The sequence below is a fragment of the Epinephelus moara genome, chromosome 11 (assembly GCF_006386435.1).
Source record: "Epinephelus moara isolate mb chromosome 11, YSFRI_EMoa_1.0, whole genome shotgun sequence".
Classification (NCBI taxonomy): Eukaryota; Metazoa; Chordata; class Actinopteri; order Perciformes; family Serranidae; genus Epinephelus; species Epinephelus moara.
The window spans coordinates 24,842,321-24,982,382 of record NC_065516.1 but is presented as its reverse complement, the minus strand read 5'-3'; the positions used below and the strand labels follow the sequence as shown (position 1 = coordinate 24,982,382).

Below are 140,062 nucleotides of genomic sequence, written 5' to 3'. Positions count from 1 at the left end.
GAGAGAGAGAGAGAGAGAGAGAGAGAGAGAGAGCACATGTGTATGCATGCGCATCTGCGTGCTTGTATGAGCGCACGCGCGCGCCCCTACGAGTGTGTGTTTTAATAGCCACAGTCAGAGAGCCTCTGTCAGACGGTCAGCTAATTGGCCATCTTACAAGTACAGAGGAGGCTGCTCGCAAATTGGCAAAAAGGGCAACCGGCTTCAATCTGATACCAAACTCCTTTCTGTCACGATGCTGTCCATTAGACAACAGCTTAAGTCAGGGAAATGGAACAAAAATAAAGAAAAACAGAATACAAAACAGGGGGAAAATAGTGGCGTAATTGTGCTTTGGAGACTTGTGTTGTTGCGCTTGACCCGTGTGTAGCGAGACAACGGGGATCATGCCAGATTTAGCGTAAATAAAAATTTGGGGGGAACGTTGTCAACTCATTGGGCTGGCGTTTTTATATTTGTGTGTGTGTGTGTATGTGTGTTTCCCTGTTGCAGAAGCCTCATGTATTTTAATCCATGTAAAGTCCCAACTGGGTTCCAATTAGGAACAGGTTTCCTAACGCCCTGAGGGGAAACTGATAATTATGCTGTTGACTGTGGTTGTGACTTAGAGTGTTTGTGTATTTCTGCGCGCGAGTGTGTTTTCAGGGGGACTTAGCACAGTGTATGATATCCTTTTTTTATCTTTCTGTGCTGTTTACAGTGCTGACGTTGTTAGTCGTATCCAATGATTCCTCATAATTAGACACGATGCAGATATTCAAATCCTCTTATCTTAGTTGTTTATCATGAGTGCTGAGCTTTACATATACACTTGTGTATCATGTTGTGCTCTGAATTTAGGCTTGAAGGCACAACGGGCAAATGTGGTTGAGTTGTTTCTGATCATTTTTGGGCCTTGTCTATTAAGCATATGTTAAAGTGTGTGTGTGTGTGTGTGTGTTTGTGTGTGTGTGTGTTTGGAGGGACTGTACAGTGGGTGGTAGCCTATTCTTTTTCATCTTTCTGTAATGTTTACACTGCTGATGGTGTTAGCTGTAGCAAATGATTCTTCATAATTGGGCATGATGCCGAGATTCAAATCCTCTTATCTCAGTTGTTTACACACTGCTTTGGGTATAAAATCTAAGCATGAAGAAACAGCAGCCATATTCGAACAGTATATACATATAGTATCAGGGAATCTGTCTATTAATACATGGGTATTACGAGGCTCGGGCATGTGTGTGCGCGCCCGGCAGCCTGAGTGTGACAGGTAGCCGTGCCCTAATGCTCTTAAACTCCCCGCCCGCCGCGTAACCTTGAAAAGAGAGAGTGACGCTGATGTAGTGGACAGCGCACCTCTCACATCAAAACCTAAATGTTGAAAAATGTCCCCTCAGATAAAATGGATGACCCAACTTGCGGAGCCCATTGGTATAAATACATTGCTCTGCGAGGCTGAGCTGAGAAGAAAGCCAAGAAAATGTTGAATTTTTCTGTATGGTTTCTGTGCTATTTGAAAAGCTCGCCATAGCGGCAACAAAAAAAAAAGCAGCCCTGTGTTTATTTTCAGCACTGCAGTGTTTTGGGGATGCTAGGGCCTCCTCCTTGCTGTGTATTCATGAACTCTTATTGTGGTTGCCACTATTTCCATATCGTGTCGGTGCAAAAACGCCTCACAGAGGGGGAATTGAATATGAGATATTTACAGCGTTTTTCTTAATCCGTACAGATGGCCATGCTGGGGTATGTACATATCGCTGTAAACTGTTGTAGACTTATTCATATCAGACGAGATTCTGGGAGGGGGTATGGGGTTAAAATCCAACTCCAATTTACAAATCTGAGATAATTTCCACACTCCCCTCTGAAGATTTTTACATGGAAATGAAGGGAGTGGAGGGTTGAGGGGGGCACAAGGAATCTTTTGAGACTGCAAAACAGCATAATTGTTTTGCTATCCAGTCGGGTGTTATACTACACATAATATATGGTTATTTCATACAGCCCCCAGACTGCCAAGATGTTTTCAATTTGGCACAGCCCTGCGATCATGATATCACAGAGAAAAGAGGGAGAGAGCTTCCAGTCTGGGATGGCCAGAGCAGTGAGAGGGCGATCATTTTGCCAAACTCAAAGGCTTTTTTCTCCCCCCCTCTCTCCCTCTCTCTCTCTCTGGGACGAATAATTCCACAGTTGCTGAGGCACTGAAAAAGCAATCTGCGGAATACCCCAGGGTCATGTCTGTGGCCGGATGATTTGTGTGAAATGTCATACATTAAATATAAGTTTAACATTCAGCCCGGTGCACTGTAAAACTGCCCTGTCGTTGCCACAGTCCGCCATTTCCCTCTGTGCAGGGAGGGTTCGGGTTCAGGAAAGCGGTCACAAAGGAGTTGGACACACAAATACACACACACACATACACACCACCCCCTGTGTCTGCCCAATCTTAGAGGGAGTAGGAGGGAAGGGGGGGTGTAGCGGACGACGGGGAGTTGTGAGGCCATTCGATCCACAGCTGCATTTCATTTACGAATGCGAGAGCACTAACTTTTTTCTTGAAAAATATATCTATATAATTTTTTTCAATTTCATCTTGTATTTTTTCCCAGGGAGCTTTTGGGCCAGACAGGCATTGAGAAAAAAAGAGGGGGGTGAGGTAGACAGACAGATGGACAGAGAGACGGACAGTTTGTCTAGAGGCAGGTGTTGGATTCACGTCCAGGCTGAGATGAGAAAGTAAGAGAGGAGGTGAGGAAGGAAAAAAGGGTTGTAACTAATTCATAAAGTTTCAGGAAAATAGCGAGCACTGAGAGGAAGAGAGAGGAGAAGCGAGAGAGACAGAGGAAAAAGGTGTCTCCAGGGACTTCAGTGAAGCAGTCATCCCAGAGAGAGAGAGAGAGGGGAGATTCTGTCCATCCTAGCAGATGAGAAAGAAATGACAGAGAGGGTACAAAGGATGTCATCTGCCAGATGGACAACTGATGAGTTTTCTCCCTTTCCTCTTTGTCTTTCTGTGTTTTTTTTTTCTTCCTCATGGCTTGTTTGTTTGTGCTCAGTCTGAGCCTCTGGAAAGTTTCTGTCTGAATGACTACAATAAGATCATGTGTTTGATATGTAAAGGGGAAACGTGGTGGATATTTCAGAAATGTGAAATCCATTGAAGATGGCCAACTGTGGTGCTGATCAAAGGGCAAACACTGGATGTTTTCGAGTACAGAAAGCATAAAACACTATATCTGCCCTGATTAAGATGTGCCAGACCCATTTGATATTGTTCATGAATGTAATTACGTACCTGTGTGCTTTCTCAAAAAATATTCTTATCTCCTTGGCACAGTTCAATTTAGTTTTCGCCTGGTGGTGTTTGACAACATTTGCATCTAAAAAAATCCATGCACCCTTTCTACAAATTCTGCTTATTATTGCCATGAAAGAGCTTACCACCAGATTTATCAATTTCACCTTGAAGGTGTTGTACTCGCCAGTGCATTTGTAAGCAAGTCGGAACTCTTTGAAGACAAACACAGTATCGTACAATCTGTAGCCCACCTCCCCCTCCACCTCCCCTCCTTTCCTACCCCTTCTCCTCCCTTTCCACTCCCTACTTCAAAGCAGAAGGGCTTAGATGAAGGTTTGGAAAGAAATGGAAAACAAATTGTTCATTTGTATCTGGGAGGAGACCAGACACTTGAGCAAATTCTCTCTGCATTCTCGCTTTACACGCGCTGCGGTAAAGTTATCTTTAAGGTGGGGTTGCGGGCGAGCCGGGAAGAGGCGAGGCCCGAGCAATTGCTGTTCTTAAGTCTCAGGCAGGCAATCAAATGTGTAAATGAGAGCGAGGCTAGTCAATGATCACCTTCGGGATGCGTCAACAGAAATATTAAGGGGATTTTTCTGCACCATTCTGTAGAGGAGATGCTGAATTTTGCGTTATTTGCACTGCAGTAGGTAAGAACTATAATCAACAAAAAAAAGTCGCTGCAATATTTATGTGTTAAGAAGCATTTTCATATCAAAGCAGAGTTGATTGAATTGTCCGAATGTAAACTTTCTACACCAGTAAAGGCCCAACAGAAGTAAACTGGACAATGGTTTCAAGTCACGATGACTGATTGATCTTTTGTTAGTGTTACGAGTCAAATAAAATACAATAATGATAACATAAAAACAAAAATGTAACAAGAAAAGTCAAAATTGATTATAGCAATGATGGACAAGGTGTTAGGCTCCAGCCATAGCTTATTAGGTCGATCTATAAATGCATAAAACAACAATTCGTACCCTCTTGTAAGAGACCTGTCCTGAGCTTTGATCATAAAGAATAAAACTGTGCTCCTTCTTTGACAAAACAGAGAAGCTTGAACCATTGACCTCCCTAAATTAGACCATGTGGAGTTAAACAGACACCTTGTACAACAGCATTCAGATAACATGCATATCACTCCGCTTTAGTCTCGGGGGCAATGCCCGAACCCCAAACTCAAACAATCTAAAAGATAAAGAAGAAACTGCTGCACACTTAAAGTCACCTCGGCACCAATTCATCGTGTCAGTGTTTGATTGATGAGATGAAGGACCGTGCGGCCCAACAAAATTGTAACTGCCACTTCTTTGTATTACCGGCCTCCATTCAAGCACCGGTGCAGGGCATCTGGGGAATTTACACCCATGCGTTTGGTGGGGATTGAATACCTGAGTCACTGCTGTACTGTATTGTTTGTGTGGCAGTATCTATACATAACGGTGCATCCCAGTCCACGCGGTATAAGGCGGAGGATGAGGGACTCCATACCATAAGGGTATATCACAGTAATTCATATATGTTTTGAGCTGCAGGCATATGATAAGGAGAAATGGGTTGATGGGAGAAGGCCAGACTGCGGCTCCTCGGCCATTATCCACAGGCAGGCAAATCAAGCCAGCAAATCAGGAACAATGGAGCCCTCAAAGAGCAGAGTGGGGATCAAAGCAGCGCTAACTGGCCATTGCAATCCAATTGAAATGTTCACTTTGCATCTCTCCAAAGGTAATGGATGTGGAGAGTGGGAGGTGAAAAGAAAGGGCTGCCCGCTCGCATTTGACGTAAAATTATGGAAGGTAAGAAGAGAAAAGAGGAGGAAAAAAAATGCACGTGACAGCCCTGGCCTTCTCAAGTCATCTACTGTAGAAGCTTCATAATGTCCCTTGGTTATTTTGACTTTGAATTTGCAAAGACCCATTTTTTCACTCCCCTTTTTTTTTCTTCCTTTGAACCTTCCAATGGTAACATTATGATGATATATGAGATGCTATACTATGGCCCTTGTGCATGTGGAGTAGGATTGAGGCAGGCTATTTCTTAAAGTGTCCTCTCGCTTCCCTCGCTCTCCCGCCGTCTCACTCATTCTCTCTCTGCCCGTCTCTCCCTCTCCACCTCTCTTTGTCTCCCCCATCACTCTCTCCCTCCATCGTCCCATCTCTCCATTTGAATGTGTTGATCACCTGGGGAGATGCTGCATTAATGCTGACGCCCAGTAAAAAGCAGAATCTCCTCTTTATTTATCTGCACTAAAATTCCTCCCAATCTTTCCAGCACATTTCACTCAATCACGCAACTCAGGCCATTCCATTAGCCACACAGGGGCGTTTTACCTCATTGAGCACAACACGCCCCGCACTTCTATGAATATAGATTCCCCTAAATTATGTATAATGGGAGTGCTCAGATTTTAGCATTTTTACTAAGAGGGTTTGAGGGTGTATGAGTTGTTTCTGCTGCTTTTTAAGTGCATCTTGAAATTCACCAGGTCTGCAAGAGACTGGAGATGGTGTATGTACTTCCTTTGAGTTTGTAGATTGTAAATGGAGCAGGGTGGATGTGTACGAACATCGAAGGTTGTCAACAGGTCAAAGCGAGGTTCACTGAGTGCGTGTTTGTGTATGACAGATGAAAGGTTAAATGTACAGATTTTTTAGATGTCGGACTTTTTCCTGAACAATTTCTTCAAGGGCAACAATTCATATAGTATCTAGTGGTAATGGCTGCACCTTTCGCTGTTGCTTTTATAATATCTCAGTAGTAGTCGGACCTTTCTTACAAGCTACTGCGAGGTCTTAGTCGAGGAAGTCTGAATTTGATCTCTTGTTGTGCCGAACGTTTTCTGCTCCGAGTGTGAGCGGTGTGACTAATTGGATGGTAAGTAATTTTAATTCACATGTTGGCAGTTGGTGTCCATGTTGCTCAGCGGGAGGGAGGGACACAGCTGAGCGATATCAACAAACAGACCAGCAATTCTATAATCACAAGAAAATCAACATCCTCATTACTGACTCCAAGCTGCTGCCTGCATCAAAACGAGCTTCAAAACTCTCCCCCCTTGTTTTCAGGGAGTGATTATGTTTAGTGTCAGGCCAGACATATCAACTTTTGTTGTGCACGGAGACGCGCTCACCAGAATACTAACAACCCATCAGGGGAGAGGATAAAGTTAGAGGTATTTTAATCTGATTCATATTGCGGCTGTTCGTTTTGTGTAGCGCTGTAATCATGCTGTAACATCTTGCAGAATTTTTTTTTTTCCAGTAACTTAAAACACACCAATTAGTATATTTGGTAATTGTTTCATATATTCAGATGTGCAGCTGCACGATTTTATCACTGTATTCAAAATGTTTTTCATCAGTTGATGTCAGTCTCCTCCAAAGTGTGATGGATGTTTTGGACACAGGCGTTTTTGGATAGCAACCACTGAAAAAATATTAGTCTCAGCCATGAATGTTTTAGAAAGAGGCAAAATTAATCTGGGAAAGGTAATTAACAAACAGTTTTTATGTAACCTCAGTCACATTCAAGGGCTGTACTGAAGCCTTTTTTCAACTTTTTTTCAAATAAAATCATATTTTATGATGTCGTCACCTTAAAAAATTAAATTAAAAAAACTGTCAAACCAAATCCTCAATTTGAGTAAAGTGATTCATCAGATTAAATTAGTCCTTTTTTTTTTTTTTTTTGAATTAAATTAACTTCCTTTGATAAATAAATGTAATTAAAGTGGATCTGCTGCTAGCATTACCCAGCTTGTTTTTAGCATGGGAGCTAACTAGCAACAGTGCCAGCAGATCATTTTATTGCTGTTTTGCATTTTCACCAGCAACACCACCAGGAGGAAACCACAGCTACCTAACCAGCTCACCGGAGGTTGATCCATCGTAGCAGGTCCAGTCTTTGTGCATATGCAGGTATGTCTCGCTCCCAGTTGAACCTCCTGTGCATAACACTTCAAGTCTACTCTTTGCTGTAGGCTCCAGTTGTGGAGCCCTCGTGGGTAAGTCTCACCCTGTCTGCAACTGTACAACATATCTTTATCCAACAGTTTGAAGATATTTCATAAAAATGCACATATATTGGTTTGATTAATATCTAAAGAATTAGTACGTCACAAATGATGTAATGTGCTGTAAAACTTCAATTAAAAACCTAGTTCCAATTAAACGCCCAGTCCCTTTAACTAGCCTGGTGTGGCTACACATTTTGACAAATAAAGGCCTGTCTCAATTAGAGGCCTGGTTCTTCAGATGTATAAAACCAGGTTGTTGGCTTCCTCAAATTATGTGTCCATTCCTCGATTACCCTGTAAGTTATTCATATACCTTTAGTCCACAGGATACAGCGGTGTGATGGGCCGTCTGTCGGTGCAAGATCAAATGAATGATTTATAATTAATATGTTATCTGAAACCTATTTTTTATACAAATAATGCTGACACTGGTTAAAATAAACAATTTGATCATTTTTGTCCAACTTTGCTGAGATAGAGTTCTGCGTAAAAGGAATTAAAGACCTGTCCCAAATATCAACCTGTTGACTTCAGTGATTTAAGCAAATAATAGCCCAGGCTACTGATTGTGGTACAGTTTTGTGGTACTCTACGTGAAGTTACATAGTTTAGGTTTAGGTAAATAAAGTTACTGTGATAAGGTTTAGGTAAAGAAACATGGTTGGGTGTCTCTGGGTTTAGAAACGTAAATTTACATAGGTTAGGTTTAGAAAATGAAACTGGTGATGACATACCTTAAAATAACTCAAAGTTCAACTTGGTTTCAAACACTGGTCTCCAGGGGGAAAGTCCTGTGTTGTTTGACCCATCCACCACCCCAGCATACCTCCTCACATGGACTTTCGGTCTTTTTAGTACTTTCGTCATTACTCCAGTCACTGCATTAGTCACATGATTGCAGCCCTCCTGATTACGTGGGTTATATGCCAACTGTGGTGTGTTAATTTTTGTAGGTATACGTGCAAACAGTGCATGAAAACAGCCGGAACTGTGCAGAAATACCAGGTTTAACCAGGATGAATAGCATGCAAAAAAACAAACCTACACTTTAATTGCATTTAGAATCTGTCACAGTTATGAACAAGGCTTCTGGGCTTCTAACTATTCAGCACAGCCCTACGTTCTGCAGTTTAAATTAGATGTTTGGTCCTCATATTTGAAAACAACCGAGGATCAACTATGTTTCTGTTGTTCAGCTTTTGACTTTCGGATACCTGGTAAACTGTGATTACATACATACATCTATGTGGTGTCCTCTGTGCCCTTTGACCTCTTGCTGTCTGTTACTACATTTTGGAACCTTTATATATCTGTGGTTTGTGTTGCAGCAGGGCACTTTAACAGCTACGCCACCTTTTTTTTTTTCTTTCATTTTTTTATGTATTTTATATGTTTTGTGGCTCCTTTACACTGTCAAATTTCAACAGTGGAGGAGTGCGTAAATGTATCGTTTACTGGTTTGAACTTAATATTTGCTTCTACATAACATGATCCTTTTTTTTAAGTACAACGTGTTTCTGTACATGGATTTATTACCTTCAGTATGTTCAAAATGCAGAGTTAACTGCATGTGAAGCCCAGCAGCAGCAGCAGCCATTAATGTATATACTGTTCTGGTCCAACTTTTCCTCCACTGCTGCAAACGCAACCACACTGCTGGACGCATTGATTAGGCCGAGCACCCCTCAGATCTGACCAACTAACAGAGATGGCTCAGAGCCGGACCTCATGCGGCTTGGCCGCACTAGCAGCCGTCCTATCCGATCACAGCCCATAATATATTCCATAATATCACATGACTGTGCATTTTATTTGCTTGCGGCCAATCTTGGCAGAAACCAGCCCAAAGTAAAGGCCAATAGGTTGAAGGTTGCCAGAGCTTTCTGCATGTTTCATGAACATTGCACCCATGACACCTATTGAATTTATGCTGTGAAAATTCAAACATATGTAAAAATCTTTTAAGGAATTATTCTTGGTGATGCAGCGGCAGTCTGCGGCCGAGCGCCAGAGAGGCTGTCAGAGCCTGTTTTAGGTTGAACCGGGGGCCTGTGACGCCGGCTGTCCCTGTTGTTAGAGCGTAATGGACGTGTCACCCCTGAGGAAAAGGCTGCTGGCTGCTTGGGTCACCATGCCCTTCAGCACATGACACACACGTCACCGATGTGACAGGAACATGCAAAAAGCATACAGACACCATGGCAACGGAATCTGTGTATGTGTGCGTGCACACGGCTGGCTGTGTGTGCATTGATCCACTGTGTTTCCCAAACTGTATTATTGACCTAAATGTTGTTTCTAACGTCTAATCTGTTCTCGCTGAGATGTAATTTTATAAAGAATTTAGAAACACTTGTTAGTTTCACTTAAGAAATTGTCGGCTGATGGAAATTTATTGCCGCGATTCAGATGGATTGCTTTCATAAAACCTGATGTTGCATTGAGGGAGCCAAATATAGTAAGCGTTCCAGTAACTGTATGATGCCTCAGCACACACATATGCACACCCACACCCACACCCACCCACACACACATATAAACATACGACAAACACTTTCTCATATACAGACGCATACGCACTAACACTTGTTATCGATCTACAGCTTAGCTCATGCCAGCAGGTAGTCCAACTCACCGGTTATTCTGAGGAATTGCTTTCAGTAGCTCTATCCACACACACACACACACAGGCGCGCGCACACACTCACACACAAACACTGCATGATTGTTTCCAGTGGTTAAATCTACACAATTTGTGCACAGCCAACTCTTAAGACGCCATCACCTCCTCTTCACAGATCAAGGGCTGAGTTTGTCGATACCACGCACACACACACACACACACACACACACACACACACACACACACACTTCCACCCTTAGAACTGAACCAAGTTTAATGCCGTGAGAGTGTCAAGTTGAATACTGTTGCATAGTTAGAACAAAATCCTTTATCCTGTCCTCTCATCCCTCCCCTTCCTCCTCTAAATATTGCTTTTCCTCCTTCTCTGTCATAGTCATGCTTCTTGAATTCTCTTTACAGCCGATGACACAGTTTGGAGTGTTAAGGATAAGGGATTAAAGCGTTTTGTGTGAGCATGTATGAATGGCTTGGGCGTACTTGTGTGCATGTCATGTTTGTTGTGATCCCAAACGGCCCGGGCACTGCCTCTAACGCCGCATCCCCCTTTTTTGAATCTAATTTGAAAACAAGTAAGAGGAACACAAAGTTCAGTTTGTAAAAGCCAGCGTTTGGTACAATGGAATGTTTCTCATTAAAGTCAATCAGCCAGTAGACAACAAAAGAACCTTTCATTGAAGAATATGAAGTGAAAATAAAAAACAGGGCACTGCTTTAGCTGGCACCGCTCTCCTTGTAATATGTTATGTGCGCAGCCTCCTCCTCTGCTCCCAAAATCGGCCTCTCTTGTTTGAAACGGATCGAATTAAGATGTTCAAGGATTTTTTTTTTTCCTTGCCCCTTCCCGCTCTTCTGAAAGGTCATAAGTCTAATGTAATTATAGCACATAACTGCGGCAAGGGAAACACATGCCAGGAGATGATATGAACATACAAGCTGTAAACTGCAACTTTCTCTTCGCTAAGCAGAATGTTGCCTTTTTATGACTGAATCAATATCTTTAACTAAGGCTTGTAAAGCAGCCCGGTTACAGACTTTATTTAGGCTTACCTCTGCCTGACCTCTTCTTACTCCGCCTTAACTTTTCCCTGCATGAGAGCAGCAGGAAGCCTTGCATAAGGACCAGGAGGCATTACGTACTGTATGTATGAAATTGCCCCGATGTGGTTCATTTTCAAACGGACATTTATTGAATTTATAGTGATGTATATGCTGTTTCTTGATATGATTGTGCTGCAAACTAAATTGATTCTCCCTTCCACTTTCACATTTTAAACTATATTCAAACTATATGTGATGTGTCATTTAGAATATTAAAACCACGTCAGGCATTATGTAGTAAATGTTGGCATTAAATGCAAAATAATATAAAAAGTTCTGCACTCCGAATTTCATTTTAAAATAATCTGAAGGAGAGTTTTGCAGTCCTATGTTACAAGTCTATTAAAGCCTTTGAAAGTGAATGGAATAGCTGGGCAAAATATAACATTATAAAGAGGTGTGCTCAGTCTCAGAATGAAAAAGAAAGGCAGAGTGTAAAGGAAAGACGAGAAGGAGAGTCCACAGCATGTTGTGGGATATGGTTTTCATCCTACAGAATTAAATTAGTTTTAAATATAGCTTATGCATCTCACATGGCCTGAGTCTGAGCCTACCTCTCTCTGCTTCTCTGCGGGAGACTCTTGATGGGCCGCTGCAACTTACAAGGTGAGGGTCATGTGACTGGCTGCAGTGGCCAAGCTAGCATTCCTACTAGCAAGCTAGCATGTTTAGTGCCAGCTGACCATTACTGACCACATTTTTAAAACGTTATAGATCCCACTGGTGTGAGATTGATGATGTTATTTTGAGTTTTTATTGTATAAATAAAGCTATAAAGTGGCACTGAACAGACAGAGCTGTGTTTGCCGGAAGACATTAAACACATCTCTGATATCTGATCTGTTGTACAGAATCTGGAAAGTATTTTTAATTAGAAGGCATCCTCAAATAAACACATTACAGGTCTACTTGCATGAACATTTGAGGCTGGTTGCTACAAAACTTTAGTTAGTCAATCATCTATTTAAGATTTTTTTTTCATCATTTGAATCATAATTAACTAAATAGAGAAAAAAAGACAGACCTTCTGGAAAACCGCGCCATATACCTGCTGAAAGTTACCTACAGCACTTTGCTCTTCTTCCCCCTCATCCTATCCCTCACTCTGTCACACCTTTCCGTCTGCGTTTCTACCCTCATCCGTCACCCATTCAGCTCAGCAGCTCTGACAAACACAGCGACGCACTGTTTTTTTTCCCCTAAGAAATCCAAGAACAAGAAATTTGACTTTATTTAATAATCCGTCCGATTTTTCATCAAAACACTCTAATTATTATTTTTGTACAAACACCTCTTTAATTGTTTTTCCCCTCTTGACTCGACTGTTACCTGTCTAACCGAGTCATTTTGTGTCTTGAGATCCCGCTTTCTGATCTTTTGTTGCCTGCCGAGGTCGGCTGTAATTCTCTCCCCATGCCGAGACATAAATAAAGAACAAATGGAGGAAAAAGAGAAGAAAACTTCTAGTAATTATAATAATCAGCGCGTTGACTAACCAACAAAGAAACAGGTGTGTGTGTATGTGTGTGTGTGTGTGTGTATGTGTGTAGGAGGAGGATGGAGGTGGCACTGTGAGCATGCTCTCTCTGCTATTTGCTCGACTGGTAATCAGCCAAACACGCTACAAGTCTCCTGCTATGATTTGCCCCCCGGTGTGTCTCCAGTCTGAACGCCTGTGAGTAAGTCAGTGTTTCTTTATGCCGACGTGTGCATGTATTTATATAGTATGTATCCAGTATATATGTCTGCTCATGTCAGTGTGTGTGCATGTATGTCCATATGTGTGTGTGTGTGCATCTCAGGATTTATATTTGTTTCCTGTTTCTTCCCCCTGCTGAGGGGGTATACCCTCACTGAGGTTTACAGCTTGTGTGTGTGTGTGCGCGTGTGTGTGTGTGTGTGTGTGTGTGTGTGTGTGTGTGTGTGTGTGTGTGTGTGTGCTCACAGATGTGTGTATTTGCCGGATGGGAATACAACTCCTAGGACATTTAATCTAGGGTGAATTTCACGCTAGTTACTGCTTGTCATCAAACATTTCTAGCGTAAAATACTGCAGCAATCTTTTATTGGCGGATGTGCGGGCCGAATTCACTGTCAGACCCCTGAGTGCCCTGCTGCCCTCCAGATACACTGAATGTGTGTGTATAAGTGTGTGTGTGTGTGTGTGTATGTGTGTGTGAGTGNCCCCTGAGTGCCCCGCTGCCCTCCAGATACACTGAATGTGTGTGTATAAGTGTGTGTGTGTGTGTGTGTGTATGTGTGTGTGAGTGAGAGAGAGAGAGAGAGAGAGGAAGAGGCTGATCGTAGACAAAGTTTGTTGCCTCCTTTTTGATGCTTTTCAGTTGAGACAAATGAGTGTTTAAGTGTGTGTCTAAGAGTTTTAAGTGCAAATGCAAACTTTGTACTGCGGATACAGAGACATGAAAGCCTCTTTTCTGCACACACACACACACACACACACACACACACACACACGCACACACGCACACACGCACAGATCTGATCCCAGGCTTAGAGGAAGACCGATCCAGTATATCTACAGTCGTATGTGTTCACTTAGCAAGCCACAGCTGCTAGCGCCATTACTACGATTTCCTGTGTGTGTATGTCTCTCTGTCTATCTGCCCCCTCAACACACACACATCTAAAGGCCTTATCCGAATGGGTTTTAGCAGGACACATATTTTACACCCGCCTGAGTCGCTCTGATGTTCAGGTGCTTCACTGTAAAATGTGACCCAGGTTGTCTTCTAATGCATATCACAGCCCGAAAAAAAAAAAAAAAATTCATGCAGCCCCTCCGCCTTTTCTAAAACACAAAGGAAGGAACTAATAACTTTAACCGTCTGAACAAATTAAGGAGTTCTACCTTTTTTGTGCGTCTATATTAAAAGCTTTCAGTATTTAAGCGGGCAGGGAAAAACAAAGGACACATTTGTTTAATAGAATAATCCTTCCTGTGTTTAAGACGACTCCAAAGCTTTCAAATTTGAGCCTTAATGTTTCGACAAGCTGTTCAATCAGTTGTTTTTTGAGGACATCGCAAATGGCAGGCTGTCTCTGAAATACGTTTGCTTGTTTTACCTGACCCACTTTTCCCTCCACCGCGTGTGTTTGTGTGTGCGCGCTGTCCCTCTTTGCTCAGAAGGTTGTAAATGTAATCTTAGACACATGTTACTTCGGCTGATGTTTTTCAGATTGATGTCAGTTGCGATTAGCATATCTCCTGCCAAGACACAGGAGTGCTCTTTAGAGCCTGGCCTCGTACACACTCGCGCTCTCTCACACACACACATGTACGCAAACCGTTGGGTAAACATAGCTACAGCTGCCATTTTGAATGATTGCACGATGATTATTTGATGCAGTGATTTATTTTGAACGCAGCCTGTAAGTAAACTGAGGCAGGAAAGGATGAGAAATCTGACTGACAAGCTCCAAAACAAAATTCTACCCCAAGACAGTCTCCTGACACCCCTTTCCCAGCAACATATTATTACATCCAGGCCCCAAAAAAACACATTTTAACACTCCCTGGCCTCCAACTTTAATGTCACCCTGTCTGTTTCTTAAAATGCCGTCTGCGGAGAGCAGCCGTGTACGTAAATGCAGCTGTGACCAACACACTCCATGCCGAAACTGTTTCATTTACATTCATCTTGTGCTTGGGAATGGAGAATTCCTCCTCCAATGTAAGACAGCGGGGGGAACTGTGCAAAACGAATTTCTCGCCATCTCTGGAGAGCCAACGATATAGGGATTCAGAACACACCCTTCAGACAATGGAAGAGGAGGGGGTCTTATTTTCTCTTCTCTCTCTCTCTCTCTCTCTCTCCCCTCTTTCCCCTGTCTCTCTCCACACCTCCCTGACCCTGCTTCCCCTTAACCTGCCCAGCAGAGTGAGAGAATAAGTGTAGCACCAACACGAGGGGGGGTGGGGAGAGACAGAAAAAGAAAAGTCAGATAAAAGTAGTTAAAAGAGGGAGAAAAGAGGAGGAGGGGGGGGGGGGTAACAGGAGAGTGACTGACCAAATACCCAGCGACAGAAGCAGAGAGGAAGACAGATGCAGAGAGGGGAAGAGAGAGGGGGGAGAGAAGATGAGAATATATATGCGGTGGCCAGTGTTGTGAGACAAGGCAGGTTGCTGTCACTTTAAAAATGACTGTAATAAAAGTGACCGTCGGAAGATGGATCTGGTGATTTTGGCTTGCTAATCAGTCATCTGTGAAGAGGACCACAGCCCAGATTCAGCGGCCGCCTGACACCTCTTGATTGATGCCTGTGCCCGATAAAAAAGGCCCATTAACTGTCCTCCTATTAAAGTGGGTGAAATGGCAAAAAAAAAAAATGCTCCTCTCTCCCACTCTGCTCCTCCAATCTCTCTTTCATTTAAACCCTATATCCTTTTATATTCTCTGCCCTCTTTCCCGCCTTATCAGCCCTCTCTGCGCCGTTAAGGTAGTCTGTTCTTCTTACAGTTATTATTGAGATGGTGGGAGATGTTAATCAGCGAGGCCTGCTTGTGTTCTGCCTGCGCGTGTGTGTGTGTGTGTGTGTGTGTGTTCACGTGTGCACCGGATGTCACATACAGTATTTGAGTACAGTCCTCGCGCTGCAAATCAATACATCAATAGGTGGCCGAAAACACACCGCCTTAAGCACCTGTGTCACACATTCTTGTTAGGTATGCAAATGAGTAATCAGTGATGTCACAGAGTGTGAGCCTTCCCTTAGCCTCATGACATGCGTCAAAGAAATAAATAAAATAAAATAATGACCCCGCAGCTGAATCTCATATCTCCTCATCTCGCCTTCTCCCTCTAAGAAACACACACAAACACACACACACATACACACACAGAGATTGCCTGCAATAATAATAACCCCACAGACGACAGCTTCAGCCCCCTCCCCTCCCATCCCCTCATCCCCACCTCACCCCCCCCTCCCACATACAATCAAACAAAGCCTCTCTCTTACCTTGCGCATGACCAATCCTTCCATCTCTCCCTCTTTTTTTTCTCCTCCTCTCCTCCACCATCCTATCTATGCATGCTCTTCCCTTTCTGTAAACCCAACCACACCTAACAGCAACACCTTGCACTCTCCCGACCATCCCACAGCCTACAGCACGGCACTCACACCCCCAATAAATACAGCCCTGGTCTGCCGTTTTCCCATCTATCCCTTTTTCTCTGCCCCAGTCTCTCTCTCCCTCTCTCCCTCTCCCCTTTCTCTCTCTCCTCTGTCTTTCCCTCTCCCCTCGCTCCTGGCTGGTGCTGGTGAAATATCAGGGCAAACGGATTCCAGCTTTTTTCTCTGGCTCAGAGGGGTTGTTCTGTGCGATTTGGCCCTGGGGTGCATTTCAGCGCTTCTGATGTGAGAGAGGGGGCGAGAGGGAGAGAGAGAGAGACGGAGGGAGAGAGAGGGCGATGGAGAGAAAGAGAAAGGAAGTGTGAGAGAGAGAGAGAGAGAAGGAGAGAGAGGAGACACTGCCAGGGTTTATCCTTTTCTTTCTGTGGGGGCAGTGAGAGGTTTTAAAAAAACGACGGGCTTTTGACCGGTGTTGAACCAGCAACTCAAGGTGTGCACGCTCTCCGTAGCTTACGGAGGCCTTGAGGTGATCTCCATACATAATCAGGACAATCCACCTCCATGACAGGTGCGCGGCCATCTTGGAATCTCTGAGCCAGGGGGACTTGAGCAGAGTGTCCGCTTTCACGGAAAAAAGATGAACGACTGCAGCTCTGCGGTTTTATTGCTTTAAATAAATTGACAAGTGGTCGAATGAGAAGAAAAAAAAAAGTTTCCTTTTGCACAATATATATTTTCATTACAAGACAAGACTGTCTGGTATTTTGATTTCATTGAGCTGCTTCAGGACACCTCGACAAAGATAATAAAGTGCTTGAAAATGTACCTGTGTTATTCATTTTACTCTCTAAAATTAAGGGTGTGTTATTACCTTTGTTAAAAAAAAAGTGCATGAGAACAAGTTGGGCATAATATTTTAGTTTCCTTTGAATCATCTTTTCAGTATCCACTTTAACAATAATAATGACTCTGGTATTTTTAGTTTTCAGGCCAGTCATGTTCTTCAAATGCATTTTTCAAAGCACATAATTTTGCAGATTTTTTTTTTCCACAGCTGATTGTGTTTTACCTTCTCCTTTGTGTGTCCATTCACGTGTGTGGTTTGCACAACTTGGTGTGTGAGTGATATATATGTGTGTGTGTGTGTGTGTGTGTGTGTGTGTGTGTTTATGTTTCCTAATCTCACATCACACTGTGGGGCATTCTAAAAGGATTTGTCATTCTCAGCTCAGTTGGGCTGATTGTGAATTAAATGTATTTTTAGGCACCTTTTTTTTTTTTTCGTCCTTTTGTGAACTCAGTCAGAATTGAGGTCAGGACACACAAACATACACACACACACACACACACAAATGCACACACCATCTCAGAGAAAGACACATAGCTTTCAGAACAAATCACTGTTGAACTACCCTGTGTGGAATGATTCTGACATTTTGTTTGGGAGAAATAGCATTTAATTGAAGGGAGGGGCGATACGGATGGCAGTTATGCAACCAAGGGAAAATGTCTACATTTCAACCCAAATTGAAAACATAACAGAGTTTGTGTTTGTGTGTGCCTGCGTGCGTATGCGTGTGTGTGTCGAGGGGGTTGCTTGCACCATTTCACTGTTATCCACAGTTTGCCTGCTTGTTTGATTGTGAATTAGTTCAAGTTATGGAGGTTTTGTTCCATAAAAACAATATTGACGTTGCATTATAATACAAAGTAACCTCTCTCTCCTGCTTTTTAAAGTCCATCTGTCTTGGTTGAACTTAATTTGCAGGTGTAACATTTACATGTTTGATGAGGAAGTGCAGAGCTCTCCCTTTGCCACATGTTCACTCTGCTGGTTAATTTTTAATCACTTCATTTTGCGCTAATTATTTTTTGCATAAAATAATCAGCAGTTAATGATGGGAATTACAGATTAATTCATTTAATTTTCAATTTCCAAGAACAGAAAAAAATTACCTCCTTTTCCTCATTAACTAAAGTTCCACAAGCTTTTTAAAATCATAATTGGCCTCTGCTGTTTTATAATTTGTTTCTTTTTTTTTAAATATTAAATTAAATCTTTAAATCATGTTGATGTCCACAAGGAAAATCTTTTGTCTTTTGCCCCAACACACAAAAGGTCAGAGGTCAGACTCACCCACAGAACAGGCATCTGCGGCAAGGACTGACTGACTCTTTTGCTCAATGACACTTCGGCACGGTAGACGCTCGCAGAAATGACTGCTTGAGCGCAGGTCATCCGGTTTAATGATGGTCACTAGGAAAGGAGGCTGAAGAGCCCTCATGAGGACTCTTCTGACACAGTGATGAAGCCAACAAGCATCTTTCAGGGTCACTGCACAACTCAGAAATTGACGCCTTTTCTCTCCCTCACCCTTTCTTTATTCTCTCTTTCTCTCTCCAAGCGTTGCCAATTTGTCTGAGCCGCATCCGCTAATCCGTGCGCATTTACGCATTGGTCATTGCGCCTCCGGTTGACTTGGCTCGCTTGATAGATGATGGCGTCCAGGCAGGAGACTGACTGTACAAGCTCACAGCTGACAGCAGTGTTGGGTGGTAACTCCGTGCTTTGTGATTTGCTGCAACACAAATAACGAGTGGTGAAAAGAATATTTATATGCGTAAACGTTTTTTGGGTCAAAATTATAATTAAAAAATGTCGTTATTTTTTTTTTTTTATCACGCCAGTGGAATTAAATTATTCAAAATGATGTTATAGCCTCATTTTAAATATGATATTTGTCGCAAAATAGGGATTGAAATACTTTGAAATTATTAAAACATCCACATTTGGGCGTAAAAACGCTTAAATACAGGAGAATAATTTCGCAGCAGCAGCGTCACAAATAAAGGCCTGCTGCCAAGGAAAAGTGGACCACAGTAGTATTACTTTTAACTTCTGAGTAACTTATTACTTTCTGGAGCAGCACCGGCCATGAGACGCTTCAGACGTTTCCCCCCTGGATGTCGAGGTGTCAATCTGTTGCCATAGAACTCACTTCTCGCTACTGGCCGGGTTATTTGCCGTGTTGGGATGGCGCACTGAGTGTCAGAGGAAAAGGAGAGAGGGGGGCTGTGGATGGAGATGGGGAAGGGGATATGGGGGGGCATGGATGGATGGATGATAGGGTGGGAAGGTGGAGGGGGTGACAGTCCCCAAGAGAGAGGGAGAGTGGGGGCTCCTGGAGAGGACCTCTCGGACCACTAAATTGACATGTTCAAGCTCCTGGCTTGTCATGAAGAAAGCACTCTAATAAGCCATGTGACAACATACAGTGGAGCAGTCTCACTTTCATGAGGCCATTAAATAGCAGGCCTCCTGTTAGATTTCAAATTATATTCCTATTGCTTTAATTTGACTCACATTTTATTGTAATAATTTATTGCAACACAGTGTGCGCCATCATTTATTAATATTACTTTTATTATTATTTATTCCTCGCAATTTAGCGTCTTTTTATAAATATAATAGTATTGTGGGATTTTTTATCAAGCTGCATATTTAATACATTTTTCAGGAATATTTTTAGATGCAAATTGGAGGTAAATTACCAAGTTATTTCGATACGGAGCACACAGGTGCCATTGTTCCCATGCACGACGTCTTTACAGGTCTATAAGTGTGTGTGGATCTGAGTGATAATCAATAGACTTTGGCGTTGAACAGTGTTGTGTGTGTGTTGTGTGTTGGGGCATCACGAGGAGGCCGTTTTGGGGAGGGGGGGCTTTTTTATTCCTCTGTCCATATATGGAGGACACTCACTGGACGCGTGTCTATTAAAGAGGGATCAACAATGAAAAAGATCGGAGGAGCAAAGGGCCAAGTGGGAGGAGGGCAGCAGGGCGAGGTGAGACTGAATGGAAACAGCAGTGGTGTTGGTGGTGTGTGAGAGAGAGACGCACATGGGGAGGAGGGGAGGGTGTGTGTGTGTGTGTGTGTGTGTTTCTGAGTGTGTAGTGTTGATTTCCTCTCGCGAGCCACCGAAATGCGGGCGACGACGTCTGCCAAGTCACCCTTCTCCTCCTTCTCTTGTTTCTCTTCTTCTCCTGCTCCTCCTTCTTGCTTGCCACAACACTTGTTCTTCTTCGGGAGCAATATCACGGCAGCCGCCCCCCCCCCCCCCCCCCCTTGCCCCTGCCCCGCCTGCATCTGGGTAAAGACTTTACAGTCAGGGGCCATCGATTGCTCTTATCAAATAAACAGAGTGGCACCGGCGGCTGCACGGACTCACCACCCTGCACCTCCACCCCATCCTCCTTCCCCTGTCTCCTAATCTCAACTCCCCCCCTAATTCCCCCCCACCTCTTCCCCAGCTCGAGAGCCCTAGCAGCTGTGGTCCCATGTAAATTTTACATGATTGGCACCTCCTTATTTTACCCCCATTCCCCAGTTCCTCACCCCCTTTCATATCATGTTGCATATTAATGCACAGTTTATGCAACAGCTCATCTGACAGTGCGCACCGGCCATCATGTCCAAGCCTTTTCCCTGAGAATTTGCATACCTGATTATAGTGCCTGAAGTGCTTGATTGTTGCTGGGGTGGGTTATGTGATGCTGAAATGTGATATTTGGCGTGGAGGCGGGGGTGGGGATGGGTGGACTGGAGGGGTGCTGAAACGGTTCCCCTTGACCCTTGAAATGCAACGTAATCCCGTGTGGCCCCGTTTGATTGGGGCATTTTTCTGTCTAATTGTTGTCATCAGGACTTGCACTATCATTGTGCATCTGGAAGCACTTTGACATCTAAGTCAGTGGGTTTTTTTTTTTTTTTTTTTTTTTTTTTTTTTAAAAAGTGGGGGTGCAAGGATCCTCAAAAGGTCCGCGAAGGCCACTCAGTGGGTGCGCACCCCCTCTGGTTAAAATAAAGAGTTTAATGTCACTGTGATTTCATTAACTCTGAAATTATTCCAATGAGAGGACACATGTTGAACAAAGGTGTCACCACTTGCAGCGGGTTTACAATGCAATGCTGGATCAATAACAACAACAAAACCCCACATTGGGAGTCCCAGGGACAGAATCCAATTAAATGGGGACCCTTGGCATAAGGTGTGTCCATTTGGGGGTCCTTGACATGAAAATGCTGGAGAAGCCCTGATCTAAGTGACTGAGGCAAAGGGCTGCATTGACAGTCTTTGTTTCTTTTTTCTCTTCTCTGCTTTTTTCATCTCTCTCTCTCTCTCCCCCCCTCTCTCTCAATCCCCCCCTCCTCCTCTCTGTCTCCCTCTCTCTCTCTCTTTAAAAGGGAGCGGAAGAGTGGGCTGATACCGGTCTCATGTTGCGTATGGATTTTCGTTTATATAATCGATTGAAATGTCCCAATACATTGATTTCGGGTTCAGTGTTTTACAAACAAGCGTTTATGGGTCTCGATTTTATGTTAGGGGATGATTCCAGTGTGACACCGACGCGCAAAGAAGTCGGGAGTTGTTGATTTTTAAATAAATGATCTAAACACACACAAATAAAATATCTATTGTTTCATGTATAAAAAAATATAAAAACTGACTCGGGATAGGGGGGGAAGGCGAAGAAGAAGGGAAAGAGGGTGAAAAAGACACAATATTGTGCTGCCTCTCTCCTTAATCAAATAAAGTGGTGTAAAAAAAATACACACACACACACGCACACACACAAAAGCATTTCCTTCCCTCTGAATTTCTCCTTGAATTATATGCCATCACTAGTGTGTGTGATTGCGGAATATTAAATTAAAGTGGGATAAGTCCGCACCGAGGCGGGCTGCGTCCAATCCGCAACTCATTTCCCCTGTTGTAGCACCGCATCACTGCGCTCCTCTCTTTTCAATGACAATGTGCCAAATCTGGGCATTTTGAAAACACTTTCCATATGCTATTATCGGATCGCTACTGAGCAAGAGAAAGACAGAAAAGAAGAAAAACGGAATGTTTTATACCAAAGGTACCGAGAGTTTACATTTTTATTTCTCTTCTCTTTCAATGGCTTATTATACTTTATGCTTTTTTGGGGGATTTAAAAGAGGTAAGAGGAGGAAAATTTTGAAGTTTTTACAACGATTGCATATTTATGGAGCGCTGTTGGATTGCTTTAGGGCTGAGTGTGGAGACGTCGACAGACTTTATGTTGAGCATATAGGGGCAAAAACTTCATTTTGTGCCACCGCTTTTTTCACTGCGTTTTCCTCTTTTATTGCTAAAGAGCCAGTTGTTTTTGCCCACTCCTCTGGGGAGTGTTTTGCCAGCAAACAAGTTAAAGAAACATTTTTTCTGTGACGTTAATTACGCTGAAATCACAGAAATAATTCTGTCTTTTTGGATTTATTTGCATTTAATTGATTTTGCAGCTCGGTGCTGTAATTTAACACAGATGACAACTTGCATGTGACTTTACATTTCGAGGCTTTCTGTGTGACGGATTTTTATTATATTGTGGTGGAAATACAGTTTTGATTATTGCACATATTTTGCAAGAAGGATTTTTTTTATTTGGTTGGATTATTTGGAAGTGAGTGGCAACATCTTATATTGGTGTCACGCGTTGAAAGAGTCACACTTAACTTGTTATTGTGTGTTTTGTGGGGCCTTTGTGGAGCTTGTTTGTGCGTGTGTTTGCTGGACGAGAGTTGGCCAGTGGGTCACTGTGGCAGGTTGCGGGTCAGAGCTGTGGGCTTTTGCGTGTTGTGTGTCCTGAGGAGGCAGAAGGGGTCAGCCATGCAACCCCATGAGGGCGCCGACGCATAGGACAAACAAGGTGGATGTCTGTGTGCACATCCAGAAAACACTGACCAGGTGACCGCTTGTGCACACCTGGAATTGACTAGATTATTATTTTAAAAATATATATAACATAAAAAGCTACAGCAACATCAACTCTGGTTTCCAGTTTGACTTTTGAGCATATATCGATGGAGCAACAATGGTTGCATCCCATGGCATCTCTCAGTGTGTCAAGCCTTTAAGGTAATATCTCCGGACGATTCAAAGTTATTGATCCACTGGCATAAGATCACTATGAGTGTTCAGTGCCACATTTCACTGGCAATACATGCATTAGAAAAGAAAACACAACGCCTTTAATGTTTGATAATTACACAATAATTAAAAGACTTTAATTCCACTCATCCTGCTCTGTGTTAGTGATGCCACTACAATTTTCACAGCAATTTATTTGCTTTAGATCACACACAAATACTCGCACACTCTCGCGCACACACACGCACACACACAGACACACAGGAGCAAGCACACACAGACACCAGACCGGAGTTTACAGATAAAAATCTATAATTAATCGAGGATGCTGCTGATATGGAAATGGGGCGAAATATTAGTTAACGCGGTCTATTGTCAAGCGGTCCTCCGGAGAAAGAGCATCGTCTGCTGGGAGAGAGGGAGGGTGGAGACCGGGGGGATTTACCAAACGCAGGAGGTTAAGATAAGCGGCAGCCTATATCAGTTCTCTAAATCCGCTTTGTACTTTCTCTTTTTCTCACAGAAAACAAATAAAATAACAAACGCAACTCCGCTGAAAATGTCAGCAGCGCGCACAAATGTAATCATAGAAAGTGAGGAATAAGTACATCCTTGCACAGAAATGGAGATGCTCGTGTAAGAAAAAGGAAAATCACGGTGGTTTTTGTCAACAAAAGTCCTCCGTTTAGGTGCGTAAAGTCGCAAATGAGAAATAGGTCCACTCCATGCAGCTTTGGGAAGCTCGACGCACGGCCCCGGTGGACTTTTTGCGCGTCCGCCGCAGCAGCGGGTCGACTCGACTCTCCAAGCCGTCTGTGAGCGACGCCTCCCAAGGCTGACAGGCTAGAAAACCCCCCTGGAGGACAGGGAGGCAGCTGCAGCAGTAGCGGCAGGCAGCAGCAGGAGCCTTGGATCCGGGTGAAAAGTGACGCCTCTGTTTCCTCACCTCGACCCACCCACCCCCCTTTGTCAGAGACCTCTCTAAACCCAGAATAAACAGCCTCGGGTCGGGTCGGGCTCGGATCTCTTGGCTTCTTAAGGATCCAGTTGGTATGGGTGCAGTCCAGTCAATGTGGCTGCAAAGTAGACCTAGTAGTTCACTTGCCAGCAGCAGCCTTATCATCACATCCCAAGCCCCGGCTCATGCAGTTCAATTCACCCCCAGCTTCGATTTTTTCCATGAAGGCGAACAAGATCTCTTGATTTTCTCCCCGATTGAGACTGTGTAAAGTCTTCCTCTTGCCCAAAAGCCACTATTAAGGAACCGGGGGGGAAACACACAGTAAACGGTTTGCATTGAAAGGCTATAGGGCCAACAGACCGATGCACTTTGTAAGGACACTAAATGTAAACGCCAGTGAATGGAGCTTTGAATAGAGAGGGGGATTTTTGTGTGACCCTGTATTGGATTTTGCAGTTTGGCTCTATTGAACCCACACGGGGCCTCAGCGGTCCCGAAAGGGCAGTGATGACTTTCCAACATGTGGTGGATTACTGTGATGCATTGTGGCTTTGATTTTTAAGCTTGAACGTTTATATGCGCCCTGTATGCAACAGATCAGATACTCCTCACTCCGAGAAAAAAGGCGACTGTACTATTAGAGAATCCAATAAAAAATAGGTATAACGGTGCATCCACGTGAAGCGTAAATTACTCACACGTGTGTGGATGCTTTTTGTGTTTTTCTACATAAATGATATTACCTATAAAATGCATGCCACTGTATGTGCAGGCCGGGTTTGACGCGCGATGTGGCACGGTTGTGTGGTTTGATTCTCTCCCTCAGGTGTGTTTTTTCTGTCTGTTTTTATGCACATTACTGATTAAAAAAATGTTAATCTGACAGTCAGTCTCTTTTATTCATATTCATAAATTGTTCCAAAGCTTTAAAAACTCACAGATGTATTTTTTCTGTATGAATTCTCGGATTATTCCGCAAAATACGCGCTCCATTCTGCGCATCCTTGGAAAATGTAATTCACCTGTAGTGTCATGATCAATAAAAATCAAAAGCAGATGTAAATACACAAATGAGCATCATGTTCAGAGTATTTTGTTAAATAAAAGGAGAAGTGTGTTGGAGCGTCTTTGCGCTTCAGTGCAGAAATATCCGTCTGTAAAGTGTGTTTTCTTTATTATTATAGGGAAAGATGAGTTCTAAGTAGTTGTAAGTAATTCAGAGTGCAGGCTGTTTGCTGTGCAGGAAGCGGGTGTCCATTGTTCTACATGTGATTTGGCCCTCAGAGAGAAACCATACAAAAGGATTCTTCTGCGCGCATAGACCTATGCGGCCGCCAGGGCTCCGTGTGCGCGTCATTTGCAATGTGGAGACTGTTGATCAACTCACTAATTACACTTCTCTCCTCTCTCTCCCTCCCTCTCCGTCTCTCTTTTTGCTCCCTCCCTCTCTCTCTCTCTCTCCCTCTCTCTCTCTCTCTCTCTCTCTCTCTCTCTCTCTCTCTGCCTCTCTCTCTCTCTGTCTCTCTACCCATTCCCAGAGTGCATATCGGGAAATAGACACACAAAGACATGCGCACTCAACTTAATCAGCCATTTTTTTAAACAGGGCTAAAACGATAATAATTAGCAGAATAAAGACATATCGGATTTTCATTTCCTTTCCTCCGTTTCCCGACCCCCGTCCACAAGAGAAACTGCGAGGCAGCCCGTCGACACGTCGTTTCACCGCCACCGGAACCAAAATAAGGGATAGCTCTCTAAACGCTTGACATTTGTGGTTTTACCCCCTTTTCCCAATATAAAGTTGGAGGATTATTGTAATTTTCCCTGTTTTTCCACGTTTTGATTGTCCAATTACGCAAGCCGCTGGATGTGACTGTTTTATAAAGCCAAGAGCAGAGAGAGAAGCGGAGGTGACGGCTTTGGAGGGGGAAGAAAGTAAGTTTTTTTCCTTTCCACCTCTCCCTTTAACTTTTATTGAGTAGTTTGGGGTGTGTGTTAAATTTAGGGGTCGGCTATCGATTATCTATCTCGCTGGTGGATCTTTGACATCGGGGCTGTTTGGATAACAGGTGCTGGGTGTTTTTTAGTCCAGAATAAAGGCGGATATCGTGATGTTAGTGCAACTCCGGCGCTTTGGCTTCAATAAAACAAGCGAGTGACAGGGTCGGAGGCGTTCTTACGCATGTGTCCGTGCTATTACACTTGGATATCACGTCCAGACCTGCCTTTTGCAAAGTTTATACTATTGTTACGGAGATCGTGTGGTGGACAGACACACTGAGTACACTGTTAGATACGAGACGAGCGTTTCTCTTCCCCCCTTCTTTGTGGCTTTGCAGTGCGGATGTGGTGTTCCCTTTCCAGGAGTCCGATCCCTCGGACATGTCCGCTGTGAGCTTGTTTCTAGTCGAGGGATCCGGCTTGATGTTTCCTCACACTTCCCGACTCCTCATTTCACTCCCCGATCACCACATATGTGGTTTAAAGACATCATCCGGACGCGCCGCAGCGCTCAAAGCCAGTTTTAACACATCGGGTTTCATGCACCTTCCAGGCATTCACGGCCGGAGTGACGATCAGTCTCCCGACACGATCCCCTCTCGTGTGCACAAGTGTATCTCTCTGTAATACTCGATTTGACGTCTTTATTAAATAATCGTTACAAAAACAACGTGCATGTGCCGCTTATGGTCCATACATCTTTACCTGCTGCGCTCAGAAAGTCGTCTCACTTTACCGAGGCGTGGGTGGCTGCGTCGCCCAGGAGGGAGAGCGATCGTTGGGCTACTGATAGCACGGCAAGTCCCTTCAGAGCCAGCCAACTCCTGGGTCTCCTGTTTTCATTTCTTATTAGAAACATCAGAATGTTTCCAAAAGCCGTACTCTACAGTTATTTATTGATATTACCACATTTTAATTTCCGCTTTCCATCCATAGTCTACAAGTTCCATTTCCACCCTCGGTGCCCATCCACGTCGGTGGGTTTATAATTTCCTCCTCACAAATTGTCCCTCTCTTAATTCCCAGAGATGCGGGTTGCAACATCTTCTTTTAGTTGTCGATTGGTGTTGTTTTGTGTCAATTTAGAGGAGGCAGAGCGCAGAGGTAGGGCTTCTCAGGTATTTTTGCGCCCTGATGGCTGTTTTTTTGAGGTAGGCAGATAGACTTGGCTCGGATTGGGACGCGACAGTGACAGGGGGGACATCGATCGCACGGGAGGAGAAAAAAAAAAACAAAACATCAGGGCCAAGGGGCCAGTCAGTCTCCAACCCGGGTATGTAACGGTGTAGTGAGTGTGTGTGAGTGTGTGTGTGCGTGGAGAGACTGTATACGCTCCAGATGAACGGTGTACAGGGGTAGACGACCTTTTTACACGAGTGTCTGTTTTTACACACGGCTTTCCTGGCCTTTTTATGTGGATTTAAGATCATATTTATCCCCGAAAATACAGGGTTTTAGAGCAGTTTTTCCAAATGTGTCGCACTTTTAAATTTGTTTAGATTATTGAATGCGTGGATGATTTTAAACACAGAGTGTGAGCTTACTTTTTTAATCAAAATACGTGTTTTTTTTGTGGAATCTAAAACAACAAATATGGACCATAATCACTACTTTAATTATCAGAATTAATCAGTTTTATTATTATTATTATTATTATTATTATCATTATTATTACTGTTATTATTATGCAAATACATAAACTGATATTTAAACTAAATCCAATGAAAACATCCCAGTTAAATGTTGATTTAAATCAGATCAATTTTATAGATTGCTAAACTATGAGCTCTGATGTTATTTGGACAGGATGGATCTTCTCTCCAGTTAGACGATTTAATTGCATCTGCATAAAAATCCTTAATGTCTTGAAAAAATTGTAGCCCAGGCCTACTAATAATAAAAAAAAAAAGAAAAATTTAAAAATAAGTGGAATTATGAGAGGAGATGGTCGTGTCTAATTGCAGTGAATTTCATCAGTTAATGACAGTATTGTCTCACTCTATAATAACACAATCTCTCTGGTATTTTTCTTGTCTTGCAAATGAGAGAATTTTGCAGCTTTGTGTTTGCAGAAGCCCGGGACCCTTGTTTTTGTTTTTCTGTGCGTGGCGTCTTAGTGCTATCAAAGGCTGGGTGTGTATATCTCTGCATGTTAGTTAAGCAGCTTGTAACGTTCATTTCACCCGTAGCAGTCGAGGGGAGGGATACAAAAACATATAGTGTGAGAGATGGGCTGACAGCCCTGGGAGGACAATAGCTGTTGGCTTGAAAATGCTTCTTGATTATTAAAAGCTAATGCATTTTCAGCATTGCAGCCTTCATTAAGGGTGCGGATGGAGGGGTGGAGGGCGGGGGGTGGCGAGAGGGATGAGAGGGTACTGGGAGGAGGAGAGGATGGGAGAGGGAGAGAAGGGGAGAGGGAGACAGGGGCTGAGTCTGTCCTATAACTCCTGGGCCCAAGACACATGCAGCTAGAAGATTGGCTCGGGCCTCTCCTAGGGGTCGACAATGTGTCATTTCCACCCGGGTAGATTGCCCTCTGCCTATCTGATATTAATGTGCAAATCAATATTTCAGGGATTAAATTTCCCTTCTTCATTTTTTATGGTTTCTACCTCAATAAGTCTCCCGTCTAATAGAGGAGGCTGGATGATTTAGAAGCCTTTGCTGCAGAAAGAGAGAGGGGAGAGAGAAAGAAATAGAGAGGAGCTTTGCAACAAGGCTATCGCTGCATTTTAATGTTCTTCTTCGTGGATCCCCCATAGGCCCTTAGTAAGGAGGGCTATATCGCTGCTTTACAGTGTAAAGACAGCCAATTTGGCTAAAAGGGCAGAAAGGGAAAATATGAGTCCGGTTGAATACTTAAGACGCTGTGGTAATCCGAGTAGCAGGTATTAGTGAAGGGAAGCTCCCCCTCCTCAAAGACACACACACACACAGAGCTACATCCAAACCTGCATTACCAGCCGTCATGCTTCAGCGAACAGTATAGCTCACTACACGCAGCACTGCTATAACAATATATTTTTTTCTGCTTCTCCTTTTCCTCCACGTTTCGCCTCTTTTGCATGGAAGCCCATCGACGTCCATTGGAGAGATTTACTCTCCGGCGTAATAACATCTGGCGTATGTGCGCGATAGAAATGAATCACTCTGACACAATGACCTGTGTATGATTATTGGGGTAGGGAGGAGCGTATTACCATAGTCATAATGCTGCATCTCATTGAGAGTCAACTAAATGAGCTTGGACCCTTTGACTCCCCATAGACATTCATTAAGGGACAGTGCACACAGAGGCGTCTGTCTGCCAATAGGTGTGTGTCTGTGCATGTGTGTTTATTTAATCCTCCTTCCTGTACCATCTGGTGCGTGTGTGTATGCGTGTATACGTGCGTGTCCAGCGACAGCACAGTGCGAATTGTGCCCCCCCCCCCCCCCCGCGCACACACACACACACACTCAGCCCCAAAATGCCCCCCTTCATTCAGCTTTTGCAGCAGAGCAGAGTAGACTGTTTTAACATACCCTTGATAGGGAGAGTGTCAGCGAGTGAAAACACGAAAAGAGAGGGAGAAAGAGACAGAGGAAGAGGCACAAAAGAGCTCTAATTGTAGCACGACCGCTTGGCTTCCTCCCTGATTCACGGCCATTACGATGTGAAAAGCACAACCGCCTGTCCTCCATTATCAAAACGGCAGGCCTACACACACTCTCACATCCATACACGCATACTCACTGGGGGGAATCATGTAGATTTTTTGTCTCTTATCTATGGCTCAAATAACTGCTATCATTCTGGTCACCAGCTCCGAGGAGATTCAATATTGAACATATCCTGCATTCTCCTCACACGAATAGTGGGTGGTTGAATTTACAAAGTAAAAAATAAATTCTTAATTTGAAGGTTTCCAAGCTGGATCGTCTTATTTGACTCTGATGGGGCCAAGTTGTCTTTTTAAGATTCTCCCTTTCACTCTCCTTCCTTAGGTTTTTAATAGATAGTGTTTTATGCAACATGTATTATGCAACTGCAAAGCATGTCGTTTTTGATGCAAAGAGCTATCTAACAGCTGAATATTTTAGATAGATCAAGGTGTGATATTCTCTCGGTTATGTAGTGCGTGTGTGTGTGTGTGTGTGTGTGTACGTGTGTGTGTGTGGGGTGACGGTCTGCAGTAGTAGTGTCAAGGTCTCCTGGCTCAGCGAGGCCTGTAGGGGGAGAAGCTAAGAAGTCCGCAACAGCTCAGCATTATGTCTCAAAGAAGGGGGGCTTCCTTTGTCAGCCCTGGGGCACCACCGCTAACACACACTTTCTCTCTATCACACACACTGAGCGAGAGGCGGAGGAGGGTTAAAGACTTGGAACGAGATCAAGCCCCTCCGTAGCTCCCAGGGAGGGTACTTGTGAATATTCGAGTTTTAGTGTAATTAGCACTTAATTATATTAACATATGCAAATTGTCAGGCGGAGAGCTTGTACCGCCGGTGGGTATCGGCTGAGATACAAGTGACTCTATTGTACCACCACGGCAGAAAAAAAGAATAATGGGTGTGTGTAAGGCAACCAGCCAGCAGCCAGCCAGCCAGCCAGCCCCCCGTGCTAGCACATAACCAGCTAGCTCATTTAAGTCTCTGGCTGGCCGCTTTGCCAAATTTCATTAGTCGCCATGACGACCTGGCTAATTGTGCTGACTAATGTCCCCTGATCTGTCGTCACTTGGGATGGGTGTGCATCCCCCCCCCCAAAAAAAAACATGAGAGGGGCAGATAGAGAGAGGCCCGACTGTCCAGATTAAAGCAGCACACAATGACTCCTATTTACACACGTTCCGCTTGTACGAGCATTTGCATATTCAAAAATACTCTGCCATCTTTCCTTGTCTGCTCAGTGTGTGTGTTTGCATGTGCACTCGTGCATTGGCAGGGCTGCGCGCATGTGGCAGCAATGTGTCGGCCGGGACGACACAACAGTTCAGCTGTGTGTCGTGTGTGTGTGTCAGTCTGCGTGCGTCACATGTGCAACACACTGCTGTCTGTGAAGCGAGACTGGTATGGACCCTGTGTAGCGACATAGCTGAATTTGTTTTTGATTATTGTACAAGACCGAGATTCTGGCAGAGAAAGAGCTCGGGCCTAAATAACAGGGACAAGGAGTTCTGCCTTTGAAACTTTCAGCCCTTCTTTTCATTCCATCCAAATATCTAATTACAACACATCTTTATAGCTACCCCCAACCAAGAAGCAGGACTTTCTTTTTTTAAGGGGGAGGGTGGACAAACATTTAATTTTCTGTGCTTCCCGCTAGCCAAAGGTGGATAGAGATTGGGCCTAGTTGGTGCTACTAGTACTTGCATGCTAATCCTGTTTTTTGACAGGAATGTAAACTGATATAATTGCTTTTCAGAGGCAGGAACGGCGGTTTATACAAGTGTGAAAGCACGGGAAAGGGGATTAGCATTATTTTGCATAATGCTGGGCAGGCGCTGAATGGGGCATTGAACGCTTGACTGGGTGACAGAGATGAAAGAGAGATGAAATGCTCTACCCCTCTTCTCTCTCTCCCTCCCTCTCTCCCCTCCAGTCCCTCTGTCTCTGGCCGCTGCTGCCGGTAGAGGACTGTGTTTGCTGGAGAGGACCCCGGAAACACGGGGCTGGTGTTTTTGGCTGTTTGTTCGGATGCCAGCAGATGGAGGCTGTCATGTGAGGCAATATGTATGATAATAGAGTAACTGTGGTAAACTCTTGGCTTCCTAAGCCTCCATGTATATACTAAACTGCATCCCTAAAGCACTGGAGTGTGCAATTATGTAGTGGATGGATGTGGCTCAGGTAGCATTTACATGGAAGGAAGGGAGCGGCTTTCATGGATCAAATCAAACTACACTGTTCTTACATTTTCCTTTATTGAGATGTTTGCAAAGGATTTGGTCGGATATCGTCTGGGTAGAGGCAACTGTGGAATTGCGAGGCAGGTGTGTTTCATGTGAATGCCTGCATATGTGTGTGTGTGTGTGTGTGTGTGTGAGCTGCGCTGGTAGTGGTAGTAGGCGGGGGCACAAGGGTGGTGACGCAGCTTAAAATTGCCACCGTGACTTCCATATGACCCGGCTCGACTTTGTGAGTAATTTATGATCAACCGTCATCATTGCTATTGCATCTGGCGTATGGAAATGATCCCAGGTCGAGGGAGGGGCGCGAGGTTGGGTAGTGGAGAACATGAACGCCACAAAGGCCGGTGTGGCCTGTTTTTGTTGTCTCTCATTGGACAGGATCCTCTTTCTTTGACCTTTTGCACGCCTTCCCTCGCCTTTCATATGTTAATGCCGGCCAGACCCGAGGAGGAAACGTGCTGGAGCTGAGTGGAGGAGGACAAAGACTCCCTCTCTCTTTCTCTGCCTCCTTTCCACGCTATATCTCCTCTTTTCTTGCCTCTTCCCCTCTCAACAACTTGACAGACTTTGGCATGAAAGGAAGTGAGTGCTTAGCGGATGGGAAAGGTGGGGATGGTGTTCTCGCTGTGACCTGCACCACCTGTGAGGATCAAGTGCGCTGCAGCGATCCTTGGTTATGTGTATGTGGAGTGTTATTTTGAGTGGCCCTTGTAGTGTGTATTGCAGATCGGTAATCGTTTGAGCCGTGCCACCGGTAGTGTTATAGCTCGGTCGGTTGAGGAGTGATTTGTTGCTTTTCGAGTGAAGCTAGTCGAGTTGTCATACAGGGTCTATATTTCTCCCCATCTCTCTCAGCTCTGCCAACTCCATGTTCTTAGAACCAGTAAAGTACTGTCTCTGGCGGGGTAAAAGGATACTAATATAGTTACTGCAACCCTCCCCTAACATAATACTCCAGCGCACCACTGTTGAGCATGACGTGGTTTCAGGGCTCTTCTGGCTCTGTTATGGGAAGGGGGCATGTTATCTGTAGGAAATGTAATTTTTGTCCTCATTGAAATCGTTCATTATTGAGCGCGGTTATCTAAATGTTTTTGTTGCTGTTGGTCCTGCGCCAGTCAGGATTGCGTTACCCTCTCCCTCTCTTTTTCTCCCTCTCTCATGTCTCTATGTCTGTCTCTCTCTCATCTCGCCAGGCCTTCATCAGTCTCTTAAGGGAAAATAGAAAGAGGGGGATTTTTCTCTTCCCTCTGTGCGCCGTCCCGTTCTCAGGCTCTCCTGCCTATTTTGCATCAGCCATCTCGTACAGGATATTAGCCATGGAAAAACATGGGTCTGGGTATTTCATTTAGAATAATATGTTTATTCTTTTCATTTCAAAGTGGAAATGGGGAGGGAGGGGGTTCGTAGGGTGGGGAAAGAACAATCGGGGCCGTGTGTTCGAAGAGTTTTTCTGTTTGATCTGAGGTCCTGTGGGCCCTGGGGGTGGTTAAGATTCTCAGGTTTAGGTCAAATCAAATAGGCTGTCGAAAAAATGAGGCCTCGCTCTTTCTGTCGTATTGTCTAACTGATTTGCTTTCTCTGTGGAGCTCTGTTGGTGTCTCTGTCTCACGTTCTCTGTTACTTTCTGTCTCGTCTTTCATTTGTCTTTTTTTTCTGTGGCATGGCAGTCAGGTAGGGAGTTAATCGCAAAACTTTTACTTTATTGTACACATGTAGCTTTGCTCATTTTACGTCTGTTCATCGGTGTAGACTTGAAGTTGCGGTTACCTTTCAGACTGTGACATTGCTTGTCCTCCATACTCCTCGACGTAGTCGCCATGAAGGACACTTGCTCAGCACTTCACGTCCATGTGAGTGCCTCAAAGTCCTCATCTTACATATTCAACAAAGCATTCAGCGGGCTTTCTGTTTTAGAAAAAGCTTTGTCCCTCTTGTACTTACCAACAAAATAATGCACAGTACAAAAGGTTATATGCCACATTTTATCGATTGCTCTCAGAAGTATTTTCATTGCTTTAAAAGCTGGCGAGGTAAAAACAAAAGCAGGAAGAAAAAAAGAATATGCACAACTACTTCTTCCAAAGAGAAGTTAAAAAGACAAGCTCTGAGTTAAGAGAGGAGGGGGGAGAGAAAAAAAGTTGATGAATGACTAAGTTTCTCCAGGTTTGAGAAAAGATACACCACAATAGCACAAGACGTCTCATGACAAATGATACATTCTCCCTCCTCGTTGGCCAAAGACAAAGGCGGGGATTGAAGAGGCAGAGAGCTCAGTCACAGGACAAATGCACATTAATAGACCTTGAGGGGAACAAAATAAGGAGAGAGTGATACTGCATATCAATTAAAATAACATAAAAAACTTTGCAGATGTGTTTCAAATCACCTCTGCTTTCTTTTCTAGCTCAGGTATATTATTTGTATGTGTGTTGGCATGCGCACGTGCCAGTGTGTGCATGTATTTCTCATATGCGACATGATTGGCATGTGGTATTCCTGAAGGCAATAACATGTGGATATCAAGGCCATTGGCAGGGCTCGTCAGGGAATAAGTGGCTAATTAATTATGCATGACTTGTGGGCTTAAACAAACAGTGTAATGAGAGATGAGACGAATTTACCAAAGAATTTAGCCCTAGTTGTGTGGAGACCTTCTCGGTTATTCTAATAATAATAATAATTGAACAACACACAATTCTTTTACTCTGTTATCAGTATGGAAACTTAAAAAAAAATCGAAAAATTTAAAATGCACTAAATGCCCATCCACGCTACTTGATTGTGGATTGTTTTGTAACTACAAGGATACATGAGCAGTGTTAAAAAACAGAATCTTTCCTTTTTCCAATGCAGCTCTCAGTCTGATCTAATACAGGCAAGTAAGCATGTGTCTCCACAACTCCCCCGAGGAGACTCCAGCCAGCACTATCCTTCTCAAACCCTGCCTCTTCTTTTTTTTCTGGCCTGGCACCAGCCTGTGGAATAATCTTTAATTATTTGCTTTTAAACAGAAAAAAAAATATAATAAGACTCCTCTTTTTTTTTTCCTGTGACAGTAAAGAAGAAGAGCAGAGCAGGCGCTGGAATGTTCTTGTATATGAAATTGTAGGTATTAACAGGGCCGGTTTTGTCAGCGGTTTCACTGATGTATCAGCTCCCTGCCCCTAGACTAAATAAAGAGGGGAGTTTTTGCAGTGTTTCATCCCAGTTTAGATGAGCAGATATAGGATGGCTTTGGAGGAATTGTTAAAAAAGCAAAGTATGGCTGAAGAATGGAGCTCTTCCTTAGCACAATACGCTAAACAAGTGTCAAGATGTGGTGATGGATGGTGCAGTGTTCCTCATGGCTTGTTGGAGACACTCATCCTCACACCTTTCTGTGATATTATAAAAGCAGCAGCGGGGATTTTATTAAAATACCTGAACATACAGTGATTACGTGCCCTGTCCATGATATATGTGTAATTTAAAAACGAAGATATGTACCGTATCTGTTTGAAGCTGGCTTTGCTTTGCTGTAATCTGTGTGTGTGTGTGTGTGTGTGTGTGTGTTTGAGAGAGAGAGAGATATTGCTGACTCTGTTCTTCAGCTGCCTTGTCATTGACCTCCACGGTCCCCTGGTAGTCACGTTAAGGGCAATGCAACACACATACAGAGGTAAAGAAAAAAAAAAAGAAGGGAAGACGGCAAAAGAAAGAGACCTTTATTTCATGTTGATAATTTAACAGTAAGTACACAGTGACGTGTTTTTTTTTTCCATCTCATGTTAGATTTCAATATGTTATTGTGTCACTTATATCTAATAGCAGTTATTTCCTGCAGCGAGCAGCAGGGTAATGGGTCCATTTCATCTCGGTTCCCTCTCAGCAGGCTGGCCCTGGATTTGCGTGACATGGTGTTTATTTGATAAAGGAATATTATGGTGCTAATCTAAAACCACGCTAATTACATCTGACAGTTGTTTGTTTGTAGTGAAATCCAATTAAAATGTACACTTTTCAACTCAATTGCTCATCCCCCCCTCCCCACCCCACACACCCCCCCCATTCTCTTTCTTCCCTCCCACGGTAACCAGAAAAAGAGCCTATGATGGCATAAATAACAACTGTGCTTTCCTTGTGGTTTTTGTGAGAAGAGGGCAAACTCACAACAGCTGTCAGAAAAAGGGGGTTTGTTTAAAAAGCAAATGGCTTTGGTCTAAAGTTCATTTGGAGACCTCTCTAATTAAATAGAGAGCCAAAAGCTTAAGTTAATTAGTAATTCCCTGGGTCCAGAAATTAGACCTGTCACGAGTATTCGAGCTCTTGGAAAGCCAAAAGGTATGTGTGCGTTTGTGTCTTTGTGTGTTTTTCCACAAATCCCTTATGCCTGCTCCCATCTCTGTACACAAGTGCGCCTAAATGTGTGTTCATCTGTTTTTCTTATGCTGCGAGGCCGAGCATTTTTTTTCTCTTCCCCCTGTCGAAATGCTTGTGACATTAATATTCTTTTTGTGGCGTGTCAGAGAAGTGCTTCGGAGATGTTTAAGTGAGGGGCACATAGCTTGTGGCGTCAGTCAGGATACCTGCCCTATGATTATGTTTATGAAGATAATAACAGGGCTAGGGTCCCGCCGAGTACTGTCTTTAGAAAACAGCGGGGGTTTGAACTTTAAACTTTATTGTTACCCCTGGAAAAGAACTGGAAGGTTCGGTCGCCATGTCGCAGAAATGTCTGTGCAGTTAGCAAGGTGTCTCTGTCTGTTCCTAACTGTTAAATGTAAAAGCAGATGTTCTCTTCTCTCCTTCTGCTTGACAGTTGGACAGATAAGCACGGGCTAAGCAAACACAAATAGGCTGACTTTAACACAAAAGAGAGACAAGATGTCCCTGCCTGTTCAGACCATAATAGAGCAATAAGTAGCATTTGAGACAGCCAGCAACCACACTGCTGTGGCACAATGCATGGACTAACATGTGCTGTCCTATCACTGGCTGTGCTGCTGGCATGTTTCTCGGCCACTTGATATAGATAGACATCTTTCACCAAATAGGGCAACATTTGTGACATTTTTTTTCCCCCCTTTCCCTAAAAAGGACTGAATGTTAGGCAACAAGTAGCCGGAGTTGCCACATTAGTTTGTAATGCTTAATAATAGGTTCCAAAATATCAGCAGGACTTACTGCTCTTGCAAAACTGATTTCAGTGCTGGAAAAGTACTTCATGCTTTTAATTTCCGACTGCTGTGCCTGCGATGTGGCAAGTATTTTAAGAATATATCATTGCTATTTTTTTTTTTTTTGTGGCTTAGGATAAGTTTCATGTACAAGTTGTTTCACAAGCGTCGCAGTTATCACGGCTTAAAATAAGCAGAGAATCGGCGGCTCGCGGTAGTTGATACAGTATAACCAGCCGTTTATATTTGCCAGGTGGATGTGAAATGCCTGCGTCAGAGACTGCTCTCTGTGTCTGTCTGTGAGTGTGTGCTATCCTTGACTGACGTGGACAATGTTTGCTTAACCTCTTCTGCGCTGCACTACCACGGCCTTGTCAATTTAAGTGTGTGTGTGAGTGTGTGTGCATGAGAGCGAGAGCGAGAGAGAGAGAGCAGCAATGGTAGCTTTCATTTTTCATGTTCCCAGCAGTATTTTTGCTAAACAAACCTGCTGAGAGGCAGAGTGAGAGAAAGAGAGGGGTCTGAATCAACATAAATGAGTGATATTTGTTGTTTTTTTTTCCTGTGGTGACACATATATATGTACACCCCAATAGATATCACGCATTTTAGATACCAGGCTTTGTATTTAGCAGATTATTAATTTCACTTGGCAAATAATCCCACCCTGCCACCCCGTTCGACTTGCTACGTTATTGCAAAGAGGAGGTGTGTGTGTGTGTGTGTGTGTGTGTGTGTGTGTGTGTATGGTCTCATGCTTTTGCCTCATCCAAAGGATAAGGCTGTGATTTATGTAACAGCTAAGCCCTTTCATATTGTGTATGTTGTACCTTACAAGAGCATGATGAGCAGGCTAGATTAATATTTATTTAGCACAGGCAAATCAAGGATTAAGCAGTCATCATTTTAGCACTAATCCATGTCTCTGGTGAGATGCAGAGACAAAGAGGGGCAGATTACTAAACACATAACGCCGCAAAAACCACAATTAGTTGGCGACTTGCTTCCCCTCAGCTGTGCAGGAACAGAGATGGGCAGTGGACGTGCACAAGCGCACTAAAAGCGATGTTTTTGCTTCATCGCGCTTCGGTCACTTACCTATTGTTGACCCTGTTTGTTTGCCTCACCCTGACTTTTAACTTGTAGTTCTCACCCTCCTCCTCTCTTCAAAAGAATCCCTCATTGAAATTAGCGGCGGTTTGTCTGATTCACTCATCTGACGTAAATGTGTCTCATGATCTTTCCACTGTCCGAACACACATGCACACACTCGCACACACAGAGACTGACACACATGCAAGGGCAATGAATACTTCTTTCTTAGCTCCAACCACGTGGGAGAGGGACAGTTTGCTTATACTGTGTGAGTCTTTGGGAGAGTGTGTGTGTGTGTATTACGAGTTACTTGGGAGTCTGTAAATAAAATTACATTCTTTACTAATTGAGTTAAACTGCTTTGCTGGAGATGTGGCAAAGAAAGATGAAAGCTCCCTGTGTATGTTTTGTGTTTGTACATTGCAAGTCCGTGTGTGTGTGTGTGTGTGTGTGTGTGTGTGTGTGTGTCTGTGTGAATTTCACTGTGTAGGGTGGTAATCGAGTTAGCTCTTAGCACTCTCAGGTGGTAACCAATGGGGATGTTGTGTGTGTGTCACTGTTTGCTAGCTCCGTCCTCAAGCTTCAGCGTATGCAGAGCGTCAAACGTGGCCTCGCCAAACAGATAATCAGGAGCCAGGCTCGGAGTAAAAAAGCAGGGTGTGTGTGTGTGAGTCTGTAGGGGGGCACCGCTCACACGGGGAGCAACGACAAGGAACAGCAAAGGGGCCTAAAAAGAGCATTGGAGGGCTGTTGCAGTGTAGTGAGGGGTGATTTGGGAGGGGGCTCCAAACCAGATGTGAGGGCGATTGAGAGAAAATAAAAAGAGGAGAGATAAATAAAAAGAATGGACAGACAAGTCGTGCTGCGATAGAGAAAGACAGGGAGAAGCACAGAGAGGGAGAATGGCATCCTCAGTTCCCCTTTGCCCTCCTTCCTCTCTCTCACCCGGCCACTGAATGTTAATGGCTTTTCTGCTTCACCCCCCCCCCCCTCACACGCACACACATATACACATATACACACACACCAATACCCCCCCTCCTCCAATCCCTCCCCATGGACACTGGTGCTTTGTTTGTGGCAGTGCTTCTATTCTTTCAAACTTAATTACCTTCTTGCCTTTTGTGGCGTCAGGGGCTGGAAGTTTTGCTCTGTGGCAGTGGAGGTCGTCACACATTCTTTGGCGGTGCATTCCCTTAATCTGGGGGGTGGCGGAGGTGGGGGGGGTAAAGAGAGCGGCGGAGGGGAAGAGTCTAGAGAGCGGAGCGTCTACCAGCATGAGCTTCTAAGGTGGTTATAGTACCCCCCCTGTGCACGTGTACGCACGCGTGCACGGTCATAATAGTCAGGGCATAGGCTGCCCTTTGTTTGTGCGGTTCATTTCCAATCAACCCTAATTAACTAGAGAGTGTTTCCAGATTGCCGGCAAAAGAAAAATCCCCACTTTTTTTTTTCTCGCTCCCCTCGGTCTTTGCTGTTCTGAGTTCGAGGAAGGGGAGTTAAGAAAAAAATGGAGGCATTAGCTATGTAGATTGGCTTTGCCTTTGATGCTGGAAAAATCTTTAGCAAGGGCAGTAAGTGGTGACTGCGACCCAGCAGTGTCTCACTGTTTATTTTCATGTTTCAGTTTGAGTTTAGTTTGAAATATTGCCTCTTCAAAGGCGTGAGACTTGTGCATATATTTAGACTGGACTGTGTAAGCCCAAAGTCCATTTGTAAAAATGTTACAGCCAGTCAAAGTTGTCTTTAATCCATTAAACTTTGTCTCTATGAAACTGTACACGCGACAGATAAACACTGACATTGACCTGGGATACACATCCAAGGTATTACATTGAAAAACTGCTTTATGGAAATAAATTTAACTGGGCTCTAAACTCAATAGGATGTCCTAGAGTCTTTGAGGTGGTTGCCTGTTAGCAGGAGGGCATGATAGATGTTTTCACGTCAGCCTGGTTGAAGTTAGGATAGGGGCTGGTGTAATCTGATCCTAAATCAGATTTGGGGACCCATCCATGGCTTGAGTGATATGATTCTCTTGTTGCTGTGAGAGAGAAGACAAACGCGGCCCCTGGGTTCACAGTTTGTTCTCACCTGAGTCAACAAGTTCGTTTTTGCATACTTGACTATTTTTCATGTCCTATGACGCTCTCATCTCGCATGTTGCAGATTATTTCCAAGGTCACCCAGATCTATTTTTTTCTCTAACAATGAGATATCAGGTAAGGACCTGAGGGCAGTTGGGTGTATGTTACCTGAGCAACCAATGAGACCAATTTACTTGTCATCAACCTGAGGGATAGAACCTGCATACCTACTCTAGGAAGAGAAAAAAGGGCCACTTCCGTCCTCTACATTTCCTCATTATCTTGGCTCCCCCTCCTCCTCTGAACCTTTCTCTCCATTCTTTCGCCTCCTACTACAATCCCAGATCATTGCTCATGTAGGCGTAATTTTGATTTTGATTCGCTAAAAGGCATTTTTTTGCGGAGTAGGTAATTTGTCGAACAAGATTCCTGTGCTAAATGGAGTGGGGCTTGCTTTAGGTGTCTGGGCCGCGCCTTGCAATAATGATAAGGTGTCTTTTGGTAATGAAGGTCTTTGCTCACAAGGGAGACACAGGGAAGAGGACGGGAGGACAGAAAAGGGCGTGGGGGGGCATCAGGGAGATCTACTGCATCTAGGGTCTAATATTACACCTCCAGGCAACAAACAAGGCCTGCGTGAAAACCCTTTGTGAGATTCAGAAGTAAAGAAGACAAAAAAAAAAACTTGGTCACGCAAAAGCCCTCCCCCTCTCATCCTTTTGCAATTTTCTCCCTCTGTCCTTCCTTTTAAGACTTTAAACAGAGAGCATTAGGCCCTCTTCTGTGATTGTGTGCATGTGTGCATATGTGTTTGTGCACGCACGCATCAGCGCTCTTTGATGGCAGCCGAAGCTCCCCTCACATTGTGAGGAAGGAGATAATTCCCCTCCTCCTTCATCCACTTCGTTTTTCATCCCTCCGTTTCTGCATGGCAACAAATAAACAGGTCTAATTAGACCAGAGTAGGCCTATTCATGGCACTGACAGTGGGAGATGGATGCAGGGGCTTTCACAGAGCCCTTCGCCTTTGTCTTTGGCTAACGCTTGGTGACATTTTGATAGAAGATTTGGTGTTAGACTGAGGGGCCACATGCCGAGAGAGGGATGACCTTCTCGGAGACCTAGAATGGACACATAGCCGTGGTCTCAAACTGTCTCCTGACTTTGTTGTTTGACTTTATGAGCTTTCATGGGTCACCTTAAAGATTCAGCCTGGATTTAATTTTGCCAGTTATTAGCTGTGCTCACACATGTGTCCAAACAGTTTGACAAGCAGAGAGGGGAAAAAACATTTGGAACTTCACTGACCACATCCCAAAGCACCGATCTGCCTAATTCCAGTGTTTACAGATCCTCTAAATATTCACAGCAGTATTAACAGCGCTGTCTGCCCTTGCATTAAGATATGGGACAGTTAGTGATGAAGAATTTGAACCCAACAGATCCCCGTGTAAACAAAGACGGCAGTGTGGCGACACTGCAATTACAGGTTTGGCATTTAACAGGCTGCATTTCTGGCTAATGCGCGATCGTCTGACAGGAGGACAAAAGCAGGAGGAGACCCTGACATCACCGGGAGCTCAGTACCTCAGGGTCTGCACTGTGGACATGTTGTTGTGACACTTCATGTGTTGTCAGCACACTTATTACAGCGGAACAAGCTTATAATTGACATTAGGGCTCTGTATTGGCAAGAATCTGGTGACACAATACGTATCGCGATACAGGGGTTACGATTCAATATATTGCGATATATTGTGATTTCTTTGTGAGCTGTCATTGCTAGAGGTGTGCTGTTTGTGACTACCTGTTTCATAGGCCCCTGTTCTTTGTGTTTACCCTTGCAGTGTGTTATTAAGTTGGACTGGAAGAGTCAAATGGCTTAAGATAGATTACAACACTAGACTTCACAGTCTGCACAAAATGAACCACTGCCACGGGTCTTTGCATGTCAACTATTAATTAAAAGTCTATAGGGTTTTATAGGGTTTATAACACTGCAATATTCAAGTGTATCAGTATTTTTCTTTGGTAGTGTTTGTAAGATACAGGATCCAACTACTAGCTAATCCGGAAGCGCTTTAAGAAAAACCCAAATAAGGCGGAGAGAGGAGAAAAGTTTGGAAAAAAATGAGAAAGAAAAAAAAGAAGTGGAGAAATCCCCCGCTTTAGACTGCCTCTCTGTCTCTCAGGGAGCTACTGAAAAGCAGATGGAGGGATAGAGGAGAGAGGAGGGGAGGGGGGAGAAAAACAATAGGCCAAAGAGTCCCTTAGCCCCTTTCTCCCATCAGAACTAGCAGTGTCCAAACCAGGCATTCCTGGGCTATTATTTGCCTCTCACAGGATCTGATCTGCCACTTTAATTACCTTAGTGTATGTGTGTGTGTGCGTGTTTGTGTGTGTGTGTGTGAGACTGTGTCCGTGTGCATGTGATGTGAAAGCAAGGCGACATGCTTAATTAAAAAACAGAGGTAGGAGCGGCTCGGGCCATCTCTTTTGTTCTTCTGTTAAAAGACGGGAACTGTTTCTGCAGTGTGGAAAAACCTGGGCGTCATTGTTAGTTTCCCTCTCTCCCTCTCCTTCTCTCGCTCTATGTATCTGTCTATCTATCGCTCTCTTTCAAATGAAAGTAGTCTGGTTGGTCAGCAGAGCGAAGGAAGCCAGTGGGGGAGAGAGGGAGGAAGGTTTTCTTAGCTAGCAGTAACATGATCTGCCTTAAAAGAAGCAGGAGTGGGCAGTGCTGCCGTGAAAGGTGCAAAGCCTGGGGAATGGAGGAAAAACAAAACTTTTCCATCTGTTTATTCTTGAGACAAAATGTCAGGTAATCAGCTTTCATAGAGCTGATTATGAGTTATTATATTGATCCGTGCAAGTCTGAAGACTTTGGTGTCCAAAATGTTGCTTTGAGCTCAGAAAGGTAGATGAAAATATTATATTCTCTTGATAGCAAGATCAGACATCTAATTACCTCTCTGTCCAACTAGTTAAATTAACACATGCTGAATGGATCAGAATGACTTCAAACGCCTCCACCAGGCTGCAATGCACCACATATTTTTTTCATAAGAGAGGATGGGCGAAGTTAAGAGCTAAGACTGTAGCATTTTACTTAAGATCTTGCATCCGGTCTTCTGAAAAGCAAAAAAACAGCTCCACTTTGAGTCCTCAAATGAGGGTCAGCTCTTAAAAGACACTGATATCCAACTTAAACATTAGTCACAGTGTTAGTTTGTTTGTTCGTCCTCTATTGGCGACAATTAATGGGCTCAATCAGAACCAGAGATACCAAAATAATGGACAGTTAGAGTACTGTCGGCAGGCAGTGCACGTGTAAACAGCAGCTAACCTGTTAGCATTAGGGGTGATGTGTCAGTGGCAAGTGCTTAACACATTGGCTTATCCATAAGACATAATTCCGTGCTTAAAGTGTTAGGAGATGCATAATTCATAAACCGCAGTGTTTTATGTCCGAGCTACAATTCAAAGGGGTTGCTCCCCGATGAAATAAGCAGCGAAATGACACCACTGACAAGTAGTAAATCCTGTCGTATGTGTCGCATTAGCTCTCAAACCCACTGCTTCTGAACAGCTTTACCCTCAATCACATTAAAGACAAACCTTGGTGAGAGGGACACTGGTGGAAAAATGAAATATGTTTATGTTCGACTGCAGGAAGAAGCCCGGTATGTTATTTTGGTGCCAGGTGAGCGCAATGGACGATTTAAAATGAATGAGCTGTAATTTCAGTGGATGTGGAAAAGCCTTTATTTTATATACTTTTTCTCTGCTGCCAGATTCACTTTGTTTTCTTTTCCTGTCACACGGCTGTATCTGAAATTGTGAAATTTGTGGTGAAACAGGCCGAGTGTGTGTAGTTGTGTGTGTGTGTGTTAATACCGTGCATTCTTGTGGCATGACACATATTTGGCCTGTTTCGACTCCATGCTTGTTTAGAATGCAGAGCTAATTGCTGCTAATTTCTTTGCAATCACAAGTGTGAGTGAGCATCTAGACAGGTGTGTTTGTGTTGTTTGTGTATAGAAGATCATAGCTGTTATCTGCAGGATCCGCACCTTGGGCTAAAAATCACGTGGGTTAGAAGAAAAATCAGATTAAGTGCAATGTTTGTTTTGAATCCTCTTAATCTAACGTTCGGTGAGTTTACTGTATCACGGTAGTAAGATGGATGTTGGTATTTGTCACAGAAATGTTCAGCTTTTGGCAGACATTTTTGCTCTCCATTAAGATTCTTTTAAACAATGTTTGCTTTACTCCGCCTGACTGTACATACCAATGCTTAGAACTTAATGTACATGCTACACGTCCACCTACATTTTGCCACATCCATGCTCAACAGATAAGCGCTGAAATTCATTTTCTGCTCCTTCTGAATTCTCCTTTAATCTCACGGATAGAGACACAGAAACTGAGTGAGACACAGAGAGAGAAAACATAATTTCTCTCTTTTAATCTATCACTAGTCCCCATGGAATCATCTCTGGGATATGTCAGATTAGACCTGATTATAGCGCGTGCACACACATGCACCCGACAAACACACTCACACACGTTTGATTTCATTCCTCACGCTTTTACTGTCCCTCCCACTGGCTTTGTTTAGCCCTGGATTGTTGCAGATTAATCCTCTAATTGCTTTGTAGCTTTGTTGTGAGAGAGAGGGAGTGTAGGAAAAGAGAGGCAGAATTAAGCAGCAGGTGGATTGGGTTAAAGGTTAACATGGCTCTTTAAAGCTTTCTTTTAATGCCAGCTCATTTACACGCAAGCATCTGAAAGGCGCTGGTACTGTATCAAGTTCTAAAAAAAACAAAAAAACTGGCATGCACAACTAGTTCATTTGTTGCATTTAGCTGAGCAAGAAAGCTGTTTCTTTTAAGTAGCAATGAAGCTTCAGTTCTCAAGCTTTTAGTCTGTTTTTCTTTCTCTCCTCTTATGGCTTTGTCTCAGTTGTTTTCCTCTTGTTCTTTTTAGGTGATGGGAAATTATGCCTATGATTACAAAATGAAATGACTGGGGGGTGCTGTGTGTGTTTCTGGGCTTGGGAGGCTTTTTTTTTTGTACATTGTGTGCATGTGTTTGTGTGCGCCTTCGCCGTTGCATTTGTGGCTTGTTGTGAAAAGCCAAGAGATTGAAGTAGTGAGGGGTTGAGAGATGGGCAGCCGCCCAGGATTGATAACATCTCGCTGGTATTCCAAACATCATTCCTTATGGACGCTCATTCTTTCTCCCTCTTTCCTACTCTCTCTCACGTTTTCCCTTTATAACTCTTATATGAAAAGACATTTGAAATATTCTTTAATTTCCTGATTTATTCCTGCAGCTGCACGCTCACGTTGAAAAGTTGCCACAAGCGGTGTTCTACCTCAGTGGCTTTCAAACGTTTTTGAAATGTATGGACTTTGAAATATTTTTTCAGCCCAGTACCCTCTGACCAGCGCAAAACATTTTTGGTGAAGCAAAAAGGTTCAGTGCAGCACTGTGTCAAACCCTTGAATGCTGAATTTCAAATGTTTAGAATCAATCGCTTAATTAATGGCATCAGTGATAGTTTTTAAATTAACATTTAAAAAGAATTGCATGTACCCCTCGGGGTTCCCTCATTTGCAACACACTGTTCTTGCTTCCCTCAGCTGCATGACAATATACACTTTCGTAATTTCCTTGTCCACACAGAGTCTAAGTCATACCTTCAGGGCATTAATAGGTTAATAGGTGCAGCCTAATTAGCAACTCCTGACTGGTAAGAACATGCCAAGACTGATTTAGCCAATGACTAAGGACTCTTCTAACTCCAATCCACTCTTCCTCTTAAAGGAAGACACTAACTGTTCTGCGAATAAGGTATTTGATAAACTTTGATAGTTGTTACCTCTGTGTGTTTGGTAATTTGCTCACAACTTTAGGTTATGCAAAGCTAGCTGGTACTAACCTGACACCATAATCTTTTAACACAGCATTAGCACACACAGGACACAAAAGAGGCGAAACTGCTTCTAGCTTCCAGTGTTGCACAGTGGTATGTCGATCAAAGAGTCTATTTACTAGACAATTGGGTTATTCCTATAAACTTCCCTCCTGCCGGCTGGCGTGGGAGCAGCTTCATTCATTTATACCTAATTTCCCCTGTTTCCAAGCTCTGGTCCCTGGGGTCAATAAGAGACGAAACTTTTGTTCAAGGATGGGTTTTTTTTCTGTGGTCATGGCAAGCAATCTCAGTCTGCCAGGTTTAAGACAAAGACGCAAGCGGGAGCAGTTAATATTAGATTTCTCTGCTTTTCAAAAGTTGTCATGGTGTTAGCTCCTTAACACTGGTCTTATGTCTGGAGGGTGGTGGGCTATACAGAGGTAGAATGTCATTTTGTTTTGTGCATGTAAGATGCAACTGTAACTTTTGGTGTGTAGATCAATATTTGTAACATGTTTCTCATCCAAATGAGTCTTAAAACAACGCAGTTAATACAATGTTGATTTTGGGGTGAGAATAAGTTGGAGTTGATTAGAATAATGTTAACAGTGGTTTAGAATTAGCCAACATTATCTCCTGTTAAACACCATCTACTGAATCCTAAGTCCTTTTTAATTCCTGTCTTTCTCAACCCAGGTCCCTGTTAGGCTGGATGAGATGAGATCCCTATGTAGTGGTCGTCATGGCAACTTGTGACTCTCCCCCTATGGTGTCATCACGGCAGCAGGAACATGGTGGCCAGAGGCTGGATGCTGCTGCTGAGGACAACTCCGTCGTCGCCATGGAGACCAGTGTCGCCAACAGCAACAACGCCAACAACAGCCAATCGTCGCCTGCTGCCATTGGAGAGCCAGAGAATGGCCTTGGAGAGCCCGCTGTGAGCCCACTGAGGTCCACTGCTACCCCCACCACTGTCAGTGCAACCACCGACCCTGTAACCGAACAGAGTCGGAGAGAAAGCTTTACTACCGGTAACAAAGGGAGTGTTACCGGGACTTTACCAGGAGGAGGAGGAGCAGCTTTGGGTTCGGACTGTTCTGCCCCTGCCACGTCTCCCGTGGCACCGGCAAAGGAGATCCCCTGCAACGAATGTTCTAGTTCCTTCTCCAGTTTACAAAAATACATGGAGCACCACTGCCCCAATGCCCGCCTGCCTACCACTGGAGGTCACGAGGAGGGTGAGGAGGTTGAAGGGATGGTAGGGGAGGAGAGCGAAGATGAGGGAGAGCGTGAGGTGGGTGTTGCAGAAGTGGGGGAAATGAACAGCGAGATGGAGTTGGAAGAGGATAGTGATGTGGAGAACCTGAGTGGCGAGATCATCTACCAGCCCGATGGCTCTGCCTTCATCCTGGAGGACGCCAAAGAGCAGCGTGGCAACCAGGGGGGGCTCTCTGGGCCTCTCCAATTCAGGGGCCTGCTGTCCCCCCAGACCTTCCCCAATGCCCAGGTCAGCAGTGGCCAGAGTGGCCTGAGCCCAGGGGGGGAGCGGTTGGAGCAGCCCGCTGCACCCATGTCCTTCTACCCCCAGATCATCAACACCTTCCACATCGCCTCATCCCTGGGGAATAACTCCCTAGCGTCCGACCACCCCTCCTTCCCAAATACCTCAGCTGGAGGGCTGGCGGGCGTTGGTCCCGTGTTGCACAGTTTCCGTGTCTATGACCTCCGCCACAAGAATGACAAAGACTATCTAAAGGCGGATGGTGCAGCCAAAAACTCCTGTGTGTCCAAAGATGTCCCCAACAATGTGGACTTGTCCAAGTTTGAGGGCTGCGTAGCCGATGGGCGGCGGAAGCCTGTGCTGATGTGTTTCCTGTGCAAGCTGTCTTTTGGCTACAGCCGTTCCTTCGTGACACATGCTGTCCATGACCACCGTATGACCCTGAATGATCAGGAGCAGAAGCTGCTGAGCAACAAGCACGTCTCTGCCATCATCCAGGGCATCGGCAAGGACAAAGAACCTCTTATAAGCTTTCTGGAACCAAAAAACCCCCCCAACTCTGTGCTACCCCACTACCCCACACCTGCCAACTTCCTAGGGCCAGACACGGGGCTCCGCGGCTTGTGGAATGCTTTCCACAGTGGGGAGAATGCCGATTCCCTTCAGGCAGGTTTTGCCTTCCTGAAGGGCAGTGCCAGCAGCTCCTCCAATGACCAAACCCCCAGAACCCAAACCATGCCAAAGGCTGAGACCAACCCAAACCTCGGGGGAGGGGCTGGTGCCCACAGAACCCCCAGCGGGAGTTCTGCTGCTGCTGCCACTGGTGGCAACCTGGAAGGTCGGAACTCTGATAGTGACTGCAAGGGCCACGTTAGGGACACATGCACTTTGCAACCCAATGGGCCGGACCTGAGCCAGTACCCGCATGTCAAGCGGGAGCCCGGTGCAGTTGGTGGAGAAAGTCCAGAGCAGGATGAGGATGCTTACTCCAATGGTGGTGGAGTAGAAATGGAGGTTGATGAGGAGGAGGAACAGGCCATGACCATGGCAATGACAGGCCAGCGGGCCGACAGCACCAGTAGCAAAGATTTCCCTCTCTTAAACCAAAGTATTTCCCCCCTTTCCAACAGTGTGCTAAAGTTTAACAGTGACAGCAAAGGCCCTGAATCCACCTCCTCTTCCTCCCTGACTGTGTGTGAGAAGCTGGAGATGGAGAAGAGCCGCCTGTCCACTGCCCTGGCAGCTGCCAGAGAGCGGGAGAGCAGCAATGACTCAACCAGCGAAGCCCTGGCAGGACGGGATGGGTCGTCGCCATCCTCCCACCCCCTTGACATGATGATGTTGCGCAGAGATGATGAGAGTCCTGGACCTCTGCATCAACACGCAGGAAATCCCAGTACACCTGGAACTCCAGGGACACCTGGTACCCCTGGTCCAGGTGAAGGGTCTCCAGGTAGTGGGGTGGAGTGCCCCAAGTGCGACACGGTCTTGGGATCCTCGCGGTCTCTGGGAGGGCATATGACGATGATGCATTCGCGTAACTCCTGTAAGACGCTGAAGTGTCCCAAGTGTAACTGGCACTACAAGTACCAGCAGACGCTGGACGCTCACATGAAGGAGAAACATCCGGAGTCTGGTGGATCATGTGTGTACTGCCGCACAGGACAGCCTCACCCTCGTTTAGCCAGAGGCGAAAGCTATACCTGTGGATACAAGCCTTTCCGCTGTGAGGTCTGTCGATCTAATTTTTCATCTCTGTGGACTCTATGGTTTTACCTCTGTCTTTTTTGTCTTTATAAAATTTCAGAATCATGACATTGTCCTTATTTTTAACCATTTTAGTTGGGTTTTTATTTGATAAGCCAACTTTTATCCTCGATTTAACCAAAACCTAATCAACTAATTGGTGGACATCAGCTAATAGAAAGAGTATATCATAATTTTGACAATACAGTTAAAGCAATTTGCTTTTGAAGACACCTTTGAGGCATGGGTATCTGACCAGTTATAGCGACCTATGAGGAGGATATCTTTAGTCAAATGAAAAGTCAGTATCAGAAGAGAGGAAGGAGGGAGTTAAATGTGTTTGTCTCTTTCTTTTTCTTCAACAACATCTATTACAGCTATAAAGGTTAAAGTAATCATCTCAAAAGAAATCAGAGTTTTCATACAAAATCATTCATCAGATATCAGCTAGTATTTATGATAAATGCACATTGTGTACATCATGCATCACTGTATAAATTCTTCCCTTCTAGGTATGCAACTACTCAACCACCACCAAAGGCAACCTAAGCATCCACATGCAGTCGGACAAGCATCTAAACAACGTACAAACACTCCAGAACGGTGGCAGTGAGGCACAATATAACCACAACCACGCCAACCCCGTGCCCAGTGCCAGCCTCGGTGGAGGCTGCGGTGCACCCTCGCCATCCAAGCCCAAACAGAAGCCCACTTGGCGCTGTGAGGTAATGAAACAACAGTGTCATTGTAGTGCTGTGGTAGCTACATACCAATTTGCTTGTTTCGATGTATAAACAATGAGCCAGTTATTTCCCTCTGCGTCACTATGTCTATTATTTTTCTTGGCCACATCATCTGACCTCTGGACATTATAAAACAGAGTTTCTCATACATTTTAGAAACCATAGAGAATTCGTCATCGTTACCAGAAGTCTTTTATCTATTCAGTGGATGGGGTGTGACGACAGTTGTTGTTTCATTTGTTCTAAGTGCCCCTTTTAAACATTATATAAATGGTTATAATAAATTGACCATTAATGAAAATTAATCCCAGTGATTTTTAATTTTATTAGAAAAATAAAACAATGCTTTGATGATGATAATTAAATAAGCAGAGTCAGATGTCTTAAATAATTCTATTCATCCCGTCTTCCCTCCAACAGGTGTGTGACTATGAGACCAACGTGGCGCGGAACTTGCGAATCCATATGACCAGCGAGAAGCACATGCACAACATGATGCTGCTGCAGCAGAACATGAAGCAGATCCAACACAGCCTCCATCTGGGCCTGGCCCCGGCTGAGGCAGAGCTTTACCAGTACTACCTGGCTCAGAACATGGGCCTGGCAGGTGTAAAACTGGAGAGCCCGGCTGGCAGCAGCGGCCCAGACGCTCAGATGATGATCAACCCGTTCCAGCTAGATCCTGCAACGGCGGCTGCTCTCGGGTCTGGTCTAGGTGAGCGATACTAGTCAATTAAAATGCAAAGAAAGTTTTGTTGAGGGTGTGACACAGTATTTTCTTTTTTTAATATATTTGCCCTCAAGCTTGTTTTTATCGGTTTCTTTGTCTCATCTTTCACTCAGTTTTATGTGTTTTGTGTCGTATATCTGATGCCATCTGGGTATTGTTTTTATCTCTGTGCCTTTCCTTTGTTGCTCTTCATTTTTCTTCCTGCCCTCTCACCTTCTCTTTTTTTGCTCCCATCCTTTTTTTACCTTGCCCCCCTTTGCCGCACCCTCTTCTCTTTCTCTTCCTCTCTTATCTCCGCTCTCATATTGTCCCTCTGTCATTGTCTCCTTTCTTTGACCCCTCTTGCTGATTAAAAAATGATTATGAGACGCCACATGAGAATTATTCTTAATCTTTCATTTGTAATTTTCTTAAGTCAGCTTAATCCCCCCCCCCATACACACCCCACCCCACCTTCGCTCACCCTGGAGAGAACTCACACACATGTACACACACGCACACACACATACACACACTCTCACACAGCAGGAAGCGGATTCCCGTAGGAGTGAGAGAGATTTAACAATGACCCTGCAGTGTTACACACCCACTCCCTCCTCTAGTGTGGAGGTCACAGCCCAGCCAGCAGATGTACTCTCAGTGAATTACACTGATAACACACAGCTCCCCATAGTGAGCGCAGCTGTACATAGGTTTAGATGGTGGTAGAATATTTATGTATTCAAATACTGGCGCAAAAATGCACACATGGGCGCAGGATGAATATATGTGTGCATGCAAATTTAGATATACACACTCTTAATATCTGCTCACTTTTGCGTCGTCATTCAGCTGAAAGTGTGACACACAAACTCATATTTAGTCATCGACTAATTGAGGGAATTATACTTAATCTGTAAAAAAAAAAAAAAAAATCAGATTCAGATGATGTGTAATTGTTAAATCCTCTGCGCTCCAAACACAGTGTTGTGATATTATCTGAAAAAAAAGACATGATTAGTTTTGGTAACATGCATAGAGAGACAATGAAGGGATCAAACGAAAGAGTTAATTACATTTCTATGAATGGCAGATCTTTTCTTTTTTTTTTGTCCCAGGGTGGGCGGGAAGAAGAAAGAAAAAAACTTGTATAATGCATTGATCAGCTTTTCAAATCTGTGCCTGGATGTGAGAAAAGCCTGCAGCCCTAAAACCGTTGTCCCACCATTGCTGAGAGCAGTAATTAAAGCTACCTGATGAGCGAGTTAGCAAGTTGAAAAGGATGATTGTAATTGATCCTGATTCAATCCTATTAGGGTTTTTTATAGACAAGACTTTGTAAGGAGCCCTAGTCCTCTGCGAGGCTTTATTTTATCAAATCCTTTTGTGTGAGAGAGGCCTGCATGGAGGACTCACTTTTCTCTCCACGCTTAATTTCATTAAAAGAGCCTTTTCTCTTTCTCTCTATCCGTTATCCCTCCGTATGCATGCCAGCCTTTCATTTTTACCCGAGCTTTGTTTTCCTGCTCTTTGTTTTTATGTACCATTCGTCCTTCTGTGCACACTGCCTGCCTTCTATCTGACATGTTATGCTCCTGTGCTTCCATGTATGTAATCCTGATGAAAGCTCTGCCTTTAAACACCGTTCTGTGTTTCTTTTTGCCGTCTAACCTGCTTTCTCGCTCATTTTCTCCGCAGTGAATAGTGACCTCTCAGCGGAGTTGCGTCTTGCCAGTGGTCAACTGATGGCAGACGACCTATCTCTGGTGTCCTCGGGTGGAATGGGTGGCATGTCCTCATCAGACCCCTCCCTCTCCTCCCTGTCGCCACCTATCAACGACCCCTCGCTGCGCCTCTACCAGTGCGCTGTGTGCAACTGCTACTCCACGGACAGCCTGGAGGCTCTCAACGCCCACGTCAATGCCGAGCGCTCTTTGCCCGAAGAGGAGTGGCGCTGTGTGGTTGGCGACGTCTACCAGTGCAAGCTTTGCAGCTACAACACGCAGCTTAAGGCCAACTTTCAGCTGCACTGCAAGACGGACAAGCACATGCAGAAGCACCAGCTGGTGGCCCACATCAAGGAGGGAGGCAAGGCCAACCAGTGGAGATTAAAGTGTGTGGCCATTGGCAACCCTGTGCACCTCAAGTGCAACGCCTGTGACTACTACAGCAACAGCGTGGATAAACTGAGACTACACGCCACCAACCAGAGGCATGAGGCCGCCATCCGCCTCTACAAGGTAAAAACACATTATGATTCTTGCAGGACCCTGATTACACTGAATAACATACAGCTCAATACAGCTGTAATGGCATTCCTGCTGGTATACATCTGAGGGGAACACGACTCATTTTAAGATCACATTGAGATAAAGCACACATGTTTGTGTTTATAAAGAATTTGCCCCCTCTCTTAACTGCAGTGTCACATGGATATAAAGTTCCCATGAGAATGGAATGACCGAGATAGAAAAGGTCACTGTCAGAGCGCCCAGGATGATTTCCTTCGGATATGGGTATATGTCCTGCTTCTTATGACCAGCTGGCACTACTGTCACTGTTAATTACACACAAGTCACGTACTGTCAGCGGGTTTCACATGTTTTAAAGTTTTGATTATCTTCAGCTGTCTTTTCAGCTTGTTTTTTTCCCCCCGCAGCTGTAAATAATTCTGGAATAATTCAAGAATTTGTTTTCATGATTAGGCTTCAGAGACATTTTAACAAGTTAGCTTTGAACAGTGACACAGTGAAAGTAAACCACACTCTAAACTTTGGTATGTGATCCCTATGTGATGCACAGATACAAGAACTTAAAGGGACAGTTCATCCAAAAACCTTACGTGTAGTGCTGTTTATCAATCTAGATGGTTTTGGTGTGAGATATCAGCTGTAGAGATGTCTGCCTTCTCTCCAGTGTAATGGAACTAGATGGCACTCAGCTTGTGGTGCTCAAAGTGCCAAAAAAATACATCACTTAACAGCAATGTCTCTTCCCAGAACTCATGACCCGGTTATTGTTGTGAGCAGTTTCATGTAGGAACTATTTTCTTTCTACTGAACTACACCCACCAACCATATCATAGCGCTGAAGGAAGAGTGCATCTACTGCTAGCACCACTGAGCTAGCTCACGTTACAGCTCAGCCAAGGAGGACGCCATTATTCTTTATGTCTTGAGCCTCTCACCCATGAGTAGATGCATGCTTTCTTTGGTAGAAAGAAAATAGTTCCTACATGAAACAAGGTCTGTTGATTACCTGTAGTCACCGGCTCATGATTTCTAGAAAGAGACATTGCTGTTGAGTTTATCAAATTTATTTATTTTTGGCACTTTGAGCACCACAAGCTGAGAGTATCTAGTTCCAGTATATTCAAGAGAAAGGAGACGGTATCTCCAACACTCGGCAGCTCACACCAAAACAATCTAAATTAATAAATAGCACCACAGGTAAGAGGAAAAATATATATATTATTGGTTGGGGTGAACTGCCCCTTTAAAGTAACAAACATTGCATTGATTTTTTTATTTTAAAAAATGGCTTAATTGTTTTTTAATGAAAGAACACATATGTATTATTCTACAATATATCTTTCAAGAACCACACAGTTTGTTTACATGATCATTTATGTGCACATCCATGCGGCTTTCCTCCAGACAAACACTCTCTGTTCTTCAGGTCAATAGGGAAACCTTTCTTTTGCCTTGGGATTACTTGGTCGTGACTTGTCACAGGTTTACCATACCAGTTGCCCATCAGAGCGCTAAACTCGCACATAAGTCACTTACTTAACTAATTAAACCCTTCGCTCTCCGAGCAATAAACAGTTCCTGCGAAGAAAATTCCAACACGACCAATATTTGGCGTCTTTTCTCCTCTGCAGTATATTTAAGGTGATTTAGTTTTGTCAGACGTCTCCTTCAGCTTAATAGGATGCTGTTACATTTCCGAGGCCTTGACCTACAGGACAGGATCAAGTGCATTACATTAATGAGGATTTCTTTACTACTGTACGCAACATTTGGCAGTGGGAGGTGTTTGTGTGTTTATGCGTGTGTGTGTTTGTATGTTGTGCCTTAAATGTAGAGACAGCAGTAGTAAGGATATAAAAATAAGGTTCTACTGATGTTTTTAAGTAGAATATACAACCAAATTTTGTACTTATGTACCCACTTTTGTATTTTAGAAAGAAGACCCTGTCATGATTATTTACTCTTATTTTCAAAGTGTGATTTTTATTCTTTAAATTTGGCAGAAACTAGAAACAGGAAACTCAGATGAAGCAGAATTAACACAACAAAGATTAATATTTAAATCTGCAACATCACATTTATAAAAGCAGTCTTACTCAGTGACCCACCGAACTTTGGATCATGTTTTGTGAGAGGGGTTTCTGCGTTGCACTGTAGCGGCATTTAGTCAGAAATCTGTGTCCGATTCTTACTTACAGTTCCCAGGCTTGAGTGGATTAAGCACATTTGGCATTCTTAGGGTTATTTAAAACAGTTGTAGTTGACTTAAACAGGATGTACGTATTGACACGGGATTGGCCGGCAGTCTGGCAGAGGCTGAACTTGGCATGGGATGAGTTGGAGATGTCTGTTCTCGGGGATTGTGTAGTAATTGCATTGAAATATTTTAAATTTATACATTCCTAAGAAAAGTGCTGCCTGCACAGTGGCCTACATACGATATCACTAACCTATAGGATCAGCTTGATTAGCCCACACTAATCAGGATCTCCTTACTGCCAGAGGAAGACTTAGGCAGAGGTGTGTGCATGTGTGCTTACATTTTAGAGTGTTGAGACACTTTTAGGTTGATTTAAAATGAGGCAATAGCCAGATAGTAGGTTACCTAGGCTACACCGAACACAGGCAGCTATGTAATCATGCAAAGAAAGCTATTTATATCAGTTGTGATTAAATGTACAAACCCAAGAAGCACAATCATCAGTACAGAAATAAAACAAAGAGGCTTGCCTGAACATTTTCCTTAATTTAGTTCTTGTGTTGCTTTCCAAGAACCTTATGCGAAGCAGGGGTGTATCCTTTTAGGCGCACACAAACAGCAGTTTAGCCGAGGCAGGCGAGGGTCATCCCGATGCCCCCTGTGTGCACCCATACACCCCTGTACCTCATCTACCCACCCACCTACCCCACAGGCCTCAACAAATCTGTTCCACAGATGACGCTTTTAATGCCTCTGGCAGAAATCCCACTATTTTACCCTCGGACATGTGGTAGTAAAGCAGAGAGAGAGGGGGAGAGGAGGCATAGAGCAGAAGCGGAGCAAAAGGCAGAGGGAAAAAAATCATTTCTTTATTTGACCAGAAAAACACCTCTCCTTTTATGTATTGGCAGAGGTGAAAAGCACATGGGGATGGAGGTAGCTTGGCCGGGCGCATAAAAGATCCGAGTGTTGACGACTTTACCATCTGGTTTTTTGGAAACACAGAATATCTTTATGGCATGGGAAACCATTTGAAGATACAAACAAAAAGCATATTCAGGAGATTTTATGGCTGCTTTGTAGCAGCAATGGAGTACTTCTGAGGGGAATTGGGAGTTTAAAAGTGTTCTTTTTTTTTTTCCCAGACTTTGAAACTGCAAGAGGGAAATGACATTAGCAGCACATGGACATCAAGTGTCCAGGGCACAGCAGGTGGCGCAGGAAGTCATAGGCCTTATATGGGGAAAGCGGAGGTCTACGCCTCGCTGCGTATTGGAGAGGAAGTGTGGGGAATATGATTGGTTGCTGTTTGTTTTTAATGAGAATAATACCACACAGGGTGTTTTTCCACGTAATCTGTCGTGATAGAGAATTTAGTTGGAAATTCAAAGTGTGTACAGAGCCTCACTTCAGTGTTATCACAGCTGTTTGGTGCAAATCTTTATCCCCTAAATGACAAAATGGAAGATGTTTTAACGTAGCGTTTGTATGCTAGCAGCCTGTGAGGTAATCTCCGCATTAAACGGTGCCGTAGCATAGCGTGTCCATAGCTGGCCCGGCTCGTGTTTGCCTTAGCATTGAATATGATGATGTATGGCTTCGTTATGATTTTTAATAACAAACACTGGCCTTAATACACATGGAGACAGGAGTAAATCTGTCAGTGCCATTCACAAGTGCTGCAGGGCTAAGTAGGGGGTTTAGCTGGTAGTGAGCATGTGTGTTTGTGTGTGTGTGTGTGTGTCCACAGAGCTTTGAGGTTTAGATCTGGGCTGTGCTTGCCCCTGGGTCATTAGGAGTTGAGAATGTTCATGGTCAATGTGGCATGGTCAAGGACCACACACACATGTACGCACACACACACACACACTCTTGTGTCTCACAGGCCGTGGCACCTGTTTCTCAGATGGCTGTGCGAATAAATCTTAAACTGTCCACAGCCACCTCCACCACCACCACCACCACCTCCACCACCCCACCCCTGTCTGTCTGTCTGTCCAGCTTTCCGTCATAACTCAAGCGGAAATGGACGTCCGGGGTCCACTGCACATTTCCATATCTCTGTTTTTCTTTTCATTATTTCTTTTTCCTTTTCTTCCCTCACGCTCTCCTTTGAACTCAGAATCTCGGGCTTATAAAACACTCAACTTTTTATGATAGAGCGGGAGGAGAGAGGACGTTAAGATAGGGCGCTTTGTTAGCGGGACGTACAGAGAATGAGAACAGAGATAGAAGGTGTCTCTTTCTGACGCCGTCTTGCACTCTTTCGCTCCCTTTCGTCGTGCCCACTCTCTTTGTTTTGTCTCTGACTCTCTCTTTCTCATATTCTCTCTCTTTCTATCTCTCCCCTGGGGAGACGCAGATAGGCCATCTCATTACCCATGATCCTCTTGGCAACACCATGGCCGGGAAACGAGGGGTGGGGGGAATTAAACGAGGGGAGTGATGGGAGGAGGGAGGGAGGGAGGGATGGAAAGAAGAAGAAGAGGAATGGAGGCTGGATTTGTAGATGCATCAAAAGAGGAGTCTCCCCTTTTCTAATTTTCATCATCTCCTTTGTATTTTTCCTCTGTTATTTTTATTTTTTTTGCTTTTTTCTCATCAACCACTGGACTTTTTTTCTTTCAGTCTCCCAACTCTGCCCCCCCTCCCTCACATTTTATTCTCCGCCATCTCCCTCAGATGGAGATGGCTGTGCTTATGCATCTGTGATATTAAGTCTACCGCTGTGCCTTGGCTATTAGCAAGGGTCAACCCTGCCCACTCTCATTTGAAAATCAAATGGCCCTATATATATGCAGCCCAAATTATTGGACTGTCATTTGGACTTGTGTGATGGGGAAATGGACAGGAGATTGACTCCCATAGATTTGCATAAAAAGCCATTGTGCCGGTCCCTGGAATAGAAAAAGAGACTGGATCTATTTCAAATGCATGGCACCATTTATGACACACACACACACACACGCTCTCAAATAAATGCATATGTGCATACAGAGGTATGGTATTACATACATTCATAGAGACACGCTCACACATACAGTAACCGCATACACGCTCACATACAATTGCAGTCTTATCAAGTTACCATTTTTCCACTTGAGCCCGTGTCCGCTTGTTCCAGACACAGGCTCTTGATCACTGCGTCCTTGTCTCGCACTCGCAGACAGACCTAAAGAGTTTCTCTTCAAAAAGGAATGTTTGCAGACACTTCACACTATGCTACTTGACTGCAAGATATAGATTTTCATGTTCTGTCATGGAGACTGATGGTGCAGTCTGCCGCCGAGAGTTCAGCGCTGTAAACCTGAGCAGATGAATTCACGTCAGTGTTTTTGCCAGAGAGGTTGTCTGTCTGTCTGTCTGTCTCTCTCTTTTCATTTTTCATTTCTACAAGTTGTTCTTTTCCTCCCTCTCTCTCTTTCTCTCTCTCTCTGTCTGCCTCTCTCTGCGAGGCAAAGAGACGCCGGTTAGTAGATTATTCAAATCGTCTCCTCTTTCACCTGCGTGGAGATTACAATGGAAATCTTTCAGAGGTCCGGGGGTGGTGAAGTGGGGGATGGAGGGTGGCGGCTAATTAAAGCATAAAAGCAGGTGTGTGCATGTGTGTGTGTTTGTGTGTGTGTACACTGTTGCTTTGTGTGTTTGACAGAAAGGTTTGAATGGATGGACTTCCCCTCCCTCCCCCTTCTTCCTAATAATCCTCATAGATATTAATAAGAGTTTCGCCCATTCTCCCTCCAACGCCTTAACCAGATGGTCGGCAAAGCATTAGTGTGTGTGTGTTTGTGTGTGTGTACACTGTTGCTTTGTGTGTTTGACAGAAAGGTTTGAATGGATGGACTTCCCCTCCCTCCCCCTTCTTCCTAATAATCCTCATAGATATTAATAAGAGTTTCGCCCATTCTCCCTCCAACGCCTTAACCAGATGGTCAGCAAAGCATTAGTGTGTGTGTGTGTGTGCGTGTGTGTGTGTGTGTGTGTGTGTGTGTGTGTGTGTGTGTGTGTGTGTGTGTGTGTGTGTGTGTGTGTGTGTGTGTGTGCAATATCCAGCTTTGGTCCAGCTCCTGATTGACACTCATACGTAATGTTTAATTACCCCAGCCAGCTTCCCTCTCCTCTCTCCACCTCTCAACCCTCCTGTGATTTCGTCAAAACCTGCACACTGTGATGGTGGGACCTTTTTTGTTCATCTTTTAGCAAGGTGTGTTTCTGTGTGTGTGTGTGTGTGTGTGTGTGTAAGACAAAGACAGGGCTGGTTTTCTCATATTAATAGCCAGATGTGATCCTCTTCATAATCATCCCCACTCCTCTCTGAGCTGTGGGTCATTTGGGCCGGGCCAGGGCCAAGCCGTTTGTCCATGTGCAGGGGACTGTGAAGCAGATCGGGGCTGACAGGTATGGGAACGATAGCAGAGAAGAAGAAGGGGGGGTTATGGAGTGTGTGCGGGGGGGCGGCGGGGGTAGTACTCGGAGTCTTCCAGACCACCAGAAGGAAGGGAACATCGCTGGGATGCAGGAACAAAGGAGCTAGCAGGAGTTTGTCTTTTTTTTTTTGTCTTTTTTTCCCCCCTTGGCTCATCTGAACCCTCCCACCCTCGCTATTTCCCCAACACCCAACCAAATACACATTTTCCCCCCCTCCTCCATCCATCCTTGCACCCCCTACTCCCACACTTGTCTTCCTCCTCCTTCCTTTTTTTTCCATCCTTAGCTCCTCCCTATCCCTTCTTTTCTCTTGGGTCTTGATCATCCTGTTGGGACAAAGATAACAAGAGGGTGTTTTTTAAAAAAGAAAGGAATAATCAAAGAGGGCGCATGATCTCAAATATGATCTCCCGGGGCACGTTGCCTTCACTTTTGATTCCTTGATTTGATCAGAGCCGCTTCAGACGGATCACATGGCAGGAAGATCAGCTAAATATTTTTGTGTAAGTTCATTAGCGTGACTTTTGAAATAAACTGACATTAAAACGCCTAATTTGTATGAAAGTTGTCTTAAAAATTGTCTCTTTGTACTTTATGTGTCAATTAGGGACACGTAGGTGCTCTATTCTTAAAATAGTCTGAAACGTTACGTCAGCTCTGGAATTGTATTTAGATAGAACAATCACGCTTTTCCCCTCTCATGAAGCTATCAGGATATTGATATGGACAAAGTTGAACTGAAATACTCCTCAACGCCCCTCCAAATCAATAATCAATCGATTGGAGGTAATTGTGCCTCCCTTGGAACGGTCCCAAGTCTCTCTCCCTCTCTGTCGCTTTCTCTCGCCTCCTCACACTCTCTCTGTCATTATCAGCATGTGGCCCAGTATTCGGCATTTCAGCATTCCAGCTGTAATTGATTTTAACCATTAGGTGCTCAGTGAATAGATAAGTAGTGGGAGATATTCGATTATACGGTGAAAAAGAGAGAGACGAGGATGAAAAGAGGGAGAGAGAGGGAGAAGGATTGAGGGATGTTGTCGGCAGGGCCGGAGAAAGAGGAACTGACCTGTCCTGCTGTCTATCTGTCTCTACCACTGGTCTTCCATCCTTGCAGCAGCACAATACAGCTGACCTCCTGTGAGTTCAAGCAGCTTAGTTTCTGCGAGGTAATCCCTAATGCTTTGAAATAGACCTGATAGAAAGCCCACTTACTTGTTCAGGATTAATGTGGGTTGGTTGGGGGGGTTGAGGAGGAAGGGTCCTTAGTTTTCGGCACATTTAGTTAAATTAACCCATTGGAATTATCATATTTACCTCTCGATTGTGGAGTTGCTCGTGCAGGGATCGGGAGTGGACTGTCTTTAAAAGCATGTCAACAGCAAACAGATGGGAGACTTGCATTTAACATGCATCCATAATATCAGCCGCATGCGTTAATACGCCGCCCTCCGCTATTGTTTATGTTTAGATTTACTATGCTGGTGGCCAGAGCGCTATTATTCCTTTCAGTGGTTGCCCATCCCCTACAGAGGCCATTTTGAATCTGAGTGCAGCTGAGGGTGGTATTGCTTTCCCACTGTTTTCTGAAGATATAAGTCTGATTTTTTTTTTTTTTTTTCACTCTGTCCTTTCTCCTCTTTTCCTCGTTCTGGCAGGAGTGTAGGTTAGGACTAGGGGTAGGGGCGGATGGGGAGGGTGGTGGGGGAACAAAGGCAAACATTTGAGTAATCTTCAAAGAGCCCATTGGTATGTTGAGTGGACGCTGGTATGCGGACTGCGGCTGAGGCTTTTTCAGGGGAAAACAATATCCTTCCTTTAGACGGCCGGGGCCTGGGCAAACACTACCAGCCAGGCGACTCTGCCCAGTGCTGCCACCACTATCAGCTTACCCACCCCCCCGGCTCATGCAGAAAATGGTAGGGTCCTCTGTGTTGCCGGAACAGCACAGAGCTCATCATCACGGGGTTGTGGGGGTAGACAGAACATTGCGGGTTGTCGAAACATTCGGCTGACTGACTTTACGCAACTGTCACAGAGATTGTTACCTCTGTGAGACGCAGTCAGTTTTTAAATGTTTGAGTTTTGATACAGAGAGGTAAAGCAGACAAAAAGAATAAGGCGTGCGCTGCAATTGGCTGCCTTCTGTAAAGAAAGTAGGGAGGGATCAAGTGTGCCATCTTGTAGGTCAACTGCAAGGCATTTGATTTTCTGTGGCAATATGCAAAACGGAGCTGCTGAAGAGGTGCTTTCATTGTGCGCTCTTTGGCAGAGGTACCACTCCAATGTGCACACACACTTACACACAGCAAGTCCACACAACAAGTTGCATTGTTTCCAAGGAATAAGGCCTGAATTTTACCTTTTGTTCTATGAAGAGTGTTGAAATCTTCGGAGAGGAAGTGCATTCTGTAACATTATAAATAGTATTTTGCAGTATTTAAAGTTAGGTATAGGTTAAGCAGGTCATGTGTGATCTGCTTATCAAAAAAGTAGCATGCTCGAGCACTCTTTTGATAAAAAACAGCTCTTTTAAGAAAGAAGCAGACAGTCTACCATTTTGTGACAGTTCCAAAATGAACTCCCTTTGTCCAGTAATCACTAGCCATTTTCTCACGAGGATCCACCCCAGGGATAATTTCTCCCATTTCTCTGTCATTAGCAGGGTCTGGTATTAGGCTTGTGTTTTGTTCCCTGTACCTTTTGTTTTGTGCTAAGTGAAACCATGCGACAGGGTAGGGGCTAACTGGAAAACAATACTCCCCTTCACAGGCTCAGGAATGTGTAATTAGTGATTTGAACCCGACTACGCTCGTCTAGATTCTTCCCTATCATTCTCTCCCTCTCCCTCCGTCTCTTGGTCTTTTGTTCTCTCTGTTATAGATTCTCACTCTCTTCGCCTCTCAATCTATCGGTTAGTTTCTCTCACTGTATGTTTCTGTCATTCCTTTTGTCTAACTCTCTCTAATAGACATTTTTCAGCAAGTCTCCATTACGAACGGAGCGAAGAAAAACAAACTTGGCAAAAATCGCTGCTCCTCTCGGCACCAAAATTATTTTTCCTTCTCTTCCCTTTCAGTTTTAGTTAAATATAACAACATCAGTGTAGTACAAACCTCTTTGATGGTACCAGCCAATACGCTGAAGCCCCAGATTTTTCAACCCCTTTATTTTTGTTTTTCTCCCCATCTTTTATAGATCCTGTCAATTAGGCTTTGCCTTGATTTCCCAAAAGCATCATTGCATGTTGGGAAAAAATGGAAAATGATGAACCCTACCCAAAAGCATGTTAGCATTTCAGCAATATCCCTCCCCTTGCACAGCACTGGAAAAAAGATAATCCCACAAGCATGTTAGCATTTCAATGATCTTGATCTCAGCATTTTATGATCTCTGTCCCATTGTGAGTTGATGGAAAAGATAATCTTCACTGCAATATGGTTTAGGGAAATGGGGAGGTCTGGTCAGTCTCACCTGGCTGCGATGGAGACAAGCGGGGGCTTTTAGACCCTAATGGGCTAAGGTCAGGATGGCTAATAGGGAGTAAGTGGCTGAGCCATGCTGTCTAAATCTAATGCTAATGTAAATACTGATCCATTTTCAAGGGGTGGGTGGAGGTGAGCTGGCTTTCAAGACACCTAACACACATACATGCACCGATGAGTAAGTAAGATTTGTCCTGGTGTCTCTGCCTCCAGGAGTCTGTTATTCGACTGCTGGGTCAGTATCATAAAACATGTGGCGACTGTGCTTAGAGACACAAAAATACTTTTTGTCCTTCACATTCATTGACTAAGATCTGAAGGCATGGATCATGTTGTGAATCAGCAGGATTGTTTTTTCCTTGTTCCTTTGCTTTGGTCTGTGTAACTTATGTTAGTGTGTGTCTGGGTGAAAACGAGAGTCAGAGATAGAGCCAGAAAGGATTTTTCCAAGAGAGAGGCCAGAGGTCAGGAAGCTGTGAACTACAGATTGACCTTCGCCCCATACGTCAGACACACTTACGTCACTGCTACAAGTGTGTGTGTGTGAGTGACTGCGTGTCCATGTGTGGGAGTCAGAAAAATGGAAGGCAAGACTGTTAGCTGGACTTTAGAGTTACATTATTTTCCAAGCTCTCACAAAGCCCTATGACTACTGCTTCCTCATTTTTTTCTGCTGACAAACAGCAAAGAATAAAGGAGGAAGAAGAAATGGAGTGAAAAAAAAGAGGGAAAGAACAAGTCGAAGGCAGAGAGAGAGAGAATGGAAGAGAGAGCGACGACAGAGAGTGGAGAAGAGCGGCTAACACGGAAGGCTAGCTTTCCGCCGCTCCTCTGTGATAATTCATTTATTTGGCTTGCCGGCCATTATGCGATGGATGCTTATTATCATTGGGTGACCTAAGCTAAGCTCACCCACAGGCCCCGCACCTCGTGGACAGGCCCCAGAGCTGCGATCACATGTGACTGCCAGCAGACAGAGCCGACAGAAACAAGAGAGGCAATTTAGCTCTGGGAAATATTTTTTTTTGCATTTATGAAAGTCGGAGCCTTGGTGGTAAAGAGAGGCCATCAGGAAAGAAAGGAAGGTCGGGTGGGTCGAGGGGATTTTTTTTTTTTTTTTTTTTGCTGAGATTGTTTTGTTTCTCCAGTATCTTTAGATCACACACAGTGGCCTTGTAGGAGAGAAAGAGAGAGGCAAGAGATGTGCGTTGTGTCTGTATATGTGTGCATATGCAATGTGCACTCAGCACTTTTTGTCTGTGGCTTCTATTTGCATATTTGTTTTTGTGCGTGTGCAGCACTGAATCTGTCTCTCTGTACACTATATTTACTGCTCTCTTTATCCGTGGAAGCGAGGTGGCACATACCTGGGCCCCCAGCATCTCTTTTTCAGCGGTGCAGTCTGCCAGAGAATCCATTGGCAGTGATCTTGCGTTACATCTATGTCTTGGGGGCTGAGCGGCGGTTAGCAGTAACATGTGTTAGGGAGGTGGTAGCACTGATGGAATTCTACACTTGGCAGCCTTCCAGGCAGCGCTGGTATGTGTTTAAAATACTTTCAAGGAACAAAACACGCTTTTGTTGTTTGCTGGGCCAAGTGGGGCTGTTTTTGTCTCAGATGGCCCCCAGGGGCCCAGGGGATAGCACCGGAAGCTGGTGACGCTCCAAAAAGAAGGTATACCCGACAACAAGCTCCCTGCTTCCCCTAAAAAAAAAAAATAAAAAAAACACTGATAAAAGGAGATAAAGAGGTTTTTATTTTCACAATGTGTGGGGCGCACATTTGCATGCAGGCACATACTCTCAGCGGACACAAATAGGAAAACAGGATGTATATACTGATTCCTTACGTGTAAAACGCGTACACACATGCTCTGACGCGCACACACACTGGTTATTAAGACATAGCTGTGGCAGCGGAGGGTTCTTATTTTCAGTATGTGTTCATTAGCTGCCTGGTTCTGCACTTAATGACAGGAAGGAGTCATGTTTGTACTGAATACCCTAATTTGTCATTTGGTTTACGGAGAAAAAAAACACAACCCCACTGCTTTGCGCCTCTTTCGAAATATTTTTTTTGTCGTATTACCGGCGCATATGCACAATCACAAGCGAAAGACAAAGAAGGATGCAGGATTTGTAGACAGACACAAAAACACACTTGTGAGGTAAAAATCAAAAACTGTAGAGTCGAAATTATTGATGCATAAAAACCAAACAGATCCAGGAAGAAGAAAAGAACATGAAGCATTAAAATTATTCCCTCACCCACACACACACACACACACACACACACACACACACTTTCACGTACATGTACACGCACAGAGAGATAAAAGAAGTTGTGAGAAGATGTCTTTTGCCTTGGCTTATTAAGAATTCAGTTAATGAGGCAGCTTTGTCACCGCAGATAGAACAAATGAATATGAGACAGCAGTGCTGCTTTTCCTCCCGCCCAAACGCAGGGAGCGAGCGGAGGGGAGGTGTGTGTGCTTGTGTTTATGTGTGTGTGAGAAAGGTGTTTTGTAAACATCTCATTCTGCATAATGAATGCAGTCCTCTGTCATCCTCACCCACCCACACAGACACACACACCCATACGCAGACGCACAGCAGCAGCAGCAGCAAACCACTACACAAGGGAGCTTCCCTTACCTGTCAAATTGACTCTCCTCCCTTCTGCTCGTAAGAGTACCAGTGTGTGTGTGTGTGTGTGTGTGTGTGTGTGTGGCATCGACAGGGCCGACAATGTTGTGTTTTTGACAGGTAAACAGGAAGTCCCGAGTGTCGTAATTTGCATTGTCTGTACACGGGGGTGTGTATCCTCCACCATCCAGAGATGTCTGCGCCACGTTTAGGTCCACCCAGGGAGCGCTGTTTAGCTGGTTTTGATTGGCCCACGGGGAACGTTAGCTTATTTGGTTGTTTGCCAAACACTAATCCCCAACAATTAACCACCAGGCACTCTGGAGAGGTGCCATATTGACAGGGACGGGCGCTTTTTGCCACTCTGCAAACACACACACACAGACGCTCATATGAGATAAATGTATGTACAACACATACACACAAATCAGCTGTGGCATAAATTACATACACATTTCAAGCAGACACACACGGGCGCAAACCCAGGAGCAGGAACAGTGTGTTTGTGTGTTTGAATATGCATTACACAGCCCACGCCTGGCAGGAGTCAAAGTGCTCCTTTAAAAGTTCATAAATCATGGATGTTCTGGCCTGTGATCACCAGACCGCCTGCATTTCAGGCCTGCAGAGTGCCAGAGAGCGACAGACAGCCCTCTAGTTTAGGTCTTAAACAAACCCTCTGGAATGTGCTGATGGGGAGAGAATTAATATTAGGCCTAAACCTATCTGGCAGCCCAGTTCAACCCCAAGTATATCATCTAGCTACTCTCAGCCTACGCCTCAGATCCTGAAAACAAATAGGATATACGTTTTGACGTGGAGGGATGTGAAGCTTTTTAGACCGCTGCTGATTTATATGAGATTATTAATTTGGAACCAGCGTGATAACCTTAATGGTAATGCCAGGAGGAGCCACTGGAAACGCCCTCTCTCTCTGTCCCCTGATAAGACCCTCAACTATGATGCCTTTCTCCTCTGCTGAGAAAATGAGCACACAAAGCACAGCACATTTACAATACGCTTTTCTTCTGTGGCATTTGTTAATATAATACTGAAGGTTGATTACTAGAGCTTAACACAGTTCTGAGTAGCACTCTTCCACAATTGAAAGATCGAGAGAGAGCACACGCAGCAGTGAAACGTGTCCTTGTTTTTATTCTGCAGTTGTAATAATTGATGACAGTGGGGCAGTATAAGAGTATGGCGGCTTTTGTGTGGCGTCTAGCATATGGAAGGCCGTTATGAGGGGCAAAACGAGACGATTGGTGCATCCATCCAGTCTTCATCTTGAACTCCTTCACTTGGGGCATCAAGTTCTCAGGCAGAGAATATTGACTGCTTATGTTTGAAAAAAATATCGTTGAGAAGAATCAGAAATAAAAACAGAACATTTATATTTCAGTAGAAAGACATGAACTTAAACCTCCGTGTGTGTGCGTGTTTGTGCTTCCGTGAGCACATGTGTGTGTGTGTGTGTGTGTGGTTTCCACGGTAAGGCTCAGCAGCCCAGTTCTCCTGCGAGGGAGGGAGGGGGAGAAAGAAAAGGAGCAAAGAAAAAGAGAGAGAAGGAGCGAGGGAGGCCTCCTTTCACAGAGAAACAAAGATAGCTGTAATTAATGGCCCTGAGCTCTGGACTAGGGGAGCTTTCTTCTGACAACTCCGACTTAATTAAAACTTAAGACTTCTGAAAGGGCCTCTGACTGCGAGGGGACGTCCCACCGTCTCGTGAGAAAAACCTCGTAAGATTTCCTACAAAAGAAAGAAAGAGGGAGAGACAGAGAGAAAAGATGTGTTAGCGGCTGTAGCTATGTTGCTAATCCCTGTTTGTCAAAGGAGGAAGAGGGAAGAGGAGGGGAGGGGGGGTTAGAACTCACACACCTGCAGCTAACTGTGCCCCCACCACCCCTCCACCCCACCACACACACTCCTCCCACACACACATTTTTCCAATCTCTCTCTTCTTGCTCCATATAACCTGATGCAACAACGCTCAGGAGGAAATATTACCTTGCTAACTTTTCATGTGCCTCTAGAATGAAACATCTTCCTATAGGAGCCATGAGAGACAGAGTAGGGTTAGCACGCAAACACACACACCTACACACACACACGCCATTATGTGTATTAATTCATGCATAGAAGCCTGCACCTGTTTCTCACATGGCTGTCTGAATAAATCTTAACAAAGCACAAACTAACCTACGTGAGCCACCTCTGTGTCTCTGTCTCTCTGCCTTGCTCTCTTTTCCTCTCTCTGGGTCTTTCTCTCTATCTCTCCCTCCCCTCCCTTCCACAGAGGATCAGATAATAAAAGCTTGGCCTGCTCTTTTGTTTTTGTGCATTGTTCATTAGCCCGGCAGCAACAACAGAGGCACACTTGATATGCTTGGCTTGACTGGGTGTATGGGAGTAGGGCAAGGTGGGATGGGGGCTGTGCTTGCTTACATGCGTGCGTGTGTATGTGTCGGTGTGCGCGCACACGGCGAGGTAGGGGGTAGCTTTGCATGGCTGCAATGCCATTAAAGAGGCAACTGGAAATTAAGGGCTTGCAACTGACAGCACACGTTGAATGAGAAACCCCTGCAGCTGCCAACAATGAGGAGAGCTGGACAATGTGCATGTTAAAGACCAAAACAGTGCTCTGAACTCAACCCCTTATCTGACTTTTTGTGTGTTGTTAATCTTTATGTCACCTAAAACATATCCAGTTCATTTGGGATGTGTAATGTCTGAATATAAGCACAATTACTCAGAGCTCTGACAGTTACTGCGTTGATAGTATTATCACCATTTGACGGTATTTAAGTGGAAACAGTGACTTTTCAAGCTCTGGTGTTATGATTGCGTTGCTGTTTCAAAGACAGCCTTTCTGTTTCCCTCAGAGTCCAGCAACTGCCACAGTTTCCGAAGTTACTTGGTTTTTACACTGTCCACCATTTTCGATAGTAACGGCAAAGAACTTACATTGATGCTATGTGGTACCTGGAGTTAGCTGCCGATAGCTATCAGGGAAAACAAAAGCGATATCCTCTTCCTGTTTTGGCTAAACAATGGTGTACACACTTCCTATGTGCCATAAATTAAGTCTGTATTTTCCCAGGAGTCTTATAGGGAACCAGTATAAACACTTTTTCTTTACTGCATAAAGAGAAGTTAAACGAAGTTGTCTTTGTTCATAGAATTTAATCATTGTTCTGGAGCATATATTTTTGTAACATAGCCTGCTACTACATCACAAACACTACTGTGACACTGTAGTAAAATGTTAAATGAAATTCAACGTGTCTTCATACAACGGTTCGTATCCTTTCTAAGGAATTAGCGCCCCGTGAATGAGGTTATGTCTTATATACAGTTACGTACAGTTACATAGGTTAGGTTTAGGAAAAGAAACATGTCAACAACGTACCTTGAAGTGATTCAAAGTTCGCTTGGTTTCACGTGGTTTTGAGCACCGGTCTCCTGGGGAAAGTCCTGTGTTTTGTTACCCATCCACCACCCCAACCTGCCTCCCTATACGCAGACTATTTCCTTCTTTTCTCCTGTCGTATTAGTCACGTGATCGCAAACATGAATTACTGGCTTATTATTACATGGTTATACACAAAGTTTGGAGCACTACTTTTTATAGGTATGAGAACAGCCTGTGATACATAATATGTAATACCAAAGACTGGAATCACAGTTTAAAGAGTGAGGAGCATACTGTAGGAAATAATGGGCCAAGCAACTTTTTTCTACCCATTGACTTTGTGCTTGTTTGATGTGAAGGCAACTGGGACTTCTGGGCGTTGGAATTTTGGAACCAAACTGGAAGCAGGGTAGAAGGAAAGGCTTTTATAGCCTTAAAGTACTAAAGACTGAGAACATGATTTTGCAGACAAGCGTCACTTGTTGCATTTAATTTGCTCAAATAACTTAGTAATCTCACAATTATTAAAAACACCACTCTAATGAAAACGCTCCGAGGAAACAAATGTAGCTGTGAGAACAATAACTCCTTGAATCAACCACAGGACGCTGTAAAACACCACCTAACATCTGCGCTCTCCTCTCCTTCTGTTCCGCAGCACTTGCAGAAGCAGGACAGTGCGTACGGCCCGGAGTCGTGCGTCTACTTCTGCACACTGTGCGACTACTCCACCAAGGCCCGCCTCAACCTGGTGCAGCACGCCCGCTCGGCTCGCCACCAGCAGAACGAAGGACTGAGGAAACTCCAGCTGCACCAGCAAGGCCTGGGAGGGGACGAGGATGGACTGAGCTTCCACGAGCTGTTCCACGTCAAGGAGTGCTCCTCCAGCCAAGGTCTGCGCTTCTTTAACCCGCTCTTGTCTGTTTGCTTAAGTTGTGACTTGAGTTTTTGTTATTTCTATGGCTTATGTTGAGGTGGTGTACGCGCTTCATGTGTCATATCCTTTTCTGTCACCTGACTTTTTTCAACACACACACACACGACTTTTTTGTTCCTGTTTGCTTGTGTTTTTCGAATTTTAGTGAAATGCTGATCCCAGTTGTGGTGGTCAGTTTTCTTCGTTTGAAGTCAGATCTATCTTTCCTCGCTCCCTGCACTCCTCCCATCTCTTTTTCTCTTTTCTTGCACCACTCCCTCTTTATTCTGTCAAACCTCCCTCCCTCCCTCCTTTGGCCTTCATATCCAGATCACGTCTCTCGATACAGACCCGTCCATTCCTCCTAATCTCTCCAAAATGAGCATACTGTTCCTATTAGGCTGCCGCGCTTATATGTGCAACACACACACACACACACACATACACACACACACGCACATACTGTCCCGTGCACAGGGACATCCCAGGCAGGCAAGCAGTCAGCTTATGAAATTTCACCTTGGGAGTATCTCATAGTGAAAAAGGCCTGTACACACATACGTTAGTCACACACACACACACTCACACACGCACACACACACGTATGCTACGGCTACACAGTCTCTCCCTGGAGTGAGCTTTCATTTCCTTTCTCATGACCAAAGCAATTTGGCTTTCATTTAAGACTCTCCGTCCTGCCAGCAGCTAATAAGTGTAACAGAACTGTAAAACATTCAGAGAGACAAAAAAAAAAAAAAAAAGATTAATCGTTTTTCTTTGAGTGGGGGTTGGATGGTTGGTGAGGGGTTGCAGGGTGTAAGGGGGAGGGGGCTGCGCTGTAATTTAAACCAGAAGACCAAGAGTCAGGGTCCATTATTTAGTCATCCCTATGTTAATGCTGCCGGGAGAAAATGAGCGCTTAACTTGTTTTTGCTTTGCTTGACCTGAAGGAGCGGGTGGGATGGAGTGGGGGCGAGGAGGAGGAGGAGGAGGAGGGGGGTGGGGGGCTAACACATTTTGAATAGCATTCCAGAATAGCATTAGTCCATACATCCATCTGTGTGTGTGTGTGTGTGCTCCCCAAAGTGTCCTGTTTATACTGTACATGTACTCCCAAAACAGATGGAGGCCCAGCGCTTAGAAACATATGTGAATCCCAACACACACACACACACACACACGAACAGAAGAAGAGCTCCCAATCCTGAAATGGAGACTGTAGCCGGCGTGCGTTTGGTTTTAATTACACATGGATCAAAGTTTCGGTGAGATTTGGGGTGCAGCAGAAAAGCATGCTTAGATAAATCATTACCGTACATTTTAACATTACCACCACTCCCCCCCCTCCTTCTCCTGCTCTCTTTTTGTCTCTCTCTTTCTCTCTCCTTTTTTGTCCTGCTTATTCCATCTCCCACTCTCCCCTGCTCCTGTCCGTTTTTTCATCTAGAACACAAGCCCGGCTTCAAGCCTCTCTTTCTTTTTTACATCTCAAACCAGTGAGCGCAACCAGGTTTTAAACCTGTCAAAAGCAATATTCGCCCGCTGCACCTATTTCAAATGTTCCACTCTTAAAACACACCATATTTGTTGCTCGGGCCCTGGTTTTATACCTTGGCTTTGATGCCACATGGTGAATTTCCATGAGGAAGCTAGTGCAAAGCTTAAGCGGACGCTGGCAGGGTCCAAAATGCTAAGCCACTTTTTTGGATGCCCTCCTTTTGCCCACTCTATATAATTTTTAGTGAACAACAGTATTCTTTCACAGGGTACGTGGTAAACGTTTCAAAGGTATTTCCTTGTAGGCCGTACACGTTTGGCAGGTGTAGGCAGACAGGGGGGAGTGAGAGTAAGAGTGTTTCAACCAAAGATCAAACAATGAAAGTTAATGCAATGAATCAGGGGTGTATTTTTGTTCTGTCAAGTTTTGTTGCCTTTTTTTGGTACATTTTGTACATGTTTGAGCTCTGTGTGCTTTTTGCAAGCATGACATGCTACACCAGGTTATGTTACATGGAGGAAAATGTATGTTATAGCTGCTTTGAGCTCCCATAGTGATAGATGATGTGAATGTTTTCACCGATGGAAAAGCCTCTATAGTAGGCAACATTTCCAGCCAGTGTTCGGTTTAAGGACCCTCTGTTTGTGTGTACGTGCGTGTGTATGCGTGCTGTTAGTTTTCTGGGGCTACAACTCCTGACTCGAGCACTTTCTGTTCATTAGAGACTGGTATGAAAAAGATTAATTTAAGTGCTGACCGGTATCTTTCTCTTAAAGCCTGGGACCTGGCACTGAGCCAGATAATTATAGGCCCATTTGGGAATAAGAGTTCTAATGCTCTGGACTTTATGTACATGTGAATGGCTTTCATTAAACAATTTTGATGCTGATTTTATGGCCTAATTAAGGATACAGTGCTGCAGAGACGCACCGCAAGGGTATAGGTGTTTTGAACAAAGACAGGAGTGTACAAGGAACACTTCGGCTGGACTGCATTGTGTGCATGTCAATACATGTGTTTGCTGGTGCATGTTTATTTGAGAACCTTTCACTCTTTGTTATCCTTTTGAGTCTGTAATTCCCCAAACCTGGGCCCAGTCGTCTCATCCTTTACACTAGGTAAACACCGTTGTGAAGTCAGACTAAAGTGTGTGTGTGTGCTTATCTAGTCAGTTCTCACTGACTGTACAGCAAAAACTTTTTTTTTTCCTCCATGATCTTTCAGCTGTGTCCTACAAAGACAAAAAGCTCACTGTTGCCCGCATTGCTGAGATAAATCTTTGGTCTCTGTGTACAATTAGCAGTGCTACAGAAAACTGAGTTTATTAAAAAAAAAAATGCCAGTGTGCATCAGAGGAGCACGCATAAATGAATTGCCTCTCAACATGGAGGACTTGGAGGCCGTTTTGCTTTGAGGGTCGTCCAAGAGTTGTTAGAGAATTAGATTTCTTCTTCTGTATAATGAAGTTCCACCCTGAATAGAGCTTTTTAGTAAAAGTCAAATAAATAAGTGAAAAATATGACAGATTGCCAGTCACGGGTATTCCATCGTCGGTTTCATGATTTGAATAATTTGTTTATCTGGATTTTTGGAAGCATTAACAGCCTCTGAAGTTTCGATGTCGCAGGGATTTTCCCCCTCTGACTTCTTCTTCTTCTGTCCTCTATCGCAACCATTTGACCATTTGTTTAGCCATAAAAAAAGCTGTGAGGAGGTGTGTGTATGTGCGCATGAGTGTTTTTTGTACGTGTATCCTCGCCCATTAGCCCCGTGCTCCATCATGTGTAAAGCTCCTCATAAGCCAGACCAAGCAGAAACAACAGGGCCTTTTCTGCATACTTTACTTTCTGTCATTTTTTTCCCCTTTCGTTCCCTCTGTCCCTCACAAAAAGGAAAGGGAGATGGGATCTTATGGAGGTAATTATTTCTGAGAGCCTGGCCTGTCATCCATCCCTCCACCACCCCACCACCCACACATCTCCATCCCTCTATGCCCCCCCCCCCACCCAACCCAACATGCATTAAAGAGGGAGGGAGAGGACCCTCTTTGTCTGAGTCCCCCTTTTAAACAAAAGACCTCTTCTGACTTAGAGAGACCGACAACACTTTTATCGTGTGGGTTTACGTGTGTGTATATGTGAGTGTGTGCATATCCAGAGCCCTTTTGTTTTCTCTGAGTGATAAGGCTCTGGGTCATTTTTGGTCCTAGTCAAATTAGTGTAGCTGTGCTAAGCATTTAGATAGCAGCTGTAGGCTAAAAACGGAGCCTAATGGACACTTATTATCCTTATATGTGCCTGTGCGTCCAGCAGGAAGTGATGGAGCATGGGCAGAGAGCAAATGTGCCATCTTGCTTGTTTCCAAGTGCGCCGACATTCCTCCTTCCCAAATTTACCCGACCCAAACTGTACGCGTCTGAACTGAGTCAAAGCACCCAAAAAAAACGATCATTCAATTTTCGATGTGGGAAAAGGGCTTTGCTGTTTCCCCAAAGAGCATTTCAATGTGATGACACCAAGGCATCTTTTGAGGTATTAGGTTTTCCCTCCTCCCTCACTTTCACTCCTTCACTCCTTCATCTTATGCTTTTTTTTTCCTCTGGGTAGTGGGGGTGGTTTCGCCATTCCAGCGGTTGTCTTCTTTTTTTTTTTTTAAGGAGGTCTCTCCTCAGACAGAAGTCTATTTCCAGGGTTTGTCTCAGTAATTTGTGGCCATTACATAAACATTCACGGATGGCCGGAGCAGTGAGAGAAAGGATGCAACACACACCCAGATCTAGCTAACCGCTAGAGTTAGCGCAGCGGTGGCCATTTTCTTTTTCAAGTCAGAGTGCAGTAGGTGAGAGCAGCTGACTGGCTCATCAAACGACAGTTTTGTCCTTTTTTAGTTACTCCTTGCCTCTGCTGCATGTGCCACCCCCCTGATGTAGTCACCCAGGAGATATCCATGTTTAGATTAGACGTTTAATAGGTTAAGGCAGCCAATTATATTGCATATTGATTTGCTTACAAACAGCTGATTGCCTACTGTTAATAAATTATTCCTGACCTTTTCTTCCTCATTTACTGTGGAACAGGAAGTTACTTACATAAAAGGTAAAGTCCACAGATTTCAGTCAGTCGGGATCCATTCCTCGCACAATAAAAACTTGGAATGTTATTCTATGTGCCCAACATGAGTAAAATGCAGTTCCCTGGGAGAACTATTCTGATGAGAGTGATGTGATGTTACCCAAGGGGATTTCTGTGAAGTATGTAGTTTTTTATTGCTGTACAATTAGCTGGAGACAATGCACTGCATTTTAAATCATTTGTCAAATCAAAATAAGGCACATTCATATATGTATATTATTATATTTTCGGCAAGTAGCAATTTACCCCAAATTTCCCAAAACCATATTCTCTATGGCTGAGGGAGTAAAAGATGTGGTCATTTTTTGAATAATTCCATCCAAGCGAATTATAATTACTTTGCGGTCTGTGTGTGCACATAGGAAAAAAAAAGGGCAGCAGGCTGACTTGTGCCTCAGAAAAAAATGAGCCTCGTTCACCATAAACTATTTTTGAAATGGTGTGTCGGGGCGGTATGGGCTCAGGCCGATTGTTTTTCTTTGAGTTGAGCAGCTCTTTGGTGGAGGGGTATTACCCGGGCTAAATTGTTCCCTCATGTTTTCCGCCAAGGTTCTGTGCCCACCACACTGACAGTTATAATTTGCAGAAATTGCGCTGATTATCTGAATTAGCATACCTGACCAATGCCACATTAGTCTTATTTACAATACAAAGCCGTGGGGCTATGAGGACGCATAATAAATATGACTTAACCCTTTGAAGAGGGGACTGGCGTCACAGGGCCAGGACGTCTTTCACGTCGGTGATATCACAAAGAGCTTTAGGCTCCGCTCCATATGGAGCTGAAAGCCTCTGAAAGGTCCTGGAAAAGGAAGTGGTGAATGTAAAGTCCGAGGACCATATTGAAATCACAGGGTTATTGCATGTTTTTCCTTCTCTCTGACCTTTCTCTTTCAATATTTTTTCACCTCTCAGCTCTTGTCCCCATCTTGTTTCTTTCCCTTTTTTTCCTGCCTTCATCTTTTTCTCTCTCTCCCCCCCTCCCTCCCTTTCCACCCCTGCTCTTCTTTATTTTCATCTCCCTCACCTCCATTCTTCTCTCTCCCCGATCCCCTCATACACCCTCTGTCCATTGACTCTTAACCACAGATGGACAAAACAATGGGCCATGTCACACAGCATTAAGACAAACAATCCGGTGATGGGAGGAGGGTTGTGTGGAGCTGGAGCCGCGGTAACCAGGCAATACGCTCACTGGGTCCAAGCAGCCACTAATCTCAGACCGCGATGATACAATTCACAGATGGACATTTAAGGCAGCCTGTATGCACACACACTCACACAAAGCGGAGAGCAGGAACTTCACTTTAGGAGGTAGCATTGTCAGGTAGAATTTCTGCCACTCGTTGCAGCAGCAGCAACAAATTCTCTCCTTCAATTGCTCCCTTCTTCCTCACTCTCCTCTCTGTTTCCTTTACCTCATCCATCAGTGGGAGGTATGGAATTGATAGCAGCTATTGATTACCTATAGCAAAGGCTAATCGTCGCTAACCGGAGGAAGCTTTGCAGCTATAGCAGCTGTCAGTGGCTTGTCGTGTGTGTGTGTGTGTGTCTGTATGACCCTCCAGCGGTTCAGTAGCAATGGCTTTTCCTCTCCAGTGTTTACTTACAGCAGACTAATGGCCTTAAAGCAAGGCAGCACATGTAACAAAGAATAAAGATTCCGGACATTCGTTCCAGAATAGGGGGAAATGGTATGCCCAAAGAAACACTGAGAGACATGCCAAGTTTCACCTCCCCACCTATGTGAATAAGACCCATCTCCCTCTCTCTCTCTCCTTTTCTTCATCTCCCTAATAGGAAATTTTGAGCACAGTGTGTGAGATTAAAGCAGAGAATCAATGCCTTGTGAGCAATAATTTCCAGACAAATCTCTTTCATCTTTTTCTCTCCATTCCCCCCCCCTCCACTCTCGTTCTCCCGTTCGTTCTCTCTCCCACCTCCTAATGCTAACAGGGGGTCTCATGTCATGACATCCCATTCGCTTTTATCATGTCCTAATAACACTCTGAAAATAGAGAGAGAAAGAGGAATGTGACAGAGAGAGAGAGAGGGGAAAAAGGATGCTGGGAAAAAAGAAAAAAAAAAGAACGGGAAATGGATAGACTGATAAAAATCCATTGAATGAGCCTGGGTCTTGATTTGTGCTTTGATGTGGATGTCTTTGTGCAAATTAGACAAATATGCCTGCTGCTTTAGTCATCTCCGAGCTCCTCGTAAGATGCCATCTCCCTTTGCTGTTTTCTGTGAAGGATGGGAGGAAGAAATGAGTGGCAAGTTCATTTAGGGGCATAAAAATATACATTTGACTAAATTTAGGTGAATAGGGAGACAAAAACATGGCGAACAGAAGGTGCTGTTATGTAAAAAAGGTAGCCGGCACAAGGCGGTTAAAGAAACCGAAAACAAAGAGGACGTGAGGTATATGCAGACGACGCTGGTGTTTCTGCTTGGTTGGGCCCACAAGGTGCTTTACCCATGATGGCACATAGGGCTAATGGGCAAGGACACACACACACACACACACACACACACACACACACACACACCTTGGTCAGGCCTTTGTTTCAAAAGCAGGTTAATGGGGAGTGAGGAAGAGGAGCGTTGCAATTTTCTGCTCTTTAGGCGCCGGAGAATTCTCTCCAGTGTAAGAGAGACCAGACTCTCAGCGTAATAGGCATTTTACACCCTCATCACCTCTTGCACACAAAAACACACACACACACACACACACACACGTACATACAAACACACACTCACCAGAAACGTGTGGGAGTGTAATAGGCATTCTATGGTGTGTATTGCCGGTCCCCAGAGTGCCAGTAAGTGTTAGACATGCATAGAGTCGGCAATGAGACAATCAGCATGCTGAAATTGAAACCTTGTCTGGAGTCACACAGGAGGGGAGGAAGAGGAGCAGGCGGAGAGGAGAGGAGAGGAGAGGAGAGGAGAAGAGAGGCGATGGGAGCGCAGATGGCAGGAGAGAAGGAGACGAGGAAGAGGAGAGACTGAGGGAGAGGAAATAGGAACTGATGTTTGTTTAATTGCCTCATAAGTGATGACACAGATAATTATGTCGAAAAAGGAGATGCTCCTCTCAGGCAGGGCCGACGAGCAGCTGTATCTGTTTTCGTGCATGTGTGCGTGTTGCCCTGTCGCTCCCTATAGCCCCGTCAACGGTCGTCCCCTCCAGCCACATCAAGTATAGGACACCATTAAAGCATTACGGTTTGTGTCATATCAAATCATTCAGCTTAATTAACAGAAACACACACACACACACACACATACACTCATCATTCGGAATCATTTTAATTACTCTGTAACATCCTGATTATTAATATCTCCGCTTCATATACCTGGGGATATGAAGATGAGTTCACCTATATTTCCTGCGCTGTGTGTTTGCAGGCGTGTGTGTCCATGTGTGTGTAAGTGATGCTCCCTTGACTTCATATCTAATTGTCTTTTTTAATGACAATATTCCACTGTGTGCCGGCTGTATGTAATGAGTCAGGGTGTGTCAAAGTGCAGGCCTGAGCTGTCTGCTTGAGTTAAGCTCTTCCCGTCTACTGTAGGAGCCTCCAGCATACACACTCGCGCGCGCGCACACACACACACATGTGGCGCACACACTCGAAGAGACAGTATCAATGTGGGAGTTCCTGTATCTGACACGAGATTAAGAGGGCCAAGTGGAGGAACGTCGAAGAACTGCCCTGTTGCATTTGCAAGAGGGAAAAAGGACCATCCTGTCACACACGCACATACACACACACATGCAAGCATCCTGTGCTGTAAGTGAGCAGTAGCCTCCCTTGCATTATTCACAGTGGCCGAGTGATCGAAGCCTGGTTCAATAGCACTAAAGCGGCGCACGCTGGAGAGATTTGTCTTACAAAACCTTGACACACACACAGGCGCACATATGCTCTCACACACATTGATTTTTGGTGGTGGGAATCTCCCAGGCTTTGGACGAAAGGCAGGGACGTGAGAGGGGCTTCCCCCGTCAGAGCAACCCCCTGACAAACGCACGCATACACACCGACACATTCATTCTGAGCCTCACACACTCTCACATACACACACACACACGTGCGCGTGCAGTGCATAGGCAAATACTGTAAGTACATCTTTAATTCACTCAAAATGAGATTTGATGATGATGAGATCCAGCGATAGCGTGAATAAGAAAATGAAAGAAAAAAACTGGAGATGAGAGACGAAGGATCTGCCTCTTAGATCTGATGGGGTTTCATTTACAGTCAGATGAGCTGATGGTGAAATAAAAAAAAAAAGCAAGAAAAAAAGTCTAACTGATCATATTTCTGTTTTCGCTGACTCTCCTTTTTTTGCATTTTACCATCAGGGGGCTTTTTGCAAGCGAGGCAGAAAAAAGAAATCACGCATTTGCCTGATATGTCATATCTTTCCGCTGCAGTGTGTGTGTGTGTGTGTGTGTGTGTGTTTTCCTTTTTTCCACACAGGCGTGTTCAATTTGAAGCCTTCACTTGATTTGAATGGCGATTTTTTTTCCCAACACATCAGTCACTTCATTCAGTTTTCCTATTTTCTTGAGAGCGGCGGCGGCGGCGGCGGGCAGCGTAGCACACATCACCCCCTCTGGCATTTTTGACGTATTAACATGTATCGACAAGCCAGCGCTCGCATGCCTGTAAACACTGACGCACACATACTCACACCTCTGTCCCCTGAAGACATGTGATCAACCAGACCCAATCCCTTGTAATCATCTGGAACCCCCTCCCAACACACACACACACATATAGTTCCCATTCAATCCTGGGTAATGGTTTGGGGCAGGGGGCTGAAGCGGTGGGCTTCTTTCCCTTAGCCCCAGTGTCTTAAGCTGCCATTGATTAAATGTTAACTGATATACTCGGCCCTGGCAATCTTGTTAGAGCTGGAGCAGGCAGGCAGCTAGACAGACAGTTTAGGACCCGCGCCCTCCTGATCAATAGCACAGATAAAGATTTCATCCATCAATGAGCTCCCAAAACAAAAGGTATCTGATACCTGATTAGGCCCGTGGGGACAAATACACACACAGATTTGAACACACACTCGCACATTGCCACATGAGTTGGAGCACATGAAGGGATACTCGGTCGGATCACAAATAAATGCAGTGGGACATAAAAACCTGCAGGTGAGCTTAAATAAGCATACGTTTCACACTCTCTCTCACACACACACACACACACACACACACACACATTCCTTTCACTCACTTATTTTGTCCGGAATAATACCTCCACAAACCCCATCTGAAGTCAATCAGTTCCACACCTAATGGTGTAATTACAGCACGTACACACACACACACACACACACATATGCACAGTCAAGTTTGCAGATAAGGCAGCCCTGACTTTTCCCGGATGAAGGTTAATTATGCTGTGTTAGTTCACTTAGGTGTGTGTATTTGTTTGCGCATGCAGGTGTATGTGCATCTTTTCCCAGCAAGTATATGTGTGTGTGTGTGTGTGCTGCGCCTCAAATGCACGTGCATTTAGATCCTCAGAGCATGCCAAAGGCACCGCAAAACGGCTGAATCAATGTCTGGGCGACCACGACTGTTAAAGTGTATCAATAATGTTCCCCTATCTTCTTTCCCGGCTAACGTCACGCGGCAGTTTGGAAGTCCGAGCCTTAGCCGCAATTAAGACTTAATTATAAATCAATATAAGGAGTCATTTGAATATTGATTTTTCCTTTTTCTTCAAATTGTTAACATATTCCCCACCCTGTCTACGCTTTTTTTTTTGTTACAACTTTAAGGAGAATCAATACTTCCCTTTACAGTCATCAGAGAAGTGCTTTGGCATAATTGGAGCCAAAAACACGACGGGATATCTTCATGGGGTTCGATACCCTAGAGGTGGTCAGGGGGAAGGAAATGTCACAGCCCCTTCAAATCCTGATGGCCTTTCAAATACAGTTAATGACGCTTTGTGGTTGTCAAAGAGTGATCTCATTTTGGGGGATATTGGGTGACATTTGTTGTCACAATGCCAAAATGCATTTCCATAATTTTCACGGCTGACATTTTCTTTGATATGACACTGTATCAGAGCGCACTTCAAGGAAAAAAAAAAAAAGATATCAATGCAACCCAGTAACCTGCGTTTCATTTGATTTAAATGATATCTTTGCTGTTTTATTTTCCTGCTCAACCATTTTGAGGGGCTGTGAGATTTTCAAGTGGCGTGTCAGGGGCCGGGAGTCTAATGCATGGAAACATGGAGCTTTCTGTTTTCTGACGGCTAGCAGAGATAAGGTAGAGATATGGCTCTAGCACTGGCTCAAATCTAAAACAGATCCCGCTTGGGGGGGGGGGGGGGGGGGGGGGGGTTAGAAAGTGAAGGCAAGAAGAAAGGGAGGGGTGGAGGTAGCAAGAAAAGGGAATATTGTCAATCCTCTAAGTGTCTGGCGGTGTCTCTCTTTCTTTCCCTCTTTCTCTCACTCTTTCTCTCCCCCACTCTCCCTCAGTAATCTGATTTATTCAAAGCATATGTGTGCTGCTCTGTCTTTGTCTGCTTCTATTAGGGCCAGTGGGGGCCCATATGACATTGTTTAGCCAGTAATGAAATGGACATTTTTTGCATGTTTTTGAGAAAGTCAGAGGAAAGCCAACACTCCTTATTTGTAACCGTCTGCGAATACCATCTCCGGGGCAGTTGCCCCAGGTCTGTGTATTCATGTGTGTGTGTGTGTGTGTGTGTGTGTTGCGTGTTGCATGTGAACATATGTGCCCATGTATTACAGGTTCCATGTGGTCCTTTTGGAGATGATTCTGAGCAACCTAATGAATATTTGGGCTTGAAGATATTTTTCTTTTTCTTCCGTGACTCTATTCTTCTTATGTTGAAGAGTCCTGCCGTCCTCCCCTAAGCTCAGCACATAATAAGGCCCTGACGATGCACACATTTTTGTTTTGCACACTCTTGTATGGCAAAAAGATGTGTCACATGGACTTATTGTCGGTATATGAAATTGTTATGCGCTAATGGCCGCTGTGTGGTGGTCCGAAACTCAACCGTGGTGGCCATCAAGAAGGAATGTAGTCATAGAAAAGCGTAGAAAATGAATAGGAATTTTTTTTTTGTCATAATTCTTTGTGTAAATCACACAAACACATTGTAATCCAGGCTAAGATTTATATAGTTATACTGAATGCAGCTTGCATACAAAATGTTTTTTGTAGTTCTTGAAAATACGGATTCACATTTCCGTTGTGCCGAAATCTCAAATTTTTGTTGATAAAAATTTACACCGATAACTAATGCAACTTTTCATGCTCCTATAACTGCGTTTCTATCTACCAAAATCTTTTCTTTGATTTCCATCCAGGATTACAGTCTTGTTTTTGGTGCCTCTGAAAGCAGATGGTTTTTATGCAGCTAAAAACGGGACAGTAGCCCAATAGGATAAAGATCTGTTTAAGCATTATCCATTTGGCCACTGCCCGTCACAGGCCTATTTTAAGCATAGACCCAAACACACACACACATACACACATAGCCATTCTCTTAAACCACGGCAGCCATTTTATTAGATTCCCTGATTTCCTGCCTCGCATTAGTTCTCGGAAAATAAATAAACCTTGAATACATGACAAGGACCAGTCTGGTCAATTGGAAACTATATCTATCCTGCTGGTATCTTTGTTTACCAGTGTAGTGATGGATGGACAGATAGAGGGATAAATGGAGGCAGCGGAGGAGCAGATAGGCATATGGATGGATAGCTGTGTGAAAAGATATAAAAATAGATGGACAGATGGATAGATAGGTGGATAGATAAATGGATGGATAGATAGACAGATGAATGCGGCAGGGAGATCTTGTTGGGCTGATAGAGTTGAGCAGGTATGCCGAGAAACAGCTGCTTTCTTCATTAGGTTCATCTATCGATCTCGGACCCTCGCTGTGCGTGCGTGTGTGTAGGTGTGTGTGTGTGTGTGTGTGTGTGTGTGAGGGAGAGAGAGGGGAAAGACAGCAGCCTCTGTAGATAAGTGCTGGTAATAGAACAGAATGAATTCTTATCACAGAGATGGGAAGGCCATTAACCCTCAGCTCCTAGTTCTCTCTCTCTGTCTCTGTCTGGTCCGACTCTCTCCCTCTCTCTCTGTTCCTCCCTCCCTCCATCCTCCGGTCTGGACCTGACAGGGTCACGTTGGCGAGCGTGTGTGATATTTCCACTATGTGTGTGACTCTCCGAGTGTGTGTGTGTGTGTTTTGCGGCTGCCGCTGTGCAGACTGCCCCACTGGCCAGATGTTTATAATCAGGGGCTAGATAAATATTGGACCGAGGAATCATAAAAGACCAGGAAAAACAGAAAATAGAGAAAGGGATGGAGGGAGGGAGGGGGGGGGGAGAGATGAAACAGAGGAGAGGAATCTTCTTTTCAAATTATTCCTAAATCCCTCAGTAAGCTTGCCGTGCCGCCTCCTCGATTCACCTACTCAGCCTAAGGTGATTCAAACAGCCGAAATGCAATATGGCTGTTGTGTAAGATGCAGGTGTTTGTGTGTGTGTGCACACGTGTGGAGGTGTACAGTAGGTGTGCTAGCCTATTGTATAAGGCCAGGTGTTGCGGCGTTTTTTTTTTTTTTCCACTACTGAACCTTTTGAAGCTATATTTTTGTCCTGTGAAAACCTTTTGTATTTGCTATTAAAGAATCATTAACATCATCCCCCCCAGTGCTCACAGCACTGAGAATGAAACCCCTCTTAACACGAAACAACAGTTTCTGTCTGCGCAGCAAGCAAGACACGCAAGCCTTTAATCTTGGCTATGTTTATTCATATGATTTTTTTCTTCTTTTTTTTTCAAAAGAGTAATAGGTGTTTTGTTAGTCGCCTGCAAGACAGCGGAGCGGGCAATTTGAGCGAAGGAAAATACAATGAAGTGTCTCAGGAAGTCGTAATTGACAACAACAAAGCAAATTTGGAGCTGCTGATACAAGCGTTTTTTACACAAAAGTCATTTTTTCAGCTTATTCTGTCAGTTCAACTTATTGACATTCACACCAGGAGCGTATTAAATGTGACAATCCTATTGTCTGGCTCTCAGAGTCAACCTGAAACAATAGATATATATATTTATATATCATTTTTTTTCTGCTGCTGTAATAAGTTCTCATGTGTTTTAAGCAATAAGTGGGTGTGTGTGGGTGGATCAGAGCGTGTGGATGGAAACACGTGTGTTTGCTTGTGCTGGTGTGTGTGTGTTTACATGTTAGCATGTGGGCTGTGGACCTCGGCGCATGAAATACATTGAGCGCCGTGTGGGAGTAAATGTGCGGAGGGTTTTTGCGTGCGTAGGTGTGTGTGAGCGAGTGCAGGTGTGTGTGCGTGTGTGTGTCAGTTATTCCCAGGCCCTGTGCAGGAGCTGTAGCCCCTCTCCGCTGGGTTGATGTTTAGTATTTTAGACATGCTACATTAACAACATCTGGTTAAGATCTAAATGCTTGTTAAACGCGCTGAAATTCGGGGGGGAAAGGTACAGGGAGAACGAGGGGAGAGGGGGGGGGGATAAAGAGAGAGAGTAGGGTAAATAAAGATTTGAGGGTGAGAGAACGGGAGGGAGGGAGATCAGTAAGTCTGTAAGGTTATTACCCTGGCAGTATTACCACTGGCCCTTGACTGTGTGTGTGTGCGTGTGTGCGTGGCTGTGACTGTGTGGGATGGTGTAATGTTTCAAAGCTTTCCCCTTTAAAACCTAGAGGCCAAACTAGAGCCACGCGCGGCGCAGGAATGTGACATCACAGGGCCCCCTGTTCCTCGCGCGCACACACACACATGCACACGTGGTCTCACAGGGGACATGACCAGAGTTGTAGGAAGAAATCAGCGTCAACATCACGGCTAAGTGGGGGAGACATGGCAGTCATGGGTGTTACGCAAAACATTAAGGCTGCGTTACTACCACAGATACACTGGACACATACCATATCTAGTCTTTGTTATTAATCCTACACGTATAGCACAACTGCAGAGTCCTAACAGCTGTACAATAGTAGTTTCTCACTCTACTAGTTAGAGCATTTCTAATGATATTTTCTTTGGCAGCAATTACTGTTTCTCTTGATGCTCCGCTTTCATAGTGTCTATGATTTAAGATAAACAATAATGTAAAAAAAAAAAGTGTTTTCTTCTGACTCCTTTACCCCTTTAATGAGCACCATCCTAGCCCTAAGGAAGCAAATTAGAGGCAGCTCGGCCCAGCTAATGAATTCAGCCATTTTGGAGGCTCCGTGTCCAGTTTCTCTGCATTGCATCGCTCCACCGTCGTGTGCTCCACGACTGAGTCCTCCACCGGGCACATAATGACCCGGCATGGCGGTTATGGGCCCTTAGGGGGAGATGGGAAGGGGAGCGAGTGGTCTCAGAGCAGGTCATTATACAGCTAGAGGGCACACACACACACACAAACACACTGCACTGACACTTTCAATACATCCTCCATTGCCTCCATCTCCCATATGTCTGTTCCTCCATTTTTTCTTTCCAAACATCTCTCTTTATACATCTTTCTCCTGCCTGTTTTTTCTATCTTATTTTTTGACTGAGATGTTTTTAAGTAAGATGTTGTAAAATATTTTTGTACTTAAATTTGTACTGGAATAATTCAGAACATGTTTTCCTCTAAGGTCGTGTAAACTAAATATGTGTAAGGATTTTAGGAGGTTTTTTTGGACAAACAAGAGAGTTATTCATCCAGGGCCTTAATTGGTTACACTGCCTTCCAATTAATAGTTGAATCTAAAACCAGGCTGATTTGGCTGTATCCCTGATCAAGACTCACTTAATTATTCTTCCTCTCTAACGGTTAAATATAGGCTGGTGTTGGTTGCAGGGTAATCGGACCCAGGGTCTGCGGTTAGCTCGAGCTCACCGGCCGGCTTTAATGTTCCGACCGACCCACATCAAAGAGAGTCCCACCAGGCTGCCAAAATCACACACCCTCCTCAGCCTGACCCACTCCCTGTGTGTGTGTATGTGTGTGTGTGTGTGTGTGTGTGTGTGTGTGCAAGGCAGTGGAAGGTGACTGCGAAAGTTTTTGCTCTGTGCGTCCTCTGGTAGCGATTAAGTTGATGGTTAAGAGAGTCCCTGCCGCAGAACCCTCTCCTCTGTGTCTCTCTCCCTCTCTTTTTCTCTCACACACACACACACCTACAAACACACACACAGACACACTTGCACATGACAACTCACATGCAAACACATGCAGTCGCTGTCTCACTCACTTGATCAATGGCGCACATCCACACCAACACACTCGAACGCACGCAGTGGCACGCGCACGCACGCACACACCCGTGTGGTGTGTAACTGTCAGGGTCAGTCAGAGGGCAGACGCTGTGCTGATGTATTGAGAGAGCTCGTCTGGGAATGTCCTCAGTGTGGAAACACATTCCCCGTATGCACACACGCACGCTCACACACACAGACACACACACACACACACACTCACACACACACACACCAAAGATCTAACCGACTAAAAGGGGAAAGGAGTGAAAAAAAAAACACTGATGAGGCCCAGATGATCACCCCTCCTCTCCTCTCTCTTTTTCTCTTTCTTCACCCACTCTTCACCCTCATTCCTCCCTCTCTTTCCCTCTCTCTGTTCATTGTCTCTCTTTTCCTCTGGTGTCCTATCAAGCTACAGGTAGACTGCCCCCTAGAGGTTAGTTAGGATGCTGGTTTAGTAATGTCATGATCAAGCACTGGATGCATCTGTGGCCACTTTCACCAGAGCCATGTCCTCCTTTCTTTGTTGTCCTGTAGGAAAATGGGGGAGTTTAATTTGCTAGTATAAAATGTGATATAAAACCTATCGAGCAGTATCAAACAAATTAAGGTTAAACTCATAAAGTTGTTTATTTTTAGTCCTGAATGTGTTGCCAGATATGTGCATGGTAATGGTCACTAACTTGTTGTATTTAATCTACATTTTTGTTTAAAGTCGCAGGCGATTTATGATGTAAATTCAAAAGCTACAGTATATTATAATAGTGATTATTATATACTAATAAAAATACAAATAATCTGCTTTATAAAAACAGACTGCTTTCAGTCAAAGCAATGGTATATATCTAATTCTTTACACATGGTACATATGATGCAGTGAGGGATTGAAGGCAGACAATAACAAAAGAGATAAAAAGGTGTGTTTTTTCGTTCTGCTTTTTGAGATTTTTTTATTTTATTTTATCCTTTCTTTTGAGACATTGTCCTGACCTTGCAGTGTGTGAGATCTTCGAGAGCTTATTTTTCTCTCTGTGTATTTCTGCTCTGACCCCTCTCCCTCCCCTTCTTCTCTCACTCTCCTGTGAAACATGCTGTTCGATTTGTGCTATTTGCTTTTCCTTGGCATCGAACAAAAGTCAAGTATAGAGAAAAGATAAACCAGTGATGAAAGACTTTCGAACCCACTACGCACAACAACATTTACACAAGCGCGCACGCACACACACACACACACACACACACACATGCTATCCCTCCTCTTCCCCCTCTATACGAAGGTGGGGTGAATTAAAATACAAAGATGGACGCTGCAGCACCAGCAGTGAAAATTGCAATTTCTGCAGCCCGGGCTCTCGTGGCTGACAGGAGATATTTCATCCCCGTTGTCACCAACGTATTAATAAAACATCAGGAGCAGAGTGCAGTCCCAGTCTCTCTCCCGTTCACACACAAACACACACACACACACATGTACAAGGACGCACACATACACCTTGAAATAGTCTGTGCGTAGACATGTGCAAAATGCAAACAGCGTTCACACGCGTGTGCAAATGCAAAAATACAACGGCGTTCATGAATACGAACACACACAACCACAATTTCCCTCCTCAATCACATGCCAGCATCTGCCATGAAAATTTCATGCTGTATATAATGTCCACTTAATGTGTTAGCGCTTAAAGCAACGGCGCCAGCACTTAGTCTGTGTGTCTGTCTGTGTCTTTGTGTGTCTCTTTGGTTGTGTGTGTGTGTGCGCGTGTGTGCACCCCGCTGTATGTGAAAGGGTTAATCATATCATGTTTCCGAGGGGGGTTCTGCAGACCCCTTGTGCTCGTCATACAATGGCCAAAGTGATTGTATGCAAATGCAAGCTGACCTCAATGCACCCTTTGCCTGATTTCTATGAATATGACTCTGTGTGTGTGTGTGTGTGTGTGTGTGTGTGTGTGTGTGTGTTATAAAATATGGTTATTAAGGCAGTGCAGGATTGATGAGCGCAGCTTTTTTACGCACACTCACACAAACACACTCGCACACAGACACATACACCAGCTTCATTCTCTGGCAGAGTGAGGGGGTTTGTGGTGAAAGAGACCCCCCTCCTCCCCCCGTTTAGAAGACATGAAATTTTTAACGGTTTTGCTCTGTGTGTGTGTGTGTGTGTGTGTGAATATGATACCGTGTGTGTGTATGATCTGACGCCTGTGTGCAAGTGTTTCTGTTTGATTTTGCATTTGTGTGTGCTAGCCTGAGATGGTGCAGGGTCCTACTAGCTATATGTGTGTACATATGTGTGTGTATGTATGTGTTTTGTGTGTGTGTGTGTGTGTGTGTGTGTGTGTGTGTGTGTGTGCGCGCGCGCATGCCTGGTTATCTGGCCTCTCTCAGACTGCTCAAAATTCATTACAAAGTGACATCAGCCCAGCCGGAGACAAATGATGGCTGGATGAAAGGGAGCGCTGGGGCTCGGCTAGGATTAGTGTTAGCTTGCGCTGGCGACACATATACACACATACGCACTTGTACACACACACACGCACACACACAGGGCGCGCACACACTCGCACACACACACTTTAATCCACTGGCAGAACACTGCAGATACACAGAATTATCAAACAAGGGGCTGAACTCTCAGAGATGGGCAGGCTAATCTGCTAATAGTACAGAGCTGCACGTGTGTGTGTTGGTGTGTGTGTCTGTGCGTGTGTGTGTGCACGCAGATTTTTTACAGAGGTAGCAGAAATATAAAGAGAGAATATCAATACATAGGACAGTAGTGGACATTTACAGTATTTACATGTGGTTTTTTTCTTACCGTAATACTCCTAATATTGGTCTCTCTTTTTTTCTGTGTTATTAATAAAGTAGCTTTTCATGCTTTTTTTTTTTTTTTTTTTTTAAATTACAGTTAAATGGTAAAAATAATATTTTGTCTGTGCTGTGATCTGAATATTTGTCTCACCTGAAATATAAAGTGGGGAAATATTAAACATTTATTTAAAAGGAAATATTTGGACAAATAAACATTATTATGCCTGTTTTTAAATACATTTATTTATTATTTTTTTTAATGTTTTTTTTAAAAAGTGGCTTCTGTAAAGAGGGAACCAAAATGATTTTAAATAGTTTCCATGTAGGACATATTTTTTGCCACACAACTTCCCCGTTTTCAGGCAGTGTGTATTACGTTTCACCCGCTAAAAGTGGCACAGCGGGGCTATTTTCAACAGAACATGTGTTCAAGTCACTAGACGCATTATTTGCTAGCGAGATAAACTGTACTTTAGCGTAAACCTAAGCTCTGTGTAGAAAAAAAGGGGTTTTATGAGGATTAACTGAACATACACAAGCAGGAATATTTTCAAAATGACTAATATGATATAGCAATATCTGATATCTGATAAACAGTGGGAGGGTTCTTTTGAGAGAGGGTGCTTTTTTTCTCTTTTTTTTAAAAAAGAAAGCATCATGGGTAATGTAGTCATTCTTTTTCTTCTGTGCACTTTCAGAAGATACTGCTGAGGACGGTGAGAGACCTCCTCGCTCTTCCTCCAGGCCTGGACTCAACCTCACTGACCGGGACTTGACTGACAGCAGGAGAACTGACCGTAAGTCCACACACACACACATATACTACTTACACACACTCACACACACACACACACACACACACACACACTCACAAAACACATATGAACCGTAAGCTTCCCTTCTTTTCTAAGTTATCGTTCATCTCTCCCTCTCTCGCCTTCAGATAAGGTCCTAACGTGTGTGTAACATGTGAACGCTGCTGACTAGCCTCCATGTGACCTGCTTTAATCGTTTCCATCTGACAGAAAGAGAAAAAGAGAAAGAGAGAGACAGGGAGTGGGAAAGAAGGAGAGGGAGAGAGAAAAAAAATGGAGAGAAAGAGAGAGGGATAAGTTGAGTGTTGTGGATATTACCAGGCAATGTCCAGGCCCCAGATTATTTTTTAATCAAATCAGTTTGCGTGCTTGTAATTTATAAGCGCCTTGCATTAATCTTTTCTCGTTCTTGTGCCCTCTCCGATGACATATTAATTTTTCATAAGCGCAGGATTAGATGGGGGGGCCTGTGTATATGTTTTTCTAATATTGCACCGCATCCTTGCAACCCTTAAATTAGTTTTTTTTTTCTCCTGCACCCTCCCTTCATTTTTCTTTCTCTCCTGTTTTTTTTTCCCCCTGGCTCAATCCATCCTTTAATTGTTGTCCAATCTGTGACCCCATCACCAGGCATTACCTCACATAGAGAAAAAAAAAACGCAAGATAGAAAGAAGTGCTTATTCGTTTGTAAGAATGGCAATGTTGTAAGCAGGGAGGGGCAACAATCTGTACAAGGCGGCTTGGTGTTTTTGTTATTTTGGGGCGAGGTAGGGAGCACATAATGCCTCCGCTGCGAGGCTGTGGTCGGGATAGCCCTGGCTTTGTTAGATTTGATTTACCCAAATAAGAATTCATATGGTCTTTTTATGTATGAGATGGAAATCCATGGCTGGGGATGAATATTGCATGGGGTCTCTCTCTCCTTTTTTTTCTGTCATTGCATGGGGTTCTCTCTCTTATTCTTTCTCCCTCTACTAATGTCTCCTCTCTCTTACCCCACTCTCCCCCTCACACACGCACACACCTTCCAACTCCCGCCCTCTATCCATCTCAAACTCCCTCCCCACCTCCTCTTCCTAGCATGCCATACCTAGCTCCATAATGTGAGGCTCAATGAGGCAGAAGGAGAGCTGAGTGAGGCTGGGGCCTATTAGTTTAGCTAGTCATCTATCTTTCAGCTCTATCTCTCTGACAGGCCTGTCTGACGGACTGGCGGGGAACCACCATCCATGCATTTACCGCCGCATATTACCGCCGGCGTCATTTAACACCACCGCACACATGCAAAAAAGTCTCCGGGTCCCTCCTACTTTAAGGCGTGCTTACGTATGCGCGTGTCCCCGAGTGTAGTTTATCAGATGTCAGGAGTCTATGTAATAAAGCCAAACTGTTTTTCCCTTTTATTTTTTATTTTGCGAATAATTTGTTCGAGGAATCGCCTTGGGGTCGGCTGCGAGTTTGGCTAGGAAGCCAGATATAATATTGCTAGTGGGGGTTTTTGGTGTTTTATTTTGCATTTGGATTAAAGGAGGTTTCAGAAAGTCAAATGCCAGAAAATGCAAAAGGGAGTCTGGTGTGTCAGTGTGTTGTTATGCTAGGGTTATCATCAGAGACAGGGCCTTGTTTTTCTCTTTTCCCAGCTTAAAGTAGTAAGATTTAGCATCTCCATCCTCAGCCCTAAATCTCTGGCAAGCTTGAAATGTTCAGATCTGTGCGTGTGTGTGTGTGTGTGTGTGTGTGTGTGTGTGTGTGTGTGTCCGTCCGTATGGAGATCTCCAGGGAAGGGATTACAGTGTGACCAAGTGAGCAGTGTGTTTGCGCACTTCATCTCCAAGACCAAGATCCTTTAAACAAAGAGGGGCAGATAGATAGAGAGGGGAAGAGAGAGACAGAGATATAAGGGAGGGGGGAGGGGGGGGGTGTGGGGGGGGGCAAGGAAGAGACAGAAAGAGCTTTTTCCCTTGCTTCATTTACATTGTCTTTTATAATCCCATGTCACTTTAGATTAATTATAATCCATGTTACATTTTCCATGCAAATGTCCCCGATGTGGATTACTTCCAGATAGCTTTGTGCTGTGTGTGTAGATGGTGCATGTCGCCACCATGGCTCAGGGGCCCTCTTCTTATAAATAACCAACTAAACAAAGGCCCTGGCATGGAAATGAGCCTGTCAGGCAGCCTGAGGAAATTACAGATCTCTACCTGCTTCAAATTAGCAAAGAAATTACTCATTGCTCCTACAGTCAAATGTTACGTATTAATTTCGTGTATGATTTTGAATCGTGCAGATAAGGAGGGGAAACATGATCAGATGTTAAATATTCCATATTAGCTTGTTCACATTGAGAATATTCTCTCTTTCTTTTTTTTTTATTTGCATGCATCTTGCAAATTTGCCCAACTCGAGACGGGAGCTGCTTTTCTGTCTCTCCAATATTAAAATATATTAAAGATATTAGCATGTTTAATTACAAGCCCGCAGCAATTCTTTTGTGCATGTATGTGTGTTTTCCGCGCGGTGACAGCTTGTTGAACGTCTCAGACGATTTGTCAAATGTGACAAGGCCGTGCTCATATTTATCTCTCATTAGAGCACAAGCTGGAGATGGAAGAGAAAGGAGGGCTAGTCATTAAAAAAAACACAAACTACAAGACAGCTGCTGTTTAACAGCCTTTTCTCTTCCTCTCTCCATCTCTGCCTCTCTACATCTCACTTCTTTCCAGTCTCTCTCTCTCTCTCTGTGTCTCTCTCTACCTCCCTCCGGCTAGATCTGGGCCTGCTGAGTGCTTCAGTGGGAGTTTGGGGTTCAGAGTGTGTTGCTGTAATGTTATCAGGTGACCGGGGGTCAGCCTAATGCGTAACCTCAGAGCAGTAGGCCAGTAAATCATGCTGGCCGGCCCTCCCTGGCCTGTTTTGGCCAGCTCTCCCTCCTAGATTTACTACTCCGTAACCTTAGCCAGTCTGCCAGGGCTCAGGACAGCTAAATTGAATACTAAATCCAAGCTGCCGCCACCCAGCCTGCTCCTTCTTAATTGACAGCCCACCCCCCCCACTCTCTGCTCTATGTTTGTGGGTCTTTTTTTTCCTTATTTTCATGAAATGAAATGTCAGGAATGGAATCTAATTGTTTTGTGGCTTGTAAAAGAGAGAAAAAAGATTGCACTAGGTACGCTTTGATTGTTTTGAAAGCCCAGCTTCAAGATGTAGTTGATTTCATATAAAGTCATAGTTGGGGAGATATAAGGATTCAATGATATGCTTGTTTGTGTGAAAATCTCATTTGCTTGGTTCAGTTTGCACAAAATGTCTCACCCTTTCCGACACAAAAGGGCAGATTCTAAAATAGATCCGCGGGAAAAGCATTAGCTGTGATGGTATTGCCGGTCCTCCTGCCTTTTGAGGAACAATTTGGGACAGAAATATCCTGAGGTATTTAGAGCTATGGGCTCCTCTGTCCCTCTCTATCATTTTTTTCCTTGTTCTTCCCTCCTTTTCCCGACATTTCTCTGCCTCTCCCTCTGTTGCTCTGTACTTCTCTCCATTTGAGCGCCCACTTGCGTGTATATAAGCGTGTGTATACGCAGCTCCCTAAACACCATTGACAGTTGCAAATAAAGATGGGTGGTGAGTGTGCCGCTCTCTCCCCCTGCAATGCAAAAGGGGTTGAGTGTCATAAATCACCTTTTGATTTATCTAATCAAGCAAGGTCCTGCTGCATGCAGACATTTGTCATTGGTGGGGGGGGGGGACGGTGTCAGGTTTATTCTGCCCCTCCGCTTCACTGGGCTGCAGCTGGTGGAGCCCACCTAAAGATGAAGGGATGGAGGGAAGGTGGGAAGGGAGGGGAAAAGAACAGGGAGGAGGAGGGAAAAGGACACAGTCATTAAGTGCGGGGCGCAGACTCAGAGACAAAGGAAAATGAGAGGAGTCTTCTGCTCCTGTCTTGTCCTCAATCCTGCTCACTCACATTATCTCTCTCTAATTATTTGAGCACGACTGAAGGCGAGAATATGAAGCTACACAAGCATATGTACATTTTCTCTCACGCATTTGTGGATAGAGTTTGGGATTTGCCAGCCATTGTGTTTATTTGTGTTACAGGTGATTATATCCTTGGAGGACACTCTACAATTTTGAATGCAATTCTATGCCTCAAAACAACTTTATTATTCACTGGCAGGGCTTGGCATTTAAAGTGGCTAAGTGGCCATAGAGAGAACTGCTCTCTCAACATTCAAGGTTAACCAACTGTTTTTCTTTGCATGAGTGTCATAAGTGTTGATGAAAGCAAGAGGTCGAAGACGAATCTAAACCAGAAGGACAGATCTCGGTGTTGCACACGCACGCACACACACGCTACACAAACATACATTTACATTCAATATGACAGTAATCAATGGTGATCTGTGGGCTCTTTCCCCCGCCGCATTGTAAATGTGTTTGCAGCCCCTTGTCTGACAATCGCCTCATCTCCTTTTGCAGGGGATGTAATTTAGTTGCAAATTGACTGGAAGACGGAGGCAAAAATTGAAAGTTGAAATTAGAAATGGTCATAATAAATACGGGAGGCGGGGCGCAGGCTTCGGAAAGGTCAGGTGATATGACGGGTGCTTCCAGGCTGGACCGCTCCGACCAATGGAGTGTCAGAGGCCTGTCATGAAGCACGTAACGCGCACACATACATGCACATAGACACACACGCGAGCCCTGCAGGGGCCATCACAGGCAGCAGAAGACGAGATTACCTCGCTATTCTGAGCTGCAGAGCAATTCGCGGATGTTCTTGGAAATTCACATTGTGCCCTTGTGTTTTTTTTCTCTCCCCTCTCTCTCTCTTTCTTCCTTTCTTCCTCCCTCCCTCTCTCTCTTGTCACTTTCCTTGACAGGCCAATATTTCAGGCTCCAGATATAGGGGATTACAAATAAAATAAGTGGAACGCCTACTTAATGCAACAGAATTAAAATGCATGAACGGGCCGGAGGAATTGATATGCGCCCAATACAAACACGAGCCACAGAATAATATGAAATACAAAATGTTTTTTTTCAACCCCCTCTCCATGTATCAGTGCTTTGATTTCCCTTTTTTTCCATTTGTGCATCTAGCGTGAAGCGTTGATTCGCAAGAGTGAGGCTCACATATTGCCTTGAGTGACCAGACGAGGGAGGGGAGGCAAGAGGAGGGGGGTGGTGGTGGTGGTGGTGGTGGTGATGGCTTAGGGAGAGAGGGAGGAAGAGAGCAAGGGAGATGGGGGGGAAGGAGAGGAGGGAGGGAGAGTTGCTGTTGCTGTGTCTTTGTGTTGTGCCGAGTGGGTAAATTGCAGTGGCAGAGTATAGCAGGGCCTGCATGGCTTGTATCTCAGGATGAGGCTAATGAAAGATTTATCAGTGGCTGCAGCATTTACTAAATACAACCAGAGGCTGATCTCTCCACATTGAGCCCTGCTGTTAACGTCACACACGCTTACACGCACACATACAAATAGACACACACATGCAGTGCTGCTACTGTACCACCAGCCGTGACCAAGCCCCGAAAATTTAGCATCTTGTACAGACAGAGAAGTTGTTGAGGCAGCTGGGGGAATGTATATGAACTAATGAAGTGTATAATATTACCATAACATTTAATGTATGTCGTGCTGTGATAATGAGCCTGCCCGAGTTTTCTCCATTTCACGTGTCCTCAGGGCAGAAACACGTCAGTGTATATGAATGTGAATAATGCAGCCTGTGCTTGTATCCATGTTTTTGGTGTCAAATCATTTTCTAAAATCATCACCTATGTCCCAGTGAATATTAATTAGGTGGACTTGTTTGTCTTATTCACCTATTGCGTGTTTATTAATCGTCGTTTGACCACTTTGTGATGTAACACCACACGCCACAAAATGTCAGACATTTCAATTCATTCGCTCAATTGTGTCATTTTTATATACGTGATATATTCCAGAATAATATTCCCATTTCTCATACAGTATGTACGTGTGATCTATGGGATGCCATATATCAATGTGACATGGCCCTGTTACTCTCTTTCAACTCTTATGTTAAATGTGTCATTTTGCTTCAACGCTCAGTCCAAAAAGCTCCATTTAAAAAATACATCAACGGTTTCGCCATCAATCATTTTGCAATTTTGCAGCTTTGTTGTATTTTTATATCGTTGCTGTCATCTGTAATGCTTATATTCTCTCTGTCTCCCTCCATCATCTGCCAGGAGTGAACGCCACATCCAAAGAGGTTACCGGACCGAACGCCATGGTTAAACATTCCCTCCTGCCAGATCGACAAATTGAAAGTCCACCAAAAAGGCCAAAGTCTGCTGAGGGGAAGACCTCTGCCAATGAGCAGGTAAAGGTTTGTAGAATATCTAAAGGAAACTGACAGTTTTGCTGCAAAAGCAACAACCTTGAAAATGTTACCGGTGTAGTTTGTGGCAACTCAAAGAGGACCAACCAAGGACTTGTAACTGTTTTCACCTTTCTAAAGACATCAGCAGGTTATGGAGCTTTGTGTGCATCTTTTGAGAGCGTATATCTGGCAATTCATATCCCAAATAAATTTTTACCGCTCAGGTACAGAAAGCTAACAGTTAATGAGGCAGGTTCTCCTTTATAAGCACTAATGAAATCTAACCTTCACTGTCACTGTGGGATGAGCTAATGGGAAGACACTTATGAACTGCAAGACGCAGAAATGCTAAGCTAAGCATTTAGCAATTGCTGGCGCCAGCTTTCTATCAAAGGGTTAAACGCAGCCCACCATTCCCTCCCTGACAGAGCTTTTTAGCATCAAGCACAGTAGGCCGGTCTTTGTGTTCTTAAGTGGAATACCTGCACTAGCCTTAGGCCTCCCTCCCTACTTCTTTCCCCCTTTTTGCATCTCTTTAAATTATATGTGTTTTTAAATTAGATTATGAAGTATTAGCTCGTCTGGTTCTGGGCCCTGCAAGGAGGGAGGACTTAGTCATTTCAGAAATGGATTCTATTAAGACAGGTGGTGGGGAGGCAGCTATGTTCAGAGTACTCCCTGTAATGAGGGCAAGGCGCAGCTAGAGAGAGTACACACCTTTGTCATCTGTAATACTGATTAGAAATTCTGGCCAATCGTGTTTTCTGCTAATAAAATTGCATGAGTTGAGAGACTTAAGTGAATTACATGAAACATCTACATTTTCTGTGTTAAGGGGGGGGAGGCGGATGTGGCGGGATGAGGAAAGTGGGCAGTGAAAAACAGGAAATCCTTGTAAGAATTAAATTCCATTTTGTAGATGTGCGGTTATTTTCACTCCTAACATTGCAGGAGAAACAATGTGACCCTTGTTTGTTTTTCAAAAGTTAAATCTGACATCTTTCGTGAGGCAGGTATTAGAAAGCCAGCCAGCTACGGTAATGGCTCTGTTGTGTAAGAATGAGGAGTACATCTTGTGCAAAAAGTAATTCCTGTTCTTGGATTAATTTCTTCATTGCACAGGATGTTCTTTTTCTCCACTCCCAATCAGATACTTATCACACCATCTTGTTTTTTGTTGTTGTTGTTTTTCTTTAGGTTCAGCAGTGTCCATATTGCAACTACAGCAGTAAAGATGCCAACCGTATGCAGCTCCATGTGATGTCCCAGCATTCCATGCAGCCAGTAATTCGCTGCCCACTGTGCCAGGATGTCCTGAGCAACAAGATTCACCTGCAGCTGCATCTCACCCACCTTCACAGCGTGGCTCCTGACTGCGTGGAAAAGCTGATTATGACTGTATGTTGAAGTAATGATTACGACAATTTGTGTGTTTGCGTGTGTAAGCTAAAATGTGTTTTTGCAAATTTGCTAATTCTTTTGTCATTTATGAAGTGTTTAGACATCTACAACAAATTGTTCTTTTTTCAGTTTTTAGTATTCATCTTGAAAAGTGAACATGTGATGAAAAATGGAAATTGTTTTGTTAGAATTGTCCAGTCCTACCTCTCGTCTCCTGTGTGGTTTAGGGCAAGGTCTTAGATGAGATACTGCCATGACATTGATCATTGTTGTTGACTGAGAAGAGCAAATTCTATCTTTAAAATACTTGAAATAGACTCTACGATATCATATCATTATTTACGAATGTATATGATAATGAGGGCATTTCTTTTGTCTTTATAGGTTGTCGGACCTGACACGGCAACACCGAACAATATAATGCATCCCCAAACTGGACAAGACAAAGGTCTGTCTCTAATGGATTCCTCTACCTCTCTTACTGATGGGTCAGGAAAGTCTCAAGGTGAGCAAAATTTTATACTTAGATTGTTTTTATTCGGTCACTAATTTGTTGTCCAGGTTATAATACCGTTCAACTTAAATATATGGATACATACATGTAAAACTATAAAGGAATACTTCACTAGCAAAATGACCACAAACCTTGAATTTGTTAAGTAAACATTTTTCTCATAAGCCTCCATGACAAACGAAGAATCCAAAAAAAAGGCAAACATTCTTCATGAATTGAAATAAATGATGACCATGTTTAACAACAGCAAAACTATTTCAACACATCTTTTTACGAACTCAAACACAGCTCCTGCAGTATAATCCAAGTCTCATTTATCCAGTAGTATGCTCAGTACTTCCCAAAGGCATGCATTTTCGCTAAAACATTACTGTTTCAAACACATAAGTACAAATAGTCTCATGCGTGGCCAGGTAGCGTGTTGGGGCAGACACGTGTGTAGGCGAAAGTGATTTATATTGTAATGTTTTAGCAAAAGTGCATGTGTTTAGGAAGTTTAGCACTTGACTAGATAACTGAGACTTGGATTATACTACATAAACTGAGAGTGTTTGGATAAAGGGATCCCCAATGACTTCAATTCATGAATGTTCACCTTTTTTGGATTCTCCATTCACCATGGAGGCATGCAAAAAAAAGTTTTCGTCACAAATTTAACCCAACATGCAGAGAGTAATTGAAATACAAATTGTCATTTTGCTGGTGAACTATGATAAGTAAATGATGCATTGTATTTTACTTTAAATTGTATTTTCTGCTTTTAGGAAACATCTCAAAGGATGAGCTGGCTAGTCAAGACAAGAATGAATTGGACCTGCAGGGTGAGGAACTCAAGCCCCCAAAGGAGGCCTCAGAGGCCCCAGGCTGGAAGAGAGCCAGTGGGTTAGGACATGATAGCAAGTCCCCTGATACTCTACAGGACCATCTCAATGAGCTCCAAAGGCTCCAGCAGCAACAACAGCAGCTCTCAGTATCTGATCGTCATGTCTACAAATATCGTTGCAACCACTGCAGCCTGGCCTTCAAGACAATGCAGAAGCTTCAGATACATTCCCAGTACCATGCCATCAGAGCAGCCACTATGTGCAGCCTTTGCCAGCGCAGCTTCAGGACATTCCTGGCCCTCAGGAAGCACTTAGAAAATGGACATCCTGAACTTAGTGAAGCTGAGGTGCAGCAACTCATAGGAAATCTGCCACTGAATGGAGATATCACTGAGAGTGAAGCAAGGGCCTTGGAGGAAGCTCAGGCCTTTGACAATGACTTGGACAAAGATGATGAAATGGACCAGGAAGAGAAACCCAGTCCTACAGGAAGTGACAGCAGCTCTCTACTAGATGACATGGGAGCAGAACCAAAACGGACCCTACCATTTAGAAAAGGGCCCAACTTTACAATGGAGAAATTTTTGGACCCTTCTCGGCCTTACAAGTGCACAGTATGTAAGGAGTCCTTCACCCAGAAGAACATCCTGCTAGTCCACTATAATTCAGTTTCCCACTTGCATAAGTTGAAGAAGGTTCTTCAAGAGGCGTCAAGCCCAGTTCCACAAGAGACAAGCAACAGCATTGACAACAAACCATTCAAATGCAATATTTGCAATGTTGCCTACAGCCAAAGCTCAACACTTGAAATTCATATGAGGTCAGTGCTCCACCAGACCAAAGCCAGAACAGCCAAAAGCGAAATGAGCAGCAGTAGCACTAGTGGTCCAGTGCCTGCAAAGAGCCCAGCCCCAAGCACACAAGGGAACAACAGCAACTCAGACACTGCTAGAAGTGGAACGCCCTCTGCTAACAAAGAAAACACTGTGGAACCCAAAGAAGCTAACAGCAGCAACAACACAAAACAAACAGCAACTACTGACCATGTTTCAGCACAAGCCAGCAGCCACCAGTCAGCGCAGACCTCAGCCCAACTGCAACTGCAGCTTCAACATGAACTCCAGCAACAGGCTGCCTTCTTCCAGCCTCAGTTCCTTAATCCAGCTTTCTTTCCCCATTTTCCAATGACCCCAGAAGCACTGCTGCAATTTCAACAGCCACAGTTCCTCTTCCCCTTCTACATCCCAGGAGCAGAGTTCAACCTTAGCCCAGAACTTGCGCTGCACTCAGCAGCAGCTTTTGGAATGCCTGGCCTTACTGGATCATTCCTAGAGGACCTGAAGCAGCAGATGCAACAGCAACACCAGCTGCAGCAGGCTCAGGCCCAGCAACAGGCTCAGCAGCAACAACAACAGCAGCAGCAGCAGCAAGCCTCACAGACACAGTCGCAAATTCAGCAACAGAAAAACCAGCAACTGCAGAACCACAAATCCAAAATGGAGTCAAGCACTGTGTCAGTTTCAGAAATTCAGATGTCAAGAGAGGCAGAGGACCAACTAGAAAAACAGGAAAACAGAGCAAAAGTGGAAAATGCAGGTGATGCATTAAATGATAAAGACAACAAAGACCCTAGAAAATCAAAGTTCTCAGAGCCATTGATTCCTCCTCCACGTATTGTGTCAGGAGCAAGGGGCAATGCAGCCAAAGCACTACTAGAGAACTTTGGATTTGAACTAGTCATCCAGTACAATGAAAACAGACAGAAAAACCAAAAGAAAAACAAAGACGGAGTTGAACAAGTGGAAATGAACACTGATAAACTTGAGTGTGGGATGTGTGGAAAACTCTTTTCCAATATGCTTATTCTCAAAAGCCACCAGGAACATGTGCACAGTCACTTTTTCCCATATGTGGAGCTGGAAAAGTTTGCCCAGCAGTACAGAGAGGCCTATGACAAACTCTATCCAATAAACCCTGCATCACCAGAGACTCCACCACCACCACCGCCACCACCTCCTCCTCCTCCACCACCTCCAACTCAAGCCCCAGTTACAGCTCCTCAGCCTCCTTCCACATCAATGGCCAAGCCCCAAACCCAAGTACCTTCACCGGCTCCTGTCCCCCATCAGACCCCACACCAACCATCTCACCAGGCACCACCGCCCCAGCCACCACCCCCTCCTCCACCACCTAGTGCCCCTGCTGCACCTCCCCAAGTGCAGCTCCCAGTTCCCTTGGATTTGCCCCTTTTCCCACCCCTAATGATGCAGTCCGTCCAGCACCCGGGCCTGCCCCCTCAGCTTGCCCTTCAGCTGCCCACTATGGACTCTCTTTCCACAGACCTTACACAGCTCTGCCAGCAACAATTGGGTCTAGATCCAAACTTCCTCCGCCAGTCCCAGTTTAAGCGACCACGCACCCGTATCACAGATGACCAGCTTAAGATCCTCCGTGCCAACTTTGACATCAACAATTCCCCCAATGAAGAGCAAATTCAGGAGATGTCAGAGAAGTCTGGCTTGCCCCAAAAAGTCATAAAGCACTGGTTCCGTAACACCCTCTTTAAAGAGAGACAGCGGAGTAAAGACTCTCCCTACAATTTTAATATTCCTCCCATTACTACATTGGAAGATATTCGAATGGAGCCCCAGCTCAATGCACATGAATACTACAGAACTGACTCAGCCTTCAACAAGAGGTCCTCCAGGACCAGATTCACTGATTACCAGTTGAGGGTACTTCAAGATTTCTTTGACACTAATGCCTATCCAAAGGATGATGAGATTGAGCAACTTTCCACTGTGCTCAACCTACCAACGCGGGTCATTGTGGTGTGGTTCCAGAATGCCCGCCAGAAAGCTCGCAAAAGCTACGAAAACCAGGCAGATTCTAAAGATAATGAGAAAAAAGAGCTGACCAATGAACGATACATCAGAACCAGCAACATGCAGTACCAGTGTAAAAAGTGCAACATCGTGTTCCCACGCATTTTTGACCTTATCACTCACCAGAAAAAGATGTGTTATAAGGATGAAGACGAGGAAGGTAATGAGGACAACATCTGTGAGGAATACATAGATACTGTTGAGCAAGGTCCAGCTAAGACTATCCATATACCTTCAGAGCCATCCAAACAGTCCCAAGGAACTGCCAGCAGCTCTGGCTCAAGCTCCCCTGTGATGGCCTCTCCCCGTGCCAGCATTGGGAAAACTTCCCCCAAGCCAGACAATGCCCCTGAAACTGAACCTAAACAAACTGAGACTGCACCCTCGCCTGTGATCAAGTCCCTACCAGAACCCAGACCATCGAAGGCCTGCACACCACAGCCCCCTCCTCAGAAAGCTCCCCAGCCACAAATGTCAAGACCCCATTCCCAGCCACAGGCAGCTGCAGTGCCCTCAAGTCCACTCTCCCTTGCCCTTTCCTCACTCACAAACAGCCTCCCTCACCAGATGCTTCAGTACCAGTGTGACCAGTGTAAGATTGCATTCCCCACTGTAGAGCTATGGCAGGAGCACCAGCACATGCATTTCTTAGCTGCCCAAAACCAATTCCTTCACTCTCAATTCCTCGAAAGACCCATTGATATGCCCTATATGATATTTGACCCAAACAACCCCCTAATGGCTAGCCAGCTGTTATCTGGAGGCCTCTCTCAAATGCCTTCTCAGGGTGGCTCTGGATTGGCCTCTGCTGCAGGCTCTGGGGCAATGAAGAGAAAACTGGATGATAAAGATGAAAGTGCTAACGACAAAGATGGTGGAAACAGTAGTGAAGAGCAACACAGAGATAAACGTTTGAGAACCACCATCACACCAGAACAACTGGAGATTCTCTATGACAAATACCTACTTGACTCTAACCCAACAAGGAAGATGTTGGACCACATTGCACGAGAGGTTGGCTTGAAAAAGAGAGTTGTGCAAGTTTGGTTCCAAAACACTCGTGCAAGAGAGAGGAAGGGGCAGTTCAGGGCTATAGGGCCCTCCCAGTCCCACAAGAAATGTCCCTTTTGCAGAGCACTGTTCAAGGCTAAATCTGCCCTGGATAGCCACATACGATCTAGACACTGGCATGATGCTAAGCAGGCAGGCTTTAGCTTGCCACCAAGCCCAATGATGAATCAAGACAATGAAAGAGGTGAAAGCCCAAATAAGTATAATTTCTTTGACTACCCACAGCTGCCTACCAAGACTGAGCCAAATGAGTATGAGCTTCCTGCTGCATCCTCAACTCCAGTCAAACCATCTGAGGCACAATTAAAAAACTTCATAAGCCCTTCATCCTTAAAAGCTGAAAACTGTGATGAAACTGAAGGGCCTAATGTTAATTCAGCAGAAGCCTCATCTTATGATTTCAATAAGATGGACTTTGATGAGACGTCATCTATTAATACAGCCATTAGTGATGCTACAACTGGAGATGAGGGTAATAACAATGAGGTTGAGAGCCTCACAGCCAACGGAGGGGACAAGCTGAGTGAAAACAAGAGTGGCCTGGCACCAAATTCTGATGGTGGCAATGAAAGGTTCCAATTCAGCATGGTGAGCCCCGCCCTCAGTTTCTCTGGAAAGGACTGTGACTCTTACTATAGCTCCAGAGATGATGAAATGGATGACTTCAATGACAGGAGTGAATCGTCAAGTCTAGCTGATCCCAGTTCCCCTAGTCCATTTGGGGCAGGTAACCCCTTCAGCAAGTCCGGGAAAGGCAGCAATGCCGGGGACAGGCCAGGCCACAAACGATTCAGGACCCAGATGAGTAACCTGCAACTTAAAGTCCTCAAAGCCTGTTTTAGTGACTACCGCACTCCCACAATGCAAGAGTGCGAAATGCTTGGTAATGAGATTGGACTCCCCAAGCGTGTTGTCCAGGTTTGGTTCCAGAATGCCCGTGCTAAAGAAAAGAAATTCAAGATTAACATTGGAAAGCCATTCATGATAAGTCAAGGCTCACCAGAGGGGCCCAGGCCTGAGTGTACTTTGTGTGGTGTAAAGTACACTGCCCGGATGTCCGTCCGAGATCACATCTTCTCCAAACAGCACATCACCAAAGTGCAAGAAACCCTGGGAAACCAGGTAGATAGAGAAAAGGACTACCTAGCACCAACCACTGTCCGTCAACTGATGGCCCAGCAAGAGCTGGACCGCATGAAGAAAGCTGGTGAGGGACTCAGCCTGCCTGGCCAGCAGCAACAGACTGCAGTGGACAACAATAATGCACTTCATGGCCTCAGCCTACCCTCAGGCTACCCAGGGTTATCTGGCCTTCCGCCAGTGCTACTTCCTGGGGTCAATGGGCCATCATCACTTCCGGTTTTCCCACCCAACACACCTGGTGAGTTAGTATGACGAACAGTGATAAAAAAGTTAAATAGACCAGAAGCTTTATGAACTGAGCTTGATCATGCACTATTTTATTCTACTATACTACTGTTTATTCTGTATCACAGTGGTGTTTGTCAAAAAGTCTTATTTTTTAAAACTATTTTAAAATCAAAATGGTTGGAGTTAGTGCATGCATAATGTCATCATCAGAGTTGAACTGCTAATTGATAATTCAGAGATTTTTTACAACAAATGTATCTATATCATGGCTTTTGTTTGTGTTGTTTGTTTTTCCCCTTATTGTAGGTTTGGTATATTTATATTATAATATATTGGCAGATTGAAATTATCATAAAGCGCATGTGACAGTTTTGATCCATAACAAAATCTTAACAAGAAAGACTCAGCCAGTGACAAATTAAGCATCATTATCTTGTCATACAAAAAAAATTTCCATAGTGATTTGGGGTTGAATATTAAAATATTGAATATTTCCATATTTATATACCACTGTATTTCAGCTTTAGCGTCTCCCGGTGCTGGCATGCTTGGGTTCCCTACACCAGCCACCCCCTCTCCTGCCATGTCTCTCAGCACTACCCCAACCAAGACTCTTCTGCAGACTCCTCCTCCTCCTCCTCAACCTCCTCTTCCTCCTCCTGTTCCCTCCACACCTTTGGCAGCAGTAAATCATACAGAGCAGCAAGGTAAAGACTCAGAGAGAGACAGCAGCAAGAAACCAGGAGACAAGCCACCTCAGATGAAGGTGAAGGACAGAGAGAACGAGAGCGGCTCACGCCCCGAGACCCCCAGCATGGCCAAGAAAAGGGAGAAACTATGTCCAGCTCCAGGGAAACCAGGAAGTGAGACTCAACTAGACGCAACACAGCTTCAGGCGCTTCAGAATGCTCTTGCCGCGACTGATCCAAGCTCTTTCTTGGGGGGGCAGTTCCTGCCCTACTTTCTACCTGGATTTCCCAACTGCTTCTCTCCCCAGCTTCCTAGAGGGGTCCAAACAGGGGGCTACTTCCCACCACTGTGTGGAATGGAGAGCCTGTTTCCATATGGCCCAGCAGCAGTCCCACAAGCTGCCATGGCCGCTGGTCTCTCCCCAACCGCCCTCTTGCAGCAGTACCAGCAGTCCCTCCAGGATTCACTGCAGAAGCAACAGCAGCAGCAGCAGAAACAACTTGAGCAACAGCAGAAACAACAACAACAACAACAACAGAAGCAGCAGCAGAAACCAACCCATGTGAAGACACCCCAGAGCATACAGAGCACCACCACCAACTCCTTCAAACCAAAAGAAGCTATAGATGCTAAGGATAACACCAACAAAGGCTCTTCAAAAGAAAGCACAAAAGAAGAACCGAAAACAGATACCAAAAGTACCATGGATTTTCCAGACGCTTTTATTGTACCGTCCGTCAAGCATGAGTTTATATGCAGGAAGTGCCAGATGATTTTTGCTGACGAAGATTCTGTGGTGCGTCATCAGAAGTCCTTCTGTTACTTCGGACATCCTTTTACTGACCCGCAAGAGACAGTGCTTCGAAAGGCAGTGAGCAACTACACTTGTGTTGCCTGCAATGTGGTTGTTAACGGGAATGAAGCACTTGGCCAACACCTTCAGTCGAGCTTGCACAAAGAGAAAACAATCAAACAAGCAATGAGAAATGCCAAAGAGCATACTAGATTATTACCTCACTCTGTCTGCTCCCCTACTCCTAACACCACATCTACCTCGCAGTCTGCAGCTTCTTCTAATAACACCTTTCCTCATCTCTCTCACTTGTCCATGAAGTCCTGGCCAAATGTCCTGTTCCAGGCCACCACAGCCCGGAAAGCTGCTTCCTCCTCCCCGTCTGCCTCTCCTCCTCCCCCCCTCTCCTCACCTTCAACGGTTACCTCAACTTCCTGCAGCACCTCAGGGGTTCCAACCTCACTACCCACCGAGAGTTGTTCAGATGAGTCTGACAATGAGCTAAGCCAGAAGCTGGATGACTTAGATAACGCGTTGGAAGTCAAGGCTAAGTCGGCCTCTGGCCTAGACGCGAGCTTCAGTAGTATCAGAATGGATATGTTCAGTGTGTAGGAGTGACAAAAGGATCCCTTGCTTAAAGAAAAAAATAAGACTTTTTAAACTGCAGTTCCAAAGTTTCTCTTAACCCAAAAAATTACAGTACCAAATGATTGACTCAGGATTGTTTTTCCCATATTGATATGCTGGCAAGATATTGATTGATTTTTGTTATGGACAGAACTGTTGCAGATGCTTGACTGAGCTTATATTGTATACAAAAACATGGAGTAGGAAAAAATCCCACAGGCTCCCTTGGGGGGGCTTGTTTCAAGCCAAAAACTCTCACGATAGCAAATTGCACCTCAGCTGGATTGTTTTCCAAATGCTAGCATGTACTGTATGGGATGACGATCCAGAACCCTCAAAGAGAATCTCTCTTAGTTTAGATAGGTGTAATTCAGTAGCTTTAAATTCTCAGGTCAGAACATAACATTTCTCATTTGTTAAAGCAGCAACAAGCCTGGGTACACTTGGCTTATAACCAAAACATGTCAAGCTTTATCGGACGCATTTCCTTGATGTGTATAGAGTACCAAGAGACAATATTACTGTTACAGTGGACAATGTGCATATCCTTTTAGTTTTGCCCTACAAAGACAGTATGGTTTTGCCACTGAGGGAATTTAGAATGGTGAAGTAAATGTGTATGATGCCCCTGTGTTTGCCAGTTTGTATTACAACAAGCTGTATCTATTTCCCAACCCCTTTTTTCTTGTAGTATATACTAATCTGTGCCAACTCTTACCTTCTCACTTTTACCTCTGCTCACACCCTTTTCTGAAGAGGTAATAACTCTAGTTTTGATAGACTCTCTCGGATTATGTGAATATAACATTTTTCATTTGTGAATTGCTGTACTGTTACGGTACCTGCTTGTGTCTGGACTATAGTGCACTTATTTTGTTTTTATTTGTCTTTTTATTATTTGAGTAGGCCATTTGTTAATTTAATAGAATTTTTTTCTGTTTGTATGTATGTTTGTGTTTTAATTATTATTTGTGTCTATTGCAGCAGCATATTGGTCCATATTTGTTACAGGATTGATGCCTAACAATCTAGAGACCTATTTAACAATTGGTGCATCCATGAAAGCAGTACTGTATACTTGAAACTGTTAAGGTACAAGTTGGTCACAATGTTAAAAATGGTATGATCATTTACGTTTGCAAATATGCTGCTTTTAAAGGGGGACAACAGCATTTTTGTTGTATATTAAAAAACGTTTTCATGTACTTGTAGGACTTAAAACAGTGTTACACCTATGCGCAGCCATTTAGTGCATAGGTTGACGTCCTCCCATGAATTCTCTGGGCACTTCTGATGATCTACAGTTAAAGTCAACGTTTTTAATTTTTTCCACATTTAGTGATTTCAACATTGCAAAGTATTACCTTACAAAGTTTTGCTGCTACTGTGTAATGTTATTTTGCTTGCCATAAATTCTCTCAACTTTCTACCAGACAAAATACTGATCCATTAATTGCTTTGCTTTGCTCTTTTTTATTTTATATTATTTTGTTATTTTGCTGTGGAACTAAGAATGTGAAAGCTGTCAAAGGGTGTTCAATTTTTTACGAATCACTTTCTAGTTTGGTAATTGAAACCAATGTGATTCATTCCAAAGTAACAGAAGGCTATTTGTATGAAAGAAAAAGGCTTGTGAACAAAGAAAGCTAAGCTGTTGTACATATTCGTAGTTGGCTGTGCATGGTACAAATTTATTAATATGAAGAAATGCAAAAATGTATTGCTTTTGGTATTTCCTATTCTGAGATGAGCAAGTAGCATGTAATGCAACTGTTTGACAGGTTAAATCAAATCATGCTTAGTTATTGTTTCAAACAATGAAATCAAGTAACATTTCCTCTTCTGTTTTTATTATTGTAAAGGTGTTTTTTTTTGTTTTTTTTCAAAAGGTTTAAAGCAAAATGTCAGTTTTTCATTTTCTGCGTGAGCTTTTTAATTGTCATTGTTTGGATTTTTAGTATTTTAACATTTACTTTAATCCTGAAGACACTTTTCGATTGTGTTTCATAAGAGACATCCTGGCCTCCCAAGGTGCAATTCTGCCATTGTACAAACATGAGCGACTGTCCTGATTCCAAAGGCTTTCACAACTCTGGCTTTTTGCCTTTCCCCACTCTGTGGCTCAGCATTATAAGACTGAACTGTCAGCTAGCATCATGTGCTAAGATGTTAGCATCAGACAGGACGCTTTCCACACCAAGGACTGGTAAAAGCTAACAAACCAACAAAAAGGATGGTCCAACAATATAACTGTACATAGATATTGCAACTGCACAGCAGCCAAAAAGAAAAAAAAAAGAACTTTTTAAAAAAAAATGGATGGATTGTGTCATGTTTATGGGGACAGCCTTCAAAAGGTTGAAATTGGAATTGTTCTTCTGGATGTCAAAGGGATTTTCATGGCGCAATCATATCCTACACAATATGTACTCTTCAACATCTGGGTTACATAGGAAATGCACCCTGAGGTTTTAATAAGAAGAAGCCCCTATGGCTAAAACTTTAAATAAACTAAACCAAAAATGTTATTGATGTTTTATATATAGAGAGTAGTCGCATTAGTTTTTGTTACTGTACTGTTTGAGGTCTCAACTGTACCGTATCACGGTAATAACATGGTTTTGAAACCTTTTTTTTATTTTGTCACAGACCTGTTGTCATAGTTGAAATGACGTTTATTGTAGATGGTATTTGAACAACTTCTGGAAATAGTTCATCAAGTATGTTTGTTGCTCATTGTTGTGATACATTAAAAACTGTATCTGCAAACCAGTTTGGTCTCATCAAATCTTCTTCATTGGATTTTCACTCCCTTTAGGGTCTATACAGCTAATTATGGTAAAGTTTCATTCATTTTTCTTTCATCCATCTGATTGACTGGCAATTGGGCAGTAATTTAGAATGTATGTTTATTTTAACTGCTGTAAATGACAGTTTTATTTATCAGTGCATTACAGTTCTTTTTCTATATAAGTGGAAACAGACAACCTTTCAAAGCCCTGCCCTGCCTTGCCAAGTGATATTGTTGTTGCCGTTGTTGGTGTCATTGGCGCAAAGACCGCCAGTTCCCTTTTTCCTTTTTCCTCAGAGTCTAGCAACTTCCAACAACATAGGATTTTTTTTTCCACAGTTACTTAGGTTGTTCCATCATCCACAGATTCCGCGACTGGACATATTAATGTAACCAAGGGTTAAGAGTTGCGTCTATACTTAAAAAGGTAGTAAAATAGTAACACAGAGGCTCCGTACTGTGAACCGAGATGGCAAACTTTTTTCGCTTCCCACATTGTCAACAATAATGCAACTCCTTCTGTTCTTACCTTTCACAGTAAAAGCCCAAGATGTACGCTGCATGACTGCTTAACAGAGGAAACTGAAATTCACTTGACATTTCGCTAAGAGGCTACTCAATAAAACAGCTTACAGTAACATTAATACCCTTTAGTAGCTGAGGTTAGCCACCAATAGCTAGCGGAGAAATCAAAAGTGCGATCCTCATTTTCCCGGGAGATCTTACCTGGTGGCAGACAGAATTTTTGTACATACTAAAAACAAGGCTTATGAATCAGTCTAAACGCTGATGATGTCATTATTCTATACGTCGACAACATTGTGCAATCAACATGTACTTCATAATGCTAAGTTAAAGGTACACTATGCAGAGTTTTCAGTTTGTAGACATGCTTGCCCGTGCAAGGGAAAGTATAAGCCAACCTCAGATTCACTCATTTTGCATGTCACTTCACTATGTTTGCATATTTCATTGCCGTGTCTCTTGGATGCCTGCTGCTTACAGTCTAACACCTGGTTGCTACCTTTTTATAAAACCCCAACTAGTTGTGGATGAAGAACCTGAAAGCTTTACCTAAGTAAAAGTACAGATATCTTACCAGAAAATGACTTTGGTAGAAGTTAAAGTCACCTGTTAGAATATTACCTGAGTAAAAGTAGTCTTAAAGTATCTGATATTTTCTGTACTTATGTATCAAAAATAATCATATGATATTAAATGTAGTTAAAGATTGAAAGTAAAAGTAATTCTGGTAATGGAAAAGCAAACAGTCAGAATTCTGAGGGTTATGAAGCTTTTTCTTCTTCACTTGTACATCACCTTAAAAATGGAGCGTACATTACACTTAATGAAAAACAAGGTCTTCTTCACAACTCAGAGGCTTTAAAGAAAACCTTTGGTCAGTTACCTGTCATGAATCTTTACCTCCTGGTATCATTACTCGCTCTTTGTGCTGTGGGACGCCATTTTCTGTTTCCATCATGATGTCGGTCTCATCGCTGGGTGTAATGTAGTCGCTAGCATATAGCATCTGAGCTAACGTGTAGCCTGGGCTTGAGTGGAAATCAAAAAATTAACTGCAGCTTTAAGAGCATGTGCCCTTATGTGATTAACCTGTGATCTAACGTGCAACCTTCTGATTATTTTATTTAATTCTTTTTAGTAACGAAGCAACGAAAACTCTTAGGACACAGAAATTCATAGATACTGGAGTAAAATACTTTAACTTCAGTACATATAAATGTGGTGAAGTAAAAGTGAAAGTTGACAGAAATATAAAAGCTCAAGTAAAGTACAGATACTTCCAAAAAATACTTAAGTATTTACATTACACCACTGGCCCTGGCCTCATCTGTGTTCTGCGAGTGTACACACCCATTAACGTCCTGAACACAGAAAATAAGAAGAAAATACAGGCAGACTCTCTGTAGATAAATACACTTCCACACACTTCAAGTAAATCATAAGTGATGATTCTGTATGAGTCATTAGTTTTGTAGGAAAACCCTGCCAATCTTTAAAGCAAAAAACTTGGATATTTTCATTTCAAATGTATTTTCCCTGGTATGCTTTCAATTAAGACACATCTTTTCCCGAAACTTTCAAGTATGCCTGTGTCATGCTGTTAACAAAATAAGTATTGTATCAACATCCCTCTGAAATTGTCATTCCAGTCACTGACAGACTAAAATTCCAAATCATACAATGGGTATTTCCCGTTATTATGCTATTTGTGGTAATCTGACTCTAAGCAGATGCAGGGGATTATGTTTGGAAGTGTCTGCTAATCTGGATCTGATCAGGTGCAGCTCTGGACCGTTCCTATTAAAAGGGAAACGCCCACAATAACAAATCACGACCATGGATAAACAGACATGCAGCCACAACATCTGTTATTACCCAAGATTGGTGATCCCCAATTGGCAAAACTACAGAACATTTGAAGCTAGATTTCCACTTCTATAGATAGAAATAGATTTATAAAGAAATAGTTGTTTTAAATTGCTGACTATATAGTGCTTTTAAAATCCTATTAAGAAGCAGAATGCGCGTCGGTGTGAGACAGGAGGGTGACTTTTTAGATCTGAGGTCAACAGATGCTGTCACATTAAAAATTGCACCTCAGGAAAAACCTCAACACAATACATCACACCCTGCCAGCGAGACGTGTCTGCCACCAGTGTCAGGGTCACGGAGAAAGCCGACATTCACAAGTCGTTAAATCCACCTAATGAAATTTCACAAGGGCAGCAAAAATGAAGGGGAAGATGAGGATCTTTTCACTCCGGCAGAATCGGTTGTGGCCTTTATTGTTTCGCTTAACACACTTCAGTGTGCAGTGAAACAGCCGCGACATGTAAAAGCCTCAAAAAGCAGCTTTTTCCTCCCCCCTTCTGACTTCACCCCTCGCCCTTGACGAATGTGCTCGGCTCACAGGGTGCAACTGTTCTGCTGAATGGCCCTTTCCTGTTGCTCACCCTTAAAGCGCAGGCGGTTGCCGAGGTAGGGCTCCCCCCCTCGCCATATTATGGGATTGAATTGCGTTTGACCTTTGTGGAGAACAATGGCTGAAGGCCTTTCATTCTCAAAGCCTAGAAGAAGGACCTCTTTACTCTGCGTTTCACTGTGGTCCGCCTGTAATTCACAAGCAGAATGACAGGGTGATCTATGCACAATAAATGTGTATGCGTGTGTGTTTGTGTACACGAGGGCATACACGAGTGTATTGTTTGCCAATCCTGACTCATATCCACTGAAATTGCTGTTTATAGGTCAAACAAAATATAACATTTTTAAAAAAAAAAAAAAGAACCATTTCGATCTGACCGTATTTCAGGAGGCCACCCAATCTTGTTACCTAACTGCACTGTCCTAGAATAAAAAGGCCCCTCTGAAGAGAAGAGTAGTTCATAGTAGTTCAGACACAGCTTTGCTAAAGAGGCCGCAGCAGTGAGCGGTCTTGCCCTGAATACACGATAAAAGGTTTACTGTAAATTCTAAATGGCGTTTTCTGCAACCCATACATCACTCATGACCATTAGGTTCCACCCTCACTGCACAGTGCACCCTTCTAGCCACAGCTTTCCAGATGATACAGTACAGAGGCTGCAGTTCAGGCAGATCTGCCTTTGAATAGCCTGCAGCCAATGGATTTTCTCTGGATAATACAATGTTTGGGACAGAGAGGCAGGGATTAGTCCAGACGGATACATCCACCACCCCCCACATGCCCAATCTAATTAGACTGGAATCAGTTTAAGATGAAAGCAAGCCCTAGCATCACCGCACTAAATACTGGAATTAGTATTCCCCGCATGGGAATTTAATGACGGAGACTGAAAATCCAATCACATTCACTCCCAGTTTAGCCCCTCATGCATTGGGCCTGGACAATGACGAAACGAAAGAACAACAACAATGATTTGTCTGTCAATAGATATTGACCAACATCACATCTGAGGCCACTTGCGTATTGGCGTTACTATGTTGTCATCATTTAACGAGGATAAACAGCTTATAATCAGATATTTAGACAGTCTGTTTCTGATGTAAACCTTTGTCACATTATGACTCTTCCAGGGGCCACAACAGGAAGACTGACAGCATGTTTTCGGACAACAACGCCCATCGTCTTGTGTTTCTGTTTATTTACAACATATCAATGTGGAGTTCAAATCAGCAGTGCAATTACACAAATGTTTCATGTCTCTCTAATGCGTTCCTGGCCCTACCAAAAAAGTTAACCTGCTTTGTGGAAAATGATGGACTTTGCTCGTCCTCGCTCATTTGTTCTCCTTACTTAGAAGGCTGCATACGCACATAAAAATCCTTTAACAGGGATTGGTGAAGTTAGTTATTAATCAGCTCCTTACATCAAAGCCCTGATTGCTGCATAGGAATTGAAACTGTCAAATTATTGCTATCAGGCAGACGGCATCAGATCCTTTTTAGTTTCTATTATCTTACAGACTTTGAGCCCACATTCGCTGATAAAACAGAACACATTTTGCGGCACATATTCATGTGAAACATTCTCACAGTCTCTTGACTTTATCTTGCCCTTATTATTATTATTTCTCCACCTAAGTATATGCCGTCAAGGGAACTCTATTTTAAAACCGCTAAAATGCAAGCCATATTTCAGCTTCAGCTTTGGTGATTAACGGCGCAGACCGGAAATAACTCCGGCACCTGTGTTCCATCCACCACACAATATCTCCTACACCTGCGATTCATCCACCAAAGCATTACACCTGAGAAATCAGGAAGCCATTGTCCCCCGTGCACAAATACTCAACATGAAATCTCATTATTTATTGCTGGCTGTATTTGGGGGTATGCGCCAAAGCGGAACCTGTTGTTTTTTTCTGCTAACAGGTGTAATGCAACTTTTCAACTCATCCAACAACTGATTCTGCAAAACTTTGCTACTTTTTACCCCCAGGAGGAAATTCAGTGTGCTTTTTTAGTAAATGAGGAGATAAATATTGTTTGTTGGCAGCACTGCATCAGTGGGGGAGAGGACACGGCAATAGGCAACAAAAGCCACAATTCTCGTAGTGATGCATCCTTTAAGATGGGAAATAAACATTAACCGCGTTTTCTCCGGACCTGCCCAGGCGTCAACAAAGGCCACACACAAACTAACATGAAAAAGGCAATCTAATCTTTTTTCTATCTTTCTTTCTTTTGGCCTGCTTTTAGTGTTTGCTACTGCAATACCTAATTTCTGAGGTACAAAAGGAGAGAGGGAAGGTGAGGAAAATGGAGGGGGCAGGAGTACACCTGCCTTATCATTGCATTGTGGATGAAGGATACAATCACTGCTGGCATTTCTACAAGACACACAGCCAACTAACACGTATTCTAAAGTGAAAGAGGGGGAGGAGGAGGTGAGAGGGAGAAAAGGAGGAAGGCCCGAGAGGAAAGGAAAAAGAGACGCAGACAGACAGGCCAACAGGCTGACAGAGACGGTGTGTCAGGGACAGAGGGAAAGAAAGAAAGTAGGTGATACAGACAGCAAAATGAGCAAGTGATAGAAGTGAAGTGAGAGTGAGAGCAGGAGAGAAAGAAAAAGGAGGGGCGACCTGAGAGAAATCAAACATGGGCTCTGTGCAACAGAGGTACGTCGGCAAACGAGCATGTTATGGCAGCCCGCTGGGACTTCCCCGGCAGATCGTTTGTGCTGTTTCCCAATCTGTTCTGAGGAGCGGCACAGCCCCACATGGGGACGTGTGAAGGCGTCAAGATGGGATTGCTTAAGACAGATGAAACAAGGTGTTTTTTGATGCCATCTCAAGCGGACAAAAGCCTGATTTCCTGTTTTGCCTGTGACACAAAGGGTGCTGTGTAGTTTGCAGAACAGTTCAAGGCTTTTTGTTGTCAGGGCTGTAAATAACTAAACACACGAGAGGTGAAGTTACGGAGGTTCTGGATCCACACGCCAAAAACTGAAAAACACATTCCTCTTTCTTTCTTTTTTTTTGTTTGGCATTTATAATGTTTAAACACTTGTATGAAAAGGTTGCCTTTCTCCTGTTTCACCAGGCCCAGGTCCCTGACATTAACAGTGTTAGATGTCGGCTTAAGTATTGATTCAGTCCAATGTTTTAGTTCAATTAACACATTATCAATCAAGGTGTATAAATGCCACAATCCCCCAATCCCAAATGGATCCCTTACAGACTCGTTGACTCAATCCCTAAGCCTTTACAGACCTAGGACCAATTCCATTTCTTGCCCTTAGCCCTTAACGAGTCTGTAAGGGATCCATTTGGGATTGGGGGAAGCTTGTTGGGAAGGAGTGTGCATGTATGTGTGATGTTTTCTTTTGGTTATAGTTGGTCTGCCTGGCATGTTGGAGTAGATGCTTAGCAGTTCAATCAAGGATAGTGCAAACAGCTTTGCCTAATTATGGCTGAATCTAAATGTCCACCCTCTGGACTTGCAGACTGAGCCCTTGCGGACTTCAGTCATACACACTGTGACGAGTTCACTGTCACCACGTAAAGTCTGCGAGGGCAGAGACCGCCATGAAAATGTTCAGGCGACGATTAAAATCATGTAAATGCTGTCATATTCTGTAGATCTAAGATATAAATCCCATGTATAGGGTTGTTTTGTGAGTGAACAAAATACATTTCTGTATAATACACAGACTCAAATACAGAGATGGTTGTAGATAAGGACCGGGTTATGACTAAATAGATTGGGTAGGGCTATTAGTTACATCAGAAGACCTTCTTCAGTGGTTTTTCCAGCCACTTTTCCAGCCTTTATATTTGGCATTACACTGCGTAACCTGTAGGGTAGCCTGCAATGATACAATGCATTTTGATGACCCTCCAAAGCCGAAATTTCTACGTGTTTCTGTATCATGATGTTGCTGAATATTATTTCTGGTCTACACCATTCAAGTATTGTTTTAATAGGCTACAGTAACTGTTTTACATACACATAAGTTACACAAAAACCCTACCACGTCACATCAATATTGCAATGAAGTCTGTTGAAGTCTGCATCCCAAGCGGACTCTCTGGAAGTCTGCAGAAAGTCCACTTTAGGCCCCTTGTGGACTGGAGGAATTGTAGCTTTGGACAGCCCTCAGCACTCCCAAACTTCTTCTTCTAAGTCTGCGAGTCTGCGAGTGCCCGACATATGGAATCAGCCTTCGTCTTCTTAGCAGGGAGGGCTGGGCTGTGTTTAAATGCAGGTAGATAAGTGACATTTTGAAATCTCATATTAATGTTATGGATGTTTGCTCTGTTTATCTCACCCTATACTTACCTGGGCAGGTAATAGTTTCTACTTAGGTGAGAAGGTGAAATGCGTTGGGGAAGGTATAGGCAGCTTGCTGTGATGCTGCAGCTCTCATTTGTTTGTTATTTTGCTTCAGTTTCATTTAGTTTAATAGAAGTTCAATGTTCAAGTAAACTTTAGTAAATTAATGGCACTTTTTTTTTTGCTCTATCCCTGCTCGTCGATTGGTTCTTCAACCAAACCCCCTTCTCTGTCATGATCCTGGGTTTGTTTATATGTTGTTATCTTATGACTTTCCTTGTTCCTTGTTCCTTGTTTCATGTTATTCATTCATGTTTAATCTGCTTCCTGTTTTATTTTGTGGATTGTCTCCTCATGTGTCGTGTCTGGTTTTACTTCCTGTCTTTGTGTGTTTTCCCGCCTGTTTTCTGCCACACCTGTCTCGTTAGTCCTTCCCCGTTCCCTGAGTCTTCCCTTCACACCTGTCCTGTATTAGTCCTGCTCCACCCTTGTCCTTGGCCGGTGTCCATTTCCATCCTTTGCCCATGTCTTCCTTCTCCAGCTGTGTCTCGTTCTTGTGATTAGTTTTCTGTATATATATACCTGTGTGTTTCCCTTTGTCCTTTGTCAGTTCGTCTGTTGTTCATTTTGGGTGCATTTGGGTGCGCCTGTGCTCATGCCCGTTCATCGTGTTTTCCCGGTTGGTTTTCAGTTTGGTTTTTAGTTCTGCTTTCATTTGGACTTTTAGTTGCTTGCTTTAACTGGTAAGCTCACCTTTTTTTAGGGTCCTCCTCTGAACTGACACGTGACATTATCGGCTCTTTACATGTGGCGGGGGTGCTACAAGCTGACAAACAAACAATATTCCTTCTTAATTTCTTACATATTTTCCTTGAGTGTGAAAACCAGCGTGTAAAGTGAATATCCTGGCACACACCCATTTACCTCTGGGCAGCCCCGGCTTTCTTTACATTCACTGGACCCCTGAAACAATACCATAGTAACAGAGATCAAAGTGTCAGGCTTCGTAATATTGCTTTACATTTTAAAGGGCGCTGAGCAGCCCGGGCTGAGGTTTTTACAAGGCGAGCTGAGTCGTTGGGGAAATAAGGGAGCAATGGAGGAGGGAATGAAGGAATTTTAGGGGGTGATGGGATATGTCTCACTCTTTGTTCACGTACACACACATACACTCGCAAACTGAAATCATACCATGTGCAGCGGAAGAGCAGGCGGTGAGGAAATAGAAGCTAAATATAAAGTGACACGCCGCATTCCCCAGGTCATTCACAGGCCTTGCACCAAATCACAATGCTCCACAGCTCGTCGTTTATCACACACACAAGCCCGAGTCCCACAAAGAAAATTATAAAGCAGCCAAATAAGCATGCCTTGTAATTTATAGAATCACTGATGAGGGGATGAGGAGATGCATTGACATCAATTTGGCTCAGCTGCTGGTGCATTCTTACGATCCTCTTTGTGTATCAACTCAGCATCCTGGCAGGAACATTTGTAACAAAAAGCTTTTTTAATGTTTAAATGAAAATTTTAATGAGGCCCTGTATTGCTTTTCCTTTTGAGTCTTTAAGAGCCCTCTAAATCATTAAAACTTGCTCTTTCTTTGATTTCAAGGTCATTTGAAGAAATAAGGCATCCTTAAGTGGCCCTCGGACCAAAAGTGGCCTATATGCCAAAGACCGCAAATGAATGTAGCCTAATGCTTTTTAATTTGCATTCATCTTTAAAAACACAGAAGAGCCATCTCTAAGTTATAATAGGCTGAGATGGCAGTTGGAGGCCCTCTAGTCATTAGTAGCAATGCAGCTCCTCTAAAATGAAGGCCTTTCTCATCTTGTTTTAACTTAAGCCCATTACTGCAAAGATACATTAGCCCGCCGTCCGTTGCCTGTTTGTCTGCATACAATATTTCCGTCTGGCTCTGTGTGTGTGCGTGTGTGTGTGCCCACATAAAGTTCACACATACATGCATACATTCACCTCCTTTTCCTGCCCATGAGCAAGAGCACATGCAACACCGCCGCTCAGCAAAAACACACATGCATGGAAACAAAGGACGCCAGAAACGGGGACCTTAGGAGGAGACGACATGCATTGTTTGTTTAATCACGAGATGACTCTGTAATTATGTTGTCATCTGCCCGCTTCTGCGCGGCAAAACTGGGCCGCCACTGCATGCCTTGCTCCTCGCTCATAATTCCACACTTCAAGCTTTTTTTTTTTTTATCACAAACATCAGTGTGTAGAGACTGATACTGTTTTTCGGAGCAGTCACATAAAGCCTGTTTGACAGTCACTATGTGTCAACTCCGAGTGCATACATACGAGTGTAGGGCAACAGATGAGCATTTCTTTTACGCACTGTATTGAACTGATGAGACAGCAAATAACAGTGTGTCCTATTAAACACAGCAAGATGGGGCTTTTCTTATTTTCTCTTATTCTCCCCATCCTTCCCTTTCAATTTTGCTTCACGTTTCTTTCTCCTCTCTGTTCAATTTCCTCACCATTCTTTTGCCTCTTTCTTTATCTTCCCCTATTCTGTGCATGTGTGTGTGTGTGTGTGTGTGTGTCTCTCCTTTACCCCTCCTCTCTTTCTCACTGCGAGGATAGGTGGTGTGTGTCTGTGAAAAACTGAACATCTCCAGTGAAATTGGTTTTCTGTGGAGAAGCTGATGGATCACTCTGTGTTCCTGACAGGAGTCGGGGATTGTTTATGCCATACGGACAAATACATGTATACACACATATAGATATATATACACACACATATGCAAGGGGTGAGAGGACGAGGTTGGTTGTTAATGCCGGAGCAGAATTAATTTTTACGAGCCGTAGATTGCTGTTTATGGGGAAATACACTTTTAAGCTGCATGAGATGTAATCTAGATTGTAGCATTCCCAACAATGAATTATGGTTTCGGAGGCAACAGCTGCAGCAGCCTTCCTCTCACCCTCCATTTCCTCAACGCACACACGCAGATTACTCGCAAAATGTTACTGCTTTTAAAAACAAATGACTTCATATGCCAGGCATATTAGCCCCACACACACACACACACACACACACACGCACAGATCATGAACATCTAACTGTAAACTAGTTAAACAAAGAAAATTATTCCCATTTTCAGCCTGAACAGTGTTATTATCATCTTTTCTTTAACACCAGCAACCTCTATTAGAAGAGGTGAGAAATTATTCCATTACCAGCAATCTCTTCTCCTCCTCTGCTTCCACGTACACATACATGTAGCCACACACACACACACACACACACACACACACACACACACTGTGAATGAAGGAGGGGAAGCTTGCTTACATTATTATTCCAGCATCTAAGGGTAGCATTGGCTAACATGTGCACACAAAGGGTCTAAATTTCACACCACAGTGCGTCAGATGCTCGCCTGCTCGGATCACACACACACATGCACACAAGCTGTAAGACATCCTCTACACTCATTTACAAGCATTTACAAGCATTTACAAGACAAGACTTGAAAATAAAAGAGGCCTCACTTTTAGCATTTTGTTCCAACTCTCTCTCTGCTGAGCTCTTCACAGCTTCGCAGTTCCCCAAAATGTTTTACGTGCTGCCCTGGTTGTGTCGCCCTCAACGGAGACATGACACCCTTCAGCACGGATACACACATCAAATGCACCAGATATTGATTTCTTATAAATGTCATATCAATATCTTTAAGGATGATATACAGAGAGGTGATATATGTTGTAAAAGTAATTATAAAACACATCTTAATGAAGGCAGTGTTGCATTTTTGAAACTAATCTTGCAACAGTTTGCAGGTGTGAACAAGCAGATTAACCTGCTTAGTTATATATTTTGTCATATTAAAGGACACATATGACCATTTAAAGATCAAATACCGCTCACTCTCATGCAAAAGACACTCCTGATTCCACTTGGTGTATCATGACCGAGCATCAGTTGCATAAAAGACTACAATGACACAAATTAGTAATGCTAAACATCTAACTTCCTGTGCAGTCAACTTGTATTAATGTGTGTTGGAAATAAAGTTTTTTTTTCAGCGATTAAATTCATTCCGTGTCTTTTTTTTCTCCCTTTGCTCCCAGTTTTTATCAGCACTCATGCAATAACTCGAGCGGAGATGGAGCAAATGTATTCCACCCATATGTATGAATGAATGAATGAATATGATTACCAAGTCTTGGACCCTCTCAAGGACAAAGTGCTGTGTTCTCCCTGCGTGTGCTGTTGACAGCCTCGTGTATGTGTGTGTGTGTGTGTGTGTGTGTGTGTTTTTGTATTTGTGGCGATGCATTTTAAAATGGACGTTCACCTTTGTTTAGGGTGTGTACGATTTGAATTTTGTGAGTATATTTTCTCTTTCTTGTCTGTGTGTGTGTGTGTTTGTGTGTGTGTGTGTGTGTTCATGTGCAATTAAAGGTTCATATAGTGTTTGCGTGTTCAGTGGCTGTCCTCTAGGACTGCTGCTTGTTGTGGCGTAATGACAATCTACTTCCTCCTACAATGCACACACACACACAAATACCCATCTTCCCCCGGTCTGCTCCCTCACCTCCTCAGTGACTGTCACATTCAAATGCAGCCGTTTGCAGGTGACGTACCCAGGAAATACTGTCCTGTAATTGTGTCGCTCTGTCTTCCTGTGGTGAGGTAGCCGGTGGCTTGCCGCCTGCCTGCCTGCGACACACCAGAATTACCAACTGAGGGGGGAAAGAGGGGCTGAAGGGAAGAGAGGAGGGGTACCATTAAAATGCAAAATCACCACTGCGGTGCAGTGCGGCGCCTCGCTCCCTCACTCTTTCTCCGAGGCAGCCATCTTATGATGGAACGAGTATGTGTTTGATGGTGTGTGAATGTGTGTCCGTTTGAGTCTTGTGTGTGCGTGCGCGTGCATCTATATGTCTGTGTGTTTGATAGAGTGTAGAGTCGAGCTGCGGCGAGGAATGGTGAGATGGCGTGGGGTTGGCAGGCGGGTTCGTGTGCGCGTGTGATGGTGTGTGTGTGCGTGTGTATGTGTGAGGCAGGGGTGATAAATCAGAGCTAGGTAAAGGCTTTTTAATGCAGCGGACCCCTCTCCCAGCCTCCATCTTCTGTCAGGGCTCAGTAAAAGATGAGAGCCCCCTGGGGAACAGCACTAGCCCGCAGCATAGCAGGACTACGCCGCAGGTCACACACACACACACACACACATAAACGCACACACACAGGGGCCTGACGCATAGCCACTGACTAGGCCTTGTGAATGAGTGAATACATGAATAACTGAATCTATTGAATGCATGAATATATAAATAAAACTTTCCACGGGAGCCACGTTTATTGATGAACACCCCACAAATAAATGTGTTTTTCAAATGATTTCCAAATGAATTCCTAAATGATTTATGGCCGGTGATATTGCATTTATATCAGAGAAAATATTTTTGTAGAAAACAGAATGGATATTTGGTTCATTTCTGCCTGCGCTCCTAAGGTCAAACAGAGTCTTTGTCGATGATGTGCCTTGAGTCTTGAAGCGGCCCCAAGTTTCAGGGGGCCGGATATGAAAAATATGTGGAATTTGCCAACATCTGACAATACTTAGTCGGCAATATATCTCCTGTCTGATAGAAAAATGTGTTCTGAATTGCAGATACGCTCTCTTTTCTGGCATACCTTTTTAATTTGACTTTGAGGGAAAACACGCCGGGCTCCCAGATAGACAAGCAGAGATATGACTGCTGAAATGTTGTGTAGGCCTTTGTGGATGGGGCAGAGAGGACTCCAGCAGCTTGGCGCAGAAGACAAGCACAAACACTTGAGAACATAATACTTGACAACGAGCCCAGAGTGTCAGTTAGGGGCCCTACAGAGAAAAAGTCTGGCATGTTTGTGAAGAGGATGAAAACAGAGACTATGAAAATGCCAGAGAGCTGATTCTTGGTTAGAATTTCAGAGAATATGGGACTTAAATTTATGTCCTTTTTTTCTTTGTATAAATTTGTCTAGTTATTGAAGAGGACTTATTGTACTTTTCCTTATTGCCTGTCATATATGTATAATGTTACAATGTTGGTAAGTGTTTGCATTATGTACACTGCTTCATGTAGCTCCATGCTAATGTAAGGAAAATGAGTCATCTTTATTTCTCCCCAGTTTTTGGAACATATCTCTGTTAAAACTTATCTGTTGATTTTTCCACCTAAAATGCTGCTACACTATGTTACAGTTATTCCCTCGCTGCAATGACGATGCAGAGACACTCAGAGTGCAAATGCCGAAGACCCGAAAACGCCAAACAGAGCAGACTGGGCTTTTTCAGGTGTTTTAGACAGAGGGTAAAGTGAACGCAGGTTCCTCAGGCCAGAGCCGTAATCACCTATTTAACACTCGGGGTGGGGGGGGTGTTTTCAATCGACACCTTCTGCAACCCGACTCTCCAGTGGGGTCTAAGGGGAACAAACCCCAGGAGAAATTTTTAGAAACTTTACTGCTAAATTGACCATTTTAGAGCGCTATGAAACACAGATCTTAGACTAGCGTTCTCTAAGTTTTTATGAGCACCATTTTAGGGACATAGGGCTTTTATTTTATTTTATTTTATTTTATTTTTTTATTTTTTTTAATATATATATATATATATATTTTTTTTTTTTATATTACTATTATTATTGTTATTTGCTTTCAGATTTTATATTTAATTGTTTATAGTATTTCCCTTTTATTCTTATGCTTCTAATTACTCTATATTTTTTTATACATTTTATATTCTTTGTTACACACCAATACACTAAGCCAAATTCCTTGTATGTGAAAACCGACTTGGCAATAAAATTCTGATTCTGATTCTAATTCTTTATCTCGGGTGCATCGATACGATGGACAACCAAGAAAGGACGGCACAAGAGATATCCTCGCACTGATACAACTGAGCTGGAAAAAAAGGCCCCAAAAAGGTTCACAGGTTGAGATCAATGCCAAAAAATGTCAGTTTATTCAGAACATTTATTGAAAATAATAAAAAGTTATTTAAAAAAGCAGCAAATGTTTCAGACCTTGACTATCATCAGGGTGCCAGGATATGATTGAGGGCCACAAAGGAGACGTGCATACACTGACTTTTCATGACATGTTATACCGTGACATTTTTAATGACTTTATTTCATGACGTACTGCACTATGACTTTTTATGACCTTTTGATGGCATACTAACACTTAACAAAAACAGTTGACAATGGCATATGTAATGTTCATATTACATTAATAAATAAATACATTTGAAAGCAATGAAATAAAAAGAAACTACAGAAGTCGAGCAGCGGTTTCTGCTGGGGTACGGCATCACCACATGCACACAAACTACTGTTCACCATAAAACTAGAGCCAGTAGCAATAATAAGGGCAATTTGTTATGTTTATTTATGATTCTGATTACATTTGCCAATGTTTATTTGTGTGGTTGCAAGTTGTAGAAAGCAGGGGTTTCTTTTACTTTATATTTTTAATAAATATATTATAATTAGTGCTTCGATTCAGGCGGACAGTTTGAGAAAAATAAAGTGTTTTTTGAACATTAAGCAAAATGTTCTAGTAGAAACCCAAAATACAAGTATGAACCTGAAAATGAACATAATAGTTCCCCTTTAAACAATCTGGAATTGCTTCCCAGAGGAGGGCACTGCACTTTCGCCAAACCACAAAAGCTTTAACCTTGAAAAAAAACGGATGATTTACAAAATTGGTTATATTTGAAGGATTTAGCTGAAATTATGTAAGGAAATAGAGAGACACGTGAGGCAGAGCAACAGTCACAGGCTGTGTTTTGTATATTATGCCACACTATACTCGACCCTGCTCTGACAGGGTCAGTTATAGTATGCATATATATGAATTTGGTAGGTGCTGCAGGAATATAGATGCATCACTTAGTTGACATGGATGGAAAAATCCTCTCAGTCTGGTTTGTGAATTGAGTGAGAGTGGGTGAAAATGCATCTAAAATCATATCTTAACTTCAACCAGAAATTACGGGAACACATTGTATGAAGACATGACGCTACACTGGAGAAAATTTAACTACACCACATCCATAAAGTGTACAGCATCAGATTTGTGGAGGTAGGACTTTTGTCTGTTTAAAAACTCCACAGTGGAGGTTTAGGCCTCATGTAGTACAACAGAACAACATCATAATCAAAGTTTTTTCTTCAGGGTACAGCTCCATGTTCACTCAAGAGTATATCAGCACCGACAACGCGCAGCTCCACTCACAACTGTGTGTTTGTGTGTTTAGAGGCTGCAGCTCAGTTTGCACTGCACTCTGCGTCTAGATGAGAAGGTTAATGCGCATGTTTGTGTGTGTTTGTTATCCTTTCTTGTGCATGTGTGTCTCCGCGCATCTGTTGGACTGAGCAGGTTAATGCCGGTTGACACATGCGGTTCACTGATCTCCTGGAGGAGTCGAGACTCACAGCAAAACCTTCACACACAGGTATCCATGGCAACCACAAAAATTATATTTCTTCCTTCGCCGGCAAGCCGGAGATTCCAAGATGCTGAAATGCACAAATACATTGTCATTACCCGGCAGCCTCATACTTAACAGGGTTAGGCTTTTTCTGCCTGCTGTTTTCATTGTTCAGTGTGTTGCCTACACATGTAATTTAGAAATTCCTCTTGTTACCTTTCCCCGACTGAAACTCTATATTATCTTTACATGCAAGGTTGATGCTGCTCTCTGTGCCCACGTGAGGCTGCTTTATTGAAAATTCCTTCCATCCGCAGACATTATTGTGTTTCTGTTTTACATTCCTACATATTTTTGTGCTCAACTTGGTTCTGCGTTGGGAAATATTAGATTTTGTCAATGAAATGAAGCAATGGCGGCGAGATTGGCGAGACGTTATCAAATATTTATGTCACTTTACATGTGCTCCTGCTTGTATTTGGTTGCTTGTGAGGATTGAGGGCCTTGTAGTAGCATTGATTGACAGATGATGGGGAATAAAGCTCTGTTCTACTCCACTATCTTCCTCTGTTGTTGCTGACAACTTCTGGTTGATTGCACAATGATCAGAGGCTTTTTCTCCCCTCCAACAACAGTACATATTTATGGAAATGAGATTATAGCCTGGGCTTCAACAGTATAAAACTAAATATCCATACACAATACTGTTAGCACAAAAAGAGCTAAAGAAAAAGAGATTTTTTTAATGACATATATCAATGTGTGCGTTATAAAACTGGAGACAAATACATGATATGATATTCATCTTAAAATACATTCAATAGCCTCAATTATTACACTGAACAGACTGTAAAATGGTGCAACTTCAAAAAGTTTATAAGCTTGTACACCGCACATCAAACATCTTTCTCTAACAATCCTCTTAAAAAGTGCACAAGACTATATTGTACCGAAAGGTGTACTCGCACCGGAGCCAAGCACATGCCTCCTTTTTTCATCTCTTTGAGGGGAAATAGGAATAAGCACATTGTGTCCTGCACCACATTCCTGAACAAGCAGAGGTTCAATCACATTTGCAGAAGTTATCGAAACTTTCAAAGAGCTCAGCTGGCGCCTTAAGCCACAGGAAATTCACTGGGACATCTGGAGGGATGTGTGCAGATTATTGCTCATTTAGTCTGTTCTAGACATCAGTAGGAAGAGGACTGAGATGGCTAAACACACGCACAGACTGGAGGATGCACACACACACACACACACAAACACACACACAAACAGGCTTGACTTTGGCAGATCTAACCCCAGGCTCACCACAACACACCTGTGTATAATCCCCCATGATGCCCTCTGGTCGTTTGTCCAATCCCCTCGCTACTCCTGTCCTCGCTCATCCAATCAGAGGACAGGTCAGGTAAAGTTTGCTTCCATCTCTTTAGTCCTGTGTTAGCGTAAGAGGATGTGAAATACAAAATTCACCGCTGGTGTCTGTTTGGTGTTTTCATTTGATGCGGTCTCGGATTCCTCACATGTCCAGTCGTCGTGCAACAAAGAGACGGGAAAATAATCTGCAAAGACGCATGTCAGATTGTAGAATATCTTAAAAGTGGATTGATTATATTATTGTAAACTTCTGCTCGTTACAGTATGAACAGCAGCATATAAAGATCCACCATTTTAAAAATGGTTTCTGAAGGTGGACAGATAAATTGATAGCAATATAACAAGAAATATAATATATTCTTTATATGAATCTCTCCTCCACGTCTGTGTCTGTCTGCATGCACGCTATTAGGGATATCTTTGTTTCTGATGTGGAGGAGGAGGATGCAGCCCACATCGAAACTTTTTTAAGTTATACAGTAACGTGACCTTTATCGACGTGCATCATAAGATACAGGACTTGTTACTGTATTTTCTTGATCTCTGCGTTTGCTCTTCCAAACTACGCATATTGAGGTGAACATATAGATCTCATATAGATCCCAAATTATCCTGGGTCTTGAGAACAAAGAAGGAAAGGCCAAATTCTGTATATTCCCCAACCGGAGCTGCTCCATCTTCTCTCAAGGTGCGAAATGCAACCAGACAAAACCTCAACACCACGATAAAAGCTGAGGAAATTACTTCCTTATTTTAGGAGTGATTGATTGTCCCTCTGACCTGTTAGACTGAAGAGGTGGTTAAGAAGAGGAGGCAGACGAAGATAATTGGGCCCGGTGGTATCCAAAGCCCGGCAGGTGTTGAAAGAACTCTCATAACACAGGTACCTGCAGCGGCTGCAGCCCTGAACTCCAGCACACCTAGGATTTCACTACCTTGGAGGAATTTTGGTGTTTTATGTTTGGCATGTCTTTTATTGAATAGATGAAATATGAGGGATGCTTGTAAAACCTATTGACACGTTGGACATGCCACAAGAAAAAACAGTACATATACAGGTGTCAAAACTCCTCTGACGTGTCAGCAAATAAATGGTGCGTTTTTTTGTTTCATCTTTTCTTGGCACGAAAATAATGTCATTCACTCTTTGAAAGTGATGTCAGTTGTTAGAAATATCTCCCCCATTTACCAGAGAGGTGTAATTCCCTTACCTGTTGAAAAGGAGGTAAAAGCTTACACTCATGAGCAAAAGGATCAGAGATGGAATTTTGTTGAAGTGAAAAAGCACAGGTGTTTTTACTCTTTAATTTCATTAGCAATGCACAGGGCTTTCGGAGTCCTTCTAGCCATTTCAAATGAAGAGGTAAAAGCCGGGCATAAGCTTAAATGATAACATTCTTTCTCAGAGAAAAATATGCATGTACGAATCAAAGCTATTGTACTATCCTTATTATTATCTGCAAGCCAAGGGCTCTGTTCCAATTAAAGAATACCACAGATGGACCATTCAGCTAGCAAGCACACACAAACGAACCTACAATAGGTACAGTAAAGTACCCAGTATTACTGAGCCAAGAGAAGAGCTTTTTACTTTAAAAACTATTTAATCAGGAAAATCAACGCCTCACATCAAAGAAATGGAGATGAGGGACAGGCGGATAAAGAGGCTCATCAAAGAAGGAGATCTAGTTAGGGATTCAACGCCCTAATTCCCTTTCTCTTAAAACCTTCGTCAGAGGGGGCACAGGGCCAATTTGCTCCCTAAATGGCTGCGTGTGAATGGGCAGATTGCTTTGCATAGCCGCTGGGAATCTGGGCTTCTTCCTCTTTTTCTTCTCCACACGGAGCCTGTGAATTAGAAAAGATCCAAAGACAGATAGGCTTAACGGAGCCCTAGCTACCTTCCTTAAGTCCAGAGCCCTGTTCCAACTTCCAACTAATTCAATCCATGGCCTAACTCAATTAATAGACTTTAATGCACTGTTTCTTCTTTATCTGTTCTCTTTCCAGGGGGATTGGGGACTTCACTTGGAGTTGTCGAGTAATATCTGCAAAAAGGTTTGGATTGTAAGTCTGCCTGAATGTTAAAACAATGACACGTCCCGGCGGCATTGCGGTATATGCATCCTTAATCTCGAACATCTCTTTAATCTCGCCTTCTGGGACTCGCTGTACATTAATGTAATGTAGTGCATAAAATATTGACAAACAGTCTTCCAGGTGTCTGGCTGTATATGCATTGCTATAGGATTCATTAGTCAAAATGTCCTTGATGTGAGAGGACCTTCCAGTATCCACACGGTAAGACCTACGCTCTTTACATAATGTCAAACCAATCATCGTCTCGGATTGCAACCTCCGCCTCAAGGTGTACGTTTTCTTTTAATCAAACGAGGGGCTATTTCAATACTTCTGTGTGTTTAAACTGTACAATTCATTAATTTTGGCCTTGCATTACCACCAAGGACATATACCCTCGCACATATGCTCTTTCGAAGATCACATCGGTCAGTAGCATCAATTATTTAAGATCAGCCCTGCCAGTACACCTTCCCAGTATTCTTCGGGGCATTCATGCACCTCATGAGGACAAATATTCCACGCTTTCCTCTCCGCTCAACAGAAACACTAACCTCATCTGAGTGCAAATGTGTGTACGTCTGTCTGAGCCGGTAGATCTGAGACCAGCTCTCCGCAATAGGCTTTCTATCATGCCTGCAGTTCCGATTGATCGTCTCGGCAATCAGCAATTAAGCCCTAGTGATCAGAGCGGGAGAGGGGAGGAAGGGGGAGGGAAGAAGAGGTGGGAGGTAGCCCCCCACTCCAACCCCACCCCGCTCTTCTCTTGTCAGCCCAGGAAAGGCTTCACTCAGCTGGGGTGCGTTTGGCCCCGGGCTGGGCTCACTGGTGGAGGTTAACTCCAGCATAAATAAGCATCTTTGGACTCATTACAGGGATTAGAGAGTAATTCGCCTGCGAGGAAGGAGACGACTGCCAGGGTTTTGGTACAGTTTACTACAGTCTTATAGGGGCGAGGGCCCTGGAGATTACAGAGGGAGAGAGATGGAAAGGCAGCAAAAGAGAGAAAGGCCAAGGGAAAAGAGAGGCTGGCTGTCAAGTGTGTGTGTGTGCATGTGTGTGTGTGAGAGTCAATCCAAGCCCCCGGCTGCCCCCTTGATCTTGAGCATGTTGGGGTGCTGTGAAAACGGATAATGGGAGTTAGAACGACCGGGCCTGTCTAGAGAGAAGTGTGCTGATTGTTATAACTTTCCCTCATCTCTCTCTCCTCCACTTAACTAAATAAACACCCAAGAGGTAGCACTCTATCAATTTTAATGATGTTGAAATACAATTTAGGCACAAAATACACAACAAATGCTAATTTGGCCATGATGAGAGGCATCAGAAATTCCTCCCATTATTTATTCAGCTGACTTTCTGCATTTTTCATCAGAACAAATATTCCCATTTCAACAAACACACACACACATACACACACGCATACACGTGCTAACACACAGCCAATTTGGAGCATAAATCAACACGTTCACTCATCAAATATATGCTCTGTGTGGTTCTCTGTAGTCTGTCCAGTGCACCAAAGACAAATAGTTCTGTCCAAAGTCCAGCCGGAGAAACGGGGAAGGGGCAGAGGATTGTCAATATATGCACGCATATATTAAACATAGCAGGTCTATGTGTGTTCAGAAAAGACACAGACATCATGAAGACTGGAGTCAAGTCATAGACTAACTCATGACTTAACGGGGACTATTAAACCATTGTCTTTTTTTAGGGTTAGGGTTAGGGCTATAAAGATATAACCACCACTTTCATTTCAATAAATCCCTGCAATTACAAAATAAACTGAGCTTCTTCTCATCGTCACCTGCCAATCATCTCGACCTCCATTTTGACCGGCTCCGGCTGCCCTGCCTCTGCGCCACATTTGGGGCAAGTGAGGTAAGGGTCTGCGATGCTGTGGCTCTTGATGCAGTAGTAGCAGAAAACATGTTGGCAGCCCGCCGTGTGAGGCATGGTCGGCCACTCTCCGCACAGTCCGCACTCTTTCCACACCCCTTGCCCTTCCGTCGCTCCCTCCCCGTCGGCGCTTCCACCCCCTAAAACAACTGAAAGCACCGTCGCCTTCAGTTTCCTTGTATTGATCAGCGGCAACAGAAAGATGAGGAACTCGGCAAAGCCGTGCCACAGCAGCTCGCGGTTCATGTACTGGTAGGTTACATCCCGGACCACGTCGGGCTTGCTGAAAGCCGCCCGAGCTCCAACAATCCTTTCAGCCAGGACAGGATGGCGACCTTTCCTTAGGAACACCAGGAAGTTAAAGAGGCTTGCCAGCTGTGTGATACTAGACACAAGGGTGAGGCACTTGCGGAGACTCTGCTGGAGTAAACCACCGTCTCTTTCGGACACAGGCCCCCCTGATCCCAAGCACAGCAGCAGGCTGTGGGAGCGCTCCTGAAGCCAGTGTGGACCTGCAGTGAGCAGGGCCAGACCCAGCTTCTGCTTGCGAGACAGAGGTCTGTACCGAGGAGACGAGGACAGGATGTTGTGGTAGCGCAGGCTCAGTAAAGACTGGCCCACTGTGGCACTGCTGGAATAAAGTGTAAACCTCCACAGGAGCAAATGGAGCAGAGCCCTCAGTTCAGGCTCCAGCGGGGTGAGTAGGCCGGGACGGAAGTTCTGGAAGCACTGGGAGAACTGGGTCCATACCAGCTGCTCTAGGGCCGAGTCTAGCTCGAGGGCATCCAGCTGGCTGATGCGCAATACCGGGGTCTGCGGGTCAGCTTCGGTTTCGGGGCCAGAACTTCCAGCTGTCCTTCTTTGGTTGTCCTCACTTTCCAAACCTGCTGGAGACAAGTAAACAACAAGGATGGACATTGAAAATATTTTTCAGGATTTCCACAAGTGGATTTCAATGTTGAAGTTTATACATCATGTACAAATACAAGGAGATCGAGACCTTTTTGGATCGGATTTTCATTTTAGTTTGGGCCATGGTACTTTATTCACCAACTTTACTGTTGACAAAATAAACTTCAGACAGATTTTAAACAAATGAAAGTAAAAGTAAAAAACGATCCCCAATGACGGCCAAAACTAACATAAACAAGATCTAGTACATAAACGTCTCATAACTTGACATGATCAAATATCTTATTAACGCACAGGCAACACCATACTTGATCTATTAAAGTCACAAACATGACCAACTATTTAAAGGACAACTGGGTTTTTGGGAGGAATGAGGCCCCGGAGGTGAGGCCCATCCTGTTAGGAAGTTTATTTTCTCTTTATACATAGGAACGGAAATCACTTTTCACATGTAAAACCCGTCCTTAATGCAACCTTTGAGCTGCGCATTGCGGAGGAGCAGGGGGTCTTAGACTGCTCTCTCCAGTGTATAAACACAACACAATCCAACACACATACACACACACAGACACACACACACAAACACAGGAGGCGAAGCCCAGGGGCTCTTGGTGCCTGCTCCCTCTGGAGATAGGGGTGTGTGTACAAATCACATCACTAGGGATTAGGCTAACGGCACAGTCTCTGGTACACCGTAAACATCTGCCAAATGTGGAACAATTTTCCTCCCCCTAGAGTCGACTCCATATGGGATCCCACCATTGTGACGTCTGGGCTATTTTGCGCTGCATACGTTTTCCAAACTGCTCGCAGTCCCCCCCCCCCCAGTTTTATCTGCCCTTTCCTCAAATGAAACGCTTAAGAAGTGGGAGACTAACTAACGCACGGAGAGACAGAGCAAGGGGCCCACAGAGAGAGAGAGAGAGAGACAGAGAGGCCTTTTTCTGACAGTGGCTTTTGTGTCTCGCTGAACAGGATTTGTCACGAGGCTTTAAAAGAGATTTCAGCCGGGTAAATATGGCAGTTTTGACAGAGAGAGAGAGAGATGATGGTCACTTTAGACGTTTCTTGAGGAGGTAAAAAAAACATTCTAATATGCGGTGGCAATGCTCGGGTTTATTGTGGCGCACAGGACCATCTGTGTATTCATGATGTTTCAATAGAGCCAGGATACACCGTCCAACTAAGTTAGAATTAGCAAATGAATGAAAAAAGAGTGAATTCCCGCTGAAGTAAGCAGGTGTGACAAATTCATTGAGCTGCATTTGAAATGCTGCCATGTTTAGTGACTAGAACCTCGCCTGTGACGGAAGTAGAGTTTGGGTTTAAAAAAAAAAATAGAGGTAGTCTGAATGTGTATGGTAACCAATAAACAGGCTCCATTTGTTTAGCTTAATCTGAAAGTTTTTCCTTGATGGGAGAAAATGTGCAGATTATGTGCCTGTGTGTGTGTGTGTGTGTGTGTGTGTGTGTGTCAAGGGTAGCCTTGATCTATGCAGAGCTCTAATACAGAGCTAAATTAATCTATCAGTCCATGGTTACACAGACGCGCACACACACAGCCAGGTGGTGGAAATCCCCGTCACAGCAGCAGCCCTCTCGGGAGAGCAAACCCGGCCGGGTCCAATATTCTTTTCAAAGCCTTTTATCGAGCAGTTTACAAGTTATGAATGAATATGTTTTATTTGGGGAAACACGGTATTGACAGCCACCTATCAATAGTAATGTGACTATTGTCAAGGGTCTGTCAATATTAATGTAATTATGATGTAGAGGGATCAGAGGGATGCCGGAGTCGGGGGCCAAGTAACATCTCCTGCCCACTGCCATATCAATAGCTGGGATTGCTATTGACAGCTTCCCTTCAGACTTGCAGCACTTGCCAAATATATAACAAGCAGACACTTCAGTCAATGCCGGGCTGCCTATAAAAATTAAGCATTTGAATTTACAGGGCTTTTACCGTGGACAGCTGGAAATCCATGTTCCTTATGTAATAGTCAAAAGTCACAGTCAATGCCAGTGTTTACAGAGCACTGGCAAGGTGTGTGTGTTCGAGGACAGACACTACAGCATTTGCACACAAGAAGTATACACAGATACAAGCAGCCAGGCGGACTGCTTCTCTGATGAATTCGCTCAAACACACACACCTGGTGTGATATATTGACTTGATAATTCTCTTGTGGGTCAGCCAACCAGCCGACCCAGAGACAAAAATGCCCTCTCTTGGAGAGTGTGCAGCTGACAACCGGCAGAGTCAGAACGCAGGTTAGAGGAGATCGCTGAAAATCAACAGAAAATCCAGGGCCTGGGTTCTGGGGTCTGGCATTTCTACCAGAGCTGTATAAAATACTTTAAAAACATCTTCCTGGGAATATTAAAGGGTATTTTGATTCAGGTCAGATGAGAGGTTTTTTTTCTCCTCCCCTTGTTCCCTTAGCCTGTGCATCTTGTTCAGACAAAGATAGCGCACTGACTCAAGGCTGACTGCCATAGCTTACAGACAACAACAACAACAACAACAACAATATCCAATCTAACAGGGAACACACTGCAACATCGCTTCAAGGCAAAAGGGGCCATGACCAGCGTGAGGAAGGAGAGACGAGGCAACAAAAGCGTACAGAGCATCAGACTGAAGCCTCGCAGCTGCACCAGGTCCTCTGAAAACTAGACAACGGGCTGTAATGACAGCTACCCAACAGAAAGATGGATAGACAAAGAGACAGACAAAAAAAAAAAGACAGACACGTCAGACAACACGTCATGAAACCCCCAGCTGGGAGCTCTGAGCTACTGTCTACTGATACAGTGAAGGAAGGAAAAAAAAACTGGGGGCAAAGATAGCTAAGGAGAAAAATGAGGGAGGGGAAAAAACAGATAAGCACAAACCTCTCCCTAGGAGCTGACCTTGAGACTGACGGTCACAATAAAGGAGGAGGGAACATTCCTGAAGCATATGCGGCTCAGCCACACTGAGGTGCGGGCATCCAGGGAATAGCCTATAGACAGAGGAAGGCTGCACTTTCTTCTTGACCTTGGCTTTGGTGTCTAGGGAGGGGATGAGGGTGTTTAGGGCAGGGGGGGACTAAAGACTGGGGGATGCTGGGAAGGTGGGGTATCTCTAGGGGATTGCGTTTTGCTTTTTCTGCAGTGGACAAGTGCTGTGAAGCTGCTCATGAGGCTATCATTCCTTGCCGTTTGGAAACTATACATCCAAAAGTCTCGATTTAGCTCCTGGTGTGGCGCAGGGCTCAAATTCCAAAGCACTTAGCTATGGTTGTTACCATAATATATTTGCTGAAATAATGCATAAACGTTCACTTGGCTTACTATGATGCTTGTAGCGAGAAATAGGCTATGCATTGGCAAAGCATGGATTACAACTTTACATTTTCTTCTCTCGCTCATGTAAATTAATTTGTGTAAAAGCTCTGGTGAATAAAACCTATTTCTCTGAGCACTCCAGTCTCGTTTTTTTCCCCCCTCTCTCCCACTCCCTCACTTTATTGCCCTTCTTTCGCCAGGAACGAGTGCGGGCCTATTAGCCATGGCCTTCTAATGTCCTCACTATGAAAACGGATGAGAATGTCAGATTTAGAACTTTTAAGAGAGTGATGTCATACAGCAGACCGCAGGCATTACGGGGGGACGCGAAGATTACCCAGGCGGTAACCAGACTAATTGTTATGAGTCTGTTTCATGAAATATGAATGTGTGCAAATGCACAGAGGGGTCTTCAGGCTGTGTGTATGTGTGTGCGTCACACACTAATGCTTTATCAAGGCTCTCCTCTTTCTGTAATCACCCAAGACTCCTCCGAGCCATAGGGTGAGGGCCAAGCTAATGCCTGAACACAAAAAAAAAAAAAAAATACACATCAGTTAGAGCAGCACATCTGACACACACAAAAAAATGTGCTCTGCTTAATCTGGTTTGCTCAGAAGGTGAATTATTTAAGAGAATTAATTGATTTCAGGAGTAGGAAGGTTGAGTATGCTGGGGCTGTATGAGTAATAAGTACAGGGGTTTGCAAAAAAACAACTTAAAAAGTAATGAAACATTTAGAGGGCAGAGAGGCACAATGAACGTGGAAGGGAAAAAGCGGAACAGCTAATAAATGAGAGAACTGAAGTCTTTCTTAGGAGTCACTGAGAGAGCGCTCGGGCCTCACCTCGTGCAAATAACATGTTGTACTGAGGAATATTTGATTAGCACCGTTTTTTTTAGCCTCTGCTTCATGCATGAAAATATTTTGGTTGCTTTTTTAATATGTGTAACAATTAAAATGTGGAAAATTCTAAACTGAGGTGAAGCTAATGTAAAATCTATGAGAGTGTGAAGGCCACTGCGGGATGAGAGGGTTAAGAAAACGAAAAATATCCCTTAAAATATCCCTTAATATGTATCTATGCATCAGTTTGGGGAATTGGATTGCTGCCGCTTCAAACTGTACCACTAACGACATGTCAGCATGTTATACTTTCATCTCAATTTGGAAGAGAAACCTGAACATGACTTGACTTTAACACAATTGCTTTAGCATACTGAATGTTATGAGGACATTTTAAATGGCCTCTCTGTAACAGCTGTAAAATTAATTGGCTGACAAACTGTGTGCCAGTTCTTATCCATCTTTGTAAAGCTGGTAAATATGGATTATAGAGTAGCACTGGAAGGACAGAAATAAAAAAAAATGGACAAAATCATTGTGAGAATTATGATGACACGTAGATAAATTAGATCGTTGTGCAGCTTCTGAAATTGACATTAAAATCCTTTGACACTGTTGCTCAGCACATAACAATTAGGGATGCACCGATCCGATATCTGGATCGAATATCGGCCGATATCATCAAAACAGATGGATCGGGTATCGGAAAATGCAACCTATACCTGAGCCGATCCTTTCCCTTTAAATCTATTGCGACGTGAGCTACGTCATATGTCATGGAGCGAAGGAGAGAATCTGCTGTGTGGAGGTATTTCACACTATTTCAACTGCTGTTGCACTTAGGAAAGAACTGTGTCGTCATCAATGCCTGATGCATCTAGTCTTTTCTGTTCTACATGTAAAGGTATATAGCTTTTTAGGTCAACCATGGTATCGGATCGGTATCGGGTATCGGCTGATACTCAAAGCCACAACATCGGGATCGGTATCGAAACTGAAAAAGCTGGATCGGTGCATCTCTAATAACAATTAGTTGTACAATATATGCAGCAATGTATGTGGAATATATTTTTGCTTCTGTTTCAAGAGAAACTATAAAGCTAATCCAAGTGCACAGATAACCTCGCTGCATTTATCACTTGCCTTCATCTGGAAACTGTATAAACTGACCTTATGACCCCAGAGTGAGATCACAGCCCAATTTAACTTCAGTGACTCCCTTAAAAAACACACTCATTACACTAAGTGTTTAGCTGCAGAGGCACGCGCCTGCACCTCAATCTCATGCAATCAGCCGCTCCACGCTCGCCTCATAATGACATTGTCTCTTAATTTTTTAAGCCCGTGCCCATCAGTCTTTAACAACAACAAAACCCAAATCTGCTCCATTTTGATAATAAGGCAAAAGCATTATGTGATAATCACAGTGGGGATTAGGTTTTGGCAGAGTGTGCGGGAGCAGTGCAGTCAAAGCCAGTGGAAAAGAGAGATATAACCAAGAGACAGATAAGAGTAGAGCAGTGATGATTGGGATGAGAGAAATGAAGTGAGTAGTCTCTTGAAAATCAATAAGATCAACTTTGCCTTGAATCTCAATGTGGAAGGTTTTGATCTCTGGCACTGATTATTTAGGGGAATAATGGAATTATGTGCGGAGCAGTATAACATACTCTTGAGGGAACACACACTCACAAGGTTACCATCCAAAGTTGCAGTTGGTAAATACACCTGAAGATGACTTGTGATGAATACTAATTCACAGTAACGATAGTCGGTCGTTTGAAGCGTATGCAACGCACACATCGACTGGCATTAACAATTGATTTGATTTTAAATGCATACATGCAGTTAAGGGGGACAAATATCGCTTTACACACACAACACTGACAGCAGACAGCAACACGGAGCTGATATTAGTCCACGAGTCCGTTTAAAAGAAGCAGACATGACGCATTTGAGCTCTCTGTGAGAAAACCGGAGTATGGGAGAAAATACTGCACACTTGAATGTTTGCTAAACAACATAACGAAGACATATTTACCCATTTCTTTACAGGGGAAAAGACAGTCCTCCCCGATAAGACGAAAACAATCTGTATTTCCGCATTGTGCAGTAACCCCCGCCCCTTCAGGAAAAGCCACCAATGGTGTGCCGTAACGTCACGATTACGCAGGCGATTTGCACAAAGGAGCCAATCAGATCGCACAGCGCCAAGGCAGCGGCAAACTGTAGGGGGAAGCGTCGGTCTGTCTGGATATAACTCATTCAAAGTCCTCCGTTGTAGTAACGGCGCATAGCGACCAAGTTGCTGGTGAAGCCACGGTAATTCACACAAAGTAACACAGATAATGTCTCGCACGCACTCAAAATGCCATGTAATGTATTTCCGTGTCGCTCTACAGTTGTCAGGTAATATAAACTTTCGGGCAAACGTTCAACCAGAGTGACAAACCGTGATTATGAGTGTTAGCTAACGTTAGTCCGGGTACTTTATTCGAGCCGTGCTGAAAACTGGCACAAGCATGAGCCAAAAGACAACACCACCAGAGTCAGGTGAAAGCTCGAAGCTGTCGGGACAGGGAAGTGATACTTTGACCTCTGTCTCAGGAGAGGAGCTGAGAGGTGACGTCCAGGGTCCAGAGGCTGAGACAGACAACATTAAACAGCTGCTAAACGAGTTCAGAGGACTTTATGAGGAGAGGTTGAGATGTCTGGAGCTTGACTCTACAGCAACAGGAGAGGAATCATTGCAGGTGAGTAGCGTTTGGAGCTGATGTTGTCTGAGTAAAGTATGTGTACGGTAGCGTGGCCGAGCGGTCTAAGGCGCTGGATTTAGGCTCCAGTCTCTCTGGAGGCGTGGGTTCGAATCCCACCGCTGCCATTATGACCATTTAACACTACAATTAGTTGTTCTGCTATCTGTTGTCTGACAAATAGCAATTATGTATATGTGAAGAATACTGGGACATCCCCCTGGAGGCATGTCTAACGCATAGTACCTTTGGTAAGAGCCTTTGTGATGGTTCATCAAGCTATCGGTGTAAGCATGGAGCCCACACTGTGACTCTCTGAAGAAATAATATGTTTTTGGAAAAATGAAACAGTGATTCCAGAGAGAAGCAGACAGAGGGGTCTACAGTCTGTGTTTGAAGGATATATCCAGGATGTCAAACTGACTCAGCAGCAACAACAGGTTAAAAATATAAAGATAGTTAGAAGCTAAAGCCGAACTATAGGCTACAGATCACAGTGTAAAAGTGAACCACCACATCACTGCTGATCGCCACACAAGACAATGAATATAAAGGGAAACTTTGCTAATATTGAACCAGCTGTGTGGCATCGCATCTGCACACACTGCGATGACACACAGCTGGTTGAATATCAGCAAAGTTTCCCTGCTTCCCTTCACTGGTTCCTGTACAGCAGGGTCGGTCTTTGTTTCACTGTTATAATCATTAAAAAGCAAAAGCAGCATGTGTATACATTCAGTAGGCTATATCTTCAGTAGCTAGCTAGCTAACCCTACACTTCTCAGGGTTTGATTTTGGTTTTGGAACAGGGAAGAAGAAGAAACATATATCTTTTTCCAACCTCTCCAGGTAACGAGTATCGTTAATACACGACGTGCCCCAGGCACAACATTTAGCTCCAAATCCACAAAACTAGCCTGAAAATGAAGGAAATCTGAATCGACTGCATTAAAGTCAGCTGTGTTGTTGTCGGATGCTGGTTTGAGCCAGCCTGATACTACGTTATGAATGGCCAGTCTGCGTCCAGGGGCGGGACTGAGTAAAGGGTCAATTGCCTGTGCTGTGTGGTGTTTTGTCCCCAATGTCTTTCTGTTGTGTCTCTTTCCATTGGGTTGAGGACACAGTGGAGACAGCCAAAATTCTGACATGATCTCACATGATCAAATATTGACCTCCTTGTGATCCTGTACTTGTACGGACTAAATTAACACTGGAGACAAATCACTCCTAATTTTACCGAAACATTTTAGGTAGCCATCCAGGCCCCTGGACACTGGATTGTATTTATGGGTCTGATCAACAGCAAAAATTATGTTTTTTTTAAAAAAAAATACTGAGAACCCCATTCAGACCCCAAAGCTCTGCAGGATGTGTAGTTTAGTTTTTTGCCATCATCTATTGTCATTGGGTTATCATCCATTCAATACAAATCAAAGAACATCCTGTCCACCGTGACTCGCGCATCAGAAGATGACCTCTGTCCTGTCAGACAAATGACAGGAGGAAGCGCAGGGGTGCTTTCATAAAGCCGCAGCACTTGTAACAGGTGGCAAATTGCATTATGTTTCCATCTGAGCGGCAGAGATCAGGAACACAGATCCACACTCATATTTAAAAAAGAGAGGTTTCTAATCATCAGGATTGTCATGTGACATCATTTAGCTACAGAATGTAGCCTGTGTGAGCTGGGCTGTGCATCAAAGCAGGTGTAACAAGGTTTCAGAGATGGGTTTCGGTCAGCCGGCCCCAGTCGCGGGCCTGCTTAACAAGGTTATGTGTTTAGAACCCAGGAGCTCCCAAGTCCTAAAGGTTGATGTGCACAATTAATCATAAAGGTTGTCCATTGAAAACACAGAGAACCATTCATCCATGAACCATTGTAGGTTCATGATGCTTCCTGACATGTTAGAACAACCTCACAATTAAAGGAGCTCTGTACGATATTCAGAGCATTAATAAAGCAGCAAACAATTATTTGCTATATGA

General features: G+C 43.8%; 3 protein-coding genes and 1 non-coding gene across 8 annotated transcripts in view; 3 read left to right on the top strand and 1 right to left on the bottom strand.

Annotated features, from left to right (window-relative positions):
- The first annotated feature begins 21,927 nt into the window (after positions 1 to 21,927).
- zfhx4 (zinc finger homeobox 4) lies at positions 21,928 to 109,108 on the top strand. Of its 4 annotated transcripts, none has more exons than XM_050056742.1 (12): positions 21,928 to 22,063; positions 46,914 to 49,449; positions 49,977 to 50,189; positions 50,628 to 50,922; positions 52,615 to 53,156; positions 69,998 to 70,232; positions 89,686 to 89,784; positions 96,027 to 96,160; positions 97,358 to 97,558; positions 97,946 to 98,066; positions 98,840 to 104,236; positions 104,748 to 109,108. In XM_050056742.1, the coding sequence occupies exons 2-12, from the start codon at positions 46,960 to 46,962 to the stop codon at positions 106,319 to 106,321; spliced, it is 11,301 nt and encodes a 3,766-aa protein (XP_049912699.1). In that variant the 5' UTR covers positions 21,928 to 22,063; positions 46,914 to 46,959; the 3' UTR covers positions 106,322 to 109,108. The 4 variants fall into 4 exon arrangements, with proteins under 4 accessions (XP_049912699.1, XP_049912697.1, XP_049912698.1 ...); XM_050056740.1 differs by lacking the exon at positions 21,928 to 22,063 and adding an exon at positions 25,574 to 25,993; XM_050056741.1 differs by lacking the exon at positions 21,928 to 22,063 and adding an exon at positions 25,574 to 27,332.
- Positions 109,109 to 129,632: 20,524 nt separating this feature from the next.
- Positions 129,633 to 137,434, bottom strand: pex2 (peroxisomal biogenesis factor 2). 2 transcript variants are annotated; one of them, XM_050056759.1, is made up of 2 exons: positions 137,365 to 137,434; positions 129,633 to 131,121 (listed from the first exon to the last, which is right to left on the bottom strand). In XM_050056759.1, the coding sequence occupies exons 1-2, from the start codon at positions 137,366 to 137,368 to the stop codon at positions 130,139 to 130,141; spliced, it is 987 nt and encodes a 328-aa protein (XP_049912716.1). In that variant the 5' UTR covers positions 137,369 to 137,434; the 3' UTR covers positions 129,633 to 130,138. The 2 variants fall into 2 exon arrangements, with proteins under 2 accessions (XP_049912716.1, XP_049912717.1); XM_050056760.1 differs by having other exon boundaries at positions 129,633 to 131,118; positions 137,365 to 137,429.
- Positions 137,435 to 137,551: 117 nt separating this feature from the next.
- The window catches only part of LOC126397788 (trichohyalin), a 118,133-nt gene continuing 115,622 nt past the window's right edge, over positions 137,552 to 140,062 (top strand). Inside the window, exon 1 of the mRNA XM_050056745.1 lies at positions 137,552 to 138,076. Within this exon, the coding sequence (XP_049912702.1) occupies positions 137,846 to 138,076 (231 nt within the window). The 5' untranslated portion in view covers positions 137,552 to 137,845. The remainder of the gene's footprint in view (positions 138,077 to 140,062) is intronic.
- trnal-uag (transfer RNA leucine (anticodon UAG)) lies at positions 138,123 to 138,204 on the top strand. Its single transcript has one exon. It is a non-coding gene; the product is annotated as a tRNA-Leu (tRNA).

What these genes read in the sequence shown, in the direction of transcription:
- zfhx4 (XM_050056742.1), top strand. Translation starts at nt 46,960, where the DNA reads ATGGCAACTTGTGACTCTCCCCCTATGGTGTCATCACGGCAGCAGGAA. An exon ending in CCGCCATCCGCCTCTACAAG is followed by an intron (nt 53,157 to 69,997) that starts GTAAAAACACAT and finishes TCTGTTCCGCAG; the next exon opens with CACTTGCAGAAGCAGGACAG. An exon ending in GGAGTGCTCCTCCAGCCAAG is followed by an intron (nt 70,233 to 89,685) that starts GTCTGCGCTTCT and finishes GTGCACTTTCAG; the next exon opens with AAGATACTGCTGAGGACGGT.